At 41.7% G+C, this 117,355-nt stretch overlaps 4 protein-coding genes, 1 long non-coding RNA gene and 1 pseudogene across 32 annotated transcripts in view; 1 reads left to right on the forward strand and 5 right to left on the reverse strand.

Moving 5' to 3' along the window:
• Window positions 1-3,728, forward strand: part of LOC308551307 — a 4,932-nt gene extending 1,204 nt beyond the window's left edge. The window contains exons 2-3 of the long non-coding RNA XR_013998005.1: window positions 623-726; window positions 1,770-3,728. This is a non-coding gene — a long non-coding RNA (uncharacterized lncRNA). The remainder of the gene's footprint in view (window positions 1-622; window positions 727-1,769) is intronic.
• Window positions 3,729-30,177: 26,449 nt separating this feature from the next.
• On the reverse strand, window positions 30,178-74,368 carry LOC308550755 (G protein-coupled receptor associated sorting protein 3-like). 7 transcript variants are annotated; one of them, XM_081124939.1, is made up of 6 exons: window positions 44,771-45,401; window positions 43,778-43,859; window positions 34,401-34,527; window positions 33,921-34,007; window positions 33,291-33,366; window positions 30,178-32,968 (listed from the first exon to the last, which is right to left on the reverse strand). In XM_081124939.1, exon 6 carries the CDS (start codon window positions 32,702-32,704, stop codon window positions 31,064-31,066), a length of 1,641 nt encoding a protein of 546 aa, XP_080981065.1. In that variant the 5' UTR covers window positions 32,705-32,968; window positions 33,291-33,366; window positions 33,921-34,007; window positions 34,401-34,527; window positions 43,778-43,859; window positions 44,771-45,401; the 3' UTR covers window positions 30,178-31,063. The 7 variants fall into 7 exon arrangements, with proteins under 7 accessions (XP_080981065.1, XP_080981068.1, XP_080981067.1 ...); XM_081124942.1 differs by having other exon boundaries at window positions 34,449-34,527; window positions 44,771-45,086; XM_081124941.1 differs by lacking the exon at window positions 43,778-43,859 and having other exon boundaries at window positions 34,449-34,527; window positions 44,771-45,086.
• LOC308550754 (G-protein coupled receptor-associated sorting protein 2-like) lies at window positions 47,945-76,233 on the reverse strand. 18 transcript variants are annotated; one of them, XM_081124922.1, is made up of 6 exons: window positions 53,108-53,341; window positions 52,492-52,578; window positions 52,297-52,371; window positions 51,877-51,945; window positions 51,475-51,552; window positions 47,945-51,175 (listed from the first exon to the last, which is right to left on the reverse strand). In XM_081124922.1, exon 6 carries the CDS (start codon window positions 50,852-50,854, stop codon window positions 48,287-48,289), a length of 2,568 nt encoding a protein of 855 aa, XP_080981048.1. In that variant the 5' UTR covers window positions 50,855-51,175; window positions 51,475-51,552; window positions 51,877-51,945; window positions 52,297-52,371; window positions 52,492-52,578; window positions 53,108-53,341; the 3' UTR covers window positions 47,945-48,286. The 18 variants fall into 18 exon arrangements, with proteins under 18 accessions (XP_080981048.1, XP_080981047.1, XP_080981050.1 ...); XM_081124921.1 differs by lacking the exon at window positions 53,108-53,341 and adding an exon at window positions 52,953-53,099 and having other exon boundaries at window positions 52,492-52,617; XM_081124924.1 differs by lacking the exons at window positions 52,297-52,371; window positions 52,492-52,578; window positions 53,108-53,341 and adding exons at window positions 75,907-75,965; window positions 76,183-76,233.
• ARMCX5 (armadillo repeat containing X-linked 5) lies at window positions 54,917-76,210 on the reverse strand. 4 transcript variants are annotated; one of them, XM_081124946.1, is made up of 3 exons: window positions 72,105-73,655; window positions 70,314-70,480; window positions 54,917-57,161 (listed from the first exon to the last, which is right to left on the reverse strand). In XM_081124946.1, the coding sequence occupies exons 1-2, from the start codon at window positions 73,563-73,565 to the stop codon at window positions 70,322-70,324; spliced, it is 1,620 nt and encodes a 539-aa protein (XP_080981072.1). In that variant the 5' UTR covers window positions 73,566-73,655; the 3' UTR covers window positions 54,917-57,161; window positions 70,314-70,321. The 4 variants fall into 4 exon arrangements, with proteins under 4 accessions (XP_080981072.1, XP_080981071.1, XP_080981070.1 ...); XM_081124945.1 differs by having other exon boundaries at window positions 54,917-57,367; XM_081124944.1 differs by having other exon boundaries at window positions 54,917-57,370.
• Window positions 76,234-78,765: 2,532 nt separating the features above from the next.
• LOC308550757 (nuclear RNA export factor 2-like) lies at window positions 78,766-103,279 on the reverse strand. The gene is made up of 20 exons (XM_081124948.1): window positions 103,146-103,279; window positions 88,528-88,657; window positions 87,831-87,914; window positions 87,615-87,719; window positions 87,421-87,501; window positions 87,231-87,300; window positions 87,002-87,090; window positions 86,771-86,878; window positions 86,486-86,595; window positions 84,615-84,651; window positions 83,916-83,984; window positions 83,778-83,833; window positions 83,528-83,635; window positions 83,349-83,404; window positions 83,139-83,254; window positions 82,995-83,037; window positions 82,273-82,345; window positions 81,593-81,775; window positions 79,132-79,192; window positions 78,766-78,997 (listed from the first exon to the last, which is right to left on the reverse strand). The coding sequence occupies exons 2-20, from the start codon at window positions 88,573-88,575 to the stop codon at window positions 78,953-78,955; spliced, it is 1,542 nt and encodes a 513-aa protein (XP_080981074.1). The 5' UTR covers window positions 88,576-88,657; window positions 103,146-103,279; the 3' UTR covers window positions 78,766-78,952.
• Window positions 103,280-105,418: 2,139 nt separating this feature from the next.
• Window positions 105,419-109,760, reverse strand: LOC308551752 (lysophospholipase D GDPD3-like; annotated as a pseudogene). Its single transcript has 4 exons — window positions 109,241-109,760; window positions 108,114-108,543; window positions 105,642-105,654; window positions 105,419-105,521 (listed from the first exon to the last, which is right to left on the reverse strand). The product of its transcript is annotated as a lysophospholipase D GDPD3-like (transcript).
• Window positions 109,761-117,355: the final 7,595 nt, after the last annotated feature.

Here is a 117,355-nt window from a genome sequence, read left to right on the forward strand (position 1 = left end):
TATATAGTTTCTTCCTTGGTTGGTACATTTTAATCCATTGTATAATAAAAAAAATTTATGAAGACTGGAATTTTCCAAATGTTAGCTTAAAATGTCAGTTATAAGAAAATTTTAAGTATTAATTACTTTAGCATGTCATTATGCTGATACCCAGCCATTATCTCCTAAAATAACCAGATACTTTTAAACATAGTTGTTTACTTTTCCAGTACATAACAGTTTCAATTCTTTATTACCTGGCTTCCCTACCCCTTGCCCTGCTCTGTACCCAGGCGACCACTGATCTCTCACTGTAGATTAGTTTTTGTGTCCTAGAATTTTATTTAAATAGAATCACACTTTTTTTGTTTTGTTCATTTTGGTCTGGCTTCTTTCATTCAGCCTATTTAGATTTATGCATCTTTTTACGTGTATCAATAGTTCATTCTTTGTTATTGATGAGTATTATCCCACTATATGGACATGCTATAATTTGTTCAAAACTTGTTGTGGTTTTTTTTTTAAATGAAAGCTCTAATGAACATTGGTGTATAAGTTTTTGCATGGGCATACACTTTCTTTCTCGAGGGTAAATTCTTTTTTTCTTCTTCTTTTTGTTTAATATATCTTTTATTGATTTCAGGGAGAGGAAAGAAGAGGGAGAGAGACCGAAACATCAATGATGAGAGAGTCATTGATCGGCTGCCGCCTGCACGCCCCCTGCTGGGGATGGAGCCCGCAACCTGGGTATGTGCCCTGACGGGGAATCCAACGTGATCGCCAGGATCCTAGGTCGATGCTCAACCCACTGAGCCACGCCCAGCTGGGCTCGAGGGTAAATTCTTAGGGGTGCAGTGGTTGAATCAGATGGTAGATATAAGATTGCCGTTGTTAAGAAACTGCCAGACTGGCTGTAGCATGTTTCATCACTACCAGCAGCATATGAGTTTTGTCCTCCACAACCTTGACAATGCTTGGTATGGCCGGTCTTTTTAATTTTAGCAATTCTCATGAGGGTGTAATGGTATCAAATTTTAGCTTTAATTTATAATATCACACTATCTTGATTATGGTAGGTTTATAATGAGTCTTCAAATTTGGGAGTATTCACCCTCCAATGTTATTTTTCTTTTTCAAAGTTATTTTTCATAGTCTAGGTCCTCTACATTTCTACGTGAACTTTAGAATTGGCCCGTTGATTTCTTTAAAAAAATATTTGCTAGGATACTTATTGGGATTGCATCAACTATATAGATCAATTTTGGAGGAAGTGATATCTTAACAATATAGAGTCTTCCGAACCACAAAGATAGTTTTCTCTCTATTTATCTAGATTTTTAATTTTTTTTCTGAGCAGTGTTTTGTAGTTTTCGATGAACAGACTTTGCATATCTGTAGAAAGATTATCCATAAGTATTTCACACATTTTGATGCTATTGTAAAAGCCATTATTTGTAAATACAATTCCCAATTATTCTATTTTCACTGAACTGTCAACAACCAAATGTTTAATGATAACCATTGCATGGTCTTTTTGGTCAAAAGCACAGGCTATTCTAGGATGGAAAAGCTACTTGATGCACAATATAAATTTGACCATGTTTCTATATAAGCTTCTAGGCATTATTGGCCATATACTGATACTAGGGAGAAAAATGTCACCTTGAAAATTCTACAGGTCACTTCCAGAAAAATCGATCACTAAAAGAAAATACAGTAACTTTCAACTTTATGTGTGGGGTTAGAATTGAACCAGTTGAATTATGGGGTTTTTCGTTTTTGTCTCCCAGCAAATCCACCTCAGTGCATTCCTGGGTTCTTGGATGGTGAGACAAACAGAAGAAGACAGCATGTACATATATTAGTAAGTATGTTTGTATGTGTGTAGATTGCTGAAGCTGCGAGGAGTCATTATTAAGAGGAATACATGAGTTGAATCACTGTAATCATGTCAGTCCTATTCACTTCCTAGCACATAATAGGAACTAAGTAACAGTAGTGGTTTTTTTCCAGCTTCACTTGGCCAGTATGGTTACCATGGTGACTCCTGACTGCAGTGGGGTTTGACACAGATTGAGCATCATTTTATAATTCTAGCCTGAATCACCTATTACTGTGATTGTTGTCAAATATTGCTTTTCTAATTTTCTCGTTCTTTCCAGGTTTATTAATTGAAATTTGAATGGAGGTAAAGCTTTCTCTTCTCCCTATTTATTTATTTTTTATTTATATCATTATGACTCATAGATTCCTATTTTACTCTAAGGGTTATCATCTGACACTATAATTATTTATTCTGATGCTCAAATTGTCACAGAATTGGCCAATAAAAGTGCCTTCATATTGGCTGCTGTATCCATTTGATACCCCCTTAGAATTCTTTGAAAATGTACTTTGCTCTCTGAGGTTATCACTAAATTTGTAGAAAAGAAGTAATGATGCCCACCTCAGAGCATCACTTTGAGGAACTGAAGAACCAAAGTCTGAAAATAACAACCTATAATGTGTGGCACCTAATATGCCCTCACCAAGTTTTGTTTCTCCATCCCCACTTTACCTCCTTCATTCTGACAGTGTTTTACCTCTCACACTGATTAGAATCATAGCATGACTACCAGAGAGAACACTGGAACATGTGACAGCAAGCAGGGATGAGCCCACATTTCCACGATGTGTGAGCTTCACTGTCACTGCTGTGAGGGAAGGGGTGTGTGATCAGCTGGGAAGACACAAAGCATCGTTGCACAGCTTCCAGTGAACTGAGTGGGGACAGGGAGCACATCCTCACCCTTTTCCCAGCATTTCATGTGCTTTCCCATCCTCTCACGTTCCTCTCTGTCCCATGTGCTGTCATATCTCCTGACTCTCCCTTCTTGTGGAGCACGAGAGAAGGGTGTGGACTCTGAGCCCCAGAAATAGGAGCTGATAGAGAAGAACCAAGTGTGATGTAGAGTGTACTAGACAGGTTCCTGGAGCAAGAGTGAGGAGTCCCGTCATGGGGACACTTCAGGTAAGTCACGACCTTTTCCTCCAGTGTCTTCTATCCAACAGGATAACAACCCCCAATGCTGCTGATCACCAGGAACATTGTGGAGCTTAGGCGTGATCCAGGTAGAAAAGCAAGCTGTGGAAGGGAAGGATCAGTGCTCTTTTGAATAATTACATTAACAGAGACACCTCAGATACTGTAGAACTCAGCATGGTAGACAGTAAATTAATGCTACACAAATGTCAGCTGTTCAAGTCAGGATTTCTCCAAGGGTGGTCCGCAGAACACTTCATTAAAATGGTCAGCAAAGCCTGGCCAGGCATGGCTCAGGGGTTGAGCATCGACCTAGGATCCAAGAGATCACGGTTCGATTCCCAGTCAGGGCACATGCCCAGGTTGCGGGCTCAATCCCCAGCAAGGGATGTGCAAGAGGCAGCCGATCAATGACTCTCTCATCATTGATGTTTCTGTCTCTCTCTCTCCCTCTGAACTCAATAAAGATATAAAAAAAAAATAAAAATAAAGAAATAAAAAATAAAGAAAATCATCAGCAAGGCCCTGGCCAGTGTGGCTCAGTGGTTAGAGTGTTGTCCCAAGCACCGAACGGTAGAGGGTTTGATTCCTAGTCAAGGGCACCTGGCGGAGGCAACCAATTGATGTGTCTGTCTCTCTCTCTCTTTCTGTCTTTCTCCCTTTTCCTACCCCCCCTCCATTCTCTCTAAAAATCAATGGAAAACATATCCTCAGGTGAGGATTAACTAAAAAAAAAAAAAAATCAGGGAGTGCTTGTCAAAATTCCAGATTCCTGGGTCCACTCTAGGTCTGCTGAATCAGAACCAGGAAGGTGGGGAGGAGGTATCTACATTTTGAGTAATATCTCTAGTTGTTTTTAATACTCACCCAGGTTAAAAAAGCACTGCTCTGAATTTGCAACAAATACTTCTTAAAATTGTCAGTCCTTTGATGTCTAATTTCCTTGTGAACTTCTACAACTCAGATTTAAATGTCTTTGTCTGCTTCTGTCATCAACTAGGTATCAATTCATTCATTTATGTAATATTAAGTCACAGATTCATATGTGAAACACTGAACCTAGGCACTGGGGACACAGCACAGAGAACGAGACGTGTAGGGACCCTGGAGTTCCATTCTAGTTTGGGAAAACAGGCAATAAGCAGGTAAACACATCAATAAGCATGGCAGTTCCATATGGGGATGTGTGCTTTGAAGAAAGGAAACATAGATAGGGTAGAAAATGATGGGGAGAGGGATTATTATAGATGGAGTTGTCAGTGAAGATCTTTCTCACGAAGTGACATTTGAGCTGAGTCCTTCATGACAAGAGGGAAACAGGCCTGGACAGGTGTTTGGGTCAGTGGCCCTGCTATGTGTGTGGTGCCAGTTGTTCCAGGAGAAGACGACAAGCTGTAGTGGCTGGCGCCTGGCAAAGTGCAGATGGTAGGAAAGGAGGTCAAAGGGTAGACAGGAGCTACATCATTTGGGCCATGCAAGGAGTTTATTCTGAGGGTGGAGGGTTGAGTGTGGGCATGACATGCTCTGATTCATGTTCTGAGAAGGTGACTCTGGCTGCTCTATGGAGAATGGACTGGACAGGGACAAGATAGCTGTGGGGATAACCATTAGGAGAAACTTGCACACTCCAGGTGAAGGGTGAGGGTGGGTTGGCCCAGTGCTGCAGCTGTGTGCAGAGGACAGGGGTGTCCCAGGACGGTGTGCTGGAGGTAGGGCACCTGCAGTGGCTGTGCATAAAGGAACATGAGGAGAAGCCAAGGTCCTGGATAGGCCCTTGCCTTTTTGTTCAGCCATGTGCAGAAATGGTGGTGGTGATTCCTGAGATCAGTTGGTTCAAATGTCTTAAAGATGTTCTCATGATAATTACTTAGGTATCCAACAGTGGTTATCATAAAAATTAGCGATTTAAAACATACACCATTTAATGAATAGTTCTCAGTTGTAAGACTTAAGCTTTTAAACATACATGCAAACTATACAATTATAAAAATCTCACATTCTATTTTTTAAAGCAGCTAGCAGTTTTTGAGTGATTGCTGTGTGCCTAGCAGTGTTCTCAGTGTTTTCATGTATTAACTCAGTTCTCAAAGCCACAACCCATGAAGTAGGGACAATTGTTTTCCCCATGTTACAGAAGAGGAAACTGAAGCACAGAGGGTTTCTTTCAAACTTCTAAGATCACAGAGCCAGCTATCCCAATGTGTCTGCAGTAGAATTTTTTAAATAATTGGATTCTGGACTATTTATCCTTGTAAAGACGAAAATACAAAGCAATATTTGATTCAACTTTTAAATTTGTTAAAATGGATTGTCAACTTCCAACTTCTTACATGCAGGACCGGAAACTGGACGTTCTATTCTGTATTTTTAAGAGAATATATACATCATTGGCTTCCATTATAGGCTGTTCACTCTGTCCCTTTATAGGTAACCACTTTTATCAGTTTTTGTTTATCCTTCCAGCTTCTGAAAATATAAGCGAGTATAGCATGTATATTAGTTTTAAGTTCTGTTTATAGGTAAAAGGAAGCATATTCTACACCAGTGCAGTCTAATAGAAATTTCTGTGGAAATGAAAACATTCTGCATCTGCGCTGCCCAATATAAAATCAGGTGAGTGCTAGTGAGGAATTGAGTTTACAATTTTATTTACATTTGATTCATTAAATGTAAATGCCCTGTATGGCGAGTGGCTACTGTATTGGACAGGAGCAGCTCTACATACTTTCCTTCACCTTATTTTTCACTGAACAGTGTATCTTGGAGATTACTACCTGGTAGTCTAGAGAGGGAGTCCTCATTTTAAACCTGCATAGTACTCTAGGATGCAGACATATCTTAAATTATTCAGCTAGTCCCTTGTAGATATCTGTGGTGTTTCTAGTCTGCTGTTATGAATTGTTCTGCAAGGAATAGTTTTGTGCTTATGCCCTTTTGTCTTTTTGCATTGTTTCTTTGGGATAGATTGTCAGAAGAGTGATTTCTGGTTCCAAGAATACTTATGTAATTTTACTAGATAATGTCAAATCTCCTCCTCAGGGATTTTACATTGTCTCCAGCAATGCATGAGGATGCCTCTTTCCCCACAGACTATCTAAGAGGAACCCTGAGGGGAGGTGAATATGATGTGAGAAATCTGTGCAAAGCATTTCACTAAGTCAGGAGAATTAGATGTTTGTATGAGGGTCCTAGTCCTAAACTTGTCTTTGAGACTCTGGCTCTACTCCTTTCTGTCTGTCTCCTGTGTATCTGGGTCCAGGCCCCTCCAACTGAGAGGGGAGGTTTTAACATGAAGCAGAAACTCGGTCACCTCAGAATACTAAGTAGGAGTGACCTCCCTCTAGGGATAAGGTAGGCACAAAATCAGTTCAGAAATCCACCATTGTGACCTAGCAAAGGGCAAAAGTAAAAAGTAAAATCTATGGGTAGTTCCTGCCATGAGAAGAAACAACATTGAAACCTGACAAGGGTTACCTTTTCCTTCACTATCTGTGAGTGAGGACCTGTGAAGAGAAGGTAGGAGCCTGTTAGCACTATGCAAGAGGAGGGAGGGGTGGGTTACAGGGGCAGCAGTTTCCCAAGGTTCAAGTTCTCCCTTTTCAACCACATGATTTTCTGCTTAGATGCTGAATCTCCAGGACTCAGGAGGACTAAACTTGCTTGGAATGGAGTCCATTTTGTATCATACACTATGGGATGGACACTAACATCCATCTTGCTCCCTGTGAGTGTTTCAAATTTCAGGTCTAGAGGTCAAGAAGCAAGGTGCAGGATGCAGGTATGGAATTGCACTGACATGACAGTGCCTGGCACACAATAAGTACCCAGCACGCATTGATCAATTAATGAGGTATAGATGCAGGAATACGCAGAAAAGATTGTTCTCTCAATCTTTTTATAAATATGATTTTTTCAAAGAGAGTTGTGATCACTCAGTACTTATTATTTCATAATTTGCTTTGAGGAAAACATTTTCTGTTTATAAAAATTATGCCTTTTCATTGGGAATAACCTGTAGAAAATGGAGAAAGATGCCACCTGATGATCAGAGTTAGAATTGCAGGAGCAAAAGCCTCTTCCAGGAGGGTCCTGGCAAGGGTGAGGTCATGGGAGGGCCGGAGGGAGGTGTATGAATTCCATAGGATAGGCCAAAGCTTTCTGAAATTTTCTACATGCTGTGGCGATCCTGCTATATTCCTGCCTTTTGGGAAAGGAAGACTCGGGCATAGTCTTTCAAACCCCATTCAGCCAAACAAGAATGGACCTTGGGCCTGAACACTTCCTTACCAAGAGATGAAGGGCCCACACACAGCCTGTGTCAAGCTTGTTACCTTGTGTGGTAATATCTTTCTCTGTTTCAGACTCAATGAATACTCCTTTGTTTTGCTCAAGAATGTGTGCCAATGGCCTTCAGGCCAGACCTCCCCCCGCTTCCCCCCCACCATCCCCTCCCTACCTTTCAGTATTTGCCACATTACCAGTAAATTCTTTTGTTAAGACATATCAAACAATATCAAAATGTGTATTAGAAGTTAAAATTATTCTGCTTATCCCTTCTCCCCCTATATAATACAATGGTAGTTTTTGTTAATTTATTGATACCTATTCTCCAGATTATTATCTCTGTATGTAATACACTAACATATTTAATCACACATCTATAAACCCATGTTGATATATATGTTCTTTTGTATAAGGAGACCATATTCTACATTATAATGTATTAGTTTCCTGATTGACTATTATTCTTTTCGTTTTATTTGTTTTGATATGTTTCCAAGTGTTTGTTGGGGATTTATATAGCTTTTTCAATGTACATTGTCTCTCTTTTTAAATAAGATATAATTGACATATTAGTTTCAGCTGTAGAACATAATGATTCAACATTTGTATATATTGCAAAATGATTACCATGAGTCTAGTTAACATCCGTCACCATACATAGCTATAATATTTTTCTTGTGATGAGAATTTTTAAGATCTAGTCTCTTAGCTTCCCTAAACAAAATATAATATTGTTTTGCAAGTTTTCACTATATACAATATACACACACTGTTATTCTTCAGTTTGCTAATATATATTTATATAGATTATAATATATAATATGCTATATTTATTTTAATTATATATAACATATTGTGATTATTATATATAGGGCCTAGCTATATATATAAACTGTTAAATAATTTATATATATATATATATGTATGTATTTATCCTGGCCCTTACACTCAAGGGAGCATTGTGAGAGGTTCAAAGGGAAAACTTCATCAAGATCCCAGCACAGTATTTGGTGCATCCCCCACAACACCAAAGTTTGCTTTCTTCCCATCCCAATTCTTCTGATCTTTAACAGGGATGATGTTTCTTAATCTCAATAGAATTATTATATTTTAGTGAGTATTTTGGAATGGAAGAAGAAGGGAACCATCACCACTCATGTAAATTACACAGGAAATTTGGTGCCATCTCTGATATGCAGTATAAAGGAGTTGGGCTGAGGGAAAAGTCCTTACCTTTTTCTATTGAATAATTGTGCTTTTTCTGTCCTCCATTGGCACCCTCTGTACTCACATCAGGAATGCTTGGAACCTGGAGTCTGGAGCCTACTTGAAGCTCCAGGAAGAGGTGACTGAGGGTCTGCAGGGAGGGAGACAGTAGTGACATTTCAGAAGCTCTTACAGGTCCTAATGCCTGAGCCATCCCAGGGTGAGTCCCTTCCCCTGCCATGGCCTGCATCGTCAAACGGGTGTTCGCTGAGCATCCATCACTCTTCACACCTCCAGTGGCTCAGGGGCTACAGAGTTCACGGTAATGGTTTCACATGGCCCAGGTCTTTGTGGAAGTTATGGTGACCTCTGTAGAACCTCCCTAATTTATAAAGAGGAGGAAGGCCTCACTGGAGTTGTCTTAGATTCCTCAAAGAGGAGCTGGGCCTGATACAGCGGGCAGGACTAATGGGGGCTGGATGGGAGGGAGGGAACAGGGCGTGCAGCCTGACTGGAGTCAGTAGTGGGGCTCCCAGGTCAGCAGACAGGGCTCAGAGGTAACTGATTGGACATAACTAATTGGACACCCCAGGGGTCTTAGGCTGTCCAGGGTTAGGAACAATTGAGGGAAGGACACATTTGCTCCCATGGGACACTACCTAGTTCATTTACACACTGAACTGACACCAATGTTGATAAGAAGGAAGGTGCCCTACACATCTGTCAATGGTCCACGGGGGCAGGGAAGAACCAGGAGTGACAACAGTAGTCACCCTGAGTTGATGCTCAGCTTTCTAAACATTCATTCAAGGAGGAAGCAGACATCAAAAGGAAGGACTTATGTATAATGGATTCCCCACACTGTCTGGAAATCATACAGCCTCATAGTTTCTCACTGACCCCGGGTCCCGTGGACTCCTATCTGCCAGTGAGTTTCTGCCTGCCTCCTGGAGTCGCATTCTTAACCAGAATACTCACTCCACTTAACAATCAGTTTCATTTCTGCATCCTCCCAGAGGTCACTCGGGCTTTTCTCCTCCTTTGTTGCCTCCTTTCATCAGCTCAGTGAGTTGTATCACAACACCATACTGCTCTGACAAGTTTAGGCAAAATTTAACATTCACCTTCACTATCTTTTACATGTTGCTTTCGCATACTTATCATTTCTGCACGGTTCAACCTGATGCTATGCCCCCTCCCAACAGAACTGCATTTGTTGATCAAACACCCCCTTATACTTGGGTAACTGTGCTGTTGTAGGCACATGGGCTCTTCATCTGTTACTCAAATGTGCATTTTGCTGTTGTCCACACTCTTGCCTTTTCAACTGTGTTCAGTGCAATCTCTGCACAGGAGTTCCTCTGGGATATGATGGTTTATTTCTGGATTTCAATCATGTCATTTGCACATTACCACATACACAGTTGGTTCTATCACTTTGGATCCTTTTGGGGTAGCTTCAGTGGTTTACCAGTTGGACCCACAATGCTCCTTTCATTTCTCTCTAAATTTATCTCTCTGGCAGCTCACTGAAGGTAGGGATTAACAAAGATGCAAAGGATAATTACTAGGCTGCCTTGAGTCCTTTCGCCTTAGAGCAGAAGTATCTAACAACCAGGGAATGGATCTGACAAAATGTGATAGGTGGTGTTTGCACAGGTTGGAACATCTGGAAAACATTGCATCCCAATAAAGGTATATTTTAAGGAAAGAAAAAAGATCATTCAGGCCAAATAACCAAATGCCTAAGAAGGTGATCTTCAGTTCCTAACTGTCTATTTAGAATATAGACAGTTCCCTTCTCTCAGAATATCTCTCATTAATTCATTGATTCATACATTCATGAATAATAGGTCCCCCAAACAGTGGTGAATGTCTATACCCTCAGGCTCTTTCTATTGTGTGGTCAATAAAGTTCTTTTACCATCTATCATTTATAGTAATATAGTCTTTAACTTTCCTCTATATACATTGAGAACCACATCAGACAGCATTATGTTTTTGCTTCAACCATCAAATAGAATTTGGAAATCTCAAGAGGAAAATGACAATGTTTAAACATATGTTTGTGTTTTCTTTTGTTCTCCCTTCCAGATGTTCCTAGATTTCTTTTTTTATCAATTCCTTTCTGTTTCTTCTGGCTATTCTTTAAAGTGTAACTGCTGGTGACAGATTCTCTTAGTTTTTCTTTATTTGAGAATGTCTTTTTATCACCATTAATTCCTAGAGAATAAGTCAACTGGAGATAGAATTTGAGGTTGACATTTCCTTTATTTCAGCACTCGAAAAATGTTATGCCACTTCCTTCTGGACCACTTGATCTCTGACAAGAAATTTGCTGTCTTTCATACTCCTTTTCTCTTTTAGGTAGTGCATTGTTTCTCTCTCTCTGATTCTGAGATTTTATGTGTCCTCAGTTTTATGAGCTTTGATATGTCTTTTCATGAATTTCTTTAGGTTTGCTCTATTTTGGGTTCACTTAGCTTCTTGAAAATGTAGATTTAGGGTGTTTGCCAGATTTGATGATTATGGGCAATTATTCTTCAAATACTTTTTCACGCATGCATGCTTTCTCCTTTCCTTCCAGAACAAAGCTGAGAACAATGTTAAATCCTTGGTTATAGTTTCATAGATCCCTGAGACTGTTCTTTTTCTGTTTTATTAATCTTTTTTCTCTTTGTTGTTCCGATTGTGTCATTTCTATTGTTCTGTCTTCAAGTTCACAAATAAAATAATCCATTCTGCTGTTGAATCTATCCATTGAGTTTTTAATTTCAGTTATTATGTTTCAGTTCTAAAATTTCAAATTGATTCTTCTTTATATCTTCTGTTTCTCTGCTAAGATTTTGTTTTTTCATTTGTTTCAAGCATGTTTGTAATTACTCACTGAAACACTTTTATGATGGCTACTTCAAAATCCTTGAATCCAGATAATTCTAACATCTATGTCATTTCAATGTTAGTGTCTGTTGGTTGTCATTTCTCAATCTGAGGTTTTCCTAGTTATTGGATAGAACAGGAATTTTTTATTGTATCCAGAACATTTTGGGTATTATGATATGAGAGTCTGTATCTTGTTTATTTTTTTATTTTTATTTTTATTTTATATATCTTTATTGATTTCAGAGAGAGGAAAGGAGAGAGAGAGAAAGAGAAACTATGATGTCACTAATCGAACCCACAACCCAGGCATGTGCCCTGACCGGGAATCGAACCCCTATCGCCTGGATCCTAGGTCGATGCTCAACCGCTGAGCCACGCCCAGCCGGGCTGAACCCACAACCCTTTAGTGTGTGAGACTAATGATGCTCCAACCAACTGAGCCACCCAGCCAGAGCCATTCTTCTTTTGCGCCTTCTGATTATACACTGTTGTGTGACTCTGTCACAGTTTAGTCATTCATCCACCTCCTATTGACATATACAGGGTGGAGCAAAAGTAAGTTTACAGTTATTAGTATGAAAAACAATACAATACTTAATAAATAATAATATAAAAATAAACTGTTTCGCTTACTTACAACTACAAAGCTACTTTTGCCCCACTCTGTATTTAGGTTTCTTTTATTCTTTTGCAACAAAAATAGCACTACATATATCTGTATGTATATGTATATCTATGTCTATATCTATTATCTTTTTGTTATAGGCAGTATATCTTAAGATATATATAATACATATATATACATTCATATCTATATATTATTTATGAAAATTGCATTACTGAATCAAAGGGTAATGGCATATATAATTTTCCTAGATATTATCAAATTCTTTTCCATGGTAGTTATATTACTTTCCTATGACTACTGTAACAAATTACCGCAAACTTAGTTGTTGAAAAGGAGAGAAATTTATTTAGCCACAGTTCTGGAAGCCGGAAATCTGAAATTAGTTTCACTTAGCCAAATAAAGGTGTTAGCAGGGCCATGCTCCCTCTGGAAGCTCTCAGGGAGAATCTGTATCTTGCTTATTCCAGTTTCTGAGGGCTGCTAGCGTTCCTTGGTTTGTGGCTGCATCATTCCAATTGCTGCCTGCACAGTCATTTTGTCTTCTCTATGTGTCAACTGCCACTCTGCCTCTCTCTTAAGGACACTTGTGATTGCATATAGGGCTCACCCAGATAATCTATGATAAAAATCCCTATTCCAAGATCGTTAACTTAATCACGTCTACAAAGACCCTTTTTCCATATAAGGTATGATTTACAGATTCCAGGGATTAGGACTTGATATCTTTGGGGACCATTATTAAGCTTGTTACAGTGATCATATAATTTTGAATTTCCATGTGCAGTGTATGAAAGCCCATGTTCTTTCACATCCTTAACATCCTTACTAACTGAGTGTATTGACAGATCTTTGGAACTTTGTCAATCTAATAATTTTAAAATGGTATCTTACTGTAGTTTTAATTGCATCTCTCTTATTAAAAGAAAGATTGTGCCTATTTTTGTATGTTTAAAGACAAGTGGCATTTTTTCCTGCTATTTATAGTTCTTATATGTCTTTGATAGAGTTATTGGTTTTGCTATGCCTCTTTATTTATAAGCTTGTATATAGATGGGAATTCACTTTTTTAGAGATCTTAGTTGCAGATATTTTCCCCAGTGCTTTTTCATTGGCTACCGTGTATTTTGCCATGCAAAATTGTTATTTTTATTTTTATGTAGTCAAATGTATCAGTATTTTTTCTTATGTTCCATGATTTTGGTCATAGTTAGGAAATTTTTCTCCACTTTCAAATTATAGGTATTAGCAGGGCCTTGCTCTCTTTGGAGGCTAAAGAAGAGAATCTGTTCCTTGCTCCTTATAGCTTCCAGATTCTTGTGATACTTAAATCTGAACTGTTTAGAATATATGCTGATTTAAGATATATGAATGAATCATTTTTGCCTTTTTAACCATATGTTTATGTAGCTACCACAATACCACCTATTAAGTTATCCATTATATTTCCAATAATTTGAAATGCTGCCTTAATCAGATTCTAAACTTCCAAATATAATTTAATCTATGTCAGTATTTTCCAGTCTGTTGCATTAGTCCGTCAAGTCGTGGGCCAATACCACACTCTTATATTGTATAAGCTTTATTATTATACATTTTAATATCTAGTAGGACCAGCCACCAGCCCCTTCCATTAACCAACACTTCTTTTTCATAGTTTATTTGTTCTGCCAAATAAATTTGTCAATTAACTTGATTAACTCAATAAAAAAACAAATTGTATTTTTATTGGTATCTCATTAAATTAATAACATAATTTAGGGAAATTAGCATCTTTATTTTTATTTCCTTGAAAGTACTTAACGTTTTATTAAAAAGTGCACTTAGAGACATTTACATAGCTTTGACTTTTCATTACTGAAAAATAGACAAGAATAACTACCCAACATTTGCTGTAGATATGCTCTTACCCATCAGTACTAGATTTTATTTTAAAAAATAATTGTCTTTATTGTGCAATAAATAGTAACTGTACATATTATATGCATTTTAAAAGTGGGCTTGCTTTGGCTTTCATGCATCTGATAAAATTAATTCTATTTTTCATGATGAACTAAGTTAATTTGTTAGGCAAATAATTGAGTGAATATCTTGTGCTTAATGGCCCACTGCTCTTGCTAAGAAGCATTCCTGTCCCACCTACAGGGTCCTGGAAGGCATAGTCTGTGGGTATAGATATAAGTGTCCCAAGGCGGTAACTGGCCTGCAGAAAGCATGTGAGACCCTCCTCAGAAGACCACCAGAGAGCACGGAATCTGATAAAGGTATGATCTTACGCAGAAGGGACATCTGACGTGTTCTGTCCTCTCAGGTGACCTGGACGAGCTGCCAGTTCTTCAGATTACAAGTCTCAGCCTGAGGTACTGATGAGGTCAGACAGAAACATGGGTGTGGGGACTGGCCGGGCATAGGACTCAGGATCTGGAAGGGCCTTGTGGACTGGAGACACTGGCCCACCAAAGGGCATTTCAGTCCACACAGGGACTGAGGAAAGTCACCTCGTACTTGTGCCCAGAGGCTGTGGGCCACCAGGAGTGGCCAGGGTAGGCTGAAAGCACAGTGGGCCATGATGGAAGCTCCCAAGGGGCACACAAAAAGGAGTTTTTTTAAAAGCTGTTGCCTTCATAATAGACAGTCTTCACCATCCCAGAGCCGATGAGCAGGCAAAGGATGGAGGTAGCATCTTGCCTATAATGGCCTTAGTCCCTGCCGATCCCTCTCCATGGCTATAGCTCTGTCTCTGAGTTCCCATGATGGCCCTGCTATTGCTACCCCAGGTGTCTCCCAACCCTACCCCACCTTTGACCAGGGCCTTGAGTGTGCCACCTGGAGTTCTATGGGGTCAGGTCACTGTCTGCCATCACTAGTTTCCTCCCTGGAACTGACTGCATGATCCTCATGGGCAGGCCCCCAGAGAACTAAGGAAGGGAAAGTTTTCCAGGATGCCAGCCTCCTGCCTCTGTGGCCCTCTGTCACCCCATGGTGGTTCCTCCTCCCCATTGCAGATGCTACACAAGGCCCATAAGCCCAAGATTTCTCTTTTTCCCCTCATGGCAAATCAGCTCATCTGCTGGGATGTAAAATGCAGATGAAAGTTGACTCCTTTCCATTGGGACATGGAGCCTGTTCAGTCCACACTCAGGCCAAGCTCCTTTGTACCTGGGGCCATCTGTGAGTCACTACAGAGGTGACTGGAGATCAGAGGGGACTTATCAGATGGTTCCCTCCAGGCTTAGGTCCTTTAGAAGGTGGCATTCATGTTAGGAAACACATTTCAATGGGTGTTGCCTGTCCCAAGTGTTGGAGCTGGCATTCCAGGGTGGACGAGAGGCTGAGATCAGAGCAGCCATCTCCAGGGAAGTGTTAAGGGTGGCTTTGCCCTCACGGGCAAATGTTGTCCCCAGAGCTCCTTGGCAGTGGTGTCAGATGAGGAAGGTGCTGGTGTTGCCCATAGCTTTGCCATCTCCTCTCTGTGGCCTGGTTTACTCCATGTCGGTATCTTTAGTATCTTGAGTCTTCTTATCGGAGACTGTCACATGTCTTTCTATTTGTTCAAATCTAGTTTTTTGCTTTATATAAGTTTAGGCATTGCCTCTTAAGTTTGTCCACTTGTTTCCTTTTTTCTTTATATCTTCTCTTTCGGGTTTTTGTTTTTTTTTGTGGTTTTTTTTGTGTGTGTACATATGAAGGCCTTTAATAGTTAATAGTTAAAAGTTTTACCTGCTACTTTACTAAATTCTCCTTTTGTTTATAGTAAGTTGGGGGTAGTTTCCAATTTGTAATCACACTATCAATAGATACAAAGAGATTTTACCACTTTCTTTGCTTCTAATTGCTTGATTTTGTCAACTGAATGGCCCGACACCTGCCATGTAATGTCAAATATTGAGGAGATAAGTGGGCATTTGTCTTATCTGTGCTTAGCAGTAATAACTCTAGTGTTTTTCCATTCAGTAGGATGCTAGCTTTTTGTCTGAAGTGTGTATGCATATTGTCCTGTTAAGAAAGTATTCACCAATTCCCATTTTATTGAGGTTTTTCATAATAAATGGGTGTTATATTGTTAAATACCTTTCTGCATATGGAGGTGATCATACAATTGTTGCCTTGGCTCTGTTAGTACACTAGATTATATTATTGGATTTCCTGATATTGAAACACTTTTGTGTTCAATTATATTTCATAATATTTTATTTAAGAACATTCCTTCATATTCTTATATGGTGTTAGTATGTAATTTCATTTTTGGTGCATTTTTAGATCAGTTTTATACTTACTTCATCATTTTACATATTTTCTATGCCTTTGGAGTAGTTTAAATAGCATTTGGATTATGTTAGCTTTAAAGGTTTGCTAGAATTCTCGAGACCCTGGAAAGATCTGAGCCTGGTGCTTTTTCATGGAGATTTATTTAGCCTAATTCACTATTTCTTCTATGTAACTGGCGTATTTAGACTTTTGGTCTCTATTGAATTCAATCTGGGTAAATTCTAATTTTCTAAAAATGTATCCATTTTGTCTTTGTTTTCAAATGTATTTGAATGAAGTTTTGTAAATTTTTTACTTAAAAGACTTGAAAATCTCCTTTATTTTAAAGACTATGTCATTTAAAATTTTGTGTATGGTCATGTGCCTCCTAAGGCCAGAGATATGTCCTGAGAAAGGCGTCATTATGTGATGTTATCATTGTGTGAATGTCATGAGTGCACTTACACAAGCCTTGGTGGTATAACCTACTACTGTAATTGTACATACTATACTTTTATAGGACTGGCAGTGCAGTAGGTTTGTTTATACCAGCATCACCACAAACATGTTAGTAATGTGCTGTGCTATAACTGTACAACGTCACTAGGTGATAGGAATTTTTCAGCTCAATTGTAACATTATGAGACCACTGCTGTAAATGCAGTCCATCATTGACTGAAAGGTCATTATATGGTGCATAACTATAGATAAAAATATTGATTTGACTCTGTATGTGTGTGTTTCTATGTCCCGTCTAGCTCTACCACCTTAAATACATGCTCACAGTTGCAGCTTTACCCTCACTTCAGAACTAAGCTGGACTTCCAATCTCGTTTAGATATCCCATAAAATAGGCTTTTCTGTCATAGGAAAGTGATGGATATAAAAGGATTTCTCTAGTTAAGTGAAAATCCAGAAAACTCTGGCTATACCTACAAAGTCAAGCTCCCAACCTCCATCCCTCCCTCCCGCTTTGCTCAGCCGCCTGATCTGACTCTCAGAGCTGCAATCCTGGATTTGGCCACCAGGTGGCATCACATCTATCTCCATTTTTATTCTTTTTTACTGAAGAGTACATTTCGTAAAAAGTAAACAAATATGATATGAATTTTTTTTTTACTATGATGCCAGTTCTGTTTGGAAACTCCACATGTATATTAAAGAAGTTCCATCAGCTTTTTATCTCAATCTACATCACGTTCATTGGTGTATCTTCTTTCTTAGGGTAGGTTGATGTACAATGTGGACTGTACAGATGGTTCTTACCAGAGAACAGGGCATTCATACTCCATTTCTCCACCCCTGTACAGGATGCCCAGTGCTACTTCCACCACCTGTCTGTCATGCCCTGTTCATGACTCTGGACACAGCTGTCTAGGCCCCTACAATGCCCTATCATCTCTCAGTCACCTCCCACCTGCCCTGCACTGCTCTTTTCCTGCCGGCCACTCACTGCCAAGGCACTCTACTGTGGTTCACAGTATGCAGGCCCCAGGGTATACTTTACAGTCATCTTTTACATTATTGTTTTAGACATAATTAGAATCATTCTGTACATAGGTTCCTACGCTGGATTTTAAGAAAGGGTATGTTTTTGCTCTTTGAAAACCACCTTTGTATAGAAATTTGTAATGGAGGTTCATTGGTGCCACCTCGTGCCAGAAGCCTGAACTGCAGCTTGAACATTGTGGAGCAGAGGAGGAGGGACTGTGGCCCAAACCCAACTACCAGTGCTTTCTGAAAGTCTGAGTGAAAAGGGGTAATTCCTTGGGTATAGCCATACTGATGTCCTCTATCTGGACATTTTATAAATATGAAATGATACAATATGTGGTCTTTTGTACATTCGGCTTCTTCCACTGACATGTTTTCAAGGTTCTGACATATTGTAGCATGTAGCAGTATATCGTTCCTTTTTATTGCCAAATAATATACCATTTTATTTACCCATTCATTTAATTGGTAGACACTTGATTGGTTCCACGTTTGGTTATTATGAATAATGATGCTATATACATTCATATACTACTTTCTATTTAGACATGTGTTCTCACTTCTCTTGGCTGTGTACCTAGAAGTGGAATTGCTGGATCATATCTTAAGTTTTTGTTTAACCTTTGAGTAACTGTCAGATTGTTTTCATGACACTGACGGTCTTGAGGAAGTCTGGAAGTTTGTATTTTTTCTTGTGGTTAGAGAGACATTATGAGCTTTGAGAAAGAATACCACAGAATTGAAGCGCCATTCTTGTCACATCACATCTGGGACGACATGATACCCACATAACATCACTGAGTCAATGGAGACATTGAACTTCATCACCGATTTAAGGTGATGTTTTCCATTCATCTTTCTATACTATTCTTTAGAAGTGAGTCCTAAGAGGGCCCTGCCTTCAGGGTGGGAGGTGGAATTAAGGTTCACATCATGGAGGCAGGGTATCTACCTATGTTTTTTGGAATTATTTCCTAAAGACAGTTTGTCTCCAGTCACCATTTAATATGTCCAACCTGAGAAAGAAAATACCTGCCAAGAAGAGCTTTTGGTGTCTAATTGGACTCAGAATTTTCTTAAAAAAAGCAGAGCACAGCAGTCATTGCTAAACACGGGCCTGTCACAAAAGCCACGCTTCAGGGAGAAGCCTACGCTAAATAGCCTGCTTCCAGCACTAAACTGCTTGCCTACACTGTGTCTTACCCAGCTGAGCCAACCCTCATAAAAGAGTTCCTGGAATTGTATTTCAGCCAATAGGGTAAGACATTCCCTGTCCAATCAGAGCTGTGCAGGTATATTTTCATTAGCATCTTCACTGACCAATTGGAGCAGCTTCATTCCGACCAATCAGGGCAATGCTTTTTGGACCAAACTGTAAAGATTTGGAGCCCTTATTTGCATCTGAACAGACCATTCAGGAACAAGGGGCAGGGACTTCTCTATACTCAGCTCCCCTCTGGCTAGGAGAGGGCACTTTCCCTTCCAACCTAAGACTGTGTTTCTATGGCTCAAGCAGAAACACTAGGACTCCCTAGAACAGAGTGGAGATGTTGTGTCTTGGAAGGCACATGCAAAGCCATCTTGGCAGAAGCAGAGCAGACCTGTCTAGCTGGAAAGAGTGTAAGCTGTACCACTGGACTGGGTCGCCATGCCAGAAGGCTGCCTCCAAAGCAGGCTATATCACAATTGAGCTGTTTGCTCCAAATAGTCTGCCTTCATCCATTCCTGTTGGCAGTGAATTGGTGCCAACGACCATCAGTTGGCATTTATTCAAACTTTATGTGGGTATAGATTCACGTATATTTATTGTGCAGCTGTTTTAACTCAATGAGATTCTTGAACTCAGTGGGAAGTCCAGCATTACTCATGTGCAATAAAATTTTGACTCCTCAACCAATGGTCCTTAGCACCAAATCAATCCCGTTTGGGGGTGCAGTGAAAGAAACTTTATTCAGTGCAAACAGCTTAAACGTGATACTGTACACCTGTAAGAACAGCATAGCTATGGAATAGATCCTTAAGACGATAGCTTAATCACGCGGCAGCACAGCTTCAAACAGCATGGCTGTGAAAAAGCACCAAAACAAGGTGGTGCCGAGGCGAGGAGTACCAGCGGCGCAACCACTGGGGGACTCCGTGGGTTAGAGACCGCAGGAGGCTGGTGGCAGCAACGGCTAGACAGCAACTGGTGCAGCAGCGTCGGCTTCGCGTCGGCTTCGCGTCGGCTTCGCGTCGGCTTCGCGTCGGCTTCGCGTCAGGCGGAGGCTCCGACGCTGGCGACAGCTCCTCCGCAGCTCCGGCGAGACAGGTCCGCTCCTACTCAGTCGCTCAGCTGCTCCGCTTTGCTCCAAGAAGTCACCGTCAGTGCTTCGCCCGTACAGGAAAGCCTCTGCCGCAATGCGAAACTATGCACCCCAACACAGCCCAGAGCTCAGTTATATAGACAGAAGTCTCCACCCCTTAGCCATGATTGGTCAATTCTCATGCAAATAAGGACTCCAAATCCTCCCAGTTTGACTGGTCCAAAAAGCACGGTCCTGATTGGTCAGAAAAGAGCAACCCTGATTGGTTGGCAAAAATGCTGGTTGAATAGAGCTGTGCAGCACGGATTGGACAGGAAAAACCTCACACTTATTGGCTGAAATACAATTCCAGGTGCCCCTGTATAAGGCTGGCTCAGCTGGCAGGAACTCAGTGCAGGCAAGCGGTTTAGTACAGACTTTTCCCTGAAGCGCAGTTTGCCTTAGAGGCACCTGTGTAGAAATGGCAGCTAGGCTCTGCTTTTGTATTTGAGCTCAGCTGCCAGGAGCACTTCTTAGTAGGCATCTTCTTTCTCAGGGTTCACAGACTTAAGAGTCAGGAAAATGTGAAAGTTTTTTATTACCACCATTATACTATCTAAATATAGTATGTTACTTCCCACTGACTCCTTATCTTAAGGCACCCAAAATCCAATATTATCTCAACATCAATTATATCTTCTCAGACCATATTTCCAAATAAGGTCACATTCAGAGGTATAGGTGTTTAAGGCTTGGGCTTATCTTGTTGGGGGACATAATTCAATCTACTACAGTGATACAACCAGGTTTAAAAACTAAAATGCAATCTTATCTTTTATACATAAATATATGAATATATCCATACATGCATAAATATAAAAATTCCTGCCTAAGAAAACTTCTGGCAGAATATAATGCAGATGAAAACATTAGCAGGACTTATCTTAGGGTGCTATGTTTGGGATATTATCTCCTTTTCTATGTTTTGCATTTTTACCTATGATAAAAACTTATTGCTCTTGTAAATACACACAAAAAAATCTGTACTCCATCCACAGGGAAGCTGTTACTTTTAAAAATTAATTAATTAATTAATTAATTGATTGATTTATATTTCTTATTATTGACGTTATTACAGATGTCCCCCAATCTACCTCCGCCACTTTGCCCCCCTACTCCCAGCCCCTACTCTACACCAGGCCAGGGGCTCTGGATCGCAGCGGAGGGCCCCGGTTCACAGCGTTGGGGTAGGGGGCGCAGGGTCCCTGCTGATGGGCCGGGTGGGCGAGGGCGCTGTATGGAGGCAGTGCGGCCAGAGTCACGGCGATGGGGCTGGGCAGCCCAGCACGCAGTTTCGTGAAGCAAGGACTGGGGGCGGGGAGGCAGGGCCTGGGGCCTGGATCGTGGCCACTGCGGAAAACCTTGTCCTGAAAAGAATTTTGTAGATTTTCCAAAATTGGAAACCTGTTACTTTATTTTTTTTCAATTTTTATTTTTTTAAAATATATCTTTATTGATTTCATAGAGAGGAAAGGAGGGGGAGAGAGAGAGATAGAAACATCAATGATGAGAGAGTCATTGATCGGCTGCCTAGCCTGCAACCCCAGGCAAGTGCTCTGACCCGGAATCGAACCCCGATCCCCTGGATCCTAGGTCCACGCTCAACTGCTGAGCCACCCCCGGCCGGGTGGAAAGTTGTTACTTTAGACTGGGAGCACCCCTGAGGCACAGGGAGACAAGATGTTGGGGAGCCTTTTCTCTTCCATAGGACTCAGTAGAACAGGACTCAGTTCCCCAAATTCCAAACACGTTACTTACTATCAATATTTTAAATTCCTGCCTATTTAACTGGGAAAAAGTTGTACCTCAGTTCGTTTTATTTTGCTGTGCCCTGACAAACAGTAAGGGTGAGGGTCTTATCTGCTGAGAAGCAGTAAGGTAACTGGTTAGATGGCAGCCACACAGAATCTGCTGGCATCTTAGTCTGGTGACAGGCTACCCTGCCCTCACTGTCTCAGTTGCCTGATGTTTCAAGTTGGGCAACAACAGCACATCCTCAGGCTATAGTGAAGGTTAACCGAGTAAGGGTATGGTCAGCACCTACAACAGCCTGGGCATTGAGGAGTCAGCGGTTAATTCACCATTATTATCATAGCAGAATGGATCACTAGAGATTCTCATTGGATTGAATTAGATGCCTACTGTGTGCCAGGCACTGTCAGTGCAATTGGATTTTCATTATTATGCAGACTTCCACTGATTGGCTTTCATAGTATGGGGCTTCATAGTATCATAAAAAAGTAGTTTACAAAACCTAATGAGGATATCATGTCATTGCTATTGTAAAAAATGCATGGTTACATTTGCATAGTAGAATTTCCAAAAAAAAAAATTATATATATATATTCAAATGATGACAGTGCTTCTCCGTGGGAAATAAATTTTTAAGGGTTTTCAATAATTTTTTTCCTTTTGTGCATTAGCCATTTTCAGCTACAAAAAAAGTGTTTTGGTTGTAGAAGGGAATAAAATAATAAGAACAAATAAATGTCTCCAGCCCTTCACACAGGAAAGTGATTCAGGGTCAGAATGGGAAGCACCCCCAAGCTCAGAGAACTAGGTACAAGGATGTCCCAGAAGTAATTTATGAATCTACCCCGTGACAGTCCCAGTTGGACAGGTTCAGGGACATTACAGATCCTAGGGAAAGGGCAAGCATGTCTCTCAAGTAAACCTTACATTCCGCAGTCAGATGTCATCACATGCCAGGAATTAGTAAAGGTCACACTATGAGAGCAGTTTCACAACATGCTTCTTTCTGATCTTTCCCAAATATAATGCACTGAACTGAAAGCAGGCTCATAGGTTTAACCACCCAGTTAGCCAAACAGTCAATGCTGCAGGGGAGGAAAAGGGGGAGGGTCTACAGATCGCCCAGAGTTCAGCCCCCCAGCTTCCAGAGGGGAGAAAGCTCCAGTAGCTGGATTCAGGGGACAGGTCTAGTGAGGAGGGGCTCATTCAGCCAGGACAATAGGAGCAATCCATACATGGGAATGAAAACACCTTTGAGCACCTTCCTTGTGCATTCAAACTAATAAAAGGAAAGGAAATATACACATGCCCTGCCACTGTAATACAAAATCAGCAAGTTTGAATTGGGAGCATTCCTAAACCAACCTAGAAATGTGGGTATTAGTCTGGACACAGGAAAACTGCCTGCAGTCACTGTCTTCTTTCACCAGGATGGCCCAGATTAGGCTCCATATGTACAGGCCTAGGGGAGTAACTGTGTGAATGAGACACAGAACATTAGGCCTCACAAAGGGGAAGATGTTTCATGTTCAGGAGACACTGAGACATTGTTTAGCGCTAGCTGCTGACTGGGAACTCTAAGACTTTGTACATAACAGATTTTAAAAGTCTCTGAAAATAGTATCTGCTGATTCTGTTCATGTTCCCAATCACAGATAAACTAAGAAAGTGTGTGTGCCTACTGTGGGTGCTCTGACAGAATATACATGGCATGATATTCATAACATATATTTCCTTTCTTGCTCCTTCAAATCCCAATGATCTCTATGACTTGGTCATGTTTAAGTCATCTCTTTTGTTGGGGGGAGAACACAAGGGAGACCAGACATGTATTTGTTAGAGTTGTACAGTATTCCATGTTGGATACTTTCTATTGGTTTGTTCACTTCTCCTCACATCTCTGTGAGATATCAATGTACCCATTTTATAGATGACTCAGTACAGAGTCACACACATCTACTTAGGGGTATCTTTCTTCATTTTCTACAGGCTATTTTTTCCCAGTGAACAGACTTAATTTTTAGAAACAGGAACAAAAAGTTTTCTTCAAAGCAGATCACGAAAAATAACTCTTTTGTGATCCCAATGCTCTTTGAAAAATTCATATGTGGATAAAAAGAATGAAAGGACACATATGTGGTGTCATTTCTTACTTAGTCCTACACCTACATCTCATTTACTAAATGTGAATTAGATGCCTACTGTGTGACAGGCACTGTCAGTCCAGTTCCACATCTGCATCCCACGTCTTCTCTATCTTGATCTCTACATGTGGAGAACTGGACATGTCCACAGGCAGCAAAGGATGTTAGTGCCCACGCAGGGAGTGGTGAGGTGTGACCCCAAACACACACATTCCAAGCAAGTTTAGTTCAAGCTCGACCTTGAGTCCTGAAACCCAGCATTTACACAGGAAATAATGGGGTTGAGTGGGGAGAGGTTATACCTGAGAAAGTGAGGCAACGTGTAACCCGCACCTCTGTCCCCTTGCACAGCTCTAAGAGGCTACTGTCTCTCCTCATGACAGCTCATTCCCAGATAGAAAGTGAAAGACGAGGTCACGCTGGTGTAGTTTCAGTCTGGTTCTCTCATGGGTGCAGACTAGGGATTTTACTTTCTCTTACGTCCTTGCCTAGGTTATGTGGTAGATTTCAGTATAGATATTGCATCTCTCTACCCCTAGGAGAGTGGTCCCTCCCATTCAGTTGACTGAGGGGTCCACCTGAGGTGACATGGCATTTCTGCTTCATTTAAGACCTTGTTGCCCAGTTGTGGGGGCCTGGGCCCAGGTCCACAGGAGACAAAGGGTAGAGGCCAAGTTCCCAAAGACAAGCACAACGTAGGACCCTGATCTCAATATCTAATTCTCCTGATTTACTGGGATGGTTTTCACAGATTTCTCACAATATAGTCACCTCCTCTCAGGGTTCCTTTTATTGCTGACACCCTGGGAAATCCACCTCTCTCTCCTGTCCACAGGAGTACACCACAATGAAATTCCACTATAATCTTTGATGGAGAGAACTTTTCCAACTGTGACTAAAAATCTAGAAACAATTAGGGAAAACAATGATGTAGTTTCATTTAAAAATTACATGGCAAAAGCAAAAAACATAAGCAAAGTTAAATGAAAAATTACAAATTGGGAAAAATATTTACAACTTCCACATAAAGAGTTATAATCCTAATATGTAGAGAGCTCAGGAAAAAGTGTAGGCAAAAATAACCCCAAATAACACCATGAAAAAGAAGGGGGCAATAGATACAAACTGGTATTTCACCAGAACAAGATCCTTAAACATGTAAAAGTTGCTCATGCTGTCTCATGGTAAGAGTTGCAAAGAAAAAAATAATTCCGTTTTCGTTGATTAGTCTGTGAGCAATGCCCATGCATTGCTGGACATCATATAAGAAAGTACAACCCCTGAAGAGGGGGTTCAATGCTATCTAGTAAAATTGCATACCTATTTCCTCTTGGATCCAGAATCACCTGTCTGAGAATCTCTCCCAAAGAAACAATACAAAACACAAAATGGTATGTTCACAAGGTCATTCCTTACAGTAATTTTCATAGCAGCAGAAAACGAGACATAAGACAGATGTCCACCAATAGTGGCTGGATGAATAACTATGGTCCATCTACATCCTAGAGAACCATGCAGGTAGGAAAGCAAAGAGGAGTCCTTCTTTGTACTGCTGTGGGGTAATTTCCAGGATACACTGATCAGTGAAAAAAGCCAGGTGCAGAAAAGTATGTTTTGCTGCTGCTGAATACAGTAGCCACTAGGCACATGTGACTATTTAAATTTAGGTGAGTTATATTAAATTAAAAATTCAGTTTCTTGGTTGCAGTACCCACATTTCAGGTGTTCAACACCCATATAGCTAGTGGTTACAATGCTGGACAGCACAGACACAGAACATCTCATTTCTGCAGAAATTTCTGTTGCACAGCACTGGTGTAGGATATGCCACCTATTATCTATGAACAGGGGAGAAAACTAATTACATACTGTAATAGATTATATTTTTCCAGACTAGAAGGGTAAAACAAAAACTGAAAAAAAATTTTACCTAGCCCGGCCGGGTGTGGCTCAGTGGTTGAGCGTCGACCTAGGATCTGGGCGATCAGGGTTCGATTCCCCGTCAAGGCACATGCCCAAGTTGTGGGCTTGATCAATGACTCTCTCATCATTGATGTTTCTCTCTCTCTCTCTCCCTCTCCTTTCCTCTCTCTGAAATCAATAAAGATATATTTTTAAAAAAAAAATTACCTATAAGGCGATAGAAGAGCCCAGGATGGACACTGATGATGTATATGATCTTAGAAATATAATACAGATTTACAGGCTCCATGCACTGAAAAGGGCAAGAACACAATGACCGCCCCAGCAGCAATGAGCAACTCTAGTCCCCAGACCGAATCCTCTAAACACATTTCCAGGCTTCCTTGGGGAAATGGGTGATTCCACATCTGGTTAGGAGAGCCTTGACCAAACTCTCCTACCAGAGAGCAATTCAAAAAGACTCAGAAGCCAATCCGAAGAGGTTTCCACTTGCCAAAGGTAGAACTCTTTGAATGTCAAATAAAATAATGACTACGCTAGTGAAGATATCTGGTGGTCCAGGGCTTTTCTTTGCTTGGAAGTTTTTGATTATTGACTCAATATTCCTACTGATCATTGTTCAGGTCAGATTTTCTATTTCTTCCTTATTAATCCTTGGGAGATAGTAGGTTTCTAGGAATTTATCCATTTCTTCGAAGTGGTATATTTCTAGAATTTTATACATTTTTGTAGGTTGTCCAATTTGCTGTTGTATTGTTTTCCATAGTAGTCTCTTGTGATCCTTTGTGTTTATGTGGTATCAGTTGTAATGTCTCCTCTTTCATTTATAATTTTGTTAACTTGGACTTTTTTTTTCTTGGTTATTCCATTGGTTGTTCAGGAGTGCGTTATTTAATTTCCACATACTTGTGATCTTCCAGTTTTCCTCCCATTATTGAATTCTAGTTTCATACCACTGTGGTCAGAAAATAGACTTGGTATAATTTCAATTTTCTTAAGTTTACTAAAACTTTTGTGATCTAACCTATGACCCATCTAGAAAATATTCCATGTGTGCTTCTGAAGTATGTGTATTCTGTTGTTGTTGGATGGAATGTTATGTAAATGTCTGTTAGATTGATTGGTCTATAGTGTTACTCGAATCAGTCATTTCCTTATTGATTCTCTGCCTGGATGATGTATCCATTGCTGAGAGGGGTTATGAAAGTCCCCAACTATTATTGTTGTTTATTTTTCCCTTTAGTTTTGCTACTATTTTATTTATATATTTAGGTGCTCTGATGTTGGGTCCATAAATATAGGGGTGAGTAAAAGTCAGGGATGGGCACAAGTAGGTTTATAGTTGTGACTACAAGAAACAGTTTTTCTTGTATTGTTGTTTATTAATGTATTATTTTCCATATGAACAACTGTAAACCTACGTTTGCCCCACCGTGTATAGTCTGTTCATGGGTTAAAAGATTCAATATTGTTAAAATATCAGTTCCACCCAAATTGATCTATTGATTCAAAGCTATCTCAATCAAAATCCCAGCTGGAGTTTCTGCAGAAATTGACAAGCTGATTCTAAAATTCATATAGAAAAGCAAGAATAATAATAACCAAAATAACCTTGAAAAATAGTAAAGTTAGAGGACCCACACTGTCTGATTTCAGGGCATTATAAAGCTACAGTAATCAAGAGAGTTTGTCATCATAATCAAGATACACAAGTAGATCAATGAAACAGAATAGAGTCCAGAAAACAAATTCAGTGGAGAAAGAAGTGTCTTTTAAGCGAGCCATGCTGGAACAATTAGTTATCACTATGCCAAAAAATGAACTTCAACCTATAACTTGTACCATAAACAAAAAACTCAAAATGGATCATAGACTGACATGTGAAACCTAAAACTGTAAAACTTTTAGAATAAAATTTAGGATAAAATTTTTGTAACCTTGGTTAGGCAACGATTTCTTCTGTAACACTAAAACAACTAGTAAAAAGAACTGTTCTTCATCAACATTGAAAACTTCTGCTCTTCAAAAAAATATTTTTAAGAGAATAAAGAGACAATCCACAGACTGGGCGAAAATATTTGTAAAACACGTATCTCACAATTGACTTGTATCTAATATATATAAAGAACTCTTAAAAATTAACAAAAATGAACCATCTAATTTTTAAAAAGGCAAAAGATTTACACATACTTCATCCAAGGTATATGGATGGCAAATATGCATATGATAAGATGTCCAACATCATTAGTCGTTAGATAAGTGCAAATTTGATCAATGAGATATGGCTACAATTAAACAGACTGACCATACTGTTAGCAAGGAAGTGGAGGAATCAGAACTCTCAGACACTGCTGCAAGAATGTAAAATGTTAACACTTTGGAAAATAGAAGTTAAACATATACTTCACCATGTGATCCAGCTATCCCACTCCTAGGTATTTACCCAAGAGAAAAGCAAAGCATATGTCCGTTCATATACACATGAATGCTGATAGCTTTCTTTATTTCTAATAGCCCAATCTGGAAACAACCCAAACGTCCATCAACAGGTAAATGGATAAGCAAACTTTGGTATAGTCATATAGTGGAATACTACTTGACAATAAAAAGCAATTTACTGTTGATAAATATAACATGGATGGGTCTCAAATAATTATAGTAAGTGAAAGAAGCCAGAACCCCCAAAGGAATACATGCACTGATTCCATTTATATAAAATTACAGAAAATGAGAATGATTCTCTATTGTCATAAAGTAAATCAGTGGTTGTCTGAGGGTGAGGAGATACAGGGAGGGATAGGAGGGAAGGACTACAAAGGGGCATGAAGAAACTTTTGGGGGTGGTATATATGTTCACTATCAAACTGTATACTTTGAATATGTATGGTTTAATGTATGTTATGTATATCTCCATAAAGCTATTAAATAAAAAAGCAAGCAGCAGCCTGGCCGGGCGTGGCTCAGCGGTTGAGCATCGACCTAGGATCCAGGCGATCGGGTTCGATTCCCAGTCAGGGCACAGGCCAGGATTGCTGGGCTCCATCCCCAGTCGGGGCCGTGCAGGAGGCAGCCAATCAATGACTCACTCATCATTGATGTTTCTCTCTCTCTCTCTCCCTCTCCTTTCCTATCTCTGAAATCAATAAAGATATATTTAAATAAAAAAAAAAATAAAACATTACATGTTGACTTTAAAAAAAAAGCAAACTGCAGATCTGTATAATACTAAATTGAAAAGATTGGAAAGACGAAAAGGCAAGTTGCAGAACACTGTAGCCTTATTTTTGCAAGAGAATTTGTACATATTGTTTAAGAGGATATACAATGAAAGATTAGGCATTAGGTACTACTGTTAACACACACACACAAACTGAGAGATTCAAAAATATGTTGCAGAAGCGTATTTATTGATATACAGATAGTGGGGGGAAAGCAAGTTACAAACAGTAATCACAGTATGATTGTGTGTTAGTTTCTTAACTGTTTAAAAATTTCAAAGCATATAATCCAGAATTTTTGCACACTGGGACATTCTCTTCAGCTTAGACCAGGGGTTGTAGTTCCTACCATGAGACTTAGAGAACATAGTCACAGTCCAAAAGTCCTGAAGATGCTTTCTGAACCATAAAGACTTCCAGGAGTCACTGTTCTATCAGTTGAGGCAGCAGCTTCTCTCTTAGCTTTCCTGTTCTGTGTTGATAAGGTTGCAGTTCTGGGTCTAAATTTCTCTAAGTCCACCCTGTACAGTTTTAGCTGGTACAAATGCAAAAAGTGGACTAGACTACTAGTAAAAGATGGAGCCTTTTGATATTTCATGACACACATACGAAATGGAAAAAATTATAAATGATAAAAAAACTAAGTTACGATTTTACAAGGAGGAAGAAAGCAATGATCTTTTTTAAATGTATGAAACAATGTGCAGAATGATTCTAGTTCTCTTTAAAAAGGTACAATCAGATTGAAAAAGATAGGAAGGATATACAGCAAATTTTACTTGCTAATGACTCCAAATTTACATCTTACTCAACAGTTTTGGGTACCTCCTGTTTTCCAGACACTGCCGGTTCATATCCGTACACTCATCCCAGACTTTTCTCCTAACACCAAATGCCTAATGGACACGTGCATTTGGAGGAAGTAAAGAATTGCAAGACTGGCAGGGGCTTTATCTATAGCAAACTGAATCATTAAAACCAGTCTCTGAGCCTTCAAGGCCACCACCTAAAAAAGTGAAATGACTGTAAGGTAGAGGAGTGGGTTTTGTTATTAGACAGAACAGTTATCCCACCTGCCTGCTATGGAAATCTAGGAAAAAGTATTTAACCTTCCTAATTCTCACTGGAGGTGATCCACAATAATGAGTTATAAAAAAAGAAAAAACTACCAGTACCTAGCTCACAGGACCATTGTGAGAAGGGGGCAGGGGGAACCCTGTAAAGTACAGAGCCAACGTAGTATCTGACATAAGAGCAGGTACCCAGCAAATGTTTCCTCCCTACACCTACCTCCTTTCTCTTCTGAGATGACTTTGAGGTAAATGAAATAGCCTAACAATGAGTTGTACATGTAGTAGAAACATTTAAAAATGAATACTACATTTTATCTAGGATTCAAGGCCATTTCTGTGGTGTAGATTACATATGATGCAGGCAGAATAGGAGGAAAACTAATTCCTCTTACATTAAATAGCTTATAGAAACTCCTCTCTTCTTTATGTTATTGAGAGTGCACTTTGCAATGAGTGTATGCGAATATATGTATAATCTGTTAGTTATCTTTTTGTGTGTAAATGCCTTACTTCTGCAACTAGATTATAAGTTAAGGTTATTTTTTTGCCATTGGAAGCCACAAATGGATCTAAGCAGATACTAATGAACAAGTTAGCTTACTTAGGACGAACTGGTTCACTAATTTCTTAAGTAAAATGTTGAAAAGTGTCCCATCTACACAAGATAAAAATCAACAGACATTTTCAGCTCACAATGTAATATGTGATATCCCCAAAACAGTCTAGCTCAAATCTAGAGACTGTCACAATATTGTTCAAGATGTAATTTATGTGCACACTGTAATAAAAACATTATGCAAGGCTCTTTGAGAACAGATAGCCTTATCAGAATTTTGGGACTGTTCTGTCTTCTTTTATTTCTGGCTCATTTTACATTGTTTCAATAATCACTTTAACTTCACGGAAAATGGCCATGAGTGTATTATAACTCGAGTGATCAACAACTACAATTGAACCCTTTCTGATATGCTCCTTTATGTTAATAAATATGGCCACGGCATTAACGAGATTGGCTTTTGCTTCTTTCTGGTTAAAGATTAGTTTTAACACTGCTAATGCCTTTGTATTGATCATGTCTCTGGCTGCAACTGGGTGTTCAGACATATTCAAAAGTACTTTCAAAACAAGATTTCTGGTTTTGCGATTTCCCTGGGAAAGCAAATTAAAAAGCTCTGAAAAATATTTGGCAACGATATGGTGATGGTTAGCATCAGCAGTCAGTTGCCCCAATATTTTTAAGCCAGATTGCTGTCCAGGTGAATTCAAAGGAAAACATATGGTTTCCTTACACATATGTTTAACATGTAATTCAATCTTGCGGTGTCTTTCATTCCCAGAAGGGGCATTCAGAGTAATTACAGCCTTTTTTCTCATTTCAGAGGAAGGAAAACTAAGCAAGCTTTCAATAAGTGTCACTACACCTACCTCATTAATAAATTCTTGGGCAAATGGATGAACATTAATGATCCCCATTGCAATTTGAGCTATTTTATGAATGAGAGGATCAGTAGTTGACTTAAGTAAGGTAACAAGTTTTTCAAATTCCTCAGAATTCATGTAGCATTCCATTTTGCAAGGGCAAGCAAATGGCTTAATCCCATTCGCCTCCCTGATCTTGATTTGGCGTCTAATCTCCTCTATGGTCTGAATGCAAGGGTCAGAACCAAATGGGTGCTCTGGGAGAGGTTGTGAGCATGAGGGTGTGCTCTTAGAAAGACATACTGTTGCCTCAGGCAAAGAATGAGTATTTTCCTCAGCCGAGGTCAGGACAATATATGAAGGAGGCCTTATCTCAGATTGGACTTGGGACCTAAATCCTAACACTGCTGGAGTTACGGCAGGGGCGTTGGGCCAGATAGTTACCTCAGACCAGTCCTTGGGCCTATTTTTTTCATTAATTTCATCCACAGGCTGGGGCTTAACTATCCTGCTCACAGGTTTAGGATTAGGGTCAAAACTAGTTTCATCTCCATCCCAAAACCAGTTCCCAATAACGTTCTCTTCCTCCTCCTCTTCAGCCCCTGGCCTAGCCTTATAGCTAGCCCCGGCCATAGGCTCCAACTTCTCAGCACAGGATGGGGGACCAGTACCAGCTTTACCTTCATCCTTGGCACTGGAGCGATTACCAGTCTCTTCTCCATTCCAGAACCAGGAACCAACACTGGCCCCTTCCCCAGCCCAGAACCAGGCATCAATACCAGCCTTATCTTTACACACAGACTTGGACTCAGCATTAACCTCAGCCACAGAACAACATCGAGATACTCGAGTGGCCTCACCTTCAACTTTGGGACTGAAATTTGCCAGGGTACCTTCTTTCATCTCAGTAACATTCTTGTTCTTAGACACTGCCTTCACCTCTGCCACTGCATTTGCCTGAAACCCTGGCTTGGCTATTGCTTTGGCCTGGGTCTTGGCTACAGGTCTGACTACGCCAGTAGCCTCCCTTTTTGTTTTAGCATCTACGCCAGCCCTTTTTACATTTTTGGCCTTGTTTCTACTCCCAGTCATGGTTAAAGCCCAGTTATATCAATAGCCCTATAGAGTCTTGGCCTTGGTTCTCACACTTTCACTGGGTCAGAGAGAACTTTGTAGCAAGAGTTAAAAATGTCAGTTCAGGAGTCACACAGTCCCCTTTCCAAACACAAAGCTTCTGTCAATGATACAGACAGAGGGCAGAGGCACTCAGACTGAGGGAAGATGCTGGTTCCTGAGTGTGGAAAGTGATAATCTTCTATCACTCCAAGGCCACCACAGCTGCCACTGGATATGGACCTACAGTGGAAGAAGGAAATGGACTATGAGCCTCTTCCAACTGTGCTCATCTATGCAGACAGCCACAGAGGACATGAGAGTAGAGATGGACTGTTTGGTAGGAGAAAGTGGAATTGTAGATGACAGTTACCTCATTTTAGCCCTTCCACACTCCCACTAATGCCCAACAATGTCCTGCTCAGGCACTACCACACTCTTCTCTGCATTAAATAGGAGCAGGGATGATGGAAAACCTTGCTGAAAGTGAGAGAGGCTACCAAGCATCCAGCCCCTTTGGTATACACCACTATACTATACAGGTCTATCCAGATAGGCCTCACACCAATCTGCACTGATCTCCTTCCTTTCTTGCGTGCTTCCAGTGTCGATAAGCCCTACAGCTGAAATCACAGGCAGACCTATGGACAAAAACACAGGTGGGATTGGAATTCAGAATTTCGGTAGACAGACATGCACTCTGGTTTCTAGACCCAATACCTAGGTAGCATACCAAATCTGGGGCTTTGGTTATACAGTTGGCCCTTGAATAATGCAAGGGTTGGGGCACTAAAGTTGAAAATCCATGGATAACTAAAGTCGGCTCTCCACATAGATTCCCAAACAGAGTTGAACCTTGAACAATGCAGGTTTTTAACTACAGTCAGTAGAACTGTGTGAATCAAATCAACTGTGGTCAATTGAAAAAAATCCGAATATAAGTGGACCCACGCAGTTTAAATCCATGTTGTTCAAGGGCCAATTGTGTTTTTGGCTTCCCTGGTCCTCCTCCTGGTTTCCCTCCTCATTTCCCAGTTGTCTATTAACTACCCTATAATCACAATCTTAGCTCACTCCATGCCCATTTCCTGAGCTGTATAGAATGTTGGAAGACAATGGCTCCATCTGTTCTCACCCACTTGCCAACAGCCAATTTCCATCCCCAATAAATAGGGATGCTCATGCTCACACTCACCTTGGATCCAAATGAGCAGTTTCGGTCCTCTTGCTTAATTAAATTCAAAGTCAACAGCTACCTACAGGAACCTCTAAAGGAATAAACCTAGACAGACAAACAGGCAGAGGAGAGAAAACAGAAGAGATTGAGATGGCCCGACACTCATGACAAGTGTTATAACATATGCTTTTGTACATTCAAGGTCATGTTAAATGTCTCCCACCTGTCTGATCCTGCAAAATGACTCCCCATCCATTCCCCCAAGACCTGCAACTTGCCTAATTACACCTCCCAACTCTGAAGTCAGCGATTTTCCCAGCAGAGGGCACACTCTCTTCCCTGAACAAAAATATGAGGTGCAAGAGCGGGTATGGAAAATAGGCAAATGAATTTAGAAAGAAAGGAGTAAAGATAATGGGGACTATTCTTTCAATAGCATCTTTGCATGCCCCTACCCTTTCCCCTTCTCTCTGCATGCATAGATCCTATCTCACTTACCACCTGTACCACACAGCAAGGGACCTTAGGAGATGCTATCCTTCCTACCAAAGAACAGTCCTCCAGCTGGAGAAGAGTCACGCCATACAGAAAAAGGGAGGGGTATTCAGCAAAGCACCAGGAAAACCTGTTGACAATGATAGAAAAAGATCAGGTTAATGGACAGATACCCAGAGTTCAGGTCTTTCACCTCCTTTTCAAGAATCAGTAAGTAAATAAATCTCTCTTAACGCCCATGTTTCTTCAGATATTCATTCTCAGGAACTCCACAAAAGCTTTTGTGAGACTGTCTCTGCACCAAAATGAGGGGCTTTAAGGGGTAGATGGAGATGGAATTTAGTTTCCTGACCTAGAAATTAAATAAACAGACTGACTTCATGCGTTCCAAATGGACTCTTCAGAAAACTTTCCCCTCCGTTCTGAACCGCCATTACCTCAAAATATTAAAGTAGGCTGGGATGTTGAGTAAACAGATCCCGAATAAGAAAGGTGGATTACTAGCACAGTTTATATGGACCCTTCCCGTGAAAGTCGATGAACTCCTCACCCTGTCTTTTGCTTGCATTTAATTGGGTTCAAGATCCAAACATGGAAGGCACTAAAACTGCTGTATTAAGAGGCAAGCAAACGTTTCACTTTAGTGTCTTCTCAATCTACCCATTCATTCTCATTTTTGCTAAAAACACACCTACTGCGCAGACACAAGGTGCCTGTAGGAAAGGAGCGCACCCAGGATGCTGGGCCCAACAGGCCCCTTTCCAGATTCAGGGCCCAGAGTAGCCGAAGCTAACGTCTGCGCCCTGGCGCTCCCACCTCCAGCCCAGCTCCCGCTCCGCCATTTCTCCCGAAGCAGCCCCCCCCCCCAGCGCTCTCCCAGCACAGACACCCTAGAGGGCGGGGCGCGGGCGCCGGGAAAGCCGGCTGGGGAGCAGCCAGCGTGTTTCGCCTTCCCCGCAGGAGCCGCGGGCACTCTCCGGCCACCCCGCGCCCAGGGCCCGCCAGCACCGGTCGCGCCGCCCCCTCGCCAGGGTCCCCGGCGCTGCGCACCTCTGTCAGGGACCGGCTCCGACCAGCGACCAGCGACCAGCGACCAGCGACCAGCGACCAGCGACCAGCGACCAGCGACCAGCGACCAGCGGGGTCGCCTCCTCCTCGCCAGGACGCCAGGGGCTGGACGCGGGCTGTGGGCTGGTGGAGAGTGGGAGGCCGCCCCCGCCCCCACCACGCCCCTACTTGCCTTTCCAGGCTCGGGGCCTGGGTGGTCGTCCTCCCCTCAGAGCTCCTCACTCAGCTGCCCCCCGCCTTCCGCCCGCTCGGAATTGCAAGGAGGCGTCCCGCCCCCCGCGCCTCTGCACCAAGCCCGGCAGGGGCTGCGCAGCATGCGGCACGAGCCCACAAACCGCTGGCAGCGAGGGTGTCGGGAAGGGGGGCGGAAGGATACGGCACGAATGGGCTCGACGCCCCCTCCCAGGCCCACCGTAGTTCCGACCCGAGGGGGCGTGGCCGGGGCCTGGGCCGGGCCTGGAGGAGACCCAGCCCAAGGGGGAGCTTAACCTCAGCCTGCCTCAGTGGGCCAACGCGGCCCTCTACATGGCGACCATCGTCACGTTTCTGCCACTACAATCTATGGGACCCGCGGGCGGGGGCTGGGGGGCCGGTCCGGGAGGTTAGAAGGAGCAGCGCAGGACGCTGCAGCGGATGGATACAAACCGCCCCTTGGTGTGTGCGAATCCCCACACGGCTCTGTCTGCCCACTCCTCCTCCTCCATCCCACCCGCCATCCTTTCTGGGTGCTGAAGGGAGAGGGGCTGTGAGGCCTGCAGGCTGTGAGGCGAGAGGCGATCCAAGGCCAGACCACCCCCATGTCCTGGGGTGGCCCCCTAGGGTTTCTTTTACTGTTCAGGGACGAGGAGGGGAGGACGCTGGGAGGGGGCTGCCTCGGAGGCCTCACCATTAGTCCCTCTTCTACAGGCGGCAGACCTAGACCTCTAACCCTGGCAAACAGTCCAGTGCTCTGCGCCCAGAGTCTTTCTTTCTGCCATACTGCTTTTTTTCTCATTCAAAATAATTATACATGTTGCCATTTTGTGGTCCCTGCAGTTGCCCAAGAGTTCCCTTCCCTGTCCGGACCCACACTGACCATGCAATCCTCCCTGTCTGTAGCCCCACAGCCAAGTGTCAGGTACCAGGTAGGGCATGTCCTGGCTCCTCTTCCTCTGCTCTGTCAAGTCTTCTCTTGCAGTCACATCCAAGCTCTCATGATCTTTGGCAGCGTGGAAATGTGGCAGGGATTAGAACCAGCTTGGATTTCAGCCATTTCCCATACACACCTGCCTAGTTTGTCCTTTAGAGTTGTTAACATATTAAACATACGTATTTTAACTTCCCTGATAATTACACAGTCTACAATATATATGAGCCTGGTTCTGATGTTTGCTTTGTATTCTGTCTGCGTTTTCTTGTGTTTTAGCATGCCTTTTAATTTTTTGTTGAAAGCTGTATATGATAAACTGGGCAATAGGAACTGAGGTGAACAGACCCTTTTCAAGAAGTTTTATGTTAGGCTGGTTTAGCAGTTGAGCTGTGTGTAATGTCTGCTGTAGCTGTAGGTGCCAGCGTTCAAATTCCTTTAAGTGTCCTTATTTTTGTTTTCCTTCTTATCTTTGGGCTTCCCTAATACTCCTGGCAGAGAGTCTGCATGTTTATAGCTCTTTTAGCTGTACTCCACTCCTATTATACTGGAGGCTTGTGACATGGTAAAAACGTGTAGAGAAGTGTTCTATAATCTTACAATTAAATTCCAGCCCTTTGTGGGCTTGTGTCCCTAAGCTGTGTCCTTCACAAATACTTCTTAGTTCTTTCCCCCCCTTACATGAAAATGGAAGAATAGAGTGGGGTGGTTAGGAGGAATGCCTTTGCCTTAGCAGGGATAAGGCTCTGGGAAAGTCTTTTCCACTGCAGAGTAGGCCTTTGTCACAGAGAAAGCTCTGGGTGTATTTCACATGAGCATACTTCCCCTTCCACTGTCAGAGCCATGAGGAGATCTTTCTGGAATCTTCACTGTAAGAACCTGCTAGAGTTCCTGGATTTAAAGCCTACTAAACCTCTAAGACTCTAAACCCCACTCGCATACTATTCCAAACTTGGTCTCCAGCAATTTGTCCAAATTACTATTTAAGTCTTCTCTCCTGTTTGTCTCTAGCTGTTTGTGCACTATGTAAGGGGAGATAGGCTGTGATTCTCTGGATTTGTCTTTTCTCCAGAATTCCAGGTGGTCATTTGCCCTGTGACCTGTTTTCTCATGGGTCTAAGATAAGTCCCTGATTCTCACTTTGGTCAGCATTTTTTCTGGTTATAAGTGTAAGAGCAATGACTTCCAAGCTCTTTACATGGCAACTGACACTGGAAATCTGGCCTACAGATTTTAATTCTGTAGCTAACATCCAGTGAACAGCTTCTGTCCTCTTTTCAGCTGAACTTCGATCTGGAAAATGAAAAACTATCTGATATTCTGAAATACCAGCATGTATCAGGTCTCTCTAGTTCCTTTTAAAAATGTAATCTAGTCATATTATGGGGTAGGCTGGGGTAAGTAGGAAAGGGTAAATGAGAACTCCATGGTGGCTTTTAGTGGTCTTAATTGGAAAGACACTGCCCTGTGCTCTTTGTTACTATAACCTTAATGCTTTGTAATACTCTGTTTTGCCTACCATAATTAACCCCGTACTAAAAGAACATCATTTTTGCATAAGTATGCCTCCCTTCTCCTTGTGGTCATGTACCACAGGGAGGCTGATCCCAGTTCCAGAAGTGAGTCTACATTGTCTAGGGGTAATCTGTTCCTTTGGTACTCTCTGGTTCAGGAAGGGTGATGATCTAATTCAAACTCTGCCCAATGAGACATTAGGAGAAGATTGCAGAAGAACTAAGAAAAGTATCCTCACTCATAAAAAAAGGCAATCAGGAAAAATTGTCTCCTTTTTTTCCTCAGGAAGTTGCTTGACTCCTAGAATCATTGCAGCCATCAAGCTTGCAGCCTTGGGATGGAAGCTGATACTGTGAATGGCAGAAGGAGATGGAAAAAAACTGAGTCCTTAGTGGAATCAAGCAACCATCAAGGCCTCAGTACTTCCAATCCCTGGATCATAAATTTCCTTATTAAGTTAGTTCAGTTCAGTTACTTGTTATATGAAAATGGAACAATCTTAAATGATATGTATGCTTAGGCAAAGAATAACTCTTCAGTGAGTAATAGTTCCTGACTTTTGTCCCTCAGTGAGCACCTACCTCTGAAAACCAGTGGCAGAACTCATGTTTCCATGTGAAAGGAAAACTGTAGATTCTGAATGCCTTGCCTAAAGGTTGCTAGAGGTCTGACAATTGTAACTGGCTTCTGTCCTAGATTTAAAAGGAAAGCCTCAGGGAGAAAACCTAAACCCTTACTTATCTAGGGGGTTCAGAGGTACATTAAATACTTGAGCTCATAGATAAGCCTGGTTCAGAGTCATTGTGTAAAAGTGCACCCTTATGAAATGTCCATAATATAAAGATATTAGAGGTTATCTGCGTTCAATTCAGGGGGCTGTACTGAGTTTGAGGAAGATAAATTCATAGTGTCAACATTCTGAAAGTTTTGGTTAACTTTCCCCAGGCATACTGCACTAAGCAACACAGGTATAAAAACAGGTGGATATTTGGGATTTATCAAGAGCTAGGATTGTTCAGCCAGGCATGGCTCAGCAGTTGAGCATCGACCTAGGATCCTGGAGATCGAGGTTCAGTTACCAGTCAGGGCACATGCCTAGGTTGCGGGCTCCATCCCCAGTCAGGGGCGTGCAGGAGGCAGCCGATCAATGACTCTCTCTCATCACTGATGTTTCTATCTCTCCCTCTCTCCCTCTCCCTTCCTCTCTCTGAAATCAATAAAGATATATTTTTTAAATTTTTAAAAAAATTAGCTATGAAAAAAGCTTCTAGATTTAATGAATTTTGAGCCCCACCTCTGGTTGCCGTGGCAGGGACAGAGCAAATGATTTCGTGGGCAGTATACAGCCTGCAGGCCAGACATTCCCCACCCCTGCACTAGATGATAAGGTAGAAGTGTTATAAAAATGATGGACCATGATTGACTATTAAATTGGGAAGGAAGGAAAAGGTGGAATAGGCTTATACACAGGAAAAAGGGGATAAGGGGTAGGAGGTCTAACAATACACAGGTTTAAGTTTCTTTATGATGAATAGAGTACTTTGCTACAAGCTGTGAGATAGGCCAGTAAGCCAGGACAAGTGGAATAGGGAAACAGACTGATAGCTGAACAAACTGGCAGAGCAATTTACAGCAGATACAGAAGGTCACCTCCCTAGAGATAACATCTAGGCCTCAGTAGTATTTGAACTCCAGGCCTAGAAAAGCAGCAAAACCAGGTGGATGACACCAGGACCAGCTGCAGTGACTAAGGACCCAGGACACTGACCAATAGTGGAGACCACGACCCTGAAGGAGCACACCTAGAAAACTGATGAATATTTTGTTGAAACCCTCCCCTGAGACCGCGCCTAAGATTCCAGCCAGCAAGAAAGAGAAAAGCCTCAAGACAAAGGACTTGGCCCGCACCAGTCCCTTTCCCCTCTCCTTGCCTCCCTTCTTTCCCCACAGGTATGCATCTCCTAAACACAAAGGGACCCCATGAGGCTTGTAACCAGGGCAGCAATGGGCAGTGGCAGTTCATCCCGAGCTAACCCCTGGAACCTGTCCCCAAGGCCCCCTTTTCTCTGACTTCTTAGTGAGCCAAAGCAGACCAGCCTAGGCTCATTTCCCTAGTTCTTCCTTGTTTCACTGTCCCCAGCTTTAATAAATGTCCTCTAAAATTCACCTGGACTCATGTTGTTAAATTTTTCCTGCATGAAGTTAAGAATCCACATGCTACCAGCCGGCCCTAGGCAGACCCACTAAGGGTCAGGTCCCCTTTCCAGTAACATAAGGAACAGAAAATCTGATGATGAAGATGATGGCAGCTTTTAGTGATAATTAGCACTAGAGGGACATAGACATAGCATAGTGGTAAAGAACACCAGCTCCAGATTCAAACCACAAAGGTTTGAATCTCAGCTCTTCTATTAACCAGCTCAGTGAGCTCGGCCAAGTTACTTAACCAATCTGTGCCTCAGCTTCCTCATATGTAAAATGGGGACAACAGCATGTATTCCATAAGTTTGTTTTGAGGATTAAATAAGTTAATACATGCAGAACCCTTAGAATAGTACCTGGTACATATTAAACACCTAATATATCAATAGTAATTACTATCACAAGTAACAAAAGGCTCAGGTGTTGCAGTCAGACAGATAGATGGGTTTGATTGATACTTCCAGAGTCCAAGTTTCTTCCTCTATGCTATCTGCCCCTCTACACTAGTTCTGTCTTATTTATTAAAAAAGACTCCAGCCCGACCGGGCATAGCTCAGCGGTTGAGCATCGACCTAGGATCCAGGCGATAAGGGTTCGATTCCCGGTCAGGGCACATGCCCGGGTTGTGGGCTAGGCAGCTGATCAATGACTCTCTCTTCATTGATGTTTCTATCTCTCTCTCTCCCTCTCCTTTCCTCTCTCTGAAATCAATAAAGATATATTAAAAAAAAAAAAAGACTCCAATACATAGTATAAAGAAACAAAAGCTAAAATAGGGGCAAATAAAAAACTGCAGGTACACAGGACAGAGGAGTTACTACCTACCAAGGGGCAAAGAGTAAATGTGAGGGTATCAAAAAGACTTCAAAAGGACCCTAGAATTTGAGCTGAGCCTAAAAGGATGGACATGTTTCCCTAGACAGAGAAAGGATTGTGAGAGTAGCGACAATAGAGTGAACAGTGGGGAAAGGCACAGAAGTAATAAAGCAGAGTATAATTGGGTCGGGAAATAGCAGATAGCCCAATGTGGCTTGAGTGGAGGCAAAGTGGAGCAGGGTTTGGATTAGGATGAGGCTCCTGAGAGTCAGTGTCTCCTCAAACTGGGTCCTTATCTCATTCTAGTCCTGACCCTGACTTGGAAGAATGTGGTGGGAGATGGAGTCGGAAAGGTGGAATTGTATGGAAGGGTGTAGGGCCTCGAAACTCTGCATAGGGAACCTGGTAGTATTTTACAGATGAGATCTCATTGAAGGGTGCTCTTTTGAAACTGGGGACAGAGTGTGTCAGTGGGTGCTAAGAGTCTCTAGCTGTGCAGTAAGAAGACACCTTTTTTCATTCGTGACTGGAGAGATGACAAATCCACTCTTATTTTATCCCCAGGCTGGTTAAATGACTTTTCTTTTTTAATCCTCACCTGGGGATATGTTTTTCATTGATTCTAGAGAGAGAGGAAGGGAGAGGGAAAAAGAGAGAGAGAGAAATATCGATGTGAGGGAAAAACATTGATCGGTTGCTTCACGCACATGCCACAACTGGGGATTGAACCCATCACCTGGTTATGTGCCCTGACTGGAATTGAACTCAAGACCTTTTGGTGCACAGGACAATGCTCTAACCACTGAGAAACCCCAGCCAGGGCTCAGACGACATTTGAACAGACCCTTATTATCTTATTACATGAGATTCATGTAATATTTATCCAAAAAGGGGGCAGAAACAAAAGGGCCACATGAGTGACAAGGTTTTTAATTCAACTATACCCCAGAAAAAAACTGAGAGGTGATCCTGGCCAAGGAGTGATCAGAACATAGATAATCATCTTCATTCTTGGGCACACACACACACACACACACACACACACACACACACCTCTTACCCTGCCCTCTGGCTGAGATTTAAAAAATCCACAGGTGTGAATTGCTTACGTACTTGCTTCTCATGAATCTGGGAATAAGCAGTATGAAGCAATACCACAACATGAAGCTCCCCAAACATAATGCAGTACCCCAACAGGAATTCTAGGCTGAGAGAGCTCTGATAAGAAAAAAATTACAGAGAGCTTGAAAAATCACTTAAATGCAGGCGCGTGTCACAAAAACATACGCTGCCCCACCCCCCAATATACTTCTGGGCTCTGCCTCCTTCATTTTAACTTGTTTATGTATGGTGCATAGGATCAGAGGTAGGTTTACAGATATTAATCCTGCAGTGGCTGCTAAAAGAATGACACCACCGCCAGGCTGGGCGTGGCTCAGCAGTTGAACATCGACCTAGGATCCAGGAGATCGGGGTTTGATTCGCCGTCAGGGCACATGCCCAGGTTGCAGGCTCGATCCCCAGTCGGGGGTGTGCAGGAGGCAGCCCATCAATGACTCTCATCATTGATGTTTCTATCTCTCTCTCTCCCCCCCTCCTTTCCTCTCTCTGAAATCAATAAAGATATATTATAAATAAATAAATAAATAAATAAATAAATAAATAAATAAATAAATGACACCATTGTTCTGACATCAATTCTTTGACACCAACTACTTGGAGTTAGCATTAGACTCCACAGATTTAAGGATGCAGTCCTTAATACTGGCCCCACTTCAGATAAGATGCCAGTTACAAGTCTTACGGTGCCACTCATGCTTCTGATTGACCAGTTACAAATTTAGGGGTTCCCATACTCCCTCAGGTTTGATAATTTACTAGAAAAACTCACAGAAATCACTAAAAGCACTATACTTCACATTATAGTTCATTATAAAGGTATACAGCTTCCATGCCCTCTTCCCATAGGTTCAGAACAAATCACTCTCCTTGGATATTAGTGTGTTTACCAACCAGGAAGCTCCACAAAGCCCTGAGATTTCATTGGGGATTCCTTATGTATGCTTGATTAAATCATTGGCTACCAGATTGAACCCAAAATCCAGCCCTCCTTCCTTCTGTGGCCTAAAGTTCTAACTAATCAAGTGGTTAGTTCTTCTAGGGACCAGCCCACATCATGAAGTTATCTAAGGGCCCACCAAAAGTCCATTCATTAGCATAACAAAGACACTCCTATCACTCAAGAATTCCCAAGGTTTTTTGAAGGTCTATGCCAGGAACCAGGGAAAAAGTTTAGATATATTCTTTCCATACCACACCCTGTTTAAGGTAGTCTCTTTTGTCAAACTCTAAGACCACACAGACACAGACCAAAGACAACAGAGCTTAAGCTGGAAGACCTCTGAAAGACCATAATCTGAAAATTGGCCCCAATACTTATTATATTGCTGGAGAGTGGAGGAAAGAGGATAACAAAGAGGCAGGGGTAAGAGAGAAGGTAGTCCTAGGCCTCAATCTCTGTAATTTTACCCCGCATACCCACTGCTCAGTCCTAGCTTTTAAATGTAAACAGGAGGGTATAAAGTATTACAGCATAGTTTCAACTCTACTGAGAATAAAAATATGAGTAGCCTTAGGGAAATTAATTACTTACTAATGACACTTTCCTAAACTGCCTTGGTATCCAGCCTTGGGGCATCAGGGGTTCCCATGACCTCCTCAGGTGTGGAAAGATTCTGTTAGAAAGAAGACCATAACTTATCAAGGGCTGCTATGTAGGATGAGACCAAAGGAACAAGTCCAAAAAACTGGGCAGAGAGCAAAACACGTGGAAGAAAGCAAAGGGTCTGCAGAGGGGAACTTACGGGACCATCCATTAAAGCACTTTCTGCAGGTGTTTCCCAGAAAGATCCTACTCTGAAGCCTAGGACTAAAAATGGAAGGAACCTCAGATGGAGTAGCCACTTTTGTATTCCCAGAAGGGAGAGAGAGGCTGCCCAGGGCTGAGATCCAGAGATTCTCTTGGGAGTTGAAAGCTTGGCAGTATCCCAAAGAGAAATCCTCTGTCAGGGGCCCCCAGCATCTAGGTTCCCTCCTCCAGAGTCTGTCCCCAAACCCCCTTTCCTAGAGCTGCTGAAATTGAGATTCATTCCTCTCTTGCATCTCCAGGTAGCTGCAGCCTTGGAGCATAAGGCAGATGTATTCCCCAGCCCCCTCCTCTTCCACCCTCTCTCAATTTTGAGCTGGTCTCAGCAATCCCCATCCTCTGGAAAAGACAGAAAATAGAGTGGCGAATAAGTGGGAGGACAGGGGCATTGCTCGGGGTTCCCCTCTTCACACCTGCTCTTCCAGAGCCAGCATCACTGGTTTATATGAATCGTTTGTTCACGAAATGTCACTTCACGGTTTCTTAACTCCGGGCTCCCCTGATGCCAACTCCTTCCATGTGTCCACCTCCCACACTCACACCAAGAAACCCAGAATCACTCAATACTGGGCAGGGAGCCTGGGGGGGGGGGGGAGAGGAGGGGTGTTCAGAAGGCAGGAGGGAGCAGGAGGGTCCCAGGCACTTCCAGTACCAGGATCTAGTTTCAGCCCCCACCTCCCGCAGATGCCATTTCCGAGCACCCACCCTCTCAGCACCTACCTCCTCCTCTTCCAGCGACCACAGCTTCTCTCCGCGTGTGCCTCCCGCAGGATGACTTCCTGCCTCTGGAGCTCCTGGACAAGAGACAGACCCAGCAAAGACGCTCGCGATGGCCTGCGGGACTCTTTGCCAACAAATGCTGTAATTCTGGTCACCTGAGACTAGTTTTCAAGCTGGTGCGGCAGGGCGACACAGCCACCCACCGACAGTAACATCCTACGACTCCTCCCTCTGGAGTCTGTCAATCCTCAGGTGTACAGCCTTCATGCCTCTTTTCCGTCGGACACACCTTTAGGCCCGCCCAAGGGAGAGCGCGGTCACGTGACCCGCCGCCAGCCCACGTGACCACGCAGTCGGCGAGTTCTCCGCAGGCCTGCGGCACCGAAGAGCGGAGTCTTCTGCCTCCGGGGTTGAGTTAGGAGCTGGTGGAACCTGAAGCTCCTGACCGTGGTGAGGATGGAGAGCTAGAGGAAGGCTGGATTCGGAGCCAAAGCTTCCAGCCCGAGGCCCGGGCCTTGCTCTTTGGGACCCCAGGGTTGGCGAGGAACACTGGATGCGGAGTTTGGAGACAAGTGACTTTGCATATTCTTTTTAAAATTCGGGGTGACATGTTAACACACACAGATCTGTCCTGAAAAATATTGCAAGGCAAAATAAACATTCAAAACTCCACCACAAGAATAATCCCTGTTAACACCTGTGGTTTGTGACGGGAGGCGAAACTGCCACTTTGCCTTATTTCCATAAACCAGCGATTTTCCACCGCTGCTGCACGAATTTTTAAAGCATACAATACCTGACTAATTAGGGGCACTGACCTCTTTTCCCTTGGATTGTCGAATAAAAAATGAGATCAGCCAACACAACAATAGCTATCCGGTGTGAATAAATCACAATCATACCTATTTTTTTTGGTCAAATTGGCAAAAAATTATATATTTTTGATGTGCTGCAGAATTTTAGTAGTTTATGTGTCCATGAGATGAAGAAGTTTGAAAATCGCTGCCATAAACCCTGCATATTAGAATGGAGGGAAAAGCATGTTGCACTGTCAGAAAAATTAGACAAATCTTGGGTAAAAGACAACATAGGTTACTGGATGTTACTTCAGTGCAGGGCTGGGCTTCACTTTCTATTGATTGAGCAAGTTTTCAATTCTGAGAGGCTGATGTTAACCTGTAGATATTCTGTCCAATAGAAATGATTTATGTTCAGTGGAACAGATAACATAATGGCTACTATCATTGATAATATAAGGGCATTTATTGCCCTTATGATATTAACCAGTTTTGTATTTAACCCAGCAATGTTATCCTCACGTTTATTTTCTATGCGTGTATGAAATTTAATATACTATATTTTGTTTTTATTATATTGTATATATTGTATACATTTACCTCCAACAATTTTTATAATCTTAGCAGTTCATTGTGCTGAAAAATATTTCACATGTTCATTTCTAATTTGAGTCATACTTTAACCTTTTAAAAAATTAACAGCATCCTCAGACAAAACAAAAATAACTTTTCCACCATGTCTAAAAATAATAAAATATATTTCTCATGGGTCTGGATTCCCACTCCAAACCATTTCTATCCCTGACTTCTGCAATTTCTATCAGAAAGTATGGTATGATCTTTTTACTTATTGTGTAAAATACACATAAAACGCATCACATTTAAGTGAACAATTCAGTGGCATTAAGTACATTCACAACGTTGCACAACCATCACTGTTATCTACTTCCAGAACTTTGTTGTCATTCCGAAAGGAAATGTTATCTTTTTGTTTGTTTGTTTGTTTTTTAAAATATATCTTTATTGATTTCAGAGAGAGGACAGGAGAGGGAGAGAGAGATAGAAACATCAATGATGAGAGAGTCATTGATCGAGCCCACAACCCGGGCATGTGCCCTGACCGGGAATCAAACCTCGATCGCCTGGATCCCAGGTGGACATTCAACCGCTGAGCCATGCCCGGCCAGGAAGGAAATGTTATCTTTTGAATGTAATAGTTATGTAAAAAAGTTGCCATCTTTGTACAGTCGAGACTAATATAAACTTAGCAACCTTGATAATTTTTCTTTAAAGCATTTCATTTAAAAAAGCTAGGGTTTCCTAATTCTCATGGGAGCCCACTTTTCTAACTTTTCTAAGTGACTTTATAAATTCCTTCTAACACATATAGTTTATTCATTTACATAACTATACTTTCCAACATGCCTACCTATACCTTGAGGCACTAGAAGCAAGCACATTAAAACAAAAAAAGCCCTGTTGTTAATTTTTCTATCTCCCTGATGTCTGTCTCTGAAATATTTTTTAGCATGGCAGATTTAATTCCAGGCTATGGAACATATGAAGTTTCTTAAAAGGTCGTATTGAAATTGCATAGATTTTGCATAAACTTGAGTTTATTCACACACGTTTTTAAAGTATGTATTATTCCATAGATGACGGTATTCTCTATTTCACCAGACATAAAAGCATCAGTGTCATTTCACGCCCCCTGCTGAGGATCAAGCCCGCAACCAGGGCATGTCCCCTGACCGGGAATCGGACAGGTAACCCCCTGGTACATGGGTCGATGCGTAACAGCTGAGCCACGTCGGCCAGGCAATAGATCATTTTTAATATCTACTTATGCATGGTATTTCCTTAATACTTTTCTTGGACTATGATCACAAAGAAAATCTTACTCCTGACTCCATTTAATTGGTTTGCTATCCTACCCTTTCTTTCCGTAGCACTGAAGCAACACCTGCATTTTTTGAGTTGTAAAATATGCAGATTTGGCTGACTTAGCTTTCCAAACTGGCTTCAGTCCAACTGCATCCCGCAATAAACTTGTCTCACCTATTCCAGGCAGAGAGGATACATCCACACTACTAAAACAGATTTTCCAATATACACTTTTCTTACTACCACTGGTCACTTCCAAGAATGACCTAATGGTTTGTCTTATCCTACCCTTCAGTGACCAATTTAAGTGGGTCTCTCTTCTCTGAAACATTACTCAAGTACCACAGCCCACACAGTAATCTCTTCCTTCCTAAGCTTCAGGAATGGGATTTTCCAATGAGGGTATGCTTGTCATACTTCTAATTATCTATGTTTATAAGTGTGCACAATGTACCTGCACCTGGATTTTAAAGTGAAGAAGGGTCACTTCTGCCAATTTTCACACAGAACTTTATTGAAAACACACTCAAATACAGAACCATATGTTTAAACAACAAACAGCAGGGTAGCTTACATAGGGAGACTCAGTTCATTGAAAGCTCAATACTGAAAAATACTGCAATCTGGACAGCAAGACAAATATCAACAAATATGTTTTCAGCTCTAATATTCATTTGGCATCCACAAAATGATCCAGCTCAAGCCAAGAATTGGACAAAGTTAACATCAGCATTAAAAATATAAGTTATAACACAAAACAAGACTGTGAAAACCAAAGCACTACTCAGGGCTCTTTGGGAACATAAAGCTGATGAGAGACAGGTGGTTAATCATATTAGTTTGGTTGTCCCCCATCAGGATTGTTTTGATTGTCTATTTGGGATTGTAGTTCCTTAGCTAAGCTCTCAAATTCGTGGAATGCAGAAATAAGCGGCTCAAGACTGAAATCATCATCAACTAACGCCATTGATCCATTTCTTATAATATTACTGATATTCTGAAACATTTTAATAACAATTTGAATATTGTCATGTGACTCTTGTAAGTTAAAGAGACCCACAAATACCGATAGAGCTTTGGCACTGAATAGCTTTTTTGCCACCATAGGATTTTCAGACATGTTCAACAACATTTTCAGGACATAAAACTTCGTTGTTGCATTTCCTGTGACTAATAGGGAAAGAAATCCAGACATAAAATTGGCAACCAGTGTGTGATAGTCAGTAGTCATAGTGAGGTGTCTAAGGAGCCTTAATCCAAGAAGCTGCTCAGGGGAATCCAAGCTTCGTGCAAGGGTGTCCTCACACACTTGACATATGAATGTCTCAATCATGTTTAGATTTGGATAAGGTGGAGCCATGAGAATCATATTTTCCAAAAATCTTGTCCTAACTCTGGAGGAGGGATAATTGAGCAAGGTTTCAATAAGTGAGACAACACCTGAATCCCGAATGACATCTCGGGTAAACTGAGAAGCACTTCTTGTACCCATTGCGATTTTAGATATTTCCTGAATAAAAGGATCTCGAACTTTTTCCATTAACAGAAGGAGTTCCTCAAACTCTCCAGAACCGATTTTAAGCTCACACTGTATACAGCTACAGGACCAACTCTCAGGCTCTGCACTCTCCCTGGTCCTAAGATGCTCCCGAATTTCCCTGACTGACCGATAGGATGGTTCATACTGAAATGTGAACTGAGGGTCAGGCTGATTGGCCTGAGGGGAAGATTCCTCATCTTCCCCTTCCTCATTCTTGGGCTTTCCCTCAAACAGTTCAACGAATGCAGAGGATACTTCTTCAGGAATTCTAAAGGAGCTTGTGGATGGGAAGCCAACCGTATAAGGACCAGGTTTGTATTCAACAGTGACCTCTTCCCAGGTTTGGGGCCTGGATGATGTATTAATTTCCTCCTCAGCTGAATCTCTGAACCTGGAACTAGCCCTGTACACAGGATTGGGATTTAGGTCAAAGCAGGCCTCATCCCTGTCCCAGAACCAGGACCCAAATATAGCCTCTTCTTCAGACTCCTGCCAGGTCTCTTCTCTGGCCACAGCCCCCAAACTGGACTTTTCCTCAGTCCAGAACAAGGACCCACCAATGGCCCCCTCCTCATCTCCCGGTGTAGACTCACAGATGGCTGAAGCCCCAGCCTCCACACCAGCCTCTTTCTCTGCCCAGAACCAGGACCCAATGATGACATCCTCCTCAAACCTGGGCTCATGTTTGACCCTATTACTGTTATTACCATCTTTCTGGGCTCTGGGCTTCAAGACAGTATTAGGCTCCTCCTTGTCTCTGGGCCTAAATCTGCTATTGGCCTCTTCCCCAGGCAAAAACCAGGACTCCTTATAGTACTCATCTTCAGACTCAGATTCAAAAAAGTCCTCTCTCTTTGTCCTGAGCTTGGACCTAGCATTTGCCTCATCTCTGACTCTGGGTCTGAACAAGTTATTAGTATTTTCTTCAGGCCACAAGCAGAATGGGTTGCCAGACTCCTCCTCAGACCCAGACCAGGAATCAATATAGGGATCTTGCTTGGATCTGGGCCTAGACCTGGGGTTAGGCTGATGTTTTGCCCTGTGCCTGGACCTGGTATTGGCCTCTTCCCTGGGCCATGATCTGATATTGGCCTCTTCTCCAGCCCAGAGAGAAGACATCGTAGAGGTCTCATCTGCTGACCAGAATCCAGATTCATTAGATGCTTCCTCTCTGGCCCTTGGCCTGGGATAGCACCAAGACCCTGTATTAGTTTCCTCCCCTGATCCAAACCAAGGTTGAATTCCTGACTGACCCTGGGAGCCAGGAAAGGTCTTGGGATCCACATTTACCAGTTCCCTATCTACAGATAGGGCCATAGGTTTAGCAACTGACCCGGACTCAATACTGACCAGTGGCCAAGCTGCTGCATTGGTCTGGGGCATGTCCTCTGTTTGGGACATTGCCTCAGCTCCAAACTCAGTCTGGGCCCAAGCCTGGGCTTCATCCTTGGGCCTTGCCCCAGGGATTGCCTTGGCCTCAGTTTTAGGACGTGCCCCACCTACTGCCCTGGCCTCGGTTTTGGGCCTTGCCCCAGCCACTGCCTGAGGTTCAGTTTTGGGTCTTGCCCCAGACATTGTCTGGGCATCAGTTCTTGGCCTTGCCCCAGCCATTACTTGGGAATCAGTTTGGGGTCTTGCCCCAGCTTTTGCCTGGGACTGAGTTTTGGACCTTGCTCTTTTCCCTTTCATAGCCTTTGACTCAGTTTTGGGCCTTGCCCCAGGCATTGCCTGGGCCTGGGTCCTAACCTTGGGTCTGACCACCATCGGGACGTCATTCTCTCTCTCAGCTCCACCTCCAACCTCTTCTCCAGCCTTCTTTTCAGGCTTGGCTTGGGCACTAGGTTCAATCTCAGCCCCAGTCATAGTACCAGTTATAGAAAAGTGTTAAATATCAGTAGCACAGTCTCAGCCTCTATGACGGATGTGTCGCAATTCTGTATCTTCACACTCTGATTCTTCAGCGATTCAGACGATACAGTTAGAAATGAGTTAGAGTCAATCACCAGTCCAGCAGTTAATAAGGCTCCTTCCCAAGATCAGTCTCAGCCAATATTACACACAAGAGTGCAGAAGTGGCACAACCAAGCTGGGGGAGAATGGATGCTTGCTAGATGGATGCTGATCTGTTGAGGGTAGTGGTCGTCAACAATTTCAACACCACCAGAGCTGCCACTAGAGGTGAATCTAGTGAGAGAGATCAGCATGGGGCTTTGAGTCTCTTCTAACTGTGTCACTCCAAGTGGAGACTCACACACAGAGACTGGACCTTGAATTATTGGTGGGGCTATTTGGCTATTAGAAAGTCTGTCACCCTGATTGGCCCAGAGATGCCACAGACTTGGCCTGCCACAAAATAGGTGTGAGGCTGGTGGAGAAAGTATGTTGGTAATGGGGCTAAGGAGCCCCTAGACTAGGCCCTAATCACTTGTGGACCTGTGTTAGTCTCCACTACCCCCCTAAGTTTTACCCACTCCCATACCAACCTGCTCTGATGTGGTGCAATATCCTCCTCCTTGCTCTGTTCCAGCGGTATTAAGCTGTACAGCAGACAGCAGGCTGTACTATGACCAAGTAAATATACAGGAGAAAATGAAGTCTGAGTGCTTAGTTGACAGGCAGACACCCTGACCGCTGATGCAAACATCTCTCTTTCTGTTTAAGGGTCAAATTTTTCTAACATTTCCTGTCTGCTGGTTCCTCACCCAAGGTTTTCTCTCATTCACAGCCCAATCCACATGTACCCAAATATTTCTAATACCTCCTGCAGGAAATGGACAAAAGAGGCTGTGGCAGTGTGCAAATCTGGCAGAGCAGGAGAGGTGGATCACAAAGACCTGCCATGATCTTACTCAGCCGTTCCCTGCATTGCCCCTCTTTGCACCAACCTGCAGAGAACTGAGTCTGTCTCCTCCTCCTTTCCTTCTTTGCAGAAAGTGACCAGCCTTAAAGTAAGCCTATGAACAAACAGACAAAAAGATAAGACAGTCAGGAGACCATGGTAGAAACTGAGCACTTGATTGGAGTCCAACTCCAATGATGGGAGTCCACGTTATTTGTCTTTCAACATTTAGAGTCCTCTTGGCCAAATATTCTCGTTTTTATCAAGTCCCTCTGTTTCAGGATTCCAGATAAGGACATCTTTTCTTGACGTCACAGTCTTCCCATTGCTTCTTTCTCCAATTCTGAGGATTCACCACTAGGTGCACCACATCCCTTTGCCTTGCGTAGCATAAATTGGGGGAAGGGTGCCCACATATTCTAGAAAACAGGTTGTGTAGTGGCACTTGTAATTATGACTGTCTCACCCTTGCCTCCGAGTCCATCTTTTTCTGCCCACAATTTTGGTTGGAATTAAGGAAGTCACAGGAAGTACCTAGAAGCTGGTACACAGGAGAACTAAGATTTATTCCTGGATGCCTGAGCTGTTATGGTCTCAGTAACCCCCCCAATTCGGGTCTGCAGTCAATGGTTGCTGCCCACCAACCCCCATCTCCACACACCTCCAGAAATCCAGGCTATTTTCCTGCTTCAAATTTTTCTCAAGTCCATCCTCTACAGATGCACCCTGCCTCCTGAAATCGCCAGACCTACCGCGGAGACATGAGACTTTGACATCAACGAGGCGCCTGTGGGAAAGGAGAGCACCCAGGATGCTGGGCCCAACAGGCCCCTTTCCAGATTCAGGGCCCAGAGTAGCCGAAGCTAACGTCTGCGCCCTGGCGCTCCCACCTCCAGCCCAGCTCCCGCTCCGCCATTTCTCCCGAAGCAGCCCCCCCCCAGCGCTCTCCCAGCACAGACACCCTAGAGGGCGGGGCGCGGGCGCCGGGAAAGCCGGCTGGGGAGCAGCCAGCGTGTTTCGCCTTCCCCGCAGGAGCCGCGGGCACTCTCCGGCCACCCCGCGCCCAGGGCCCGCCAGCACCGGTCGCGCCGCCGCCTCGCCAGGGTCCCCGGCGCTGCGCACCTCTGTCAGGGACCGGCTCCGACCAGCGACCAGCGACCAGCGACCAGCGACCAGCGGGGTCGCCTCCTCCTCGCCAGGACGCCAGGGGCTGGACGCGGGCTGTGGGCTGGTGGAGAGTGGGAGGCCGCCCCCGCCCCCACCACGCCCCTACTTGCCTTTCCAGGCTCGGGGCCTGGGTGGTCGTCCTCCCCTCAGAGCTCCTCACTCAGCTGCCCCCCGCCTTCCGCCCGCTCGGAATTGCAAGGAGGCGTCCCGCCCCCCGCGCCTCTGCACCAAGCCCGGCAGGGGCTGCGCAGCATGCGGCACGAGCCCACAAACCGCTGGCAGCGAGGGTGTCGGGAAGGGGGGCGGAAGGATACGGCACGAATGGGCTCGACGCCCCCTCCCAGGCCCACCGTAGTTCCGACCCGAGGGGGCGTGGCCGGGGCCTGGGCCGGGCCTGGAGGAGACCCAGCCCAAGGGGGAGCTTAACCTCAGCCTGCCTCAGTGGGCCAACGCGGCCCTCTACATGGCGACCATCGTCACGTTTCTGCCACTACAATCTATGGGACCCGCGGGCGGGGGCTGGGGGGCCGGTCCGGGAGGTTAGAAGGAGCAGCGCAGGACGCTGCAGCGGATGGATACAAACCGCCCCTTGGTGTGTGCGAATCCCCACACGGCTCTGTCTGCCCACTCCTCCTCCTCCATCCCACCCGCCATCCTTTCTGGGTGCTGAAGGGAGAGGGGCTGTGAGGCCTGCAGGCTGTGAGGCGAGAGGCGATCCAAGGCCAGACCACCCCCATGTCCTGGGGTGGCCCCCTAGGGTTTCTTTTACTGTTCAGGGACGAGGAGGGGAGGACGCTGGGAGGGGGCTGCCTCGGAGGCCTCACCATTAGTCCCTCTTCTACAGGCGGCAGACCTAGACCTCTAACCCTGGCAAACAGTCCAGTGCTCTGCGCCCAGAGTCTTTCTTTCTGCCATACTGCTTTTTTTCTCATTCAAAATAATTATACATGTTGCCATTTTGTGGTCCCTGCAGTTGCCCAAGAGTTCCCTTCCCTGTCCGGACCCACACTGACCATGCAATCCTCCCTGTCTGTAGCCCCACAGCCAAGTGTCAGGTACCAGGTAGGGCATGTCCTGGCTCCTCTTCCTCTGCTCTGTCAAGTCTTCTCTTGCAGTCACATCCAAGCTCTCATGATCTTTGGCAGCGTGGAAATGTGGCAGGGATTAGAACCAGCTTGGATCTCAGCCACTTTCCCCACACACCTGTCTAGTTTGTCCAGTCACTCTTTGGAGAAGGCCCTAGTATGCACCCAATCCCCAAGACAGAAACCTGGCAGTCTTGAATCCTTTGGTTCCTTTACCCCTACATCCTTCTTCTAGTCTTGAGCCCCTCCTTTCTGTGCCATGTGCAAACAGAGCTATCATGGTTAAGCACAACTGTGGTTGAACACAAACCTGCTGGCACTGTTCCCCTTTTGAAAACAGAATTAAATGACACCCCTCACTGCAATAGGCTATATGAAGGTCCCCCAAATATATCCATGTCTAATTCTCCAGAACCTGTAAATATGCAATGTTACATGGCAAAGGTGAATTAAGGTTGCCTTTACAGGCTCAGGGTGCGGGTGGCCGTCCTCCCCTCCTCTCAGAGCTCTTCCCTCAGCTTCCCACTGCCTTCCAAGGGCTCCAAATTGCAAAGATTGCTTATCAGCTGAATTTAAAGATTAAGGATACGCTGGGCTATCCTAGCCAATGTAACCTCAAAGGTACTTTAAATGTGGAAGAGCCAGGTAGAAGAGTCAGTGTCACAGTGAAGTAGCATGAGAAAGACTAGACAGGCTGACAGGCCATTGCTAGTTTTGAAGATTAAAGGAAGCCAGGGGTCAAGGAATGCAGGCAGCTCCCAGAATCTGGAAAAAGTGAGGAGACAGATTTCCCCTACAACCACTTGAAGGAATGAATCCCTGCCATCACCTTTATTTTATCGTATTTTACTTTATTGATTTCAGAGAGAGGAAGGGAGAGGGAGAGGGAGAGAGAGAAACATCAATGATGAGAGAGAGTCATCAATAGGCTGCCTCCTACACACCCCCTTCTGGGGATGGAGCCCACAACCTGGGCATGTGCCCTGAGCGGAATCGAACCACAACCTCCTGATTCACAGGTCGATGCTTAAGCACTGACTCACACCGGCCAGGCTCACCTTTATTTTAGATCAGTGAGACCTTTTGATATTTCCAACCTCCAGAACTGTAAGATAATCAATTTTCGTTATCTTAAGCCACCAAGGTTGTGGTAATTTATACAGCTGTAGGAGAAACCACATTCACTGACCATCCTGATAAAGTCCATTCCCCTTGACTTTTCTTTAGTTGGGCTTCATCCCTGGAAGGATAAAGTCTGGGGCTCATCTCTCACCACTATAACCACCCTCTCCAAAAATCCCCTTCTCTGTTTTCTAAAGAAGAGAGATTTTTGCAAGGAGTTTTGAGGCTCATGTTGGAGAAAGTTCCTACTTGCTAAAAATCACTGATGTTTCCCAGGATAAAAAGGGAAGCATATTCCTGCCATGAAATTTCATGGCAGCTTTTATTTGTTTTTAGATATTTATTATAACTGTGCAATGTTTAGGTAAAGCAAAAAAACATATGGAGATGATTGTATATGGTATCTGGAGATAATGGATGTCAATTATCAGAGGACAGCCACTTTTACTGTGCAGTTTAAATGGCTTTAGCTGAATTGCAGATTTTTTTCTTTGCTCCACAGTATACTCTCTTGGGTGAATATTAGGCTTGAAGAAGAGAGTCTAAGTGAGGCAGGTTAGTAAGAAGCTAGGAAAATTTCTTGGCAAGTGGAATAGGGAAACTGAGACATACAGTTAAGTGGCCGAGCAATTTGCAGCCAGACAATAAATCACAAGGTCATATCTTCCCTAACCAAGGATACATAGGAACAAATGGTTTACAAATTCCAGACTGTGTGGGGGCAGACCCACCTCAGTTCTGGTCCCTCTTCAGTGACATTCTTTGAAGGTAAAACTGACCAGAGAATGACCATGACCCCTCTATACCTCATTTTGATGATTCAGCATATTAAACGATACACTTGGAAAGCTGATGACTATTCTCTTGAGATCCTCTCTTGAGACTGCCCTTAAAATTTCAGCCTTTAGAAAACAGATGAAAACCTTTAAGTCAAAGGATCCAGTGCATGCTATCCCTAGAGCACGAATGCACCTTGCTCCCCTCCATTCTTTCCTCAGGTGTGTATCTTTGCTTTCTTTCTCCTAAACTCTAAGGGTTCCCAGGAGACTTGCAACCAGGTGAGCAGCAGGCAGTGGCAGCTTGTCCTGGGCTAACCTCGTGACCTGTCTCTAAGGGCCCTCCTTTGGCCCTCACTTTTCAGTGAGCCAAAAAAGCAGCTCCACCTAGGCTAATTCCTGTTGCTATGATCTTGCCTCTTCTACCTAGAGCCCTTCCTTTGTTTCACTGTACATTTAATAAATGTACTCTCAAAATCACCTGGACTTGCATTGTGAAATCTTTCCTGCACAAAGTGAAGAACCCACACTGTCAAGACCGTGCAGGGCAGAACAGCCTTGGTCCTTGTCCCTTTCCAGTGATATGACCACTGCTGGGATCCGTGGGTGTGTGTGAATCTCTTTGACTCTCTAAACTGCTCCTTCTCTTTCTTGAAGTTACTTGTGTCTTTCATTCAACAAGTATATATTGAGTACATACTTTGTTCTAGGCACTGGGGATGCAGTGTAAACAAAACAAAAAATTTCCAGTTCTTATGGAGCTTACATTCACTTGTGGTTTCTATTTTATTTAATTTCCTAACTAAAAGTTTATAATCATACCGGCATAAGGTATCTGGTAATTCTCAAGGTGCTGGAATACTGATTCCAAGATACTTACTGACAGGGGAGTAGATCTGCAAAAAGTTGATTTTACTGTGAGACTTTGAAATATCTCTTGTATGACTTGTTCTCAGTTCATTTATAGAATAGGTGTTGCTGGTAGAAATAGGGCTATTCCACAGGGTTATGAGAAAAGCATTTTGGGGACCCACGTGTGGGAGGATGAGGTGTAGTGGTAAGATTTATTGGAGCTGGAGCAAACACAAAGTACTGTCCCCAGGTGCCCAGTGTCTCATCCACGGCCAGGTGGCTTAGCTCTGTCCAGCTGTGCAAGAAGTCCAGCACTGTCTTCACTGAGCCTAGAAAAAGGGCCAGAATCCAGAGATGATGTGCCATTACCTGGCATCAGCAGAGCATCTGAGGCTTTCGTAGTTCAGTGAAGACCATGCCAAAACTTAGTGCAGCTCAGTCTTTCTCCCCATCCGGCTAGCTTAGTCTCTGTTTCCAACTGTGCTCCAGCTAGCACGGTGCTGCCGTACCCAGGCCCGCGCTTGGAGCTGTGCAGCTGCTATGGAGAGAGAACACAGGCAAATGGGCCAACGAACTGGCAAACACGTGCTACCAAGAGGGGCCTTAGGTTTTGATTATATTACCTCAGGCTTAGGAGAGGGAGGCTTTTCTTTTAAACTAATCAATCTTTTTCCTGGCTCTTCATGGGCTTGTGTTGGGTCCTCCTCCTATCCAATCCGGTCTTTATTCCCAGGTTTTCCAGGCCAGACTCTGCCTCTCTTTGTGGCCATCTTGGCTCCTACTACACATGCCTCAAAGTAGAAGGACCGCTCTCTGTGCCGTCTTGGTTTCTACTGTGCCATCTTGGTTTCTACTGTGCATGCCTCAGTATAAGGACCTCCCCCTGTACCATTTTTGGGAACGGAGAGGTGGTTCCCTTGGGAGACTAGAAAGCTAGTCCTTCCTCCCTACAGGTGGGGGTGGTGGTGATGCGGAGAGATGTTAATCCCCTTGGCAGGGATTCAGCTATCCTTTGGGGTGTCTGAAGCTGTAACTTCCAGATCTAAGCCTCATTAAGTATAACTTCCAGATTTAATCAGGCCCAGCTAGTCTAGCTCCCTTCTCTTTTGTGAACTCCCAGCTGCCTATGCTAACACAGGCACAGTATGCCAATTAACATTTATTGAACTGAGGAAAGTCCTATTTTAAGCCTTTGTGTTAGCTCTTTATGTGTATATACCAGATAGGTTAAGTGTCATCTTTAAAATCAGAGAGCAAAGAAAAGATCGAAACAGGATGCTAGTGACTTATGTCTGTCTGACTGCTAATTAATATTATATTTAGTTCTTCCTAAAAATGGATTCGTCTGATTGCAACAGATGGTGTTCCACTGCTCATTGTCTCCACTAGCAGTTGTGTAAACCTGACTAGTCTCTGACACTTAAATTTCTTTAGTCTAAGTACCTGACATTAAACTTCTGATTGCCAAGGCATTCATTCCAAAAGACATCCATCTTTTTTTTTTTTTAAATTTAAAATATGTCTTTATTAATTTCAGCGAGAAGAAAGGAGAGAGAGGGAAAGAGAGACAGAAACATCAATGATGAGAGTCACTGATTGGCTGCCTCCTGCACACCCCCTGCTGGGGATGGAGCCCAAAACTCAGGCATGTGCCCTGACCCGGAATCAAACCCCGGCCTCCTGGATTCTAGGTTGATGATCAACCGCTGAGCCATGCCCGGCCGGGCAAAAGATATCTATCTTGTATGACACAGCTACTAGGAAAACAAATGGATAAAGAACTAGGCCACCCCCACCTATGAAGTTCTTTTTCAGAAAGCCCTGGGTAACTGAGCCCTTGAAAGACCCCACTTTATCCTTTCCACACCATACTTCCTGCTCTTACACTTTATTTTTTTACTCCTCACCAGAGGATATGTTTTTATTGATTCTAGAGAGAGAGGAGGGGAGAAGGAGAGAGCAAGAGACACTGATGCAAAAGAAAAACATTGATCGGCTGCCTCCCATATGCACCCCGACAGGATTAAACCCACAATCTAAGTATGTGCCCTGACCATGAATGGAACCCTCAACCTTCTGGTGTATGGGATTATGCTCTAACCAACTGAGCCACCTAGCCAGGTCCCTGCTCTTATACTTTAAGTTAGCCAATAAAGAGTGAACCTGTGGAATCCTAAGCTCCCCACTCTTGGATCCTAATAAAAGCAGAGCCCCAGGTTTGTTGTGTGCCCCCTCACCTGCCCCCAGGCATTCCTAACTGAGGGAGCTACCATCAATAGGCTCAAGGGCTATGGAGGAATTTCAGAACCAAATATATATATATATATATATATATATATATATACACATATATATATTTTAATATATCTTTATTGATTTCAGAGAGAGGAAAGGAGAGGGAGAAAGAGAGGTAGAAACATCAATGATGAGAGAGTCATTGATCAAGCCCGCAACCTGGGCATGTGCCCTGACTGGGAATCGAACCCCGATCGCCTGGATCCCAGGCCGACGTTCAACCGCTGAGCCACACCCGGCCGGGCCAGAACCAAATATTCTCCCAAGCATTAAGCCCAGGATACAGAAGTAGTTGTGCTGCTTCATCATACCTACAGCTCTGCCCCCACCCCACCCCCACCTCCCACACCCATGCAAGTGAACTTTCACACTAGAATATCCCTTGCCTGTGCAGCTCAAATAATCTCTTGCCTCTCTCAAGCATCATGGTTATGGACCTGTTCATGCCCACTTAGTTTAACTTGCTTCTCTTCTCTCCTTCATGTGCCTCAGGCAAACTTTTCTTCTAGGATCTCCCTTTTGTCCAAGTTTGAGCAAACCCAGTTCATTCTTAGAATGTGTCCATTCTCCTATCCCTTATTTTCAAGAGCTTTACACAGGAACTCAAGTCCCTTGCAGCTGGGACCAAGCAGACTAGGTTGAGTTCTTGATAATATTGGCTCAACAGATGTGTACTTTCAGTAGAGGCAGAACAGCTTTTGGAAAATATCTCAACCTGTATCTACTACTTGAGACAAGGCACATCTGGAGAACTGGTGGGAAGACTTGACCCAAGAATATTTTCAGGTCACGTTTGGGATGGGTTCTGCTTTAAGAGAATTTATCCTGAGGGAAAACAGAACCAGGCACAATGACCTCGGCCCAGGAACACTGCCTTGTCATTAGGGGAGTATAGCTATTCTAATGGCAGCACTGGGATTAGAACTCCTATTTTTTTTCTGTTCTAACATATGCCCTCAACTGTATGTCATAACAAAGGCAGGTTCATAAGTTATCCCAGAAATCACTTTTAAAATAAACTCTTTTATACTCTGGTGTGCAGATCCCATCTATAAAGTGCAACCTAAAGAGAGGAAAACACCCTCCTTTCTAACATGGCTTTAAAATGTAGACTAGTATTCAGCTCTGACATCATGAGGACTCTAGGTATGGGGAGTGGTTGGGAAAATTAGAGGGAGTCGTTGGAAGGACTTAAGTGACAGTAAAGCTTAGTGTGGCAATGACACCTGGAAAAATCATGTGAAAGCCACTGAAATTCAGAACATGGAAAATACCCCTTGAGGATTGCTAGATTTAAAGGGGCTGATGAAGTGAGGTTATTAGATTTGCAGGGAGAAGAAATCCTGAATTTCCACAATGCCTGCAAATACTGATATTTAACTGAATGTCAAATTACTTTTCAAAATAGAAAAAAATGAGAAGTCCATAATACCTTTTGTTATGTTTATCATTACCTAACTATCACTAACTTATTGCATCACTACCATGGGACATCATCACAGCCTGTGTCCAGCAAGCAAAGTAGGAAAAAAAGAGTAGAGGTAGTCCACCTGCCTCTTAAAATCCTTAGTCGAGAAATGCCCACATCATTTTCATTCATATTCCACTGACTGGAATTCAATCACCATTTATTGAAAATCCTGTCTGTTCACAAGCCATGCTAGGACAACTAAATATCAACATGTAAAAGAATAAAGTTGGCTCAGCAAACCAGGAATAGAGTGGAACTTCCTTGACTTGACAAAGAACATCTACAAAAACCCTATAGCTGACATCACACTTAATGGTTAGAAACTAGAAGCTTTTTTTTTTTTTAAATATATCTTTATTGATTTCAGAGAGAGGAAAGGAGAGGGAGACAGACAGAAACGTCAATGATGACAGTCATTGATCGGCTGCAGCCCACAACCCGGGCATGTGCCCTGACCGGGAACCGAACCCTGATCGCCTGGATCCCAGGTCGATGCTCAACCACTGAGCCACGCCCGGCCGGGCAGAAACTAGAAGCTTTACCAGTAAGATCAGGAAAAAGTCAAGTATGTTCTCTCTCACCACTCCTTTATAACATTGTACTGGAATTCACAGCAAATGCATTAAGACCAGAAAAGGAAATAAAAGGAATACAGATTGGAAGAAGAAATAACACTCTCTGTTTGCAGACGACATGATTGTCTATGTAGAAAATCTGAAAGAACAGACAAAAACCTCCAGGAACTAGTTTAGAGGATAAGGTTAATAAACAAAAGTCACTTGCTTTTGTATATACTAGCAATAAGCAAGTGAAGTTTGAAATTAATAACACAATACTTTTATATTAGCACCCTCAAAAGAAAGTTGGAGAAACTTTATTATTTTTAGACAAGCAGACTTCAGAGCAAGGTAAATTTTCAGGGATAAAGAGTGACACTACAAATGATAAGCGGGTCAATTCAAAGATGACATAATAACTCTTAGTGTGTATGACTTAACAAACGGTGTCAAAATGTATGCGGCATAAGAAAATTATTATTTATGGCAAGCATATAAGTGCATGCTATCTTCTCACTTCCTTAAGTAATTTAGGTTCCATCATTGGATCAAGTCAGACTATTGTAACTCTTATTTTGACCTCACAGAAGAGGGTTTAAAAGTTATGTCATACAGGCCTCTTTAAGTTTGGGTTAGGATAATAAAGAAATATTATAAACAACTAGATGCACATAACTTTTATAACCAAGTTGAAAAGGACCAATTCCTGGACACCATGTGTCAATATTCACACAAAGAAAATATATCATTTAAGTAGGTTCTATTGTTAAAAATACACAATGGTTCACTGTGGCAAGACAAGAACTAGAAACGCTGGACCAGGAAGCGAGAATTTAAGAACAAAAATAATTCCTTATTGGCAAATAAGGCCACTAATGGGATCCAAATATCACATGAGAGAGATGAATAACTTCCAGATAGAGGGATGGGATGAATCTGGAAAGAGAGAGTGTTCTGAATAGAGTATTTTGAAGAGACTTGCTCCAAATGAACTTTGAATAATAAAAAAATGGTTTACTGACATTCTATATTTACTTTGTGTTTTTATTATATTATTCTTTGTTTTATATTTTATATTTGTCTTGGGTCTAGACTTCCATTCTCCAGAATTATGAGAAATAAATGTTTATTGTTTTAGCTAAAAAAACACACCCACAAACAAACAAACAAACAAACAAACAAAAACATCCAAGAAACAAAATCTGTGTGGCAAAAACTGACAGAACTGCATAAAGAAATAGATGACTCCACTATGATATTTAAACTCCATATCCCTCTAAAAGTAACTGAGAGATCCATCAGGTGAAAATAAGTAAGGACATAGTTGAACTGAACAGCAGTCAATCAACTAGATCTAACTGACATCTATAGACTACATCATCCAATAGCAGCAGAATATAAATTCTCAAACTCACATGGAATGCATCAAGATGGACCATATTCTGGGTCATAAAACACACCTTAACAAATTTAAAAGAATACAAATCATGCAATGTATGCTCTCAGACCACAATGAAATAAAACTAGAAATCAATAATAGATCATTGAAAGCTCTCAAAATATTTGGAAATTAAACAACACACTTCTAAATTGCATATGGGCAAAAGAATTCTCAAGTTAAATTTAAAGCAATATTTTAAAATGAATCAAGATAAAAATACAACTTTCAAAATTTCAGGGATACAACAAAAGCAATAATTAGTGGGATACTTATACATCTGAATGTATATATTAGTAAAGCCAAAAGATCTAATATTTATAAGCTAACCTTTCACCTTAGAAAACTAGAAAAAGGAGAGCACATTAAATCCAAATTGTGCAGGAGAAAGAAATAATAGAAATTAGAGTAGAATCCAGTGAAATAGAAAATCAATAGAGAAATCAACTAAAATAAAGTTGGTTCTTTGGGAAGATTAGAAAAATTGATAAGTCTCTACCTTGGTTAACTGAGAAAAAAGAGAAGACACAATTTATCAATATCAGAAATGAAAGAGGTGCCAGCACAATTGAATGCACTGACATTAAAAGGATAATAAAGAAATATTATAAACAACTCTATGCACATAAATTTGATAACCTAGTTGAAAAGGACCAATTCCTGGACACTATGTACCAAAATTTACACAAAAGAAATAGATAATTTAAATAGATCTATGCCTATTAAAGAAATTGAATCAATAATTGATAAACTTCCAAAATAGAGAGTGCAAGGGTCAGGTATTTTCACTGATGAATTCCATCAAATGTTTCAGTAAGAAATTATACCAACTCTCCACAAATGAAAGCAGAGAGAATACTTCCTAACTCATTCTATGATGCCAGCATTATCCTAATACCAAAATCGGATAAAGACATTGAAGTAAAAGTACTGATAAATATATATCATAAAGCAAGATGTAAAAATCCTCAACAAAATATTAGCAAATTAACTCTAAAATATACAGAATATATACCATAACCGAGTGGGATTTATCCCAGGTATACACGGCTCATTCAGCATTTGAAAATCCATTAATATAACAAACCATATCAACACGGTGAGGAAAAAAAATCACATGATCACATCAATACATGCAGTAAAAGCATTTGACAAAATTCAACACCTCTTCATGATTTTTAAAAAAACACCTCAGCAAATTAGAATGAAGATAACTTCCTCAATAAAGAAAAGCTAAAAAATACTTTCAGCCAACATAGTACTTCACGGTGAGAAAGCAGATGCTTTTACCCAAATATGAAGAACTAGGCAAGGATGACCTCTCTCACATCTCCTAATTGACATCATACTGGAAGTCCCAACTAATGAATAAGACAAGAAAATAATAGGTACACAGATTAGAAAAGAAGAAATAAAGCTACTTTTGTTCTTAGATGATAAGATTGTCTATGTACAAATCTCAAAGAATCAACCAAAACACTCATGTAACTAAGAAGCAATTATAACAAGGTTCCAGAATACAAGTTTAATATACAAAAATCAATTTCTTCTCTATCTACCAGCAATAAAATTGAAATTTTAAATTAAAAGCGCAATAATATTTACATCTGCATCCAAAAATAAAATACTTAGGTATAAATATAGTAAATTATGCACAAGACCTATAAAATACTACATGAACTATGAAACACTGATGAAAGAAATCAAAGATCAAAATAAATGGAGAGACATTGCATGTTTATAGATAAGTAGACTCAGTATGTTAAGACATCAGTTCCTCCCAACTTGAGGTACAGATTAAACCCATTCCAACAAAAACCCAAGCAAATTACTTGGTGGATATTAAAAAATTATTGCAGAAAAACAAAAGTAGCCAACACAATATTGAAAGACAAGAATAGACTTCCAGTCAAGATGGCAGTATAGGTAAGCACTGTACTTGCCTCCTCCCACAAGCATGTCAAAATTACAACTAAACCACAGAACCATCATTGTTCAGAACTCCCTGAAACCGGCTGAAGGGAAGTACTAAAACTAGGGAAAGAAAGAAGCCACCTTGAGAATGTTAGAAGGGGCAGAGAAGTAGAACAGGCTAGGTCACGCCCACATGTGGCAGATAAATAGTTGGAGCAATATCTGGGCTGCATTGGTCCCCCCTGGAGGAGTGAGGGGTCCCAGCACCATGCCTGGCTCCCCAGCAAGGATTTCAGAAGAGAAGTCTCCGTAACTTCTGGCTGTAAAAACCAGCAAGGATTGAGGCTGAGGGAGACAAAAGGATGCTGGGCTCCAAGACAGTTCCTCTTAAAGGGCCCGCACATGGACTTACTTGGACTCACTCCCTCTGAGCTCCAGCAGTGGAGCAGCAGCTTGAAAACCACCAGAGATGTAGGGGGAGAAAAGGAATTGTCTGGCATCAGGGCAAGAGCTGGAGGTGCAGCTTTCTCCCAGGTGGGACATTCCAGTGACCACTTCCTTAGGTCTGATTAATTTGCTAGTGGCTCACAGAACTCAGGGAAACATTTTATTTACCAGATTACTGGTTTATTATCAAAGGATATAACTCAGGGAAATGCAGATGAAAGAGATATGGCAAGGTATGGGAAAAGGGTACAGAGCTTCCATGCTTTCTTCCAGTGCTCCACTATCCCAGAATCACCATGTGTTCATGAACCCAGAAGCTCTCCAAACCTTGTCCTTTCAGGTTTTTATGGAGGCTTTATTACATAGGCATGATTTATTAAATCACTGGCCATTGGTATCTGATTTAACCTCCAGCTCCTCCCCTTCCCAGGAGGTGGTGGTGGCTGGACTGAAAGTTCCAATCCTGTAATCATTTGGTTGGTTCCCCAGCCAACCCACAATCATCTTTAGGTGCTTTCCAAAAGTCGCCTCATTAATGTAAACCCAGTTATGGTGGAAAGGGGCTTGTTATAAATAACAAGACACCCATTTCACTTTAATGGCTTCGAAGTAAATTTCAGGAACTGAAGACAAGAGACTAAATATAATGACAAAATAAGCTTCTATTACTCTTATCACTCAGGAAATTTCAAGGGTTTTAGGAGCTTTCAGCCAGGAATTGTGGGCAAAGACAAACTATATATCAGAAGTATATTTTGGTCATCTGAGTGACCAAATATATGTATATTTCTTACAAATCACAATATCACACAAAACTTGTTACAATAACTATGGTAATCTAAACAGTATGGTACAGTAAACCCTCGATTTTGTGGACCTCGACTTAACGGACTTCCGAGTTAATGAACAAAATTTCCGGTCCTTACATTATATGTGAAAATTAACACCCTGTTCACTTTAAAATGCTTTTAACCAAGAATTGCTTATAATTAAATTAACAGTTTACTTTTTGTTTTTAATTCAGTTATTTTTAACAGATTTTAGCTAATAGGCAATATGTTGGCAAAAACACTGTAGTAATTTCGCAGACATAAATAAATATTACATATCTACAACTATAGTCTACATATTTAAATCCAAGAGTCACCGCTGGTAAGCAATGTTCGGTGAATGATTAGCATGTGGTCACATCTCATTGCTCGAAGTAATTGGTTCTCTTGTCGCCTGGCATGACTTCCGGCAGCAGTTTTAAGCATGCTGGCTGATGTGCCACCTGGGTGAAGCCACGACCCAGCCGTGTTCATTTGTTTATTCTTGGTGACTGGTGAATGCACACATTACTAGGCTTATTCAGTATAAATTTAGAGTAATACATATACAAAACTTTTCTGTGGCCCGGCTGGCACGGCTTAGTCATTGAGCACTGGCTTACGATCCAGGAGAACCTGGTTCAATTCCTGGCCAGGGCACATGCTGGGGCTGCAGGCTCGATCCCCAGCAAGGGGGGTGTGCAGGAGGCAGCCGATCAATGACTATCTCACCATTGATGTTTCTCTCTTTCCCTCTCCCTTCCTTTCTCTGAAATAAATTAAAAAAAAAAAAATATATATATATATATATATATATATATATATATAAAATTTCTGTAAAATTAAACTTTCCACACATACTTAATTGTAATTACAGAAATGTGTCTACATAAGTAAAAAATGGGTAAACCAACTAATTTGTCAAATTTTTAACATATGCATTCAGAAAACCTACTTTATTATGTAATGAACTTTCACCTTTAACGGACACCCTCTAGCCAGAGGTTATATCAAGGTTTCACTGTGCTCATAAAAAAAGGACAATAAACCAGTGAAACAGAATAGATAGCCCAGAAATAACCCCTTGCATATATGACCAAATGATATTTGACAAAGGTACCAAGACCATTCAATGGGAAATAAACTTTTTTTTTCAAGAAATGTTGTTGGAAAAACTGGATATCCACATGCAAAAGAATGAATTTGGACCTTTACCTTACACCATAGACAAAAATTAACTCAAAATGAATCCAAGACAAACTTAAGAGCTAAAACTTTGAAACTCTTAGAAGAGAACATAGGGAAGAACTTCATGGCATTGTTTCTTGAAAAAGAAACAGTTGGTGCACTTACACTTCCTGATTTCTAAATGATTTCTTAGATATAAAGCAAAAACATAAGAAAAATAGATAAATTGGACTTCAAAATTAAAAACTTTAGTGCATCAAAAGACCCTTTCAAGAAAGTGAAAAGGCAATCCCACAGAATGAGAAAAAATACTTGCAAATCATATATATGAAAGGGGTTAATATTAACAATACTTAAAGAACTCCTAAAACTCAACAACAAAAGAACAAACAAACCTATTTTAAAAGGTTTATTTTTAAGGGCAAAGGCCATAAGTAGACTTTTTTTTCCCAAAGAAGACATACAAATGGCCAATAAGCACACGAAAATATATTCAACATCACTAGATACTAGGGAAATACAAAGCAAAACCACAAGATATCACTTAATGCATATTGAGATGGTGTTATTAAAACACAGAAAATAACAAATGTTGGCAAGGATGTGGATAAATTGAAACCCATGTGCATAATGTAAAATGCTGCAGCTGCTTTGGAAAATAGTATGGAAATTCCTCAAAAATATTAAACATATGGTAATTCTATTTCTAACAATTCTACTTCTAGTTATTTATCCAAAATACTGAAAGCAGGGACTTGAACAGATATTTGTACAACCATTGTTCTTAGAAGAATTATTCACAATAGCCAGAAGGTGAAGACAACCAAAATGTCAAAATTGACAGACAAAATGTTGCTAAATAAATTAAAGATTTACATAAATTGAAAAGTATCCTGTGTTCATAGATTGGAAGACTTAATGTTAATGAGATGTCAATACCCCCAAAGCAATCTATAGTTTAAGTGCAATCTCTATCAAAATACAAACGGCTATTTTGTATAAATAGAAAAGCTGATCCTAAAATTCATATAGAATGGAAAGAGACTCAGATTAACAAAAAACAATCTTGAAAAAGAAACAGTTGGCGCACTTACACTTTCTGATTTCTAAACTTACTACAAAGCTGTAGTAATCAAAACCCTTTGGTACTGGCATAAAGATAGACACAGAAATGAATGGAACGAAATTGAGAGTCCAGAAATAAACCAACATGTCTAGAACCAATTGGTTTTGACAAAGGTGCCCAAGTCCATTCAATGGGGAAAGAACAGACTATTCAACAAACCCTTGTTTGTTGCTAATGGGAATGTAAAATGGTGCAGCTGCTGTGAAAAAGTTTGGCAATTCTTCCAAAAGCTAAACATGGAATTACCATATAGCCCAGCAATTCTACTTCTAGGTATATTCAAAAGAATTGAAAACAGGGACTCAAACAGATACTTGTACACCAACATTCACTGCAGTGTAATTCATAAAAGCCAAAAAGTGGAAACAACTCAAGTGCCCATCAACAGATGAGTGAGTAAACAAAATGTGGTGAACACACACAGGTATATTACTCAGCCATAAAAAGGAATAAAGTTCTCCCTGGCCAGGTAGCTCAGTTGGTTAGAGCGCAGTTCCAATATGAAAGATTGCGGGTTTGATATCTGGTCAGGGCACATACAAGAAGCAACCAATGAATGCATAAATAACTGGGACAAATCAATGTTTCTCTCTTCTCTTCTCTCTCTTTCAATAAATAAAAATTTTAAAAAGGAATAAAGTTATGATACATGCTACAACACGGATAAACTTTGAAAATGTTATGCTAAGTGATATAAACCAGACACAAAAGGACAAATACTGTATGGTTCTACTTAAAAGTAGACTGGTGATTACCAGGAGCTTCAGGGAGGGGAAAATGGGGAGTTATTGCTTAATGGTAGCACAGTTTCTCTTTAAGATGACGAAAAAGTTTTGGAGATAGATTGTAGTCATGGTGTCAATTAATTGTACACTTAGAAATAACTAAAATGACGGTTTTCATGTTATATATTTTATCACAATAAAAAAGGCAAATTTAAAAACATGTTGAAAGTGATGAACCATGAATGCTGAGTTAGGTAGGAAATGAAGGTAAGACAGAAGGTGGCCTACACAAAGGGAAAAAGCAGAAAAGGTAAGGGACGGGTGTATCTAACAACACACAAATTTAAGTTTGGGATGGGCAATATACTTTACTAGGAGCTGTGTTGGGGTACAGAGTTAAAAAGTGGTCACATATGCTAGTGCCAGATTCAGAATACAAAGGTTTGAATCTCAGCTCTACTACTGACCAACTCAATGAGCTTGGTCAAGTTATTTAACCAGTCAGTATCTCAGCTTTCTCACATCTAAAATGTGGGTAACAGTACCTACTCCATAGGAATGTTTTAGGAATTAAATGAGTTAATACAAGTAAAGCACATAGAACAGTATCTGGCATATTGTAAGCACTTCAATAAATGTATAAATGTTAGTAATTATTGTTATTATTACTGTATACAATAAAATTCAGTCTTTGGAGTCAGACACTCTCAAACTCAACCTTTCCCCTCTATGCTAACTGTCCCTAAACACAAGTTCTAACTTAAAAAAAGACTCCAAGGCATGGTATAAAGACACAAATGCTAAAATAGAGGCGCAAATAAAAAAAACTCTGGAAATGCAGAAGGAGCTACTAATTCCAACACGGGGGCAGGGAAGATAAGAGTGTTAGGGAAGACTTCAAAAAGGACTTGGCATTTTAGCTAAGCTTGAAATAATGAATTAGTTTTCCCATAGGCAGAAAAGGGTTATAAGGGCATTGCAGCATGAGTGAATAGCATGAGGAAATGCACAAAAGTAGGAAAAGTACATGAAATAGTAAACAAATAGTCCAGTGTGGCTTGAATATAGGTCACTTAGTGGGATATAATGGGGAAAAAATGGAAAGGTGCTGAATACAGAGTTTTGCAAGCCTTGCTAGGGAATTTGGTGATATTTTATAGATGAATTTCCACTGAATGTTCCTCTTTTAAAATTGAGGGCATGGTAGAGGGCCAGTGGCTGCTAATAGCCCAGCTGTCCTGGAGGAAGTTTATTTGCAAGATGAGAAATCCACACTGATTTTTAGCCCTGTGTCGCAACACTTTAAGATAACTAATCTCTTCATTAGCCCTGATACTACGTGGGCTTGCATGAATTATTTTACCAGGAAAGAAGATGGAACAGAGATGAAGTTTTGTCTTCAAGAACACCCCAGGAACGATTTGGTAAATGACTGTCTCCCCTGATTCCCACCCAAAAAGAGACCATCAGTTTCTTGCTTTGATACAAATACGGACAGACCCCACACTCACCCTTCTCTTTAGCTGATGGGAAAGTCTATAGCCATCAACTGCTTAAGTGTGTGCTCCATAGGGTATTTGAGACACAGAATATTCCAAAGGGTCTGGTCCAATTGTATAGTGAAGGTTCCCAACTCTGAAAGCAGTACCCACAGCTGGAATTCCAGGCTATGGGCGTTCTGTGGATTAAAAAGCAAGTTATAAAGAACTTCAAAAATCATCTAAGTTGCAATTGCACATTGCAAAAAGCCTACCTGCTTTTTTTAAACCCTTAATTTAAGCCCAAGTGTGGCTGATTTTCCTTCATTTTAACTCCTAGATGTATAAAATATAAGTTCAAACTTGACCTTAATAGAAATTAAACCAGGGATAGCTGCTAAAACTAGGGGTACATGACACCTTGTTGAGATTTTCCAGTTTAGACCTTCCCCCCAATACATAAAATGTTGAGAGGAAGTTCAATAGAAAGACCAATATTTGTACACTGATCCTAACATCTGTATCTCCCACATCTGGGCAGAAAAGAGGATAACAGCAGCAAAGGAAGAAAAGGTTAGAAAAGGCAGAGGTGACCCAAGATCCCAATCTATACTCTGGTATTCTATATGCCACAACCCCTAAGCCAGAACCTAACAAGTCTAAACAGGAGGAACTGAGATAGTATAGACAACACAGCTTCAGCTCTGTAAACTGTACACATGAACAGATAGGATAGTGAGATTAGGGGAATTAATTTCTTCCTAACCACACACTCCTAAAGGACTCTGGTATCTTGTGACTATCTCCCAAAGCTGAGCTCTGACCAAAAGGGATCAGTAAAATGGGGCTGCCACCAAGGAAAGGTGCAAATAAGTCCAAAGGATTGGCCAGCAAACAAAAGCAAGGATGAGTCACCAAGGCAGGACAAATGAGACTATCCATGAAGCAGTTTCTGTAGTTGGTGCCCAGAAAGACCCTCCTCTGAGGCCCAGGACCACAGGGGGAAGGAGTCTCAAATGAAGCAGTAAACGTGGCACCTCTAGATGGGTTACCTGGGTGTTGAGGGCATGGTGGGGCTGTAGTAGCACAACCACACTTCCATGGCTTGCTGAATGAGGTTGAGAACCAGGAATCATCTTGAGGGTTAAAAAGTTTAAGATATTCTGATGAGATAGCCTATGCGAAAGGCTGAGCACAAGTTCTGGGCCTCAGACTGGAATGAAACCATCTGTGTTCCCTTTTTCCTAAGTCTGTGTCTTCACCCCATTCCTCTGATTGGTCCAGATGTGAGCTAGTAGCACAGCCATGTCTTCTTGTGTACAGAGAATTTGGTGAACATGAAACTAAAGGGTCTGTCAATGTGTCAATTGTTTTGTTTGTATCCCCCAGACAACGGATTTTAATATCTTTGTACTGGTTGTGCATTATCCCTGACTAGACTTCAACTGAAGAACTAGGACAATGTTTTCACCAGTTTTAGCATGCAACTTTATTATGTAAATGAAGAAGTCTCAAATGAATACACTTATGTCAATATAAAGCACAGAAGTATAACTTACTCAAGACAGTTTCATTATCAGGTCATGTTACAAAAATAATGAAAATTATCAATTTAGATAGCATGATAAAAATCAACAAATATTTAAGTTCTCAACATCATTTGGTACCCATAAAATTGCCTCCTTCAGTCAACACAGATAACATAAATACTGAACTTATAATGTGCATTAGTTTCATATTATGACACCAAAAATTGTTCAAGGCTTTGTGAGAATATTCGGCTATTCAGAGTTTGAGTATTAATCGTATAACTTTATCTCTCACCTCAGGATCACTGTGCTCTGCTAAGTCTTGGAGTTTCTGACCAAACTCTTTTGCTTCCTGGAATATGGAAATAAGTTCAGATTTAGTGAACTCTTCCTTGGTAAATAGCTTCGCCTTCTTTTTGAATTGGAAATTTATATTCTCAAAAATGTCAATGATATTAAGAATATTGGCCTTTGACTCATTCTTGTTAAAGGGTGCAACCAATGATGACAGTACTTTGGCACTGATCAGTTCTCTTGTATTGGCTTGATTTTTAGACAAGCGCAAAAACACTTTTAAAACATAAAACTTGGTTTTGACACTTCCCATGTTTAACAAGGTGAGGAAATCTGGAATATAACTGGCAATCATGTGGTGATTCTCAAATTTCACACTCAAGTGCTCCAATAATTTTAGTCCTGAAAGTTGCACAGGGGAGTTCAAAGGATAAGACATTATGTCCTTACAAACTTCATCTATATATGTCTCTCCTGTTTTTTGTTCTTCAGAAGACTCAGAGTTGTCAACCACTTTATTTACAACTCTAGGGTGTTCTTTAACATTGGGATTATTGACTAAGTTTTCAATCATAACAGTAATACCTACATCATGAACTATATCTTGGGTAAATGGATAAGCAGGACTGATGCCCATTATCATCTTTGCTATTCCATGAATGAAAGGATCCTTAGTTAACTTAAGTAGGGCAACGAGTTTATCGAACTCTTTAGGCTCTAAACTGAAGACACGTGATTTGCAGCGGCAAGTTTTTGGATTCGGCCCATACTTTTCCCTATACCTAATCTGTTCTTTGATCTCAGCTAAGGTCTGGAAGTAAGGACCATCATTAAAGGGTGGGATCTTGGTCAGAGGCCGAATACCCAGAGGAGTTTCAATCAAGGTCTCAACCAGAGTCCAATTCCCTTCTGGAGGCAAGGATAGCTCCCCTCCCTCCACTGGGACTAGGACACAGTACCTGGCTCTTGACCATGCTGCTGCTCTTTGCTTTATAGTAAGTGCATGTTTGGATATGGGCATGGGTTTGGGCTTTTCCTGGATCTTAGGTGGAGGCTTATAAACTTGGTAAGGGGTTTCTTCTTCAGGCCAGAACCAGGATCCTAAACTAGGCTCTTCTCCAGTCCAGAACCAGGAACAGATATTTTCTTCATCCTCATCATTGGGCTCGATTATACTACCAGCTCTGTCCCCAACCCTGAACTTGATGCTGGCCTCTCTCCTTCTTGGGGGCCTGGATCCAATATTGGCCTTATTATCAGCCCTGGAAAAGAACCTGACACTGGCTTCACTTCCAGCATCAGCCTTGACTTCATACTTGTGCACAGCACTGACCCTAGACGTAGGCATGGCTTTTGAATTGTTTGGGGGCACTATACCAGGTTCTGCCAAGGGTTTTGCCTTGGTTTCAGCCATGACTCTAGTCTTAATCTTGGCTTCCATCTTGCTTACTTCCTTTGCCATAGCCACGGCCTCAGTGTAGGTCACTGTCTGTGTCCTGGCTCCATCCCCAGTCTTGGCCTGGGTAACTGGTCCTGTTTTCGGTTCTGCCCCAGCCACTGCCTTGGCCTGGATAGCCTTGGCTATAGTGTTGGCAGGGCCACTGATTATAGTTTTCAGGCCAACCCCAGCCTCTCCTCTGCCCTTGCCTTGGCCTCAGAGCCAGTCATGGTGCAAATTAAAGTCAAGGCCAATTTATACACTCCCACCCCTGTCACAGCCTTGGCTGAAGGTCTGTCCCAGGTTGGTGTTTTCATACAATGTCCAGTAGTCACTCAGCCCCCTTTCCAACTATATGCTCTGCCAGTGATATAAACAATGTGCAGAGAAACCTCACTCAGAAGAATGGCTGTGTGCCTGAGCGCAGCCCTGTGGAGGGTGGTGGTCTTCAGCCACTCCAAGGCCACCAGATCTGCCACTGAAGTTGGACCTAGGGGTGGAGGAAGGAAATGGGGCTTTGAGTATCTTCTATTTTTTCCCCTCATTTTAATTAGCACAGGGAGATAGGAGAGTATGGAAACTCAGTGCTAAGTGGGAGAGTTACGTAATAATGAATCTCCCCCTTAAATTCACATTCTCTTCAACTGCAGGTACTACTAATCTTCTTTCCAGACACAAAATAGGAGTTTGGAGAGTGGGAAAGCTGGATGGGAGTGAGACTGAGGAATCCCTAGACTGGCTCTTTACCCCTGCTGATGTCCACTACCTCATCCTACATGACTACTGAGGAAGTCTCAATCCACATCCATACCAACCTGCACTGATCTGAAGTAATTTCTCTTCCTTTCCTTGCCTCCAATGATAATAAGCCCTACAGAAGATCTATGGACAGATAAGCAAACAGGAGGCTATAGAAACTGATCTCTTGGTAGACAGGGCTTGGTCCCTGTTCTCTATATTTGCATTTTTCCAGTGTTTTCTCCTTCTGGTCCCTTCTCCCCATTGCCCTGTTTTAGGGCTGCTCCTCCTCCTCCCTGCTGCTTACCATTTTCTTCTTTAGTCACTGCCCTGGCATTTCCCTTGTTCAAAATTGGGCTAGGGTGAAGCATAAGGATAGGAAAATCACATGGGAAGTTAGAAAAGAAGATCTTACCCTTCTCTAACCCCAATGCTTATGAAGACTTCCAACTAAATCAGTTTATTAAACCCTGGATCCAACAGGGGTTAGTAAACTGACAAAACATAAGGGATATAATTCTCTAGTTCTTCTACCATCATTCCAATCTTAACAGACACAGGGCACTTTTCTCTTCATCATTTCCTAGCTTCACGTTGGGTTAACATTTATAAACCTCACAACAACTGAGAGTTCTAGAGGCTTAGAGAACACACAGATATTTACAAATGCAGAGATAAACAAATAGAGGTACAGGAGACAACGGAGAATGAGTCCTTGGTAGAGAGCAGCTCCTAACACACCGATCCCTCGATACAGGTACCTGTTCGCCAAAATTTTCTACCTCTCTTTCTTCCTCCAATCTCCTCTGCTCCATTCCCCAAATCTGACAACTCAAACATCCCTGCATGATAGCGGTGGTTTCAATAAGGATGGAATGCTCAACCATGGAAGTTAGATGGGAAATCAATGAAAAGTATTATTTCCAAATTTCATCTAAGTTCTTATGTTTCCTTACTCTTCCTAAAACCTATTGTTTTCTGTGCCACATCGAGAGTAAAAAGGACTGTTCGGAAAGTAAGCAGAAAGGAGATCTGGAGTTTCCCCTAGGCCCCTACCTGCTCAACAAAAATTAGGCTAGTTTTCTTTTTCTTTCCTGGTCCCTTTGAGGTCCTCTGCCCCCTAGCGATCCTTACAGAAGCATGAAGTGCCGCAAACTTAGGAACAGATAAATGCGTAATACACATCCAAAGACCAAAAGAAACGACAGTGGGAGAGACTTGGTTATAACTGGTCAGACTAGTAAGCAGGACATGAGACCCTTTTCTAATTCAAGGCCTTGATTATCAAACACTTACAACCTGTATTTACACGCTCTCCCTTCCAGGGCTACCCAGGCAACTGTTCTTACCAATAGCAGCAGCCCTTCCTCCTATTATATAATCCGCCATTTCTCTGTTAGAAGCTGCTATTATACTCCTTTCCCTTCCCAAACACGGTCGGAGGTTGGGTGAGGGTCTGGAAATTAAACTAGCAAGACAGATCATTTAAACTTTATCGTTGTGTGCCACTCAAATTACCTCCGTCCCTCTCTCTCACAGCTCGCGCCTCATGACCAGGTCCCGTATCCCACATTCATCTCTGATACCCATATCCACACTCCCAAACCATGCCCGCCTTCTTACTGACCTGCTCTGCTTGGATCAGGGGCAGTTCTCTCATTTCCTTGCCTCAAGGGGTGCCGTGCCCTACAGAAAGAGGGACCGACAGTCAGATGGAAACGGGGACACAAGACAATGGCGGCGGCCGTGTTTGGAGATTGGCCCCGCAGCTGGGACGAGATACCTGCTTTATCAGATTAGGGGCCGTAACTGCCAAACAACAGTCACTTTGGGGTGTTCCCTTTTCCTTCCCATCCCCAGGGCTCCTCAGAGACCCGCTCCTAGTGATTAAATTAACAGCTACCTTTTCCTCTGCAGGCTGCCTCGCCACGTCCCCAATACCAAAACCAACTACGAGAGGAGCTAGTGTAGTTTTGGGGATCCGGCCTGATGGAAGCGGACTGATACCGAGCTCAGCAGACGCCACTCTCTCCGCGTCAGTGACTTCCGCCCCGCCTACCACGGCTGCTTCTGGTACTGGGATAGGCAGCGGCGGAACCTGGATATAGAGAAAGCAGCGCTGGACGGAGAGAAGCTGGCTTATATTAAAGGGTCTAGTTATTGGTTCCCCTCTTTTAGGAGCTCCCCCCAGCAAGTCTACATTTTTTGCGCTCTGTAATGTTCCCGAGTTTCGGGCGGTGACGTCAGTGAATCAGCTCCGGCTGGACGAGGCGGACGGATACCAACGTGCCGTATTTACACCTTCACGTCGCGGAAGTGTCGTAGTTACAGGTTCACGTCGCCAAGTCCTTAGGCCCACCGAAATGGGCAGGTTGGAGGAGGGGGCCGAGGTAAGGTTGGGAGAGAGGCTCGAGACTCAGAGAGGAGGAGAAATTCTAACCTATTTCAAAAACTATGTGTCCGTTCTATGAGAGAGATCCTTCCAGGGACTCAATTTTCTACATGAAATGGGGCGGGGCGGCTGGAATGCTGCTCTGGTCTGATTTGATCAATATCAGACACCTTGGTCTTTTCTTGTTCCTCTCCTAAATCCCTCAGCCTTCTTGCTTACCAAATTTCTTGCACGGAAATAGTAAAGGTAAAGGTGTGATAAGCATACAGGGAAAACAAACGGAGGAGAGAAGCATATGAATATCAAACTACCCTTGTGTGTCAGTGGCCCATTCTTATGCTCTGCCTCCCCTCCTGATGCCTACGATATTTTCCACACCTAAATATGTAGGAGCTTGAGAGGGCATGAGGAAAACAATTTTGTACTCACGGAAGAGGATTAATACTCAAATATCTTTGTGCCAGTAAACCACCCCCACACCCCCAGATGTCACACGTTGCTTGTCACCTACAATGGGGAATGAGGTAGAACAGAGGTAAGCAGCTACTAATGTGAGAACGGATTAAATGCCCAATTATCCCATTATCCCATTGTGAGCCCCTTCTAGGCCTGACCCACTATATCTCCTGCACAAAAAGTCAGGTCCGGTAGAGGAAGTGTCAGGAAAACAGGCTGAGAGAGGAAAGGCAATTTAAAGCCAGACCTCCCTAGAGGTTCTGGGGTGACCCTCCCAAGTTCTTTCACTGTTCAGGGGGCCACAAAGGGGAAGAAAGTGGGAGGGAGCTGCCATGGAGGCCTCCACTATTTTTCTATTTGTTTATTTGTAGTATTTTGCAATTTGCTTTAAAAATGTTTTGGAAGATCTTAGTGATACAGGGAAAATTCCAAAGAAATGATGCCAAGTGAAAAAATATTCTCTAAAACAATGTTATCCAGATGGTAAGTTATATAAAGGTAGAGTATGTGTAAAGAAAAGCAAAAATGAGCAGTGAAAATTGTGCTCATGATTTGGATTGTGAGGGGGTTTTTCCCTTTAGTTTTATAGTCTTCTGTATTTTCCTCACTTCTACAGTAAGTATATTATATTCATGAAAAATTCAGTATCATTTTTAAAAGAACTCCACTGTGGATTTTAAAAGATTATGGTAAAATATAGACAGTATAAAATTTACCGTTTTGACATGTACAATGCAGTGGCGTTAAGTATGTTCACAATGTTGTATAACCATCATCATCTAGTTTCACAAATTATTTACAAACCCCATACTATTTAGCACTTGCTCTCGTTCTCTCTACCCAGGCCCTGGCGACCACAAATCTGCTTTCTGTCACTGTGGTTTACCTATTCTGGATATTTCATATAAATGGCTTCTTTCACTTAGTAAATTATCTTCAGGGTTCATCCACATCTTAGTGTGGTGGTTTTTTTTATTGTGGAAAAAGTCACCTAACATAAACTTAACCTTTTAACCATTGTAAAGTGAACAATTCAGTGGCATTTAGTACAATCAAATTTTGTACAACCATTATCATGATCTATTTAGAGAACATTTTCATCACTCTAAAAGGAGACCCTATATCCATTAAGCAGTCATTTCCCCTTTGCTCCTGACCCTGGCAAACACTAATGTACTTTGTATATCTATGGATTTTCATACTCTGAATGTTTCATATAAGTAGACTCATACATTATGTGGTCCTTTGTGACTTCCTTCCTTCACTTAGCATCATGCTTTTAGGGTTCATACATGTTGTACTAGGCATTTCTTGCAAAGTTCCTTTGTGCCAGGACCCATGCCTGCTTTAGTGGGCCACTAGGTAGAGCATATGACCAAGTTATACTGTCTCCAAAGGACAACTCTGAAAACAGCATGTGTCTCTTCTTATCAGAATTTATTGACAAACTACCCATGGAGTCACATCTGATGTAACTGCTAGGGACTGCCAGGGTAAATGGCAGAATTGGTGGCAGGGGGTAAGGGGGTAGGGAAGGACCTTTCAGTCCTCAACCCATTGGCTCATGGTTGGGTAGGGGAAAAGTGATCCAAAACACACGGCATATAATGTATAACATCACTCTTTATTATGAAAAAAAACCCCAAAGTAATAACAACAACAGTGATCGTGAATGGGGCAAATAAACAGAACAAATGACAGGTAGTTAGGCAACTGTGGCTTCTTGGTCAGCCAGGCCTCCAGCTCCAGTCATGGATTATGGCCTTAGGCAGGAGAAAAGAGAAACGATGGTGATGAAGACAAAGATGACAGCCAAAGGCTCTTTTTAAGGAATTTCTTTGAAGGCTTCCTCTGGGATCTTGCCCTCGGTCTAGAGAGGAAGAGTTGGGGTGTCAGAAGAGCCAGCTCCCTGAGTTTCATTCCAGGGCACCAGCTTCCACCTTCTTGGCCTTCCTGAAGGCCCAGAAACATCTATCTTTAACCCACTTGACACCCAGACCTCACCTTGAGCGCAGTGAAGACCTGAGCAGCTCTGGTGTAGTTCCACTCATTGTCCTGAAGGCACCTGGCGTGGGAGAAGAACAGGTGACCTCCATTAGTACCACAGTACAGACACGCAGACCATGCAATGCCACCACAAAATCTATGACACTGAATCTATGCTGGGACACATGTACCAGAATAAGCACTATGTGTAATGAGGAAGAAAGACCTAGTGAAAACCAAAATGTCTTGTCACTAGCATTCATGGCCACTAGAATTCAAAACGGAATAGAGATGTTCAAAAGAACAAGGGAGCTTAATATATATTGATAAAGATGCTCAAGAAAATAAAAAGTGTAAATTTTAAAATACAACTTTCCAATCACTTTTAAATTGGTTTATAATGTACATATTGTAGTGTTCATCCTTTTAAGGTGAAACAACCACAATTCAGTGATTTTCTAGAGTATTCACAAGATTTTGCAATCATCAAAATTCTGCAATCAACCACCAAGGCATTTTTATCACTGTAAATAAAACTCCTTACCCATTAGCAGTCACTCCCTAGTCCCTCCTTTCCCCAGACCCTAGTGACCATTAATCTGCTACCTGACTATATGAATTTGCCCATTTGGGCATTTCATGTAAATGGACTTATATAATAAGTCTTTTGTGTCTGCCTCTTTCACTTAATATAACAGTATCAAGGTTCATCCATGTTATAACAGGTAACAGAACTTCATTCTATTTTATTGTTGAATAATAATCCATTGTATAGATATACCACCTTTTATTTACCCTTTAATAAATTGATGGACATTTAGGTTGTTTCCACTTTTTGCCTATTAAGAATAATGCTGCTGTGAATATTTGCACACAATTTTTTGTGTGAACATTTGTTTTCAACTATCTTGATATATATCCAGGAGTAGATATGGTACATGCATGTTTAACATTTTGAGGAATTGCCAAACTGTTTTCCTTAGTGGCTACATTTTCCATTCCCACCAGCGGCATATGAGGGTTCCAGTTCCTCCACATCTTTGCCAACACTTATAGCCATTCTAGTGTGTGTGAAATAGTATCTAAATCTATTTTTATTTTGTATTTTGCAAATGACTAATGATGTTGAGTATCTGTTCGTGTGCCTTTTGGTCGTTTTTTTTGTTTTTTTTTTTTGATAAATGTCTATTGATATATCTGTTCATTTTAACTGAGTTACTTGCTTTTTCATTTTTGAATTCTAAGAGTTTTTTTAATATATTCTGGATACAGAAACCTTATCAAGTATATGATTTGCAAATATTTTCTCTGATTTTTTGGGCTGTCTTTTTATTTTATTTTTAGTGTCTTTTGATGCAAAACGTTTTATGTTTTGATGAAGTTCAATTGATTTAACTTTTATTTTTTGTTTGTGCCTTTGGCATCATATGTCAGAAACTGTTGCCTGATTCAAGGTCACAAAGAACTTACCCCAATATTTTCTTCTAAGATTTTTATAGTGTTAGCAATAACTTTTGATTTATATTTTTATATGGTGTGAGATAGAGGTACAAATTAATACTTTTGTGAGTGGATATCCAGTTGTCCTTAAATCAGTTGCTGAAAAGACTATATTCTTTACTCACTGAATATTTTTCCACTCTGGTTGAAAATCAGTTGTCCACAAAGGTGAGGGGTGTGTGTGTGTGTAGATTCTAATTCTATTCCATTGATCTATATGTCTATCCTTAAGCCAGTAACACATGGTATTGATTACCATAGCTTTGTACTAAGTTTTGAAATAGGGAAGTGTGAGTCCTCTAACTTTGTTTTTTTCTGAAGATTATTTTGTCTATTCTGGGTCCACTGCATTTTCCTATGAATTTTAGGGTTAACTTGTCAGTTTCTACAAAGAAACCAGCTGGGATTTTGATATAATTGCATTGAATCTGTATATAAATTTGGGGAGTATTGCCATCTTAACAATATTAATTCTTCTGATCCACAAACATGAGATATCTTTCTACTTATTTAGGTCTTTTTAAATTTACTTCAACAATGTTTTGCAGATTTTGGAGTACACATTTTGCATTTTTTGTTAAATTTGTTCCTCAGTATGTTATTTTTTATGTTATTGTAAATGAAACTGTTTTCTTAATTTCATTTTCTGATTGTTCATTACTAGTGTATAGAAATACAATTGATTTTTGTGTATAGATCTTCTATCCTGCAATCATGCTGAACTTGTTTGTTAATTATAACATTTTTAATGGTTTCCTTAGGATTATATATATGCAAGCTCATGTTATCAGAACAATATATTGTTTTAAAATTATTAACATATATCAGAATAAAATTAATATACATATTTTATGAGCTCACTTTTTTTTTGGAAGCACAACATCTAAATAATTATTTTTATAAATTAACTGCAAGTTCCCATTATGCACTCCTTTGCCCTCTTAGCTCATTCTTATTCCCATAGATTCCCAGCACTCACTTCTGAGACCACTGGAGGTTTATCCCAGACTGGGTGGAGAAAGCCTGCACCATTTCTTGCTGCTCTGTGGAGAGGGTGGGCAGGGAGCCAAAGGTGGGCGTAGGTACTGGAATGGAGAACGCAGTCTGGATTTCTTTTGTGCCGGCATTCCCCACAGTCAATATATCGTTCACGATGCACAGACTGGAAGAAAGATGGGCCTTCAGGCTCCCAAAAATGATCCTGCCTCCACTGCCACTCAGAAACCAGTTTCCTTCCATACCCCAACTGTGCCTGCCCCCCAGATTCCTTGCTTGGTACCTCTGCCTCTCCCATTGAGCTCACCTTTGAAGAGATTGTCTACTAGCTTCACTCAATTTTTAGATTTGATAAGAATGCATTTACCCTTTACAACAGCCCAGAAAACGGATAATCTCCATTTTCCAAAGGGGACAATGAGTCACTAAGGTCTTATAACTTCACCAAGATCACTTAGCTAGGTAGTGAGTGTTGAGATCAGGAAAAGAATCTGGTATTCTGATTCCAGAGCCCACAGCCTTAACCACTAACCTAGAGCTCTCCTTGTTGGCTTTCCACAATACTGAGGAAAGCTCCAGGCTGTACCACCACATTACCACACCACTGGAATTCGGCTGGGACGGGTGTTCATGCTCATGCTGCACCCACAATACAGCACTTACCTGGAATCGCTGCCAGAAGACAAGATGAAGGTCCGGGTGAAGGCATAGACAGGCCCTTGAGACTTTCCTTCCACTTCAATGACAACAAAAAGCAACCACCCTTAAGAGTTGTACATACTTTTCACACAAGCAGCATTCCCCAGTCGGGGTCTTAACCTGACACTCTTGCAGCACCCTTATGTGATCCAAACAAGGACAATTTCTCACTATGACTCAGGAGGGCATTTCAAGGACTGAGAGGGCAACAATAGGGATAATCAACTCCCAGTAATAGGACCCTTAACATGTGTCAGATCCTCTGACAAACACTTGGTCATTTCATTCACTTTTTTAAAGCATCCCTAGAGAATGGTATTACCAGCCCATTTTGCAAATGAGGAAACTGAATGGTTAGATATTGGGCCCAGAGTAGGGAACTGAGATGAAAGCTTCAGGGTGTGTTTCTGACACATGAGCTGTGTTGAGGTAGAAAGGCATGGATGTATATCAGAACACAATAGGTTGAGGGCAAGGGGGGTGTGGGAGGAAGGGAAGGGGAGGGAGGGGGAAGGAAAGAAGGAAACAAGAGAAATAAAAAAGAAGAGAAAAAAGAAAAGAGAAGAAGAAAAGAACAGAAAAGAGAAAAGGAAGCAACCTGGGAAGTGGGGGAAAGTTTGGGAGTAAGTCCATTAGGGGAAAGGGAATAGTGGAGGATCTGGGGAGGGAACTCTGCATACACTCACCTTCCTTGAAAACTCCACTGACAGAAAAACAGAGCATCATTTCCTGAAAGGAGAGAATGATTATTAGGGCTGTCAGTATCCTTCTAAACCTCCTACCCATGTCTGACTTTCTTGGTCTGTGGGAGAGAGGAAACAGGTGCTCACCGTGTGGACGCACAGATCTATCACATAGGAGTTAAGGTCATGCTGAGTTTTGGGCAACACGCAGAGGGAGCTCACAATGTCATGATTTGTACGCTTCAGTAGCTGAACCCGCAGGTCTGTGGAGGGAGAAGGAGGAAGGCTGGGCCCTTGTCCACTATGATTGACCCCTTCACACCCCTTTCCCATGCCGATCTCATATCACGCAATTACCAGGATCCTTGACTTTTTTCATATTCCTGTTATCCTTTAAGTACTCACACAAGCTGCTTCTAGGAAATAAAGAGAAACAGGAAGTGGTGGTCCAGGCAGGGTAGGTGTTTCCAAGAGCTGGCCTCTGTCTGCTGGGGAGCAACATGGCCCAGGACCAGAGTTTGAGCTCTGATACTCACAAAGCTGGGTCTTCAGAGTTGAAGAGAACAGTCAGGGAGAAGCAGGCCTCCTCATGGTAAGCACTGAGGAGACTTTGTCGGTCTTCAGAATCATAAATCAAGTAATACCTGTGGGGGGGGGGGAGGACAGGTTATCTCTCTGATTTGGGCTTGCCCCCAAGGGACCTTGAAAGCTCCTCTCAACCCATGAGTAGACCTGTGCCTCTCCTGTCCCAGTCCTCCTTTGATTTATGATCCCAGGGGTACTTACTGAAGCAGGAATTGAGAGACTAGATTCTTCAGGGTCTCAGGTCCTTTATAGCTTTCCTGGAATCAAAAGACAACTTCAAACTATGTAGGAGACAAAGCATCCCTTGCAACACCCCAATCTTGCTCGGTCTGTTCTTACCTTACAGGGTTTTATTATGTCCATGTCTATAATGTCAATTACAGTTGGTGGGGGTAAATCCTCGCCATCCTGGAGAAGGAAGGAGTAAGTTAGCAGCATAGTCCAGGGAGGTGGTCCTGGGTGATTAGGGGAAAGGATGGAACCAGGAGACGGTGAAGGTCAGAGGCCAGGACTGAAAGGACCCTTGAAATTCCATGGGCAAGATTCTAATGAGTGTCTGCATCATATGGCCCTGGAAGTCTCTACTGTTTTATGCAACTTGTGTGTGTGTCTGTTTATCTATCATCTATCTATCTATCTATCTATCTATCTATCTATCTATCTATCTATCTATCTATCTATCATCTATCATCTATCTATCTATCTATCTATCTATCATCTATCTATCTATCTATCTATCTATCTATCTATCTATCTATCTATCTATCTATCATCTATCTATCTATCTATCATCTATCATCTATCATCTATTTCTCTCTCCCTCCCTGCCTCCCTCCCTCATTCCCGCTTTCCCTGTCTCTCTCTCTCTCTGTACATTTTCACAGAGATTATATTCATGTCTTTTTCAGGAGTCCATACCCCCCCAAATGGATAAGGCTCTGATGCAAACATGTCATCTTGGCAAGACACAAAGGGCTTGAGGGCAGATGCATTGGTTGTCAATGTTAGTAAGAGATGATGATGAAGGTAGGCACTTACCAAGCGTAACAAGTTGGGGAAACATTTCCTGATGACACTGTCCAAATCCAAAAATAGAAAGAAGTGGTTGATAGTTTCAGTTGCGATGCTTCCATTTACTTAAAACACTGAAGGCCTGAACAGAGACAGGTGTTCTGCCCACCCAGCAGCCCCCTTTCGCTTTCTCAGCCTCTGATTTCAAGGCTTCTGGGTCCACTCCCCTGCTGAGCACTGACCATCTGCCAAATGGAATCTCTGAAACGTACAATCTCACCTTTCTCCACACCTCCACATTCATATTACTTCCATTCCTTCCTCTGTGCCTCACCGTTTCCCTCCCCTGCCACTCCCCCCCCCTCCTCCTGGTTAGCTCCCACCTAGAGGGCCCTGACTCCTTCTCCAGAGCCACAAGACACAACATATGGATCCCAGACTGCAGGGTTTCTTCCCCCTCCCTGTCTCCCTTCCTTCCTCCAGGTCCCCACGGATGGCTCCAGAAAGAAGAGGGAATAAGGTGGACGCCCAGGGCTCTGCTACCTCACTGGGGGTCCAGCATCCTGTTAGGAACAGGACATGCCCCAGGGATGGTTTGGGACACTGGGGCAGGGAGGTGAGTGAGGAAGGGGTTAAGAGACAGGAAGGGAAAGGGAGAGGGATGAAGACAGAAAGAGAGTGAAGATAGGAGAGGAGATTAGGAAGACATAGAAGAGTAGAGATGAAGGAGAAAGAGAAGCAAAGGGAAGCGAGAGAAACTCCATCTTGGGTGTGAGGATCAGATAAGAAGAGAGAAGAAAGGGCTCCTCTGCAGCAGCCCTTTCCTTCATCTGCCCCTGGGTGGCCCTGGGACCCCAGGTTGGAATGGAAAACGTGCATCCGTTGGCCTCAGGGCCATGGGATGTTGGCTGAACCTTTGTCACCTGTGAGACTCAATCTCAACTGGGCGTGGGAAACACACCAGCCACGGGATCAGGAGACTTTCCCCAGAGAAGTAAGGGGTCAGGCCCCAGCTGAGCTTGGGATGGGGGGATCTTATGATCACCACGTTCTCTCCTCATGGCCCCTGTGCACCTGTGCCTTTCTTAGTTGGTTCCTTGCATGAGGAATCCTACCTGTTTCAGGCCACCCAGGGCTCCTCTGAAGGACCAGGCAGGTGATGTGATGTGTGGAGAAAGGGGCAGTGCCCCTGAGAGGACTGTCCTCCTCTCTCCTCAAACCCCTCTTCCCTCTGCCTTCCACTGCTGCCCTCTGCTCAGTGGCGGTGGCTCACTTCTGGCCCCTCGACTAGGGAACCCTGGATTCTCCCAAGGACAGCCGAGCTTCTGGCACTGGGCCAGAGGAACGAATGTACTGATAGCAGCCCCCCCCAAGGCCTCAGCCATCAGCATACAGAGGGAAAGTCCTCATGTCAGTGTGGGATTGTAGAGGAGACCCTTTTGAAGGAAAGGAAAGAAGGTTCCTCCCAGAATAGGACAGGGATACTCTATATCATCTCAGAGACAAGAAGCCCTGTCTGAGCATGAGGCCTTAGGCTGGAAGATCCTTCTCAGTGCAGGGTACCAGCATCTGTCTCAAGGCTGGACCCTCCTGGTTCTTGTGATGAGGGAAGAGTCCTGCCTCCTGAAGCACACTCTTGGGAGGGCATGCTAGAGAACAGTGGGTGCAGAGAGGTGGAAACCAACCCCAGACCAAGTGATCAGGTCAGAGGAAAGAAAGGAGACTTCTAAGCTCAGGTGAGAGACACATACAATCAGAAAGAAGAAAGCAGGGCCTGTAGTACTCCTAGAGGACTAGAGGTTTCATGTCCTGCAGAGGGGTACTGTCAGGGGTAATTTGACTCTTAGGGGGCAAAGGAAGTCTCTCTCACAGAAAGGGTGACAGTGATGACCACCAACCTTATGTAAGTGGGCTGGTCTGGGAAGGTGTCACACAAGGGGTTCCCTTTCAGCCACAGTTCTTCAAGCTTCAGCCCTTTTATCTTGTCCAACTCACAGGCTGACTTTAGCTGAGAAATATGGGGAAAAATGGAAAATGAATACCAGAAAAAGAGGTACATCTGGGCTCCTGCACCCACAGCCCTTTTCTTCCCCCACAGGTACTTTTTCATCCCTCCTGTCGTCATTCTGATAACCACTACCACCCACCCTCAATCCAACTTTGATCTGGCTCCCTGTTCTCACCTCATTTTTGGAGAGGTTCAGGATGTTGACTCTGGGGGCCACCTGTGTAATTTCAGACACGCAATCTAGCTTGTACAGTTTGTTCTTGCACAAGTTCAAGGATAAAAGCTTTGGGAAAGAAGAGTTAAGAGTGATAGTTACTATCTAGGACCTTGGAGACAAATCTGCCCTCCATCCCATCTGTTCCTTCCACCCCCTACCATAACACCAGCACTGAGCCTAAGGCCTCACCTCAGGGAAATTCTCTTTGATGATCTCCAGGATGGCAGTCATGCAGTTTCTTCGATTAAGGACTATAATAATACCATGGCCCAGTAAGTCTTCAGGGAGCCGAGAATAGGAAATCAGAAGGTTGAGAGGGTTCCAGGACCAGGACCTCCCTCATTACCATCCCTTAGTCTCCCTCCCAGGCAGAATCCTCTGCCCTCACCTGCCCTAGAATTACTACTATCAGCTGTACCTGGGTCAAAGCGAATCTTATGAAGGTCAAGAGCTTTCTGGGAGACATCGTATCGTTTGCTTATGGTTAGCTGCAGAGGGAGATGAAGAGAGACACTCTGATGTTGTTGTGGTGATAGGGGAATCGGGGACTGATGGAGGAAGAGGTGGGTCTGAGTGTGGGCACACAACATGCCTTGTGTCTGCATTACCTTTAGCTGCTCCATTTTTTCTGGCTCCAATTTATTGCACACAGAGTAGGGTACAGCAGAAGTATTGACAAAGATAGGTATCTGCAGGAAGAAGAGGTGGGATAAGCACCAAGAACTCTAATATGAAAGGTTAGTAGCCTGTGGCCTGTCCTCCTGCTTTGGGACTAGGTACAGAAAATATCCTCAACACACACCTTTTGGTTCTGCTCATCACAAATCTTGTAGCTGACATCCTTCAATGCAGAGGCAGCACTAGCATCCTGGACAAAGAACTGGGCCAAGTGTTTAACATAGTGAAACTATAGGGATTGAAGGCAAAAAAAAATAGTGTCAGAGGCCAATGGCCCAAGCTGAGCCAGGTCTCTCCCTATTTCCTGTGCCCCCTCATCTGGCTTCACGATCCCTCTTACGTCCACTGGAGTGAAGGGGACACTGCAATGGCTCTGGATTGAATTCATCAGCCATGTCTTGTCATACTTTATCCCATAAGGGACCTAAGGATGAGAAGAAGGGAAGGGGTGGGAAAGAGGAGAGACAACATGGAAACAAGTGTGGAGAACAGCCCAACACAGTGTTTTATTCTGACCTCCCACCAAACTTTAAAAGACTTTAAAGTAGGGACCACTGACATGATTTCAACATTTTATTTTTTGGCCAGATATGGATTTTCTAATTGTCCTTTTACTCTATTCTGATATTTACTTCCTAAATAATCAAATTTAGATGCTTAAAATGATCTTCCTTTAATAAGGTTCCAGGGAAGATCCTACCTATTGAAGACCCTACCTGTCTGTCCCTCTGATAAAAACTTCAGAGAATATACCCACCCCACCCCCAATCAGCTTGAGCCAAACTGAGACGTCTGGTGAGTAGTTACTCCATCTCCTTGGCAGTAGTTTCTACCTTTGCCTGTAGTCAACCTCCTGTGATCTTCCTTCAGTCAGTCTGTTCCTCTTTTATTGCTTCTCTGAACCTGCCCTTTGGATAATCAAAGATGTTTACTCCTCCTATCCTTAACAAAGTTCTTGGCATCTCTATATGAGATCAACACAACTTCCCTTGATCTGCCTCTCCTGCACATTCCCTACAGTTTGTCAGGATACTCACTGTGATCTTGAACCAGTCCCCTAGGGTTCCATCCTGTGTGTTTTCCATTTGTCGCTCTGGAGGAGTTCTATCTTGGTATGCTTTAATCCATTTCACGCTAACATTGTTACGGTGGAAATCAGAGAGGGTTCTGTGGGGGAAATGCATAGAAGTGAGTGTCCGTAAATGTACAGAAATGCTAAAAAGTCTTCTATATATGCTCACCTCAATTATGCCAGGTCTACAAATAGGGTTGTTCAACCATTATTCCAGCTCTATCACTCTTCACTTTTACAGTAAGAGAAGAAAAAGAAGACCATGGAGACTGAAAGAGTTGCACAGTCAGGTCCTGCTACATGCAAACTAGGCTGCCTGAATACTTACTGTCTTACTTGAGGGTCCTTCTGGGAATCCCTCATTGCCTTGTTTCCATAATCCTCCAGAAGGTGTAAAGGCTGAGGTTCGTACCCACCATATTCATAATGAAGTTTCCCCTTGCCAAAATTCTGGAAAGAATCTCAACCTTTATTTTTCCTTGAAGAGAGCTACCGCTATTATTGTAATTTGAAATTGAGAAGAAAAAAAATTTGAAGACACACCAGTGATCACGTACCATGTACCACCTCTTGGCCTAACATTATGGTAGGGAATCCATGGGTCAACCTGCCTGAGTAGAATAATCACACAAACCCCAGAAAGAAAATTCCTCTACCTCCCTAGATACGAGTCTTACTTGAAAGAGGGCATAATTAAGGAAGAAATCTTGAAGTACGGAGTAACTATGTGGAACCATTTAGAAAATGAGACAGGATTTATAAAGAACAAAAGTATGAATACTCATGGGTTATACACTAGGAAGGCATATGACTTTTGCCTTCTTTCAGGCCACTCTAATCTAATAATCCTGCCACAACCCAGGAAGCAAACTCTCTCATACCTTCCAAATATAGTCAGGTACCAAATTGATTTCATTACTAATTAGCAAGCTCTACTTTTTCAGTACAGTCCAAGTTTTAATGTCAGGTGAGGCTGATGTAATAGCTTCCTAAACTGCCCCCCTCCTTCCAGCCTTGCTCTCAACAATACTCTGAAATATCCTGAGTAAGCTTTCTTTTTGTTCAGCCAGAAATGTATTTCAGCTCAGGGGAAAATTCTAACTTCTGCTCTTTTATAACAGGAATCTCAACAATGAACTGGAAAGACAGAAAAAGATCTAAACACTTGTAGTTGACACTATTTGCTTCTGTTATAGATACATAGTTTGATTGCATTATGGTCAGAGAACATACTCTGTATGATTTCAATTCTTCTTATTTATTTATTTACTTTTTTACTGAAGTTATCAGTGTGACATTGGTTAATAAATTTATATAGCTTTTAGGTATACAATTATACAGTACATCATCTGCATATTGTATTGTGTGTTTACCACCCCAAGTCAAGTCTTCTTTCATCACCATTTATCCCTCCTTTACCCTTTTCTACCTCCCCCAATCCCCCTTCCCTCTGACAGTCACCATACTGTTATCTGTGTCCATGAGTCTTTCTAATTTTTCTTCACTTAATCCCTTCACCTTTCTCACCCACCCCTAACCCCATCCCTCTGACAGCAGTCAGTCTGTTCTCTGTATTCAGGAGTCTGTCTCTACTCTGTACGTTTATTTTGTTCATTAGATTCCATATATAAGTGAAATTATATGGTATTTGTTTTTCTCTGTCTGGCTTATTTAACTTAGCATAACACTCTTCAGGTCCATCCATGCTGTTGCAAAAGGTAAGATTTCCTTCTTTTTAATGGCTGAGTAGTATTCCATTGTGTAAATGTACCACTGCTTTTTTATCCACTTATATACTGATAAAGATTTGGACTGCTTCTAAATCCTGGCTATTGTAAATAACACTGCAATGAACATAGGGTGCATTTATTCTTTTGAAGTAGTGTTTCAGGTTTCTTTGGATATATTCCCAGAAGTAGAATTGCTGAGTCATAAGGCAGTTTCATTTTTAACTTTTTGAGGTAACTCCATACTGCTTTCCACAGTGGCTGCACCATTCCCACCAACAGTGCACGAGGGTTCCTTTTTCTCCACATTCTTGCCAACACTTGATGTTTGTTGATTTAATGATAGTAATTCTGACAGGGGTGAGGTGATATTTCATTGTGGTTTTAATGTGCATTTCTCTGATGATTAGTGACGTCAAGCATTCTTTCATACGTCCATTGGCCATCTGTATGTCCTCTTTGGAGAAGTGTCTATTCAGAACCTTTGTCCATTTCTTAATTGGATTGTTGGTTTTTGGGGTGTAATTTTTTATAAGTTCCTAATAAGTTTTGGATATTAAGCCCTTATCAGCTGTATCGGCGAGTATGTTCTCCCATTCAGTGGGCTGTCTTATCATTTTGTTGATGGTTTCCTTTGCTGTGAAAAAACTGTTTATTTTGATGTAGTCGCACTTAGTTTTTCTTTTGTTTCCCTTGCCCAAGGCAATATATATAAAAAAAATATTGCTACAAGAAATGTCTGAGATTTTACTGCCTATGCTTTCTTCTAGGATTTTTATGGTTTCAAGTCTAACATTTAAGTCTTTAATACATTTTAAGTTTATTTTTGTGTGTAGTATAAGAAGATGGTCTAGTTTCATTTTTTGCACATATCTGTCCAATTTTCCTAACACCATTTATTGAATAAACTATCTTTATAGCATTTTATATTCTTGCCTCCGTTGTCAAATATTAATTGACTATAAAAGAGTGGGTTTATTTCTGGGCTGTGTGTTCTGTTCCATTGATCTATATATCTGTTTTTATTCCAGTACCAGGCAGTTTTCATTACAATGGCCTTGTAGTATAGGTTGGTATCAGGTAGTGTGATATTTCCAACATTGTTCTTCTTTCACAAGATTGCTGAAGCTGTTTGGGGTCTTTTGTGGTTTCATAAAATTTTTTGGAATATTTGTTCTAAATATGTGAAATATGCCATTGGAATTTTAATAGGAATTGTGCTGAATCTATAGATTGTTTTCTGTAGTATGAACACTTTAATGATATTAATTATTCATGGTATATACTTCCACTTATTTGTGTCTTCCCCAATTTCTTTCTTCAGTATCCAATAATTTTTCAAATACAGGTCTTTTACCTCCTTGGTTAAATTTTTCCCTAGGTATACCTTACATTTTTCTTTTGCTGCAATAGTAAATGGGATTGTTTTATTTTCCCTTTTTATAGTAAATTACTGGTGTATACAAATGCCATCAATTTCTGAATATTAATTTTGTATCTTGCTACTTTGCTGAGTTCATTCATCAGTTCTAGTAGTTTTTTGGTGGAGTCTTTGGGGTTTTCTATGTACAGTATCATGTCATCTGCAAATAATGACATTTTTGCTTCTTCTTTTCCAATTTGGATGCCTTTAATTTCTTCTTGTCTGATTGCTGTGGCTAAAACCTCCTGTACTATGTTGAATAAGAGTGCTGAAAGTGGACATCCCTGCCTTGTTCCTGATCTTAGCACAAACATTTTAGTTTTTGCGCATTGAGTATGATGCTGGCTGTGGGTTTGTCATATAGGGCGCCTTTATTATTCTGAGGCATGATCCCTCTATTCTCACACTGCTGAGTGTTTTTATCATAAATGAGTGCAGGATTTTATCAAATGATTTTTCTGCATCTATATATGATTGTGTGGTTTTTATTCTTAATTTTGTTTATATGATGTATCACATTTATGGATTTGTGAATATTCTACCAACTTTGCATCTCCAGAATAAATTCCACTTGATCATGGTATATGATCTTTTTAATGTATTGCTGGATCTGGTTTGCTAATATTTTGTTGAGGATTTTAGTGTCTTATTCATCAGGAATATTGGTCTATAATTTTGGTTCTTTGTAGTGTCTTTATCTGGTTTTGGAATTAGGATAATGCTGGCCTCATAAAAAGAGTTTGGAAGTTTTCCCTCCTCTTGAATTTTTTGGAATTGTTTGAGAAAGACAGGTGGTTAGTTCTTCTTTTAATGTTTGGTAAAATTCACCTGGGAAGCCTTCTGGTCCAGGACTTTTGTTTGTTGGGAGTTTTTTTTAAAAAAATTACTTCTTTGATTTTATTGGTTGTAATTGATCTATACAGGTTTTCTGAGTTTTCCTGATTCAGTTTTAGAAGATTGCATGTTTCTAGGAATTTGTCCATTTCACCCAGGTTGTCCAAATTGTTGGCATATAGTTGTTCATAGTATTTCCTTACAACCCTTTGTATTTCTCTGTTGTCTGCTATTACTTCTCTTTCATTTGATTTTATTTATTTGGCTCCTCTCTCTTTTTTGTTTCATGAATCTGGTTAAAGGTTTGTCAATCTTGTTGATCTTTTCAAAGAACTAGCTCTTGGTTTCATTGATTTTTTGTATTGTATTTTTCTCCTGTATATCATTTATTTCCATTCTCATATTTATTATTTCCTTCCTTCTACTTATTGTGGGCTTTGTTTGTTATTCTTTTACTAGCTCTTTTAGGTGTAGGGTTAGATTGTTTATTCTTGCTTAAGGACATAGCTCTGTAATGCTGTAAATTTTCCTTTTAGGATTGCTTTCTCTGTGTCCCATAGATTTTGGGTTGTTGTGTATTCATTTTCATTTGTTTCCAGGTAACTTTTGATTTCTTCCTTGATCTTATTGTTAACCCGTTCATTATTTAATAACATGTTATTTAGCCTCCATGGGTTTGAATGTTTTTCAGGTTTTTGATTGTAATTAATTTCTATTTTCATACCATTGTAGTCAGAGAAGACGCTTGATATGATTTCAATCATCTTGAATTTAAGACTTATTTTATGTCCTAACATGTGATCTACCTTTGAGAATGTTCCATGTGCCCTTGAGAAGAATGTGTATCCTGCTGCTTTGGAATAGAATGTTCTGTAAATAAATCCATCTGATCCAGTGTTATTTAAGGTTGCTGTTGCCTTGTTGATTTTTTTGTCTGGAAGATCTATGCATTGATGTTAGTGGGGTGTTAAAATTTCCTACTATGACTGTATTGCTGTTGATCTCTCCCTTAATGTCCACCAATATTTTTTAATATATATATACTTAGGTGCTCTGGTGTTTGGTGCATATGTTTATCAGGATTATATCCTCTTGTTGGATGTATCCCTTTAGTATTATGTGGTGACCTTCTTTGTGTCTCTTACGGCCTTTGTTTTAAAGTTTATTTTATCTAAGTTCTGCTACCCCAGCCTTTTTTTGGTTTCCATTTGCATGTAATATTTTTTTCCATGCCTTTCCTTTCAGTCTGTATCTTTTGTTCTGAGGTGGGTCTCTTGTACACAGCATATATATGGGCCATGTTTTCTTAAACATTCATCTACCCTATGTCTTTTGATTGGAGCATTTAATCCATTTACATTTAAGGTTATTACTGAAAGGTAATATTTATCGCTTTTTTTCCCCTTATACCTATGTTCCTTTCTCTCTCTCCATATATATATATATATATATATATATATATATATATTTATCTATATATCAGTCCCTTTAGCACTTCTTGAGTGCTGGTTTGGTGGTACTGAACTCCTTTAGCCTTCTTTTGTCTGGGAAGCTTTTCATTTTGCCTTCAATTTTAAATGATAGCCTTGCTGGATAAAGTAGTCTTGGCTGCAGGTTCTTGTTTTTCATCACTTCAATACTTCATGCCAATCCCTTCTGGCCTGCAGTGTTTCTGTTGAGAAATCAGCTGACAGCCTTATGGAAACTCCTTTGTAGGTAACTGTCTCTCTCTTGCTGCCTTTAAGATTCTCTCTTTGTCTTTAACCTTTGCCATTTTATTTATAATGTGTCTTGGTGTGGGTCTTTTGCCATTATTTCTTCAAACAGGTTTTCTATCCCTTGCTCACTCTCTTCTCCTTCTAGCACTCCTATGATGTGGATTTGTTATACTTGCTGTTACCTCAGAAGTTCCTTAGACTTTCCTCATTTCTCTTAATTCACTTTTCTTTTTGATGCCCTGCTTGGGTGCTTACTATTATCTTTTCTCTAACTCATTGATGTGATCCTCTGCTTCATATAACCTGCTGTTGATACCTTCTAGTGTATTTTCATTTCTGACACTTTCCTTTTTATGGTTTCTATGTCCTTTTCCCTGCTTATACTATCTCTTTTTAAAATATATGTATATTTTTATTGATTTCAGAGAGAGGAAGGGAGAGGGATAGAGAGATAGAAACATCAATGATGAGAGAGTCATTGGTCAGCTGCCTCCTGCATGCCCCCTGTTGGGGATCAAGCCAGCAATCCGGGCATGTGCCCTGACAAGGAATCAAAACAAGACCTCCTGGATCATAGGTAGATATTCAACATCTGAGCCACACTGGCTAGGCTTACTATCTCTTCATTTAAGTTCTTGCTGAGATCATCCACTCTTCCCCTAAGGTCCTTGAGCATCCTTATAACCATTGTTTTAAACACTGCATCTAGTATTTTGGTTGCTTCAATTTCATTTAATTCTTTTTCTGGGGATTTCTTTTGTTCTTTCATTTGAGACATATTTCTTTGTCTTCCTGTTTTGTCTCTGTGTATTGGGTATATCTGCTATGACTCCCAAACTTGTTATGATGGCTTTATGATGTAGGTGTCGTATTTGTCTTAGTGGCACAACCTTCTAGATCACCTGAGCTTGGTCCTCCAGGAATGTTTCTTGTGGTTTATGTGCACCCTCCTGTTGTAGTTGAGCCTTGAATGCTGTTAGCCATTTCCTGGGTGGAGCTGATCTTTCTGGCTGGCTGACTATAAGGATAAAACCTCAATTACCATGTCTGAGTTGCTGTACTAAGGCTGCACTCCAAGGCAGGGTTATTCCCAGCACGGTCTGGTGCCTGGTGGAATCCTCCTTTGGATGTTATGCTCGTGAGGCTAGTTAGGTCAAACTCTGATGTGGTTTGATGCCCATCACTGGTTGTCTTGATTCTGGCTCCACTCAGTTGGATTCAGGTACAGGTCAGTATCAGACATGGTGTGTAACTGGGCTTGGGCTACCTGTCTGGAGCTACGATGCTGTTCACTGTTTGTGGCTATGTCTGCTGGGCTTGGGCGTGTGTGACAGGGACCAGGCTCAGTACCAGGATCAGCTTCCTGAAGCTTTGAGCTGGGGGTAGATCAATAAAAGTCCAAGGCTCTTTGAGGTCCACCTCCATAAGTCAGCTACTCCCCTTCCCCCTGATATTGCCTGGTGTTCCTCTAGAGCCTTCTGAAGAAAGACTGTAGGGTGGGTTCAGGCTGGGAATGACCCACAGACCCTTCCACAGGTTGTGAGCTCAGTACAGCAAGGCAACCTGGGTCAGGAGGATGGGACTAATGGGCCCCCTATTTAGGGGTCATAGAGTCAGGCACTCAATTAAGGGAAAGTAGTTCCTACTCTAGGGCCAAACCACTAAGTCTCTGCTAGAGTTTCCAACTCTAGTTCCCTTAGGAGCAGCACACCACAGGTTCAGGTTGGGTGCGGCCAGCCAGCCCTTCTGTAGGAGCAAGTTCATCTGGATGGAGTCACAGCTGGGTGGAGCCTTGGGAGGACAGATCAAAAGAGGCTCTAGTTGGAGGTAGTGTTGGCTAAGCCTGAAAGAGGGGGCCAATCACTTCATCCTGGTCCCAGACAATAGTCTCCAAGGGGCACACACTCTGAATGTCCCAGCTTGGGGCAGCACTCCCTTCCTCCATCAAAACTGAGTGCAGCAGAGTGGGGTATCTGGGACTTGGAAGGGCAGATCCAAACAGTCTCCCACTGCAGGTGGTGTCAGCAAGCCTGCAGGAGGGTGGCAGGCAATTCTTCCACTTCCTAGGATAGTGGGCACTGAGTTCTGAGCAGAGATAGGAGTCCTCCCCACTCCCCAGTGATGGAGCTACACAGCACAGCACCCACCTGTCTGATTCCTAGAAAAAAGTCTCCCTGGGAGACACACGTTGAAAGTCCCAGCTCAATACAGCACTCTGAACATCCTGCTTGGCTGAATTCATCAGGATGGGGCAGTCAAGTGATTCAACAGGTGCATTTGCTATATGCTCAAGGTGGGGAAGATAGGTTCCCTTTCCAAAGCTACACAATTCAGTTACAGTCTGAGTATCTGTCAAGAGCCTCTCCATAAAAAGAGCTCCCCAAAGGTCACTGCTGGGTGCAGCCAGAAGATCCTTCTGCAGGACCCAATCATGGCAGAGTGGCATTACCAGCAATTGGGAGATGAGGAAGTGCATTCCCCAAGCTGGTGATGTAACAATAAGAGTCCTCGCCCCTTGAAGTGGTGTCTGGGTGTCCAGCAGACTCCCTTCTCTCCCAGGTGGACTGAATCCCCACTGATTTTCACCACCAGATGCTATGTGGGTTCCTCTTCCAGTCTTTGTTGCTCTGGGTTGGGGATCCCTGCTTGGGACTGGAACCCCACACTCCTGGGGGGAGGGAGTTTTGCAACTGCGAAATCCCTTTGGCTCCTCTGCCCCTGCACTTGGGTGCGGGGGCCAGCTCCTTCCACGTCTCTGACCTTTTTACCAGTTTCTCTTTGTCTTCTTCTGCACATCCTTGGTGATAATATTTCAATTCAGCTAGCCTTCAATTGGTTATTCAGGTTGATTGCTCTACAATTTAGCTGTAAATCTGATTTGGCACCGGGAGCAGGTGAGTGTAGCTTCCACCCACTCTGCAGCCATCTGCTAATACAAAAGCTTCACCAAAGGGTCAGGGAATGAGTTTAGAAAGACCAGTGGCCTCCACAGTCTCTTTCCACTCCTCACAGAGGTTCTGTTATTTGGATGTGTACACATTTAAGATCATTATGTCTTCCTGGTGGATTGATCCTTTTACTATTATGTAATATCCTCTTTGTCTACTAATTTCCTTTGCTTTAAAGTATACTTTATCAGCTATTGTGGCCTTTAGTATGCTCATAAAAGTGTTTCATATTTCACACGGAATTCACTCCTAGAAATTTCCTTGTTCAGCCCCTACACTTAACAGCATACTTAATTCACTGTGCAGCAAGATTTAGGAGAGTTTCTTTGGGGAGGGCATCTACAGAAATAGGCCAGTGTCAATTATCTCTCCCATGAGTAGATTAACTAAGGGTATTTTATTTTTACAAAAGCAGCATTCAACTGAAACAATGTACCAGTTGATGGCAATATTAGTGGTTTTGGGGAAGGTGGATTAAGGCAATTAGACTGTTAGAAAACAGATTTTCTTTGTGATTCAACATTTAAGGTTCTTTAGGTTTGTGTGTTGTACATCTGTACATTAATTATTCCATGTTGTTTCAGAGATCAGTTATGACTATAAATAGATTTACTCCAGACCACTCCAAGATGTACTGATTATTACTAGGCCTTGGATTAACTTTCCTGGGAAGTGATTAATTTTACTATGTGATCTGCTGTCAGGAAAGTTCTGCCACTCATAACCTTTGATATTTTCCTTGAGTGGCACTTGGAAATAAAATTAAAGTGTTTGACCCAGAAATTCCACATGCTCAGTCTCCCAAACTTGGGGACAGCCTGGAGTACTATTTCTCATACTCCACACTTAACTTACAAGAAAATTCTCTTGGTCCTGCCTTCAAAATATATCCAGATTCTAACTACTTCTTACTACCTCTATTTCTACCACCTTATGTTTCACCAACATCAATCTCTTGTATTATATTGCCTTTCAACTGGTCCCTCTGTTTTCACCCATGCTCCCTCACCATCTGCTTTTAACTCACCAGACAGAGAAGCATAAGTGAAATCTTTTACTATTTTGTTCAAAATCTTATAACAAGAGTTTGAAGCCCATCAATATGTTAAAATGTACGAGTTTCTAATGATAACAACATAAAGGAGCCATATTGGTGGCATTTGGAGAATTCCAATAAGCCAAATTATTTTTATGAAAATTTGTACATAAAGAGGGAATATCAATTTTTTTATGTAGAAGCTTTACATAAAGTTAGCTAATTTGTTGATGAGAGAGAATTTCTTTTTATATTTTGGTTAATATATAAAGATGGCATGGTAGAATTTGAATATCACCATTTAAAAACTCACAAATAATGGATCTATACAATTTTCACCAATGACTGACAAATACCACAAGAAGAGAAACAATGAGACATCATGTATTATATTATAGGAACTATCTTTGAAGTATTCTTGCCCAAACCATCAAAGCTGAATACGATTGAGCCTTAGCAACAATCTGAGTCTGGTATCAACATTGGGATGCAATGAGACAGTTTATTTAACAAAGAGAGAGAGGCAGAGAGAGGAAGAGGGGAGGGAAAGGGAGAAAGGAGATATGTGAATATGTTTGGCACTGTATATTTGTATGCTATGGAACGTATTAGCACTTACACAGATATATTCTCAAAATGTAATCATATGGTAAAATATATCTGTAACCTGCTGTTTTCATTTAGCAATTTTTTTATGACATTGTATGTTTAGAAATATTTAATTGATTTTTATCATTTACCAAATTAACATGATTTTCCTTTAAAGACACTGTAGAAATTAAAGCTAAGGTCACCTGTTTACCGAGCAAGAACTGAGGGTTGAATTACACTGAGCTAGGAGTTCAGAAAGGAATAAATGATTAATCCAAAATATATCTTTTTCATATTTAAAAATGTGTAAATAATAATCTGATTTTCATATAATTTATACATTAGCTTATTATTTCAGTTAAATTTTTAATTATCATAAACTTTAATCTACTAAAAGTTTTCAATTTCAACAAATCATTTCAAGATTTTGCTACTATAAACAATGTTACTATGAAAAGAATTATACATACATTCTATGTATTTGTTTATACTTTTCAATGCAATAATTCCCATAAGTAGATTATTCTGGTCAAAACATGAATGTTTTCAATGTTAAGAAACTTTTGTAAGAGGCATTTATATATGCAGGGTGGGGCAAATGTAGGTTTACTTACTCATATGGAAAATAACACAATAATTAATAAATAATAATACAAGAATAAACTCTGTGCTTCGGGTACTCACAATTGTAAACCTACTTTTGCCTCACCCTGTATATATATTTGCACGCTCATCAAGAGTGAATGAATGAGTCTATTTCTTCACCAGTTCACCAACAATTTAAAAAGGTCACATGCTGATAAAACAATTGCCCTTTTTGAATTTACTTTTGGAAAAACATTACCTCTAATGAATATATATATGTGTGTGTGTATATATATATATATATATATATATATATATATATATATATATTCTATATATACATTGACATAAGACAGGAGGATATAGTGGAGTGGAGACCCAGAATCTATTGTCAGTGGAATGACTGAAATATGAAAGTGGCTGAGGGTTGGAAGAGACTTGAAGGCCTCAGAAGCAGGAGCAAACAATCAAGGATGAGAGGATAAGACAATATAATGTGCACTGGCAAAATGATAAAGTGAAAAAAACACCTGAGGTACTGGACCTGTGCTGGCCAGACATGTCCATCTGGAATACTTCATGAAAAGCATATTACATGTGTTTTCCTGTTTCTGTTACGTTATTTTCTAAACATTAGAAAGAAGACACACTGCAAAAGATAACAATGATAATAAGGACTACACTAAACTAAGCATTAAAAAATAAATTTAGGGTTTTGCTTCCAGCAATGAGACTAACTAAGTTGGACTAGCTAAATATCCAATTGAGAATAGCTAGAAAAGTGTGAAAAATTATTTTTAAAAAATTATTTAAAGGCATCAAAGAGCGATCAATGCCAGAAGATATTATGGAGCAAAGATCAGGAGAAAAAGAAATTCCAGAAGGTAATCTCAGCGTTTGGGGTTGCTTTTTTTAAATAGCAGCAGTTTATGATTCCTAAGGAGGAATGTATGATGCTTAAATGCTGAAAATTTGTGCCAAATTTTCTACAGAGGTCAGGCTAAGTGCATAAAAGCTGAAGTTGGCCTGTCAAGGAGGGGAGCTATGTAAAAGCAAGTAAAGGTAAACTGGAAATAGACCAGCCCTGCAAAGGACTAAAGTCCAGATTAATGATTTCAATCACCAGATCTGGGATTGTTGGTTGTCATCTGGGAGGCTGTTAGACAGAAAAAAAGAAAGAAACTCTTTCTTAGAGGGAGATAACTCATCTTAAGACTGAAGTAAATAAATCTACAATTTATTATATATAGTTCCCTGAAATCTTTTAAAAATAACTACGTGAGAAAGGAAATAAGACAACATCATTGAAAATCAAGAAATAAAAAAATGCAATAAAAACTATCCACATGAAATCTAGATAATGGCAGTATTAGATATAAACTTTAAAATAACCATGTTTATAACTGTCAAGAAAATAAAAGACTGAAAATTTTACCCAAGAATTTGAAAATATAAAAATGAACAGAATTTCTAGAACTGAAAAATGCAATAACTGGAATTAAGAACAATTATAGGATTAGCAGCATATTAGACACACTGAAGGGAGAATCAGAGAAATGAATGAAATATCTGAAGAAAATATCCAGAATGAAGTATGAAGAGACAAAATGATGAATAATACAGGAAGAGATGGGGCAAAGGTAAAAGGGGTATGGTAAATAAAGCAAACATGTTTAATAGGAGTCCTATAAAGAAGGAAAAATAATAGTGCAGAAACAGTATTTCAAGATATAATGTTTGAGAAGTTTTGAAAAGTAACAAAAGACATCAAGTAAGAGATGTAAAAAGCAGTATATATGCCAAGTATAGTGGGGTATGAGGAAAACCAAACCCAGGCCTATTATAGTAAAGCTGTTGAAACCCAAATAATGGAACTATTCAAAGATGAGAGAGTAAAACAACGAAGTATCTTCAAAGGAGTAAAAATTAGACTGATATATAATTTGAGACAGAAATAATGATAGTTTGAAGAAAGTGAAACTGTATCTTCATACTCAGAATTTTGTGTTCACAAAAGACTTGTCCAATCACTGGGTTGTACATCTGAAAAGAATATAATATTGTCTGTCAACTGTAACTGAAAAATAAAAGATTATTTAAAGTAAAAAAATAATAATAAATATTAAAAAACTTATTTTTTGAAAATGGAAGTTAAATAAATAAACATACTAATGCAAAGAAAAGCTAGGCAAATTTTGTCACCATCTAACTCGAACTAAAGATTCACCCTCAGGCTAAAATATGATCCAAGATGGAGACACATACAGATGTAAGAACAATGAAGAATAATGACATTGGAAAATATGGAGGAAAATAAAAATGAGTATTTACTGTTTAATACAATGATAATTTCTTGAAGAATATGTACATGTAATTAAAATGCATGACAATAAATCAGGAGGTGCATTAATTGAGCTAAGTGTTGGAAGGTACTTGTGCTAACCAAGAAGATGTAAAAGAACTAACATTAAACTGTAATAAGGCAAAAATATAAGTTGTAATCTGAAGGATGAACATGACAAAAACAAGAAAGAATGTTTACCAAGCTAAATAAGGCAAAAATTGAATAATTAAAAATATATATTATATGTTACAAAAGAGAGAAAAAGAAAACTGGAACAGAAAAATAAATGTAAGGCAAACAGAATAATTTAAACGCAATTATATCCGGTATTGCATTACATGCAAATCGACTGAAGATTTCAAATGAAAAAGCAAAGATCACTAAGTCTAGATAAAAACATTCATTCAATCAGATGCTCCTTAAAAGGGACATATGTAAAATACAAAGATAAAGAAAAACTGAAAATTAAAAGAAGATAGCAAAAGATATACCATTTAAACACTGAAAGCTGGTATAACCATTCAAAAGAGAAAAATATATACCTTAAGTAAAAACATTACTAGAGAAAAAGGGACATTTCATTATGACTAAAGGTTCAATTCAACATGAAAATATTAGTAAATTTTAAATTTGTATGCACCTTTTAACATAGAACCAAAAGACACACAGCATAAACTGATAGAAGTAAATAGAAAACATACACACAGCAGAAAATGACCGAAGTAAAAGGAATGACCAAATCCACAGTCACAGTGGGAAATTTTAGTACATCTCACTGAGTGACAGATAAAACATTCAGACAAAAAATGAGTTAAATGAAGGAGATTTAAATAACAGAAATAACAAAACTTAGTTAATTGTCATAGAACACTGCACATGACAATCCATGCTACATTCCAGAACAGGTCATATGGTGGGCTATAAAGCAAGCCTTAAGAAACTTCTATGGGGATAATACAATATGCTGACTGGTTGGTGTAAAAATTCAAGAATAATGCTGGGTTCCTTGCTCCTCCCCTACCTCTAGTATGCATCCAAAGAATGTTAATTTCCAATACTCCCTTCCCGGGGTAACCCTCCTCACTCACCAAATCCTGAACCAGAGAGGTATAGATGACTCAGACCGTTCCCCTCATCCAAGGGGAACATCTCAGCTTTGTCATAACCATAGCCACAGGAGGGGCGGTTTTCTATGTGGAACCAGGACGGTGTATCAGGGACCACTCTACCCATTTCCTCAAGAGAGTGGAAAATAGCCTGGGCCCTCGACAACCCTCCCCACCTAAAGGTGGCTTGGCTGGGTATCCCGTGGGTTGGTGTGGGGGAGGGGACCTAGAATCCCTCCGGCCCCGTGAGGATTCACGCTGAACAACTCACCACTGGTGCGGTCTGAAGGCAGTAACCTGTCACCACTGTCCTCGCAAGGTATTTATGAGGAGAATCTGTGGAGTCTGGAGCTGGGGGGTTCTAGCATTCTGTGGAGGGCCCCAAACTTTGATCAAGTCCACACAAGTAAGATGGAGTCCTGACAGGAAGTTCCTTCCCTAGAGAGGAGGGTCCTAGCAGCCAGAGGAGACTTAACTTCCTGTTCTCACTGCCCCCAGAGTTGCTACTAGGCAACTGTTTCCAACCAAGCCTCCTCCACATAAGCTTCGAGTAGATTTAATAGGACTGGTTCCCAGGTAGGTGTTCGCAGGTAGAGTTCCCAGAGAACTCGGACAGTCAACTGTGACCAGGCTCTGTGTGGGCTGCCTTACATTGTGCTCCTTCACGTATTCCTCACAAGGACATCTGTATCTGCGGAATTAACACTCCTTGCCCTCCCTGAAGTTGCTGAGGTTTAGGGAGGTGTAGGAGCTTGTCTGGCGTAATTCAGACATTACATGGTGATGCAGACACTGGTACTGAGCTTTATAGAGTGGACATTATCCCATCATGCATTACTTTAATAAACTCTTTAAAAAATAAAAGACTTACCTAAAGAAGGGCGAAGTTAAAGATATCTATATAGTCACATGGCAAACAATAACTTCAGTTCACCTTAGAGAGGTCATACGAGGGGCCAAACAGAAATTGATAAAGAAAATAACAAACCATTTGGTGGGGCACTGAAATGAGAGCAGGAAAAAAAAAATCGCCTTTTCCTTTGGGGGTGGTTGGGGAGGGGCGGGGAGGAGCTACTCCCTGGTGGTCACAGCCGGAATTGTAGCTTTGGAGGTCTGACCTAAAGGCTCCCTAAGGGGAAGAGAGTGAGATAGGGGCCTGAGCTCCAATGAATTAGCCAGAACTTACTGGTGTTTTTCACCCAGCCCCCCACCACCCTGTCCCCTCAGCAGCAGTCCCTTCCTGGGTTTCTACGCCCTGAGAGAGGATATCCAACCTCTGGGTAAGCTGAAGAGAAATAAGGACGCAACGATGTGCATATTTGGAATGAGGGAAACATAAGACAAAAAACACATACACATACATAGATAAACTGCCAAACCGTATTTTTATAACTTTTTATAAAACAATATAACATGAAAATTTTTGAGTTAGTAAATATATGAGTTTTTGTCAACATGTTAGATATTTTCAAGTGTCTCAACAAATTCCTCTAATTACAAAATATTAAACACTATTAAATATATATTTAGATAATAAAATCATCCTACATCTTTCATCTATATGATCCTCTCAACATGACCCAAAGAAATCCACTTTAAATAGACTGGTGCACATTTTCTAGATGTGTAAGGTTGGTATTTACTTATCTTAAAATATTTCCAAGTCTTATATACATATACATATATAAACATGTGTGTATATATGTGTGTGTGTGTGCATGTGTATATGCACATATATATATTTTTTAAATTTTTCAGTCACATAAATGATTTTCTGCAAATTGGATTTTTACTCATTGTGACATCTCTGGATATTTCTTTGGACAATGTCGTTTGGCTTCTGTGCAGACATTTATCGGAGAAACAGTTTGCTTTTTAATTAATAAGTAATTTTTATATCTTTGTCTCTCTTGCTCCTGGTGGGCAAAAGTCCTTTATGTACAGGAATATTAGCACAAAGTCTGCAATATTGTTTGCAAATATTTTCTCCCTGTTTCTCACATTTAAATTTTTCTTTTGGCAGTGTAGAACATATTTCTAAATTTTTATTGAATTTATGATTTAAAAATAACACAGGTTATTCTTCAGGGGAAGAGTGGAGGCAGGAGAACACAGAGGGAATAGTAAGGAAAGGGAAGGGATCAGGGAAGCTGAGAGAGTTCTGAGAGGGGAGCTCAGCCAGGGGGAGGGAGCAGTGGGGCATCTGGGGAGGGGAGTCTACACACATCTTCCTCGAACACCCTGTTGACACAGAAGAAGAACATCCTTTCCTGAAGAAAAAATAGGAGTGCAGGTCTCAGTCACCTTCTACACCTCCTAACCACTTTAGTCTTTCTTGGACTACCTGAGGCAGGAAGCGAGTGCTCACCAACTGGAAACACAGGTCCACCACAAAGGAGCTAAGGTCATGCTGTGTTTTGGGCAACACACAGAGGGGGCTCACAGTGTCAGGTTTTGTATATTTCAGCAGCTGAAAACACAGGTTTGTGGGGGAAGAACAGCAAAGGTCTGGATTGCCACACCCTGGGCCCTATGACTGACCCTTCATGCCCCCTTTCCCTGCCATATCTTCCTCATCCCACACTCACTAGGGTCCTTGAGGTTCTTCGTATGCCTGTTGTTCTTGAGGCACTCAAACAAGCTGTTTCTAAGAGAAAAAGAGGAATAGGATGTGGTGGTCGGGCCAGTGTGGGTGTTTCCATGAGCTGACCAGTTTCTGCTGGGGAGACACATGCCCCAGAATAAGACTTTGAGCTGTGATACTCACAGGGCTGGATCATCTGGAATGAAGGGAATGGTCAGGGAGAAGCAGGCCTCATTGTGATAAGCACCAAGGAGACTCTGTCTGTCTCCAGAGTCATAGATCAAGTAATATCTGTGAGGGGACAATGAAGGCAGTCTATCTCTATGGACTGGACCTCAAAGGGTACTTGAAAACTCTCAGGAGCTGACCTCTACTTGGGTGGCCTGGACTGTCCCAGCCTTCCCCATTCCTGGTGGTCCTCAGGGTACTTACTGCTGCATGAACTGCAGGACTTGAGTCTTCAGAACATCAGATCCTTCACAGCTTTCCTGGAATCAAAGACATTTGAGACCATGTGGCTGATAAAGCCTCCCTTACAAGAGCCCAAGTGTTGACATTTCTTCCTCACCCTTATCAAGGGCTTTATTAAGTGGGGCTGTCAATGTCACTGGTAGTTAGTAGAACTAAATCCTGGCCATCCTAGAGAAGGGAAGGTAAGTTAGCAGTGCAGACCATGGAGGTGGTCCTGAGTGATTAGGGAAACGGATGGGCCCAGGAAATGGTGAAGGTCAGAGGTCAGGGATGAAAAGTTCCTGGAAATTCCATGGGTGAGATTATGGTGGGTGTCTGCATCTTGAGGTATTGGAAATCTCTAAAGTTATACCCAGCTTTTGCATGCATGTGCATGTGCACATGCATGCATGCGTGTGTGTGTGTGTGTGTGTGTGTGTGTGTGTAGAACATTTTTCCAGAGATCATATTCATGTCTTTTTCAGATGTTCATGTCCCCCAAAATGGATAAGGCTCTGATGCAAACGTGTAATCTAGGCAAGACTCAAAGGGCTTGAGGGCAGGTGTGGAAGTCGTCAATGTTAGTAAGAGAGAATGATGAACGAAAGCACTTACCGGGCATAACAACTCTGGAAAACAAACCCTGATGGCACTGTCCAAATCCCAAAGTAGAAATGATTGACGGTTGAGGGTTGTGAAGCCTCTCTCTAGCTCTCCTTCTTCGTTCTTTATCCTCCTGGGTGGCTCCCTTCTAAACAGCTCTGACTCCCTTCTCTAGTGCCACAACTAGCAGCATTTGCAGCCCAGGCCCCAAGGTTCTTGCTCCTCCCTGCCTCCCTTCCTTTCTCCAAGTCTCCAGTGAACACTCAGAAGATAAGGAGTGGGATGGGAGTTTAGGATTCTGCTATCTCACTGGGGTCCAGCATTCTGCCAGAAACAGAACACCCCCCAGAATGCTAGGGCAGGGAGGTGAGAGATGGAAGACTAAGAAGGCAGAGTGGGGAAGGGAGAGGGAGGCAGAGAGAAAGGAAGTAAAGATGGGAGTGCAGATTGTGGAGACCTAGGGGTTTAAAGACAAGGGAGAAAGAGAAAGCAAAGCAAAGGGAAGGGAAAGAAGCTTTGCCGTAGGGATGAGGGTCAGGGAAGAAGAGAGAAGAAAGGGAACATGACTCCCCTGCAGCAGCCCTTTCCTTCATCTGCCCCTGGCTGGCCCTGGGACCCCAGGTATGAATAGAAAACATACACCTTTTGCCTGAGGACCATAGGAGGCTGGATGAGCCTTTGTCACATTTGGGAGCTCAGTCTGAACTGAGCATGGGAAACGTAGCAGCCACAGGATCAGGAGACCTTCCCCAGAAGGAGTAAGGGGTCAGGCTCAAGCTCAGCTTGACATTGGGGGTCTGTGATCACCACCTTCTCTCCTCATGGCCCCTGTGCATCTGTGCCTGTCTTAGTTGGTTCCTTGCTTGAAGAATCCTATCCGTTTCAGGCCACCCAGGGCTCCTCTGAAGGACCAGGCAGGTGATGTGATGTGTGGAGGAAGGGGCAGTGCCCCTGAGAGGACTGTCCTTCTGTCTCCTCAAACCCCTCTTCCCTCTGCCTTCCACTGCTGCCTCAAGAGGCTCTCTGCTCAGTGGCAGTGGTTCACTTCTGGCCTCTTGACTCAAAGAAACCTGTTTTTTCCCAAAGATGGCTCAGCTCGTGGCATTGGGCCTCAGGAATGAATGTCATGATGGCAGACACCCTTTCTGTGTACGGGAAACAGGGCTCCTCTCAAGGGAGGAGAGGGAAGCCCCATCTCAGCACCCAGTAGGGAGGCCTTCTTAGCATGAGGCCCTGGGGTCGTGGGCACTTCTCAGCACAGGGCACCAGCATCTGGCCCTAGACTGGACCCTTCTGGTCTTGGTGCTCTTGGAGCACACACTTGGGAGGGCATGCTAGAGAAAATGAGGTGCAGAGGGGCAGGAAACTGACCCCAGACCAGGAGAACAGGTAAACAAGTCAGAGGAAGGAAACTTCTCACTGGTAAAGGAAACAGAGAGAGGAGAGGGTAGGGGCTGTGGTCTTTCCAGAGGACAAGGATTCTAGCTTCCTGCACACATGTATTCTCAGATGCAGTTCTTTTTTTGAAAAGAAAATATGTATTGGGAAAGAGAAACATTGGAGAGGGCAAGGGCCTCCAACTCAGGAGGCCCAGGCAGCTACTTCTATGGTTATCTAGGTAGCACCTCAGAGCTGTGGAATATTCAGTCATGATGTCAGTGGCCACCAGACTGTAGGCCACTTCAAAATCTGAGTCTTCATTAAGGCACCAAAATATCACCTGCACTTCTCACTGCTCCAGACTTTTCCTCATGATGAGCCATTTAGGAACCACAGCTGCCAGCTTGTTCAGCCCAGGGCAGGATAATGGGAAGTAGGTCCTGTTGATGATGGTGAACAGGAAGCACATGAGGAACCTCTTGGGGATAGGGATGAATGGAAGCAGCCCAAGGTAATACAGCAGTAACAACTGGAATCCTCGGCTTATTGTGAAGGAGAATGGCATCTCGGTGATCTGGGAGGCAAGGGGATGTGAGGGGGATCAGTTTGCTCAGCAGCCTTGTACTTCTTCATGACTGAGCTGTTCTGAGGCCTAGATTGCCGGAGCCCGCCGGCAGAGTCGAACGGTCCTGAGGAAGGGGTGAGGATGGAGAAAAGACAGACACAAAAAAGATGGGATCGGGAGGACTGCAGCTCGTAACTGCCGCAGCCCCGAGTTTATTTTCTCAGCTCAATATATACAGGCACTGTTGATTGTGCTGAATAGCACCCCGCCCCACATTTCTTCCCCTTGCCCGATACAAAGTAATTCCTCCAAGGTCCTACGAATGCTTTTTCAGAGTAAACACCCTGCCTCCCGCAGGAGCTCAGACCTTGGAAACTATCTTTATCTCGGCTTCTAATGGGAACTTTTGAGGAGGATTGAGTCCTTGGCTTGGTATGTGGCTTAACTATCCCTTAACCCTTCAGGCCGGGGCCAGCTTCCTAATTAGCCTTTCTAGAATTTATGGCCGCAAGCTAAATTAGTATTGCTTTGGTGCCTCAAGGACTGGGTCAGGGAGCAGGAGAGTACCTCTGCAGCTCACCCAGGCAGCTCCTCTGTGCCTGGGGCCACAGCAGCTCATCCACATCTCCCTGGGAGCAGGGGAGCACATCAGCAGCTCACCCAGGCCGCTCCTCTGTGCCTGGGGCCACAGCAGCTCACCCACATCTCCCAGGGAGCAGGGGAGCACTTCTGCAGCTCACCCAGGCAGCTCCTCCGTGCCTGGGGCCACAGCGGCTCCCCACACTAGATGATGATTTTGTTGCAGTCAAAGTGTCTCACCAGGCTGGCTGTCTTGTGAATGAGCTTCTGGTTTCCCCCTTTGACCTCCACACTCATGAGTGTCTGAGGGAATCTCTGGAACACGTCCTCCAGACACACCATGTGCCTGTCTGACCCATGTGCAAAATGGCCTGGTGAGAAGTAAACCTCCAGCTCCTCCTTGTATAGCGGGGCAGCTCCTCAAACTCCAGGCTGCCCACATCCCCATTGTGGAACAGGTTCTCGTTGTGAGACACCACCACCACACCGTTCCGAGTCAGCTGACAGTCCAGTTCCAGGAAGTCTGCTCTCTGGGTCATGGAGTTCTCCATGGCCTCCATGGTGCTCTCCAGCCTCTCTCAATATTCTCCTCGGTGGGCCCACAGTCAGGGACAGAAGGCTGGAACCCAGGGTGTGTGCAGCAGGCGAGGCCTGCACTGGAATAAGATGGAGAGCATGGCATAGCTGCCCAGGGCCAGCAGGGCATAGCACAACAGAGGGCTCATGGCTGCACCCCCCCCTTTTTTTAAAAAATCTTCACATGAGGATATGTTCATTGATTTGTTTTTGAGAGAGAGGGGGAGAGAGAGAGAGAGAGAGAGAGAGAGAGAGAGAGAGATCAGTTGCCTCTTGTGCGTGCCTGACTGGGGATCAAACCCACAACCCAAGTATGTGCCCTAACTGGGAATTGAACTGCAACTTTTGGTGTACAGGATGACGTTCCAAACAACTGAACCACCTAATCAGAGCTGTTGAACATCTTTCTATATACTTGTTGGTCATTTGTATGTCTTTGGAGAAATGTCTCTTCCGGTCCCTTTCCTTGACCTCCCTCCCTGCCTACATTCACTCCTCATTTCAAGGCTCCTGTTCTAATCGCTAAGCTCCAGCTTTATACCTTCTCTTCTCAATGGCTCTTACAAAGTTATTAAGATCCCCTCATGCCTGATTTCTCATAAACAGCTTAGCTTTAGTAGCAAATTCTCACCTCTGAGGTATTGTGGGTTTGGTTCCCAGGTGGACATAGGACATTTCCTGTTTAATGGTGAGGACTGAGACTCCAGGGGCAGTTCATTCTCCCAGGGGGCAAGGATCCCTAGGAAGGGTGACAGTGGTTATCACCAACCTTACATAGGTGGGCTGGTCTGGGAAGGTGTTGCCCAAGGGGTTCCCTTCCAGCAATAGCTCTTTGTGCTTCAGGCCTTTGATATTGTCCAACTCCCAAGCTGTCTTCAGCTGAGAAGTATGGGGACAAAACTGGAAAAGGAGTCCCAGGGAAAAAGGGACATCTGGGCCCCTGTACCCACAGTTCCCTCCCTTCCCCCATAGGTATCTTCGCTTACCTGCTGTCATCACTTTGATGACCATTACGACCCATTCTCAGCCCAACTTTGTTCTGGCTCCCTCTTCTCACCTCAGTTTTGGAGAGGTTCAGGGTCTTGACTGTGGGGGCCATCTGTGTAGTATCAGGTAGTCTACCCAACTGGTACAGTTCATGTTGTACAAATTTAGGGACAACAGCTTTTGGGGAAGCAGAGTTAGAGTGAAGGTTACTATCTAGGACCTTGGAGACAAATCTCATCTCTTTCTTTTGCATTTCGTTTGTGTATGCTCTTTTTTCCTCCCCATTCTTTGGTCCTCTGAAAAACATTGGCAATGTCAAACAAAATAATGTCTTGATTTCTCTGGAGGCTGATTAAGGTATTCAACAGAATAAATGATAAATGTGAAAAACAGACCTATCTTTTTTACAGGATGTTGGATAAATCACTTCCCATCTTGTGTTTTCCAGTCTTACATAGAAGAGGCAACACATAGTACCATGCTTGTATGTGTGTATGTGTGTGTTTGCATAATAATAAAAAAGTAGTGAAAACTGGTGATATTGCTCAGTAGTGGAGTAATCACGATTTTGAAAATATTTTTATTCGCTCTATAAATTTTAAATTTATTATATTTCAATTTCATATTGTAAATTATGTTTGAAAAATATTTCACCACTTAAACTCTATATAATTTATAGATCTCCAAAATTGCAGAAACATTCTGAGACTTTATCATACATAAATTCTTATTTTCTGAATATTATTAATAAACATGTTACTATGAACATTTTAATATACGTCACATAGTGTAGAACTACACTGTCCAATAAGTTAGTCACTAGTCACATGTGGTTATTGAGCATCTGAAAGGTATCTTATCTAGATTGAGATGTGTTTTTAGTGTAAAATCACACCATAAGGAAACTAACTCTCATTTTGCACCTATTAAGTGCTGAGATGGGGCAGTATATTAAATTCCACTTAATTTGGTATGGGTTTTGAAAATCTAGTTTTTGAAACCCTGATAAGACTTATAACCATATGGTAATGTTGGAATATTTCATGTCACTAGTTCTGTTAAGAGACCTGTAATGACTACCCGTATGTTTTAGGGAATAATGTTTGGTAGTAGATATGAAGATGAATAAGGTGTGGTTTCTACTCTTCGTGGAGCTTACAAAAGCATGCACAAGGCAGATACCTAAACAAGCGATGCCTTTATAAGAATACTGCATTCGCCCCGCTGTTTTCATAAACAGCATGGGCCTAGTAGTTTTGGCCAGGAGTGTTGGAGTCAGATCAAAGTGTGTTAAAGTTTCATAAGGTATTTTTTTGTTTGCCTCTGATAAAACATTGTTTTAATTTATTGTTGATACTATTACAGATGTCCTCCATTTCCTCTGCCCCCTTGCTTCACCCACCTCCATCCATCCCCGACCTCCCTCCAGGTTTCATGAAGTATTAATCCTAAGAGTTTCATGGGTTTGAAAACCTAACTTCCATAGTTATTGCGAAGCATCATGTAAGAGAATATGAAAAGCATTACTCACAGTACGTTGTGTGAAATAAGAACTTTAAAAAATATTGGTTCTCTCCTTTCCATCTCTGATATTTCACTTCATTTCTGGAATTTCAAAACACTTTTTAAAGTTTTTGTTGTTGTTCAAAATATTACAAATGTCCCTTTTTCTCCCCATTGACCCTTTCCACTCCTTCCACCCTCCTCCCCAGTCCCTCACCACACTATTGTCTCTGTCCTTGGGTTATGCATACATGCATATAAACTCTTTGGTTAATTCCCCCCCCACCCACTCAAAACACTTTTAAGATGATGAAAAACCTGATTTGTGAACCACTGGGTAAAACGTACACAGTAGTTTTATCCTACTTCTTCCGCTGTACACAGCTTTCAGTCTAAAAGAACTGTACGGATCTGGATCATCTATACAAGCTTGATCTTTCATTATCACTTACCACTGACCACAGCTTTTTTTGGAGTTGCATCCTATGTATAATATCATATACTATGTTGCTGCAGGAGGGTATTTCTTGGGTGGGCAAGTACTGTTATTAAGAAATAACCTATTATTTTTCCGTTATTTTCTTTCTCATTAAGTCTCTCTGTTTAGAGTGACCTGGTAAAGTGTGGTTAGTAGGTCTTTTCAGAAAGCTCAGCCGATAAAGGGAAATACTGGGAGCCTAAGAATATTTGAGAAAATTCTATGGGCTCATTTAGAACTTGCTTACAACTCAGACCTAATTAACAACAAATACTTCCCTTTTAAGAGAGTAAAGAATCTCAAAGGTGATTTCAGGCTCTGAAATTTCTTTATTGCAATTGAATGGGGTTTTCTTAAGATATTAAGCTTTTAAATAATATGAGCAGTGAGTATAGAACCTTAGTCTATCCTTCAGAAATTCATTTCAAGATATTCACATATGCTTTTAGTATTTATCAAATCCCAAACTTGTACCTAATTCATGGAGTAAAGCATCTTTAGAGGAGTGTACCTTTAGCATTTTTTAAAATTTATCTTTATTGTTGAAAGTATTACATACAGATGTCCCTTTCCTCCCCATTGATCCCCTCCACCTTGTGTCCACCCCACACCCAGGCCTTCCCCATATCAATGTCTGTGTCCATAGGTTATGCATATAAGCATATAAATTCTTTGATTAATCTCTCCCCATGCACTCTCCCACCTCGCCTTCCCTCTGAGATCCCTCAGTCTGTTCCATGCTTCTATGTCCCTGGATTTATTTTGTTCATCAGCTTCTTTTGTTCATTATATTCCACATATGAGTGAGATCATGTGGTACTTATCTTTCTCTGACCAGATTATTTCCCTTAGCATAATACTCTCCAGTTCCCTTCATGCTGTCCCAAAAGGGTAAGGGATCCTTCTTTTTTACAGCAGCATACTATTCCATTGTGTAAATGTCCCACAGCTTTTTTATCTACTGATGGGCACTTCGTCTGTTTCCAGATCTTGGATATTGTAAATTACACTCCCATGAACATAAGGGTGCATAAGTTCTTTATGATATATTCCTAGAAATGGGATCACTGATTCAAATGGCAGTTTAATTTTTAATTTTTTAAGGACACCGCACACTGTTTTCCATAGTGGCTGTATCAGTCTGCATTCCCAACAGCAGTGTACTAGGGTTCTCTTTTCTCCTATTCCTTGTTGTTCATTGATTTGTTGATGGTAGCCATTCTGACAGGTGTGAAGTGATAACTCATTGTGGATTTAAATTGCATCTCTCTGATGATTAGTGACTTTGAGCATCTTTTAATATGCCTCTTGGCCATCTGTATGTCCTCTTTGGAGAAGTGTCTATTTAGGTCCTTTGCACATTTTAAAATTAGATTGTTTGTCTTCCTTTTGTTAACTTATATGAGTTCCTTATATATTTTGGATATTAACCTTTCATAAGATGTGTCATTGGCAAATATGTTCTCCCATACAGTGGGCTCCGTTTTCATTTTGTTGATGGTTTCTTTTACTGCGCAGAAGCTTTTTATTTTGATGTAGTCCCACTTGTTTATTTTCTCCTTGTTTTTCTTGCCCTAGGAGATGTATTGGCAAACATATTGCTATGAGAGGTGTCTGACATTTTGCTGCCTACATTTTTTTCTAAGATTTTTATGGTTTCACGTCTTACGTTTAAATCTTTTATCCATGTTGAGTTTATTTTTGGGTATGGTGTAAGTTGGTGGTCTTGTTTCATTTTTTTGCATGTACTTGTCCAATTTTCCCAACACCATTTACTGAAGAGACTATCTTTATTGTACATTCTTGCCTCCTTTTTCAAATATTAATTGAGCGTAATGGCTTGGGTCGATTTCTGGGTTCTCTGTTCTGTTCCACTGATCTATATGTCTGTTCTTGTGCCAGCACCAGGCTGTTTTGATTACAGTGGCTTTGTAGTATAACTTGATATCTGGTATTGTGATCCCTCCAAATTTGTTCTTCTTTCTCAAGATTGCCGTGGTTATTCAGGGTCTTTTTTGGTTTCATATAAATTTCCAAAGTGTTTGTCTTAGATCTGTGAAATATGCTGTTGGTATTTTAATAGAGATTGTAATGAATTTAGATTGCTTAGGGTACTATGGACATTTTAATGATGTTAATTCTTCCAATCCATGAACACGATATATTCTTCCACTTGTTTGTATCTTCCTCTATCTCCTTTTGCAACGTCCTGTAGTTTTCTGAGTACAGGTGGGTTACCTCCTTGGCTAAGTTTATTCCTAAGTATCTTAATTTTTTGTTGCAATGCTAAATGGGATTGCTTTTTTAGTTTCTCTGAGAGTTCATTATTGGTGTATGAAAATGTCATCGATTTCTGGGTGTTAAATTTGTATGCTGCTACCTTGCCAAATTCATTTATTAAAACTAGTATTTTTTTGGTGGAGTCTTTAGGATTTTCTATTTATAATATCATCTGCAAATAATGACAGTTTTATTTCCTCCTTTCCAATTTGGATGCCTTTTATGTTTTCTTCTTGTCTGATTGCTGTGGCTAGGACTTCCAGTACTACATTGAATAAGAGTGGTGAAAGAGGACACCCTTTTCTTCTTTCTGTTCTTAGGGGAAGTGCTTTTAGTTTTTGCCCATTGAGTATGATGTTGGCTGTAGGTTTGTCATATATGGCCTTTATTATGTTGAGTTATGATCCCTCTATTTCCACTTTGTTGAGAGTTTTTATCAAAAATGGGTGTTGAATTTTGTTGAATGCTTTTACTGTCTATTGATATGATCATGTGATTTTTGTCTTTGGATTTGTTTATGTAATGTATCACATTTACAGATTTGCAATTATTGTACTAGCCTTACATCCCTGGAATAAATCCCACTTGGTCATGGTGTATGATCTTTTTAATATATTGTTGGATCTGATTTCTAATGTTTTGTTGAAGATTTTAGCATCTATGTTCATCAGGGATATTGGCCTGTAATTCTTTCTTTGTAGTGTCTTTATGTAGTATTGGAATTAGGCTAATGCTGGCCTTGCAAAAAGAGCTTGGAAGTGTTCATTCCTCTTGGAGTTTTTGGAATAATTAGAGGAGGACAGGTTTTTGTTCTTTGAATGTTTGATAAAACTCCCCTGTGAATCTGTCCTGACCAGGGCTCTTGTGTGCAGGGAGTTTTTTATTACTGCTTCATCAGTTGTTATTGGTCTAGTCAGGTTTTCTCACTCTTCCTGATTGAGTTTTGGAAGGTTGTATTTTTCTAGGTATTTGTTCATTTCATCCAAGTTGTCCAGCTTGGTGGCGTATAATTGTTCATAGTATTTTCTTACAATCCCTTGTATTTCTGTTGAGTCAGTTGTTACTTCACCTTCTTCATTTCTGATTTTGTTTATTTGGGCCCTCTTTCTTTGTTTCTTAATGAGTCTGGCCAAAGGTTTATCAATCTTGTTTATCTTTTCAAAGAACCAGCTCTCGGTTTCATTGATCTTTTGCACTGTTTTTTTTTGTTGTTGTTGTTAGTCTCTATGTCATTTATTTCTGCTCTGACTTTTATTATTTCCCTCCTTCTACTTGCTCTGGGCTTTTCTTGTTGTTCTCTTTCTAGGTCTTTAAGTTGTAGTGTTAGAGAGTTTATTAGAAGTTTTTCTCAGTTTTTGAGGTAGGTCTGTAGTGCTATGAACTTCCCTCTCAGGACTGCTTTCACTGTGTCCCATAGATTTTGAGGGATGACCATATGCATAAGAGGGCAGCCATCTGCAAACCAAGGAGGGAGGCCTCCGAAGAAACCAAACCAGCAAACACCTGGATTTTGGACTTCCAACCTCCAGAACTGTGAAAAATAAATTTGTTTTGTAAACCACTCAGTCTGTGCTATCTTGTTATGGCAGACCCAGAAATCTAATACAGCATCGGAGATGGTTTTCAATCTTGGCAGCTAATTGGAATCAACTGAAGAATGTTAAATATACCGACTACTGGACCTACTCCTAGAGATTCTGATTCAACTGGGCATTACAAGGGATTCTAATGAATATCCAGTGTTGGAACATACATGTCTAGGAGGATAGTTTTCTGGATCTTATAGGGCTGGATGTGAGTGATGAACCTGGCATCGCTTGCAAGATATTTTCCCTCCATGTCTTGCTCCTTCCATTGTTTCCCCCCCCCCCCAACACACATCTCCCTTATTTTTCTGCTCTACCCAGGTCCCCACAGATGAAACCAGAGATACCCCCTCCTATTACTACTGCTCCACATCCACGATAAATCCTAATTCGAAACATGTTAAGCTGCATCAGCCCCACTCATGCCCTCCCAGCTAAGAAAAGTGAGTCTTAAGAGGCCTCACATTCTCTTATTCTGCCTGTTAGCCTGAGCCAGCACAGCACTCGAGCTACATTTGTCACTTAATCCAATTAGAAAATGGATAAAAAACATGAACTGACAATTTACTGGTGGTCAATAGGTATGTGAAAAGATATTTAACATCTTTAGCCATCATGGAAATTCAAATTAAGAACAGAAAGAAACATTAAAGACAACTATGAAAATGGCTAAGAATATATGGACAACACCAAATATAGGCAAAGCTATAGACAGATAAAGTGAGCCCCTTATGTTGCTAATGGGAATGCAAAATGGTACAGGCATTTGGTAAAACAATTTGGCAGTTTCTTTCAAAAGTAAACATGCAATTACCATATTATACACCAATCACACAAAGGAAATTTACCCAGAGAAATGAAAATTTGTGTTCATGCAAAAACCTGTACATGAATGTTCCTAACAGTTTTA

This window comes from Miniopterus schreibersii, assembly GCF_964146895.1.
Source record: "Miniopterus schreibersii genome assembly, chromosome: X".
Taxonomy (NCBI): Eukaryota; Metazoa; Chordata; class Mammalia; order Chiroptera; family Miniopteridae; genus Miniopterus; species Miniopterus schreibersii.

Excerpts from the sequence above, each read along its gene's own strand:
- LOC308550755 (XM_081124943.1), bottom strand. The coding sequence starts at position 32,704 with ATGACTGGGAGTAGAAACAAGGCCAAAAATGTAAAAAGGGCTGGCGTA.
- LOC308550754 (XM_081124923.1), bottom strand. The coding sequence starts at position 50,854 with ATGACTGGGGCTGAGATTGAACCTAGTGCCCAAGCCAAGCCTGAAAAG.
- ARMCX5 (XM_081124946.1), bottom strand. The coding sequence starts at position 73,565 with ATGGCAAAGGAAGTAAGCAAGATGGAAGCCAAGATTAAGACTAGAGTC. Across the intron at positions 70,481-72,104 it reads CAGAGCACAGTGATCCTGAG|AACGCCCATAGCCTGGAATT; the intron begins GTGAGAGATAAA and ends TTTAATCCACAG.
- LOC308550757 (XM_081124948.1), bottom strand. The coding sequence starts at position 88,575 with ATGGAAAACACACAGGATGGAACCCTAGGGGACTGGTTCAAGATCACA. Across the intron at positions 87,091-87,230 it reads TAAGATTCGCTTTGACCCAG|ACTTACTGGGCCATGGTATT; the intron begins GTACAGCTGATA and ends GGCTCCCTGAAG. Across the intron at positions 81,776-82,272 it reads TCTTCTGGCAGCGATTCCAG|TCTGTGCATCGTGAACGATA; the intron begins GTAAGTGCTGTA and ends TCTTTCTTCCAG.